General features: G+C 44.7%; 1 protein-coding gene across 1 annotated transcript; it reads left to right on the top strand.

Annotated features, from left to right (window-relative positions):
• Positions 1-68531: 68531 nt before the first annotated feature.
• FAM20C (FAM20C golgi associated secretory pathway kinase) lies at positions 68532-127089 on the top strand. The gene is made up of 10 exons (XM_084270973.1): positions 68532-69056; positions 70946-71118; positions 79932-80010; positions 113069-113161; positions 114949-115064; positions 123195-123375; positions 123987-124096; positions 124970-125051; positions 125143-125202; positions 125911-127089. The coding sequence occupies exons 1-10, from the start codon at positions 68539-68541 to the stop codon at positions 126161-126163; spliced, it is 1665 nt and encodes a 554-aa protein (XP_084127099.1). The 5' UTR covers positions 68532-68538; the 3' UTR covers positions 126164-127089.
• The last annotated feature ends 17090 nt before the right edge of the window (positions 127090-144179 follow it).

The following is a 144179-nucleotide window of genomic DNA, read 5'->3' as shown; positions in this document are numbered from 1 at the left end:
GACTTAAGCTTCAGCCCTCATCCTTCAATGCTCACAGACTCGGGTGTGCACCAGCAATTCCCTTTCAATTGAGCAAAGCTCAGCCAGACAGTTTGGGGTTTGGTGTGTGCAAAGCACATCCTGGCTCATTCTAGTGCAGGAGATGCCAGTGTCACAGCAGTCAGACCCAGAGCTTTTACAGTTGTTTTATTAACTATTTGGTTTAATTCTTTCCACTGCATTTGGGGAACAATGCTTTTTCTGCTAAGCATCCTGTTCCACCAGCTGCTTTGGTGCTGAGCCCATACCCCTGTCCCTCCCAGCCTGCCCTGCATGCAACTCCAGAACTCACTGTGGCTGCTGGGCAGTGAAACCCAAGTATTTGTGGTCTTCCTCTCTCCACCTACATGTCCTCTTTCCTACTGTAATGACACCACCATGCATCTAGACATGGGGAAAACCATTTGGAAAGCCGGAGCTCCAGGGGCTGTTCAGATGTTGCTCATTCCCTCTTTCACTTTTAAGTCAAGAGCTTGTGGGGCACTTGAAATCCAAATCCTGACTCATCCAAACCATAAGCCAGCCCCTGACACTGTTGGAGAGAACACACGCAATGTTACAGGGGCCCCAGAAGAGGCTGCAAGTGCGTAAGGGCACTTTGCATGGTCAGGCACACTCACTGACCTCACCTTCACAAAATGGGGTTCATACCTTCAAATGTTACCACACACTTCCATCACCCTAATCTGGATACAAGAGACATCTGGTCTGGAAGATGTAGAGCTGTCCAAATATCTTTGTCCTTACTCCCTATGGGGAATCTGTGGTGCCATGTGAAGAAGTTACACAAAAATGAGAGGCAGCACATAATTCCCAGAGAACACAACTGACATCTAATACAACTGCTGACACAAAACTGCTTCCTGGCCTTTGTAGGAATGCTCAGTGTCTGTTCAACCCACTGCATGATTCTTCCAGTCTCCTTAGCAGCACAGGCAGTACTGCTCAACACCAGGAAAAGCCCTCCTCTCCCTCACAAAACAAAAAACCCCAAAGCCCACAACAACCTCCCACCCCCCAAACAAACAAAAACACCCACCTAAAAAACACCAGGGAGACAGGGTCTCCCATAGGAACACAGGAGATAAGCTTCTAGTTACAGCCTGGCTTGGCAAAGAGAAATCACAGCTCTAGAGAAGCAGCGAAAAAGTGAACATGAGAGTTATTATCTCAACTACACAAGGTTATAAAAACCAACTAGCCTTTCCATTCCTTCAATAAATAACATCAACAAATATTTAGTCTTTTAAAAAAAAATTGCTTGGTGCCTAGCAGCAAAACAAAGAGCAGTATCATCCAGGTTAATGTAATGATTTAGAGCCGATACAGCCGCTCCGCTTCATTATCTGTTGCTTTCTAGTTCACACAAACTTCTCAGGCCACTTTGGTCATCATCACACATGGACAGGGTGGGGGGATAACTCCTTGCTCGCTTAGCTAATGTAGATTCCAAACACACAGGGCAGTGAAAGCATTTCTAAAGAGCAGCAAGACATCAGGTATTTGAACCGCAATGGTCTCGTATCACTGAGGGAGCTGGGTTTTTAAGCGATGAAACTATATGACAACACCACAGCCAACCTGAATCTTTGCATATATGTAAGTAGGTAGCTATAAATTGCAGTATATTCTGACATTCTTCAGCAAATAGAACATTAAGCTGACAAATTATACTAATACAGTATGATTTCAAGGTGTATCCACATTTGCAGCATGTGTAAATTTCTCAAATAGAATCCGATGTTTGCTAATATGGTACGATCTAAGTTAATAAGATCAAATTATGTCTGATCATACTACATTAGTAAATGTCACATCAAATTAGTCATTTTCAGAATTATAATGAAGCACAGAAAGCAACCAAAAATAACTTTTCCAACACAAGTAAGCAGTGCTGCAACTCAAAACTGAGCTAAATACCAAGACCCTAGAGAATGCTTTTTGAAATCAAGGTTAGCTGAATTTTTCTTCTGTCTTATTTCAGAGAGCTCTCACTCTATAAACCATGGTTTGAGTCACAGTAGAGACTTGTCCAAAGGTTGCTAATAGGGGCTGGAGATAAGGTCAAACACTAGAGATTGGCAAAATCTCTACCAAGATGCTGCTGGTTCAGAGGTAGTCATCCTTCTGCTTGGTCAGGCTACTGCAACAGCTCTGAGCAGGAAGATTTATGAAAACCCAGTGAACAGAATTTCTGAAAGAGAAAGCACTTTCTATATAAAGTCACTCAAACAGTTGCTAAACTTTCTCCCTTTCAAGTGTATTATCTGAGCTGTTATAATTAGGCCTCAGAAGATTTTATTTTTATGTTCTGTTACAGACACCAAGTACCCATCAGGTATATGCTTGGTGTCAACTCATTTATTTGCAAACACAGAGTTCAATTTCTTTGAACACAGTAGAAAAAAAACCCCAAGCAGGTACTTGTGTCAGAAAAACATGTGTCTGCCCTCAGCAAGCTCCTTCATCCCATGTCCCTGATTTCAGAGCCACATTCTTCCACCGACTTGGAAAGTTTTCTACAAATTTACTCCACATCCCTACATCTAAAAGTAAGGAGCATCTCTTGAAATGCCTGCATTAAAGCTGACCTGACAGGCAGCAGAGGCTACCCAAGTATGGTACCCACAAATTCAAAGCCTACCCTAAAAATAGAGGGCTCAAGTCAGTCCTGTCAAGCCTCAAGGATGTCTCACAACCATTCCCAGAACCTTTAACAAAGGGGAAAAAACCCAACAGAGATTCCTTCTGCAAGGCTGAGCACTATCTCCCTGGTGGGGAAGGAATTTTGCCCCTATGCCACCCAGCAGAACAGGCTGGACAAGGCTTTTGTCCCTTCTGATGAGCTAAGAGCCTCAACTATTTCTTCCCTCCCAACGTGTTCTCATGACTATCTTTACCAAGTTAAAACATACCCACGTAACTACAGCTATCTAAGTCTTCTGGATAAATCACCTCTATTCCCAGCTGAATAAATTAGTGCTGGCTGAAAGCACTGCACGCTCCAAGCAAGAAGCATTTTTCTGTGCAGTGTTTAGGAAAGCAAAGGCCAAAGTGGTGCTGAATACCTTCCCTAACACTTTAACTTTTTTTTTTGTTTAAACAGTAAGATTAAAGAACACACTAAACAAGAAGTCCACTGCTGAAAGGAGGATTTCGATCTACTTTCTCAGAAGGTGGAACATATGCTCGTTACTGTGACCTACACTGTTTAATATTAATTTTCTTGATTTAGTATACACTGGCATATGCTTCAAAGCCTATTTTTTCCCCACAATGGCTTCACCAGCCCCTGTTGCTCATGACTTTTGTTTATTTGCTTGATATTTGTTTCTTTTTAATCCAAGCTGTCTGCATGAATTTTAACTCAATTATGGGTGTTTATATAAGGCAGTCTGTTCAGGGACAAAGTTGTTGATCCCCAGAGAAAGCATTGTTCCTATCCTGTCTGTATTTCAGCAGATTAGGTTTAGACTAGACCTATCACCAAAAGACACTCACTAGCACACAGGCTCTACATGTGTTTTAGTTTGAATGGAGCTGTTATAATAGACCAGCCTTTTGTTATTAATAATTATGAATACTTCTGTTGGATTCTGCTACATCAGTGGACTAGGAACCCTTTCTTGTCTTTAAGCTAATGTCTACATTATTCTGCATTTTCTTTGTCTAATCCCTCCTCTATCCTGGAGGACTTTAGCAACATTTTATTGTCATTCTGTTATGAAACTTGTTTTCCCTTGAGCATGTGGCAATTTCATTAGGTACCTGAGGATCGTATAAAAATCAAATAACAACATAAGCTCAGCCAAAGGAGGGAAAAAAACCCAAACCACAAAACATTTCTACTTAGCTCGAGACAAAAATAAAAGGCACATGGGAGGAGGAGGGGAAAGAAAGAGAAAAATAAGGGAAGCATTATTTGCTGCATGCTTTTAACTCCTTGCTGGCTATGTTTTGTGGTGGATCCCAGATGGTGTCTGCAAAGTAGAAGCAGCCAAGCAGCTTGGTCTTGCAACAGTCTGCAGCTTGGGACAGGGCACTGAAGCCAGGAGCATCCTTGGCCCTGCATCTGGCAGCAGTAAGTAGAACACGAAGGGGAGGGGATGGTCACTCACTATTTTTGTGTGGGTGTCTTTACCTCTTTCACATGGAAACATAAAATATACAGTGATGGCTTTCCCCAACTGTGCTCTTGATCAAAATGAGGAAAAATTTAACACATCTTCCCTCTGTCCAGACACAGCTTGAAAGGAAAGCACTGGAGAAAATCCAGTGAAATTACACAGGCTTGGACCTGATGACATTTCTGATCTTGTGTCAGGGAAATCACCTCAGCTCATCACATATAAACATATTAGAATCACATAGCACAGACTGTCCTATAAACTCCTGCCTCTGACCAAATCAGACTGCCTGGGACAGCCTAGCCATTTGGATGGGACAGGAAGACTTTCCACCATTTTAACAGGACAAGAAACTATCCTTCTCATTATATCAAGTCAAGCAAAAGGTTCCTTCCCCTTGTGACATGTTCATTACACACCTGAGTGTTGTCTGAGATATTATTTGGCTAAAGATGGACATGACTGATGTGTGCTGTCCTACTGACCTCTGCTTATAGGACCCAAGAGCTACTCTTCCAGCCACCTCATTCACATTCACCTGAAGTAGTCATTCAGAAACTCAAAGGCTTGGGTGTGTTGTGTTTGCATTTACTGAATAAGTGATCTGAACCTAGCTAACAGCATCGGAAAAGGAGTATAAATCAGGAGTAAACCACTCCAGCCAGCTTTCTGTGCAACATCACTGTACAATCAAAAGTTTGAATATACGTACGAGTTCCAGCTAATTAAGCACAGTTCAGTGACACCAATACAGTAAGCAGCACAGCAAAGCTGGCAACAAAGAAAACTACTTGGCAGAGAAGGCAATGTGTGCTGCTAATGCTGTATGAATAGCATTTTAATCAAAGGCAGCTTTCCACAAGTCACAAGGCCCGATCTCTTGGTGTTGGCTTAAATCTCGGGTCATTTTTCTGTTACACCCAAGCCCATCTCTTTGGATATAACCCTGCTGTGATTTTACATACACACACCACCCCTGGAGAAAAGTAACATCATCAGTAAACAGCAACATCAATAAAACAAGCTTTTCATGCATTAATTTATGGCCACAATGCACGGACAGTACCACACGGGCTTTTGCCAGGCAGAGAAAGATGGAACATAAATTGGTCTTGGAGTGTGTCAGTACAGCAGCTGTGATAGATCATTTGTTCCAAAAAAGAGATTTTAAAGTTTAAAATGGCTTATATAAAATTGGCTTAAAATGAATTAGTGCCATATTAAGCTGAATGTTCTTTAATTTTTTTCTAAATAGGGTTAAAAGACAGCAGAAACAGTTTTTCCTTGTATTTAAGTAACTTAACTGGAATCTTCAAAGCCAAAGGGATTTTATCGGCCAATGTTCATTATCCCTGAGAGCTGGGCAAACCAATCCTCACATTAGCTTTGATAATTGCAATTGAAGATTTAAAAGTAGAAATAAGATTTCTCCTTTTGTTTCTAAAAGTGAATCACATCTCTGAGCAAGGAAATTGAAACAGGTCTTTGGTTATCACAGGAGAGTTAAGACACATTTGGAGACAGAAATATGCAAAGCTTTCGCTTTTAGTTCCTCCAGGTCACCCACCCTGAGTGCCTGCCCTGCCTGACCCGAGATGCAGGCTCCCCCCTAAAAATTGCTTGCACCCCTTGGACTTGAGAAGTGCCTGCATCGAGACAGGCATCCAAGAACAGATCAGCAGGACTTACTGAAGACAGGTTTCAGCAAGCCAAAGAGTTTTCTTCTCTGCAAGCACAGCTAAAGCTCTGCTCTGGTTGTGTCCTGGCTAGCCCAGGCAGGCACTACGAGATCTCAATTTTATTATCTTCAGCATTATTGAACAATCGATTCCAGTCTCATCTAGTGCCCTTGAATTAAGGGCTGTAACAGCATTTTCATCTTTGCTTCCTAATGAGCAGCCCTGAGTGACCTTCACAAGCTGAGGCGGGCTGAGCGCATCATTCTGTGCCTGAGCCCATCACAGAACCCAACAGGATGGAGACTCCACCACTCCACTTACACGAGCAGGATCCCCAAGCAGCACCCCACTGCTTATCCAACCATAAGCTCATTTTAAAACCCTTCAGCCACTGGAGTATCTTTCTGCTTTAGCATCAGATGAAATGCAGACCTGTGTTTAATGCAGAGGAAGGCAAGGGTGGTCTAGGATTTGTCAGGCCTAATTATTCTCTATTTCTGTGCCAGGACTAATCCACAGCTGGCCTGTGCCTACAGCACACCAGACAGACAGACACAACGCTCAGCCCATTCCCCGGGCATCCACCCCAGGGTGGGTTTTAAACAGACACACAGCATCTGTTTCCTTCTGTGGAGCTGTTCAGCACAGAGACAAAGAATGTCCCGGTTTCCCTCTTAAAGGTGTGCATCGATAATTAATGAGCCCTGTACAGTCATTGCTGCTTCCAAGAGACAAAAAAAAAAGCCATGGTTGTTCACTCTTCGTTTATATTGTGCAGAGTGTTTTCACAGCAGAGGCTGTGTCTGGCCAGAAGAGTTTAAATACAGCCTTTCTCCCAGCAATTCCGACCATTTATCTATCCCTTACAAAGCTCTGATACCAGAACACTTCTGGAAATCTGCTTTCTGCTTGCAGGAATGAGCAGCCAGGTGGACACCAGCCTCCATGCCCACAGGACACACAAACACACATGGGTCACGGTGAGGTCTCACTACCAGGACTGAGCCCTGCTCTGGGGAAATGACCTTTTTTTCTTGAAGACATCAACAGGGACCACATATTAAAAACCAGAAATCTGAGGGGCTTGAGGTGTTTTTGTATAAGGCTTTCTGTTAAGATACCTTAACACAGCTCAGATCTATCAGTAGTTCTTTCTTTTCCTCCCATCCCCTTCCCTGGTTTTATCTCCTAAGCCATCTTCTCCCCATTTAATTTTTGATTGTGTGGCAAAGGCACAGATGGAGGAAGCAAATAGAGCTCTGGAGAACCAGCATCCAAGTAGCCCCCCTTCAAAAAAGAGGCAACTAGGCTTAGGGCACTGCAGAAAAGGCAACTTCCAAAAAAAAGACTGCAACTTTACTTAACTGCAACCACCCCCATAAGGGGAAAAAAAGAAAGCAGGAGGGGGAAAAAAAACAAAGACCCAAACCAAAAAAGGTAGTTTTCTCCCTATCCCAAACCCTCACCAAGTCCAACCTCCACACACCCCAGGTTTGCCCAAGCAAGCTTGCTGGAGCAAACTCATTTTATGTGTAAGGGAATCCCTTATTCCTGACAGCTGCCCCTGCCCTGACACCCCACAGGCTTAGGGCATGCAGCTGCACCCCTGTTCTGCTCAAGAGCAGCACTTAACCCCTTCCCTGCCAACCCCCAGTGAGGGCTACAGGCACTGGAGCGGACAGAAAGCGAATGAGCCTGATGACTTCTTATGAAACTTTGTGCATATGACTGCTGTCAGCTGCAACCAACTGAACTTCCAAACAGAAACAACAGCCAGACTTGGCTTTTCCCCCACAGTGACCACACCTCACACCATTCTGCTTTCCCCTTTTAATTTCAAGTGTCATCTTCTATGGATTTCATCTCCTGGCAATGAAACGCTGTCTCCAGAGGTTCCTGTGTAATTACAGAAAAAGGATTCCATAAAAAAAATGATTCTTACAAAAACATGGGAGGAGCCTGAAGCTTCCTGTAGCCTGTGTGAATCGGGAGTAACTTGGTAAGATGGTAAACTTAAATGGACACAAGTCAGAGCAGAGAAGAAAGTCCCTTTAGCCTCAAAACCCAGCATGTGTATATGGATTTATGTAAAGGCATTAAGGAAGGGGTCTAGTCCCCCATCAGTGCCACCGCTTCACACAGTAGCAGTCATATGGCCTCAAGACACCTTCACTCTCCCATCAAGGCAGAGCTGCATCTGCCTTTAGCACCTTTCAGATCTGATTTTGGACTCTGGTTTGCCCTGCAAGCTCCTGCATGCCATTTGGCAAGCATCTACGTCATTGCACACAATTAATCAGTAACATTCACCCTTTGGGTTGGGAAGAACAAGCTACAGCTTTTATCCTACATCTGGGTCTGCTCACTAAGGAAATCAAGCACTTTAATATATATATTTTAAAAACACTTGGTTTGAAAACACTGAGACTTGTAAACATTGCAAGAGAGAATCACTGCCTCTAAGTGATCAAGAAGTATGTCCTTTCGTAAACATGAACCATCTGACCCCAGGAAAGAAAAAAAAAGAACAAACAAGGGCAAGAAACTGCTATCATATTTGGTTGGCTTAATCTGAACTGCACTATGCAGAGACTCAATGCCATTAGGATTACATCAAGTGTCACTGTGCACTGACCCCACTTATGGATGTAAGAGGTGGATGATCCCTTCATATTTTTCCATAGCTAGAACTTGCACGGTCTTAAATACTATAGTCAGGTGGGAGACAATACTAGAGGCTTCCAGGTACATGGTTACATGGGAATGATTAGTTTAATTAATTTCTGAGTCATTACAGGGATCAATTCTGGTGTTGTGGCCCATTAAGCTAGTTTGGTTTGTCCCAAAGTACCTGGTCATTATTAGCTTGGAGTCAATAAGCCACATCACACAACCATAATCAATAGATGAAAAAATTTTGAAGGAAAAGAAAGAAAAGGATGGATTTTGATCTCGCTTAGGTCAATAATTTCCCAGAAATTGGTGGAATTCCCTGATGTAAAATCAATGTGAGCAAGTTCAGAATTGAGCTGTTTTGCTTTGTCAAGAAGATAAAATGGAGAGCTTGGACCATGCCTTTAAAGAGAGACATTTATAGATTAAAACTTATTTGCAATATCTCACTCTCCAGAGATTTTCTCACTATTTATAACCTTGAAATACCTGTGTTTGGGGGAGGGGATAGAGGCATTTTGCACATCTGTCTGAAAGGAACCTTTGATACTACTTCAGATGAGCCATCGTTCACGTTAGTATTTACTCTGTCCTTTCCTAAGATGGAGTAACTGATGCTCCATTTAAAAACAGCATTTTCATTTAGGACACACCACTGGAGATGAGTGACATTTATTCCCTGTGGTTTCAGCATTAACCTAATGTGTAGCCTGGCTCAAATGTCACCCCCAGGGAGGTGAACATCTTCAAGCAAGCAGCCCCATTGCCCTCTGCATTTTGTGCAAGTCTCTAATTGCAGATGCGCTTTTGGGCGCTGTTATCATCAGCCGATCCCATCCAGGGCTGATAACACTCCTCAGGGATCAACTCCAGTGTGACAGAGCTGGTGGCATGATTTAGGGACCTCTTGTCCCCCTGTACTTGGCCCTGATGAAGCTGCACCTCAAGTGCTGTGTCCAGTTCTGGGCTCCTCACTGTAAGGAGGACATCCAGGTCCTGGAATGAGTCCAGAGAAGGGCAACCAGGCTGGGTAAGGGGCTGGAGGGAAAATCCTATGAGGAGAGGCTGAGGGAGTTGAGGCTGTTTAGCTTGGAGAAGAGGAGGCTGAGGGGAGAACTTACCACTACCTATAACTACCTGAGGGGAGGTTGCAGAGAGGTGGGCAATGGTCTCTTCAGCCAGGGGGCAGGAGATGGGAGAAGGGAAAATGGCATGAAGCTGTGCCAGGGTGGGGTCAGATTAGACATTAGGAAAAAAATTTTTACTGAAAGAATTGTCAGGGCCTGGAACAGGCTGCCCAGGGAGGGGGTTGAGTTACCTTCCCTGGATGTGTTTTAAAAAAGGGTAGATGAGGTACTTAGGGATATGGTTTAGCTTAGGATGGGAATGGTTGGGCTCGATGATCTTCAAAGGTCTTTTCCAACCTTGTGATTCTGTGATAAGCTGTTGAAGGATATATAGATGGACCAAGCCTAAATGATGGGTGTTCACAAACCATGGACTGAAATACGTGCAGAGGTAAAATGAGTTTTGTTGCTATTAATCCTTCAAAAAAAGTTCCAAGATGGTTTTAGATTACTAATTGGCAAATACTGAAGCACATTTTACTGAGGAAAAAGCACACGTGAATGCATGCTCTGCTGAGTTCAAATGTAATTGCTTTGCATGGCACCACTCAGTAAAGCAAACAGAAGGTCAGAAAGTCAGAGTTATGTGCATTATCTCTCAGGCTACGCACAAGCAAGAGAGGAACCCCTTCCGTGTGCAAGCTAAGGAGTTCCAGAAAGCTCTTCTTTCAAGTCCGAGCAGGACAGGGGATTAACGAAACTAGTTTTCACCTCCATCACTTGAACTTGTGTTTGACCACTCATCCAAGGAAGGTGTGAGTCATACAGTCTCACCCTTGGGAATGTAGTGAAACCTGTGATGGTTACAAACCGGTGAAACACCCCTCGGTGTAACGACCTGCCTCTGCTTAAAATTTCAAAAGGAGCTTTTGGTGAAAGAACACAGTGATGTGCTGACTACAGTCTCCAAGAGCTCTGGATACATATTTGAGTCCCTGGTTATCTGTGCAGCAAGTCAGAAGCTGACATCTTCAAAGGGTATGGGCAGGGGTTACTAGCGCATTACCCTCAGAGTGAACCTGTGGGTTATTCGTAGTAATTACCTTTCCCTAGCTGCTACAACATTGCCTGCATACAAGAAACTTCACTCCTTGGAGGAGGTTTCGCTCATTTATTGGGTAGCTGGTAAGGAGCAGCTCTTAGGGATAGTCAAAGAGCTGCAACTCCAATGCCTCATTTTCATGGCAGTAAGTTGTTCAGCTCCTTGTTCTAAGTTAAAGCTCCAACAGCAATCTGGAATTACCAATAACTAGTGATGTTGCTCCTCTGAAAATCCTAGACAAAGGAGATGACAGTTTTGGTTATCAGCTTCCCTATTCACTTACAATGCAAGCTCAGAAGATAGAAACACTAGGAAAAGTGACTCTAGGAGGGTTTTGTGATTTTTTTTTTCCTGTAAAATATTACATCTGTGCCTGCAGTAGTTCATTTTAGTGTCATGACATTTGGCCAACCCCGAGAAGCCCCAAGCGTCCACTAACAGCACAAACCAAACACTCAGCAAGGGGACTGACAGTGTGACCCTCTGAACCCACCTCTCCAGGCTAAATTTTCGCAGAGAAGGAAAACTGTGATAGCTTAGAAGAGGCACAGATAGAAACTTCACACTCGTTCTGCCCACCCAACCGAATATCTGCTCCTGTCTTTGTTTCAACTCTTCTCCAGTTACCAGTTCGTTTTTCATGAATGCTGACTGTTAGGATGGGAAGTGCCATCAGCATAGAGTAAAGGTCATAATTAAGAACACAGATTTGTTTTCAAATTATTTGTAAAAAAATACTGGAGCATCATTACAGACTTCCAGTAACTTCAGGCAACTCACTATCCAACCCCATCTATAGACAGTTTTCCTAAGACTACTAAAGGATGTTTGTGACAGCAAGATGCGATGACGGGTTTTGCTTTGTGGACACTTGTGGGGAAGATTCATTCCCTCTACCTTTCACCATCTATGGAACATGAAGTTTTCACTGCTGTGAATTTTATGCAGTTGAGAGTGACAACAGAGAGGTTGAGCTAATCCAGCTTTGAAGGTGGAGACAGAAGTTTCCAGGCCCGGGCACAGTAAGGACTTTTTATCAGACATTCCAGAGTGCCAATCACTGCATTAACCTGGACTCCACAAGGCAGAGCCACAGCTCTGTTGCCTTGCAGGTATCTGTATTACTGAAATAATGCTTATCTGTGCTCCCAAAAAGTCACATGAATTGGTATGGTGTACATCTTAATGCTTTGCTTGTTCTTCTTCCCTCTAAGAGAATAATTATGGTCTTACCTCCTCTCATTCATTAAGTCAACCCTTGTTCTCAGCACAATGACGAGTATTCCCCACTGGATACACGTGCTCTCGTGCTGAGACCTTGTCAGCTTAGTTTCAGCCTAAAGCAAAATTTCCTGGCTGGGTTCATAAGCTCTTCAGTATCAAGGGTTTATAATGGAATGGCAATTTTGCCTCAACTCCGAGATGTTGCCTGCCCTGCCACCAGACCTTCAGCACCTCACCAGCCTGGCCAGCATGCCCTGGGGCAGTGGGAAATGACCACTTTCCTGTGTGACAGCTAAACCTCATAGCTCAATAGAGCTGTGCAGCACATCGCTTCACCAAATCGCTTTTATAGGAGAATAATTAATTCCCAGTGACTGACATTGTTTTATTTCTACCCCATCGCTGACATCTCTTCAGAGTTACATCATACCCCACAAATTGTGTGCCTTTTTTTGGCTGCTCATGCTCTCTATTCCCTCTCCTTTAGTATGATACACATTACAATCTGCTCTCCTATACTAAGGCCAAGACTCCCGCTGTGTTTCCAGGTAATGTATTCTTTTTCCGAATGATTCATTGGGGAGGAGAGAGGAAAGAAAGAAGGAAAAGCCTTGATGGAAAAACGTCCAAGCCTCATGATTTCTGAGTCTCTGAAATAGTTCCAAAATTCCTTGGTGTTCTGGAGGTCTTTCCCTGCATGATGAAAGCACAGGGCTTTTGTATTGTTTGCTTTATTCTGTGATATTTTATGATTCTCATACATTCTGAGTTGTGTTGATTTGTGACTAGTTTTTCATCATCACCCCAGGAGGAATTTTCTCTGGAAACAGAGGAACGAAACAACGCCCTGAAGTGAGACACTGCAAATGAGCAACTGCCATCAGACGATGAATTCCATTATTTACCCAGCTCCTGCAGAATACTGCAGCATCTGATCACCTCCCAAAATGATAAAGTGAAAATAAGAGAACCTTTTTCCCCCCTCTCCCTCCCCTTCCCATCTACCCCCCGCATCAGCTCTGCAGGCTATTACACAGTGAGGAAGAGCCATGGTCTTCCCCAGCCGGGGAAGTAGGCTCTGTGATTAAAGAGGTAACCATGGATGCAAAACATGTCAGCTCAATTCCATCCTCCAACACATATTTTCCGGAGACAACTGCCTAGTACAGAGCATCTAAAGCCCCTTGATTTGTAGTGAAACCAATGCAAGTTATAGATTTAAATCTTGTTAGGAAACGAGGCTCCGCTCTGTGTCTCAGATGCAGTCTGTGACATGAGGACATTAGCATCTCCCAGCTCACAGGCAATAATTGATCCATGTAGATACAGAAAGCACTCCGATTCTGAGGCCATGGGAGCTGTTGAAATACCTAAGAATGATGATGACAGCTCCTTGCTTTGGGGTTATTCCTGATTTACAGAAATATAAGTGCGACCAATTTCTCACCATTCATATTTGAGAGCACCTCCACAAAAGCAGCAGTGCCTTCAACACGAGAATTCAGGGACCTAATTTCCCCTGGATTTGCATCTCTACACTAGGAGTCCCTCTGGATCCTCTAATAAGCACTGAATTCATGATACAGCCATTCTTTTAACTGGGCACTAATAGGGTTTCTCTTCTCTACCCCAGCCTCCTACACTCCTGAAGTGTGCTGAGCTTATTCTCCCTACCTGTCTGTAACAGGCCACCAAGGCTCATTTCCACTAAGAAATTGCCTTCACTAATTTAAAACATTCATATCCTCAGCTGCTGCAGCAGGAAGGGTATGGAGCCTAATACAATTAGTTTCAAGCCAGCTTTACCTCCATCAGAAAGAAAATTACACTTTGCTTTCACTTCTGATCTCCCAGGAGACTTCCATCATTTCAAATTCTGTTTGTATATCCCTGGAACATTCTGACATCACATCAGCACAAGTTCCAGGAGAATGGGTTAATGGGGATTCAATCTGTATCATTTAACTTTGTTTATCAAAATCTTGGCTTCACTATACAGGGTAAGGGGTAGATAAGGAGTAGTCTCACCACAGCTGGTAGAACTACTCCTGATGTACTAGTGTAACTAAAAGCAAAGCTGTAAGTACATCCATACCTAGGGAAAGGAGGTGAACTCCTGTTTTCGAGTTTCTAACCGAACATACAGGGCAATAAGTTCACCAGGAGTTTTCTCTGGAGCAGGAATGAATGATTCCACCAGCTTCAGGTTTTTCATGTCCCATAATGTTCCATAAAGGAAAATAAAAGCAGCAAAAGCTAATTTTCATTGGAATTGGCTTGACTAGCCTTATAAATAAAACACTCCAGCTTTGAAATGTGGATGTACAAACGCAGTTTTGAACAAGCAGCTACTGGTGCAGTGTGTTTTTTACCCATTCCTTCTCTTCAAAAGCAAATGGGTCTTTTTTGGAGTATATATAGAGCAATGGCTTTTGGACAGCTTTCATATTAGGTGTCATTTTATGAAGCTGAGTTCCTTATTCTTGGCTACTCACGCTAAAGCTGCAGCTCTTGTGAGCACATTTTAATGTATCAATTTATATTCAGAACAAAGAACCTAGGGTTATCCCATCACCAGAAATCCTTACCAGCTTGAATTCTTTTTTTATTGGTTTTATCATGTAGGATTATGGTTTCCATAGGAAAAATAAAACAAAATTTTCCTTCTCCCCCCCCCTTCTTTCTCCCACAGTTTTCTATTCCAAAAATAAATACTTGTGTGTTTGGGTGGGGGTGGGTTTTGGGGGATTTTTGGGGGTTTTTCCTTAAAGCTAACAAGCATTTGTTGTACATTATAAATTGGAACGGAATGTGCCTTTTCCTACCAGTGCATTAACCTGCTAGCCAGATGTGCAGCTTGGCACGCTGACTGAATGCTGGTTCTCTCAAAGACCCACAAGACAGTTTGGGTCCAATCTGTCTTACCTAGGAGGGAAAAATTCTTGCAGTATCAACCAGTACCAGATATGGGTTCTTTTCCTGCATGTATTTATTCAAAGCATTAAGAAAACCCTATAAATGATTTACATGAAAGTATCAAAGTGCTTATTAAAGATACTCAAGAAGGGAAATTTTCACTAGCATGAAGTAGCCAAAAAAGAATCATCTGGTTCTTCTCACTGATACTCAGAGATCTGTTGCTTATTCACAAGACAATGAGATGACATGTCATTATTGCACCGTTTGCCAGACCGTACGTGTGTGTTTATCAAGGCAGCACAAGTCTATAACTCACAAGGCAAATTTTTTTCCCCAATAAAAACTGCAAAAAGACATCAACTCCTCTGCCTTCAGAAGTTATATTTTGTTCTGAAAAAAGTATCTCTCTAGAAAATTCCTGCTCAGCTCGTTTGCATTAATTCTTATAGGAGCAGAAAGAGTGGTGGGAATTCTCTCCTGCTTCTTGGTGGGTGAGAGCATCCCTCAAGGTTAGAACCTCTTCGCAGCATTTCTTTTACACAGCTACACAGACCTCTGGTTCCAGACATCAGCAGAGCTCTGTGTCACAGCCCTTGCAGGGTCAGGGTCTCACCCAGTATTTTTGAGCTTTCATTTATATACACATCTGAGAAGGAACACGCTCCAAGTATTTTACTCCATTTCAGCCCATAACCTCAACAGAGGAGAGGGTAGCAGAGAGAGAGTTTACACCAAGATATAAAGGAGCAATGTTTTATATGCTTCCCTGTCCATCAGCTTAAGTTTGTTTGCCTTTTTGTTGCCTCCTTTACTACAAGTCCTCTGCACAGCAGACTGCTTAGGTGATGCGTTCAGATTTTAAACTATTTGGGTATAGTGAGCACTCTTCCTACAGGGTGCTCCACCTCTTCCCTGGAGCCTTGCCACAGCTTTGCAAGTCAAGAGACTTGGGAACCAATCCAGCTGTGTATTTTACAGCAGAATACTGGAAAGATTTAATCCTGAGACTACACTCCTCACTCACTGTACCCAGAAAAGAGAATATGTGCTGTATCTATGGGGAGAAAACACATTATACAGAGAGCTGGAGTCCAGAAACAGATTCCTAAACCCCACCCATAGCACATTTTAAGAGAAATAGCACTCCAGATCTTAAATATAAAATATTACTCAGAAGGTGCTAAAGATCTTCAGGTCCGTTTTCCAGACTTCAAATCCCAGGGCTTGCTTTCTTTGCCATGTCTCACTATTAACCCTTTAGTCACTTAAACTGAGATAGAGTTTGCAAGAAGCTTCTTGAATGATGCCACCCCAAAAAACCCACACGCTGTCTTGATGCAGTTCATTAGGAATTTATCCATCAGTGATAGCAGAAACAGACACTCAGCCCTCAATCCAAGCATGTGACACTGCAGGAGAGAGCAATGGATGTTGAGTATTTGCGAGGAAATGAAAATGGAGAAAAGCTGGGCTTTTGGCTTCTCTCCACTCCGTTCCTTCACTCTAAATGTTTGTCCAGGCTTCACTGTATCTCTGCATATTGTATCAGCCTGAGACTTACACATTTCTGTTTTCATTATTAACCTACAGAGGAATTGCTGGAAGGCGCCGGTGTGTTGTGCATCACAAACCCTCACAGGGCTGCTATGGCAATAGGCTGGACACCAGCATTCATTTCTTAATGCTCTAGGGAATGGACTGATACTTCAGAGAGGCTAAATAAGTAGTCCCAAACTAAGTTAATTACACTTTTCCCTGCAGAGGTTGTAACAAGAGAGTGAACTGTATTTGGGGATTCACATCCACTATTAAAAAAATAAAATCAGAACACACAACCACAGCCAAAACAATCTGAAAGTTGACTTCACTGTTTCTCCTCATTTAGGATTACAGGAAACATTCAGGATCCTCTGCAAGATGATGAATGTCTTCAGCTACCAGTGAGGCAAAAGGGAGTTGAAGGTGTTCAGGCTCAGTTAAATGGATTTCTGCCTGGACACATCACAGGGACAGGTATTGCCATCCAGCCAGGGTGCTGGGATTGCTTTTCAGTTAGGGAAAAGCTCCTGAAACCAGCCAGGCTGCACCAGACCCATAGATAAGCATTGTTGGGAACAGGTAGAAGATGCTCAGTAAAACTGGCTATGAATGAGGATCCATGCAGACCCAGGTACACCCCCCAGCTGTCCCCCAGAGCTTTATTTCTGCTCTACCAAGCTGATGCTATGCTCTCAAATTTCCAGCCTGTCCTGTATCCGTTGGACAATAGTGTCTCCCTGCAGACAAAGGACAACAATCCCCATTTGGATTTGTTCCTCTAACCTGCACTGCACATTTGGATCTTTGACCATGCACTCAAAAAATCCATCCCTAGGACCTGCAGTACAGATAAATATTTCCAGCCTTCCAAGAAGAGAAAGGGAAAGGACAAAAACGTCCCTTCATTTGTCTTTTGCATGCTGGGTTTTACTGCAGATTTATTAATGTCTGGACAAAATCATTAGCATTCTTTAAAAAGTCTAACTCTCCAGCCAAAACTAAAATTAATTTGATAGATTCTCCTTGACTCTCAGTTATTAGGTGAGTGCAGAAAGTGTTCATAAACACAAAGGACCTTGACACTGCAATCTGAAAAGCACCCTCATAATAAATTAAAGAGGGTTTTTTTTATAGAATATAATTTCTCATTGCACGTTTTGTCCTGCTCCTTCTTCCAAAGAAGGTTTTTGTATATATTTCAAGCTCCCTTGCTTTCTCACAGTTGCAAGAACTTTTATGTGACTGGGCTGTGTGCTTTGAAATACTATCTTCACCAAGTAGTTCCAACAGCAAAACATGAAATAGAAGTGTGAGCTGTACTGTTCGGCATCGCTTCAAGACTTCATAGTCTGCTACAGTTTGGTTCAGATGTTCACAAAGATATTCTAATTAAAAATCCCAGTGGACTTGCTTTCCAAGAAAACTATCATTTACATGATAATATTTTACATCTCCAAGAGAAGCTGCAAATAGGCACTGAAAAGAGAAAGGAAAATGCCTGTGTGGCAAGGACATTTATGTATGAAAGCTGGGTCAGAAATCACTTACAAATATTACAGCTATCAGAAGTACTGTGTTTTCAGCTGGAAAATTGGTTTTATCAAACTGCTTTTTAATTTTGAGGATCTGATTGGAAGTCTGACATTGTAACCTGTGTACAGCATCCTCCAGTCCTCCCATTTCCATGTAAATGAGAAGAGAATTTAGCCCCCTGAGCGTGATGGGAGTCTGCCTTGATAAGCAATGAAATTCTGGGTCCAATTCGAGATGGATCTATGGGGGGGAAAGCAGTAGCTGGCCATAGGCATGAGAAGTTGTCACTAATGTAATCTTGAGATGTGTTTTCCTGAATTCAAAACTGTGGAGCCAGATCACAGCGAGTAGCCACGTGTTTTATCAGATTATCCCAAAGTCCCTGTAAGTGGAACTTAATTATTATTTACTTTATATATTAGCCTTGGTGATCATTTCCATGTGCCTCAAATGCATGATGATTTTAGAGACTCTATTTTGCTTTTTTTATAGACAATTTACATTGTCTCCTAGTTCTTCCCCCCACCCATAAGTCACCCTGTGTCTCTCACTGCAGATCACACACACCCTTTGCCTGTAAAACTGCATTTTCACACAAAGGGTGAAGTGACAGAATTCTCCTTTTGCACACTGATTTAATTTACTTCAAACTGTTGCCAGATTTTAACAGTTAAATTGTATTTTTTTTAGGCCATCTAAACACTTGGCTTCACTCGGCTGCATCAGAGGCTCAGTGCCCCCTTTAACTACCACAAACCATCCGAGATCTATTGACTTAGGTGGAGCTACATCACTCACGAGCCAAGGACCTGGTCTCATGCACTGTGAATAATCAAGTTCTCCTGGAAAACACAGTACAATAAAACTTAGAAGCTAAATAGGGAAAATACAACCCTGTGCTGCCTTTTTTTACTCCACAGTCCATTCACAAAGCACCCAGAACTACAGCATCCCACCACATTTACATGGCTGAAGGAGACTCCCCAAAGTAAGAGGCTTAAACTTTCAATGAGTTTCTCTACACTTCCACTACCCCCTCCCTCCCCCCCCCCCCCCCCCCCCCCCCCCCCCAGTGAGGGCTCATACTGTAACACTTTTGTCTTGTAGGATTTTGGAATGACTCAAACAAAATTAAAAGTTTTATATAGACAGAAGCTCAAACTTTGTGTGTGTGTGTGTATATATATATATATATATATGTACAGAAAAGTTATTCTTTCTCCAGCCTCCAACGTGGCTGAACTGGCTTAGTTCAAGTTTCCAGAAAGAGCCTTTTCAAGCACACAGAGAGCTCATAAAATGGGAGGTGAAGTTTTGAGCACAGGCAGCAGGGGACTTAGAGTCTGTCAAGCTACCCCAGCTGTTTGCTTGCTTTCCCACTGCGATCAACTTGTTGGCAGTATGGAGCTGGGATCCCACCCCATCTCCTCTGCCCCAGTAGTTCTTTTACATCTGCAGAAGTTAAGAGACAAAATAGGAAAATGAGTCTGGTGACTGAAGGTAGGCGGATGATTAATTGTTCTGAGATTGCAGTCATGATTACAGAGCTTTCAGCTCTGGTGACGCTAGTTGGGTTTCTCATTCTTCTGTACACGTGTGACACCAGAGAACATTTACCACCACCGTACCAGGGAGGCCACACGCAAAGCCCTCTGTCACCACCAACCTGCCTCAGAAGCTTCTACAGTTAAGTTCAGGAGTATAATTTTACCAATAGCCACAGTAATGCTATGCCCATGTATGTCAGTCCACCCTGTGCCACCCCTCCAGCACAGAGCAGAAAGGAGGTATGCCTGCAGCCCAGATAGAGCAAACACAAACACCTTCCTCATCCACATCTGGGTAAAGTTCAGGCAAAGCCAGAAGCCATAGGAGATCTCTCCTCAATCACCAGATTGAGGAGAGGTAGGTTTGGGGTAGGTTTGTCAGAGGTACATGCCCACGATTAATGCCACCTAGACCAGGATCCACCAGTCTCAAGTGCCTGGCAAGAGGGTAGCATGCAGTCCTTGCTCCAGCTTGCAAGTTCAAGTACAGGTGGAGGAGCTGCAGAGGAGATCCCGGTCCTGATGGATGGGACGAGGCTGCTCTCTGCCTTCATGCCAGCAGTTTGGAGAGTGCGGGGAATCAAACCAGTCACGCCAGCCATGTGGAATCAGGCTGGAAAGGGAGGAGGGAGAAGCATGGGAAAGCACATGGGAGATTTGGGAGGGAGAAAAAAATGAAATAAAGTGGGCCATAACTGCTTAGTAAACATAATTTTTTCTCACCCTGGGAGAACCCTGTTTTTCTGAATGTATCCTACATCATAACAGCACATGGAACAAATTAACTTGCAGCCATGACCTACATTAGGATCAGAAAAGCCTATTCTAGCTAAAACAAAGTTGAGCTGATGTTGTCAAAATACCGAGCTGTTGTTTTCTCACAGCCTTTAGGATGATCCCCTGCAGCAAAAGGCTTCAATGTATTCAACAGCAGAGCATGTCTGCTAATAGCTTTCAAGCATTTAAACCCTCAAATCCCTGGGAAGTGTGGCTATCCCCCCAGTCATTACCCTCATTTGATCTAATGGGACAAGCACAAACAAGAGCAAAACAAGAAACTGCAGGAGTGGAAACAACATTTCCCAGAAACCCCCAGTAGGTATGAAATATCTGGAGTCCCCAGCATAACCACATCAAACCAGTGATAAATATATGTACTTGGCACATCCATACTAGTCTGGAAATTGCTTTAGCCATTCTGGATCCTATCCAAAGCAGGAAAAAGTCAGTGCAATCTCCTCTTCTGCAAAAGAGGCAAAGCAATATTTGCTTGTTCAAGCAGCCTGTGCACATACACAAGCAACGCAGACAAAACTTGCTGGCAAAGTCCACAAAACTTACAGAATCATAGACAGGATGGGTTGGAAAGGACCTCAAGGATCACAGAGTTCCAACCCCCCTGCCACAGGCAGAGCCACCAACCTCCAGGCCTGGATCTACACAAGGCTACCCAGGGTCCCATCCAACCTGGCCTTGAACACCTCCAGGGATGAGGCATCCACCCCCTCTCTGAGCAGCCTGTTCCAGCCCCTCACCACTCTCTCTGTAAAGAGCTTCCCCCTAATATCTCATCTAACCCTTCCTTCCTTTAGTTTTAATCCATTCCCCCTCGTCCTGCCATTGTCACCCTTTGAACAAGCTGATTCCCCTCCTGTTTCTCTGCTCCCTACAGGGACTGGAATGAGGTCCCCCCGCAGCCTTCTCTTCTCTAGGCTGAACAAGCCCAACTTGGTGGAACCTATTTATTCAATCTATATTTTTGGCAAACCTAAGGAAGCAGAGATGGGGCCCAACCAGGACACAGAGTTGCAAGTGCAGGGGCAAGTGCCAAATCTTCCTCTCCCATCTCTTTGCAGCCTTGGTATGTTTTCAGCAGTCTGCCTTGTGTGCTCACCTACATTCCCTGTGCCCCAAATTCAGCCTACACCCTGTACACTGAACTTAGCCTCTCATTATGGGATTTGCAACGTTCTCATCACAAAAAGCTCTGGTGCATCCTCCCTGTTGCTCCACTCTGAGCCCACTGAAGTGGATATACTAACCCATAAGCAAACAACCTTTGCCAACGAACTCAAATATCAAGTCACAATTAGGAGGCTGTGGTTGACAATGCATACACAGAGAATTATGACAAGACTGAAGGAGTGCCACAAAATGTCACCAGACATTATCAACTGCTGTTGGGCCTGGAGCCTTCCCAGGGAAGCCTGCCAAGGAGGCAAGAGAGTACAACGTCTGCGACTCGGTGGCAAGTAGCCTCAGACAGTGTAAGAGACCTGGGCTGTCATACAGAAATCCCTGAAGGGTGGTGAAAAACTGCTAGTGGAAGCGAGCAGAGCAGCAGGGAGGGAACTCTGGAGGCAAATCGTAGAGCATCACTGAACCATATGCAACCCTACAAAGATAATGGCCCTAAATTACCTCCCGCTTGCACTGGTTCATTAAGAATTTGATAGAGCTCTACTGGTGCCACTGGAAGCCTGTTCAGAGAGCTAAGGGGACTCTGGATCAGGCCCTAGGACTGGAAAATATATTAGGTCATAAAGTACACTATTACATATTTAATGAGGGAGCAGCTTTCAGCATCTGCTCCACCCAGAGAACTACAAAAAACAGCTGGAAATAAGAACAGCTGTGCATATCCCAGCCTCTGTTCATCTGCAGCTTCTTCCAACTACTCCTGAGCCTGCATTGGAAAGACATTTCTGTGGCTCCCTATCTGTAGGAGGAATCTTAACACACTGAGAAAACAATTATGTTCAGTGACATACGTGAGTAAAATAATTATAGCTTAAATAAGATATGCTCAACATTATTGTCAATTATTTGAGCTAACCTCTGGGTATGCAAATGTGGACGACAAGATGGGTTTGCAGGCACATTTAATAAGTGTTTCTTACATCACAACCTTCCAGCCAAGATCCTGAACTTTGCTAGCTTGATTTAAAACTAGCTATGAACACAGTGCAAAACAGAGCATCCACTGATTATACATATGATTCTCCTGTTAAGGTCTTCACAGAAGAATGGACAATAGGGATATGTAGCAGGAGGAAGGTTCTGGTGAGCGCTCTGCTTATTCCCAAGGCTGAGATTTGCAGACCTGTACCAAACCACCTACTTCTTGGGCAAAATTATTCACTTCCACTCCCAGAGCTGATTTTGATCACACATTCTGTGTGAGATCCATTTGCAAGTCTACCACAACATCAACTGCACTTCCAAGAGGGAAAGAGATCTATTAATCTGTAGATGGATGGGTCATTTGTGCAATCTGGACAATTCTGCATTTAATTTATTTTCTACCACGTCTGGGAGTTGGACACAAACTGTGTTCTTTCATCATGATTTTCCTTCTCCTTTAGTCATATAAACTAGAATATATGTTGCCTTGAACAGGCTGCTTGATCATCAGATCTAAATATCCAGCAACAATAAATAGTTTTATTCTTCTGGCATATAACCCTGCCCGCCCTAGGAATAACAGACAGATATTTAATTATCATAAGGACTTCTATTCATTTTCCTAAAGATAAATGATAAAAAAGGATATAGAATGCTGCACTTTGCAGACTGCCCTTGTAAAACATAATATATCTGAGTGGAACACATGTCCAGAGTTTTTCATAACACCATGTTAAATACAAGCTCTGTTTGGAAAAGACTTCGTGTGCCTAAGGGTGTTTTTAGTGCTGCTCACATGGAAACATCACACCATGCAAGTCTCCATTGTAACCCACACAAACCTGAGACTGATCCCTGGGAATAGAGTCTCCTTGCTCATGCTGGTGTAGCAATGGATATCAGTCTGCAGATATTGTTGGCAGATTCCTGGTGTTTTAGTTCTTTGGACTAATGGTGGCCTCAAGTTGCACATGGGACAAGTTATAGTACGTCACTGTCTCTCTGCCTAGGGCAGAACTACAGAAGTCTATCATAGAATCACAGAATAGTCTGGGGTGGAAGGGACTCCAAGGATCACAGAGTTCCAACCCCCCTGCCACAGGCAGGGACACCAACCTCCAGGCCTGGAGCTACACAAGGTTGCCCAGTGCTCATCCAACCTGGCCTTGAACACTCCCAGGGATGGGGCAATACATGGAAGAGATGACTTCTGGAGCTGCTGGTATCACACATACCTGTCCTGAAGTTTCAGGCAAAAGGCTTTTCCCATCTGATTTTTATCCACACAATAAGAATTAGAACTAAAACAGCAGCTCCATCATGACAGATAAACACAAAGGTGATAATATCTGCCAGTTTAACACAAAGTTGCCATGACATAGAAGAATTTGTGGATGACAGCACTGTGACAGCTGTTCCCCCTCCCAACACTTGATAGGAAACCTGTTGCCACTGCAGAAGGGCACAGAGAACACCAGTGACATTAAGTGTCTGGGCCAAAAAAGACTGAGCCTGTAGAAATAAGTTTTTTAATAAATGTGCCAACATAAACTCCTGAACACTGAAGGACAGCTAGTGTGGTGCCCATGGCCAAAAGTGGGGCTGAAGTGTCAGCCAGCTGGCCAGCAACAATGCTAGGCAACACAGTGGGAAGCTGATTAAAAACATCAATTAATACAGTTAATTAAAATAATAATTTATAGCAATATAATTAACCCAGTAATCATGGTTTTATGGAAGAGAGGCATCATAAATCTGATGTCATTCTTCGATGAGATTACAAGTCTGGTTGATAAAGATAACTGCATAGATGCAACAGTGTGGTGAGTCAGAACTCAGCAGAACACAACCCGCTGGCTGTAAAAACATGGTGAAACATCTGCAGAAGGAAGATGGATAGGAGCATGATACGGTTGTGGGCCAACCAGTCAGTGGTTGCAAAGCTTCAGCAATCTGCCATGCAGGAATCAGCAGCAGGAAAGAAGAGGTTAAACATGGAGAGCAGCGTGTGTTATTCAGCCATTTGGGGCACTTCAATGCATTTTAACCCAGACAAATGAAATGTTTCACATCCATGAGGAACACAGGCCTTCTTTGCAACAAGGGCCACTACATGGAAAGCAGCAGTTTGGGACAGAGTTAAGCAAATGAATATAAACCCTCATTCTAGGAAAAGAAAACAAAACACAACTAAGCAAACTTGACCTTTGGATACACTAGAAGAGAACTGGGAGGAAGGAGGGGTGGGTGGGACTTTTACCTCTGCAAGCAGCCCCAGCAAAGCTACCCTGGTTTAGCACTTGCATTTTAAGGCTGCTGAGAGGTGGAGTAAAGGAGTCTAAAATATTTTCGTAAAGTTTTTACATATTATTTATGGAATTCAATACCTCAATCAGTTTAATTAACCAGCAAGACAATGGAAATGACTTAATTGGAGAGTGTTTGTACATACACGAGAAGAAAACGCTGAGTGCCAGTGACCCTTTCATCTGAAGGAGCAAAGCACAAGCAGCAAAGTCTGAACTGTGAAGCCAATATAACTTTACATGAGCAATTAAGAACATATTTTAATAGGGAAAATTACATGTCACTTGTAGAAAATGCTAAAATAATGGTGGATTCTGCAGTTCTCAGCAAAAACATACCAAAACTAGATTCTAGTAGTGGCTTTTCAGGAAAAAAGATTAACCAAATCTAAGTTCTTAGGCTAAATATAGGAGTAACTGGCCTTTGTTAAACAAAATGTCAGAGTAAGTGATCTAATGGTCCTTTCCTTGGCCTTAAACCAAATGAATCCCTGAAGAAACACACTGCTTTTTCTTTAAGAGCAGCACATGACGACTTCTGGTTTTCAGCCAGTTGAAAACAAGCTTTAAATTTCTCAGAGTTTTGACTGGTGTTCCCATTCTGCCCTGAGTATTTCAAGCAGATCGGTATAAATATTGATAAAACATATTTTCCACCGAAAAGGAGATTGTTCAGTCAATAATTTCCATTGGCATACATATATTTTTATATGTTTATGACTGGCTTTACAAAGTAGTGGATTCCTCTCAGCATTTTCTGGTGGAAGCCAGAACACTTTGTCATTGAAACATCCATATGATTTTGTTTTGTAGTTTTTCCTTACCTGTATTTAATATTTTGTGAGTAATCAATGAAGGGAATGAACTTGATGTATGAAGTCGTTTGTTCCTACTTTTGCAGCCAGAAAGAAAGAGTTACAGTGGTGCCATCTGCTAAAGTTTTTCATTTCTGGAGCACATGATGGGATCGTATTAACATGGAGCAGTTCCTCACTGCAGCACCGTGCATGGTGTCACATTTTTTGTGTGCCTCCAGTGCTATATGATACATGAGCTCAGCAGGCAGCTATGGGGACTTGGGCAAATTTTGGATCTAAAGTGCATGAAAAAAATTGGAAGAGTTTACTTGACATGGGATGAGACCTCCAGGACCAGTTATTCCTCAGCTTTGCTTAGTCTTAGTCTTTCCCCCTGGTGTGTCTTAGTCTTTCCCATCGTGATGGGAAGGCACTGGGCTGCTGGACCACATGGCACAGATTCACGTGGTTTGAACCACCCCACAAAGTTCACACCCACATAGCACCTAAAGAAATCACTTCCTTTTGTCGGGTCAGCAAGGTCAGGGCTGGTTATTTTGAGCGATACGGCCCAATAGGACCTGGTTTATCTCACTGGGGAATTCCACTTTGGGAAAACAAAGGATGAAGAGGTAGTTCCTAATGAAAAGCATACACTCTGCTGCGACCTACAGGCCACAGACGGTATGCTTCTGCCAAGAAATGCCTTTTTTTGGGTAAGAGGTTTTAAACTCAGTTTTCCTCTGAGTACTCTACTGATTGTAATGGAGTTATTTGCAAATCGTTCAATATCCATGAGAGTAGGAAGTAGTGCATTCTGATTCCAAAACTTTCCTGACAAGTACAAACATGTTGTCCTCCATCCCTCTCCCACCCATGCTGGGCATTTAAAGCTAACTCTACCTTTCCAGCACTACAGTCACAAAGTAAAAATATGCCACTCCATACTTGTGCTTCAGGTGTATTCGAAACAAGTACACAGCAGAGTCACAGTCAGAGCACCACACTTTGTATCAACCTTCCTCCAAATGAAGGACTCAGGGCCAAGCTACATCCAAGGTGTCAGTTTGGAGTAACCTTGGGCATTATCTTCTCATAATTGGTAGATGGGGAAAATATAATCTGTCAAATAGCCAAGTCTCTGCTTCAACTCATTTAGTACACATGTGTGAAGTACTCTTGCAGACCTCACAGCCCCTTGGTTTTGCTGATGACAGTCACAACTCATTCTATGTTCCTGGTCATAGTATCAGCTGTAACTGAGCGGGAGGAGGGAATCAATCTGGGACTTCAAGGAGCAAACCATGGGCTTTGCCTGGCTGGTAGTGGTCTGACTCACCATCTGTTCTTCCTTTCGTATCACTTTCCTGTTGGGGGATGGTTCAAACCATCAAATTACTATGTAAAAAACAATGTGGCTGATTACACCATGCAAATAACTAACTAAATCATCTAGAAGATGGTAACACATGGGAGGTGGAAGCTGTGCTTTTCCGGTCTTTTGTTGCTCACATATCCTTTGTGCTTTCCAACATCTCCCTTTGTACACGAACACTTCACGTGCTGTCAATGATTTGCTTGAAACATACACATTTCCAAATAACTACATGGCCCAGCATCTAATGGTAAGCTCAGAAACCAGAAGCAGTTTGTAAATCATTCACAGGTCAACCACAGAACAGAGCCTGGGAAACTACTATTTGAGCAGCTATAATGCACTTAACAATATTGCAACAAAATGCTGATAGTTGGAAATCAATAGAGTCTGACAGACTAAGTATAACTCAGCAGTCACAAACATGAGTTTAACTAAGTTCAGAAATATTACCTAGGCTGGATGAAGATGAAAATTGGCTTTTTCCTTTATTGAGGGAAGAAAAACAACAATTTCCTGCACCACAGTCGTGTCGAGATTTCACCTCCCTGCTGACGCGCAGCTCTCCTGATAAGAAACTGTTTAATCTCCCTGACCCAGGCTGAGAACACTGATTCTGCTGATTCTCTGAAGGAAGCCAGGACATGCAACATGCCCTCATCTCAGACGTGTCCAGAGGCCTGAACGAAGCAGCACGACAGGACACGCACCAGAGCTGCAGCGAGGCGTGAGTCAGCCTCCTCTCAACCCTTTCTATTTATTCATCCTGATCCTCTCCCATGATTAATTCTTTGGTGGTGTAATTTTAAGAGTACAGTTATGCTCTCCAAAGGAGGTGCAGGATCTCTCAGGAAGACTTGGAACAGTGCTGCCAACTCACATGATTTTTATCTTGAATCTTAGGATTTCTGGGCGTTCTTCAGCTTTTGGCTGCCAGGAACATGCAGTGACATGAGAAACTCAGCTAGCTCCTCTCTTAATTTTTATTAATGGCAATTTTCTAGACTTTATGATCTTCCCCTAAAGACCCACTATTCAGAACAAGGGGCCAGTTTAGTCATTTTAAGTGTGATTTTTAATATTACACAGTAATACACAAAAACCTGACTCAAGATACTTTTCTATTGAAGCTGGCAGCACAGTTTGTTTTTCATCCACACTAAACCGCCCCTTAGTACTATTCTAATTTACCTGTCTAGGTTATTAAACAAACTGGGAATATGAACTCTCTGTATCTGGAGGCAGAATGGCAACTCAAGCCATTTTTTTCAGGTGCTTGCTCCATAACTGGGTGAGGAACAGGACAATCAGGATGGTGGGGAAGGGAAGGAGGTAGGTCCTAGCAAAGGAAAGAGCAGAGAAAAAGATGTTTGCCCTCTCTTAAGAAAATGCCCCTCCAAAGAACCTCCTGGAGGCTGGACAGCTTCTTTGGCTGTTTTCTCCAGGAGAAGATGAGGTGTGCTCGCAAGAAGCAGAAGCGCCTTGTGCAAAGCAGGTCCCTGAGGCTGCCTTTCCTCTGGTTTCTGCAGGACTGCAACTACAATCAGCTCAGTGTCAGGGAAATACCCTTCTTAGGGCGAAAAAAGGAGGAGTCTATATGTAACCAGCTTTGAACACAGAGCAGGAAGTTATGGATCATTTATGCAGTTTCCCCAGGCTCCAAGCTGGGTTTCTTCTTTGGCTTTCCAGGTGCCATGGGGCATGTGCACAGTGGATGCATCTACAGGACCCCTGCTCTTCAAAACATAGAGGTTTGGAAATGAATGAGTTACTTCTCAGGCATTCAAAAAGGGGGGTGCAGCCAGGCTTCCATAAAAAAAGAAGCTTTGTCAGGGGCGACCAGCTTTGGCCCTGAAGAGACAAGTGACAGAGCCACTGCATTTTTAGTGGTGGGCAGGAAGTGGTGCACATGTCAGGTTTTGCTCTGAGCTGCTTGGACACCAGTTAGATCACAGGACACCATTTTGAGCAACTTTGTCTAGTAGAGGGTGTTCCTTCCCATGGCAGGGGGTTAGGACAAGATGGTCTTTGAGGTCCTTTCCCACCCAAACCAGTGTGTGATACTATGACCCAGTTAGGCAATGGGGTCATTGCTCAAAAAGGAAGTGTCTCTCCCCAAAGACATCATGGCAGAACATTCTGCGGGTGAACATTCCCTTGCTGACCTGTACCACAACCACTGGTCAGTGGATACAACATGAGTCCTGCTATACTTGGCACCCTTCTGAAAGCATTACCTGCAGAGAGCATTTAGCTGACTGATAATTTTAACCTTCAGAACACACACAACTGATTAGCTCCAATGACTTTGGAGAAAACCACACAAACCCATAACTGGCACAAACCCTGTGGGTGCCAAAGGCAAGTGGAAAGGTTACCAGGCTTTGTATTTTCCTTTCAGATACTGTGATCTCAAAGCCATCCTTCTAGTTTTAGAAGACCTGATACATTTTTTGCATGGGAGGGGGCATCAACAGCTTATCTGGGTATTATCTTAGAGAAAAATCATTTGCTATCTCTGGATAGTAATGGGCCAGTGAAGAAAAATGTGTTTTGCTTAAGCGTTCATTACCACTGCAAGTTTCACTTGCTTTAAAACAACTTGCATATTAAGTAGCAATAATGTAAGCCTCATTAAGGGCTGCCCATATGTCTGGCAGTGAAAGGATACATAAGCTCTAGTTCTGTGGAAAAAAAAATAAAGACTTGCAATGGGAAGCTGTTCCCAACCTTCTCCACTGGCAACCTCAACCCTGCCAAGCTCCTCATCCAGGTGGAAGTTCCCACTTCTGCTACTGGGTTGACCCACAGTCATCCCTCTTCATTATAACTACTCACAAAACCTTCCATCTGTCAAGTGGTATATTGTTCTGCAAGTGCAAAATATATTACTGGTGTGTCCATTACTAGGTTGGACTATCAGCAAAATAAAGTGATATTCAAGTAAGATGAGTAAATGTATCAAAATGCAGCACTGTGGAAGCTTCCACCCCAGTATGAATGGAGAATTATGCTCTATGCTGAGCTTTGGCCCAAAGAGGAGGAAAGAAGCCCAGGGAGCTGAGCCTTATAGCTTGGGTAAATGTACACGTATATATAAATATTACTGGGAGAAGGATTTTGACATATTGAACATGTAAATATGCAAATTTGCAAATGTAAGTTTGCACACAAAGATGTAGACTTCTAAGTGAACTAAATATTCTGGGGGTGTGGAGATTTGGCTCTGAGTGAACTAAAAAAACCCCAGGATTTGGTATATTAATAGCCAGACCCAAACCAATAATGGAAGAGCTTCACCCAAAAACTGTAGGATGTGTTGCATTTTGCATTTTTCATGCATTTTTCATTCTCTAAGGAATGAATATTGGTATTTCCTGTAACCTATAGTAGAAAATAGGTTTAATCTCTCCCAAGCACGCATTTTTATGAACTTAGAGGAATAAAAATTCTGACCTTGAAACAGTCACACTAATAGCAATAAGCTACAAAAATATGTACAACCCAGTTTATCATTATGCCTCAGTTAGATGGGATTAGCTAATCATGCAGCTTATTTCCCTAACATCTATATGCTGTTATTGTTTGTTTGTAGTTCTGGCAGGCAAGCCTCAAAAGGATGAAAAACATGATTAAGGATTTATTTACATTTTCTTTAAATATCAGCAGCACTGCATTATGAACACCACTTTTAATCACCTACCCTTTCCTGTGTTTATCATGTTGCTCATAAATCCTGAGCACAATTATTTTTGACAAAGCATTGCTGGCTTTATATCCAAACCTACAGAGCCTGATGTAAGCCTCGTTAGAGACTAGAATCAATGGCTTTTATAGACAACTGGGCATTCAACCAGGTCCCTTTGGTACCCTCTGAATCACTAGCAATCGTAAGAGCAACAGAGAACTTGCAGCTTCACCTCAAAAACTGAAGTCACCTTAAATCCAACAGTTTTAAAGCCAGTCCTTGGAGAGGCAGAGGTGGATGCACTCATCTTTAAAGAGCACTGATTCCAAAATCCACATACAGAGGAATCACCTTAATCCTAAATTTCCAATAGGCAAACTAAGCATGATGTTACATGGCATACCCAAGCAGATCCATCAGCTGACCATTGCTAAATGTGGGAACACTGCTCCCTTTGCCACCACAGCTCCCGCCTCTTCCTTGCCCAGCCCATCTCTTGTGAGACATCCCACTGAGCCCATTCACCTGCCAATCCATTGGAAAGCAATCCACTCTCTACATTCAGTTAGCAAGTTCATGACACAGAGAGAGTGACAGAGCCCTGGGACAGGCTGCCCAGGGAGGTGGTGGAGTCTCCATCTCTGAAGATATTCAAGACCCATCTGGATGCCTATTTGTGCAATATGAGCTGGGGAGCTGCTTTGGCAGAGGGGTTGGACCCAATGATCTTTCAAGGTCCCTTCCAACCCCTGTGATTCTGTGATTTACCTTAATCCCACACTTTTGCAACTCCAAAGCTGATTTATTGCAGGAGTGCCATGATATCATCACAACATCATACACAGCTACCAGCATCAAACTCCTTAAGCCTGATTTGAACCCAGCTTGCACAAATCAAAAAATACCACAGTAACATGAGAGCCATAAGTGAGGGGAGACTCAAGGCTGCAAGATCCCTGGGTAACCCCAATTGCTCCTGCTTTGTGGGCTGCCCACTCAGCACCTTGGATGCTGCCTGGGAAGGTGTGTGTGAGGGGGTTGACAAAAAGGCTGAGAACAAAGGAGATCATTCAGCAGCCACTTCAATCCCATCTTTATGTTAACCATAGCCCTCAAGAACTGAGGGCTGGGAAGACTTATTAGGTCATCCTAGTCAACTGCCTGCCAAAGTAGGAATACTCTGTAGTGTTTTCCTGAGGGCTTCTAACCAGCTTATATTTAAATGATTCACTAGACTTTGCTGTTTGGAAAAAACACACTGTCAGCCAGCTTACATTTCCTTCTGCTCATTTTCATGCCATGGTTCCTCCTTCCACCAGCCAGCACAACTCTTCCTCTGCTTTTGGAGCAGCTTCCCTGTCCCTGCCATGCTGCACCCAGCACTGGGTAAGGGGCAAGGCTGACTCATGTAAAATGCAGCTTTAAGCACAAATTTCTCTCCAGGATCTTGGGAATTTTTGCTCCACAGCTACTGTCATAAAACACAGAACTCTTGGGAATATCCTGAGTGGGTTAAAGCACAAACTGGTGATCTTAAACTAGATACTCTGCCCTGCTCAGTGCCTCCAAGGTCACCGTTGACAGCTGAATTACACCCCTCCCTGGGGCTTTTAAGTCATTCAGGCTTCTTTTATGCATCCCTCCATTCCCCCCAGTGTGTCCAAGGAAGCCTTTGCTCCCCCCACCCCACTCCAGAAAAATGAGGCCCTTTGCAAATTGCAGACCATCCTTTCAATTATATTTCTATAGTAATGCTGGCACATTAGTTCCACTTATCCTTGGTTAATAGTTCAGCTTATATTCAAACAGCCATTAACATAAAATCAACACAGCAATTTTGTATGAATTCTCATATCATTAATCCATTTAAAGTGGATACACAGTTCACACTCCAAATTCACTTAATTATTGACTTAATAACATTTAAAGAGGCCATGGTCTTTGGCTCCATTGGAATGCAATCTTCCCCCTACACCCCCCCCCCCCCCCCTCCAAATACACACTTTTAGGGGTTTTCTGTAGAAGTTCATTTTGCAAGGTTGGGTAATGCTTGGAGGTGTGTCTCAGACACACCCCCCCCCCCAATTACAGATCCAGTCCCACAAGAAACAAGCTCACAGAGCCTCTGGGCTGGTTGTTTGGCCCAGCTGGGTGAAAGAGGGGAAATATCCATGATGGGCTCCATAAAATGGACCAAATTTGCCCAAATCTCTCTGCAGGAGGCAGCCCAAATCATCCCAGCAGCCTCCTTTCTCCACTCCATTGCAGTTGGCTGCAGGAAGCCCTCCTGTTGTCCTGCTGTGGTGGTGGCCACAAGCACTGCTAAGGAAGGGGAGGTAATTACATCTTCCTCTGTATCTGATGTAATTAGCTCTCTAGCTCTGGCAGGGACAGTGGATGTAGCATGATAATTTCTCAGCACTACACCCAATATTAATAGTTTCAAAATTGTCTATGGAGAAGCTTGTTTTCCTCTGCAGCTTGATTCAATACTTCTCACTTCTTTCCCCCTTCTCTCTTTATCATCCACAGCAAACGATGCTGTTTGTGCTTCAGCTGCTGTTACAGGGTAAGAGCAATCACCAATCAGCAGGTCTTGCATTTCACTTTGAAAAGTGTCAGGTTAGAACTTGTCTGGATCCTCACATAATTTGTTCCACCACTGGAGGCCTCTCCCCAAGACTCAGCTTCCTCTGCTGGGATTTGGAAGCATCAACTAAGATCTGAGGAGGGTCAGAAACACATCCCAGAGCTGCAGGGAAACTTGTGTGTGGTGACAGAGACCACTGTCCCTTCCAGCCTCCCTGGGGATCTTTGGTGACAGCAGAGGTGGCTGCCCCACACCATGCAGTGCCCTGGGCTGGGCTTCCCCTCACTGCATGCAAGGCAGGGCAATCAGAGTCAAGCAGTAGGTATGTCCATGCTGGACATGCTCTTCAACAAAAGCCCTTGGAAACTACTTAGAGCCATCCCTGTGATTACATTTCATTTCCTTAAAGCCACTTCTGCTTGCCTTGGCAAGCTGTGTCATGCAGTATGGACATATCCTAAACACCCTCTCTCCTCTCTGTCAGGGCAAGCCTGGCATCCCTGCTGCCCACAGCACATTCGCAGTGCTATATGGACAGGGAAGCATCACTGTAATAGGCACCAGTGGAGACTAGTTACATTAGGCTTGCTGCTAGGGAAGAGTCATTGGAGCCTATGAGGCCACCCTGCTTTTCCCTGCCTCTCAGAGAAGGAGGAAATGCTCAGAGGATCAACATCAATGGAGGGAAGACAAGTTCTATTAATGCCCTCTTGCCACAGACATCAGCAAAAGCAGAGTCAGAGGCACAGTGCTGCAGGTTACAAGCAAAGGGTTTGATTTGGATATTGCTGTAAAGAAAAGAGCAGAACGCCCCAGGACAGGTGATAATCATAGTGTGTGGGTTCTTCTCTATTAGCCCTTAGGGTACTTCCCACATCTTGACTGCACTTAAAGCTGTTCACTCTTAACCCAGGCACATGGGGATTCCCAGGTAGCATTTGCTTGGGACTGCCTTTAAAAGCATGGCTAGGTACTTGATACAACTGGGTGCAACCTTGCACCCATTTTATTGCTGGCTTGGTTATTGCTCCCAGAATAAATGTTGTCAGCTATTTGAGGTTGGAGACTTAACTGCACCAGTAAAAGCAGTCCTTTCTTGTTTAGTATCTACTGATACCTCTACTTAGTTAATAAGGTAACACTATAATCCCACTTTTACTATAACACACAATAAAAACATTGAAGGGAGTTGTAAAACTGCCCCAAAACTGTGACAGTTCACAAATCCTGGCAAACAGCTCCACAGTCTTCCTAAGTTTTTTACAGATTCACTAAGCATCATGTTGAGAAAACACAGTCCTCATGAAGAGTGGCTCTCTAAACAAGGTCCAGAGCATTGCACAGGTCAGTGCTATCCCTGCAGGCATTTACAGGTTCTGTAGGACCCCATGCCCTCTTGCAGTTGCGAGGGAGACAAATCAGTGGGCCACTTGCCTATCCCCTACCTGCACACACGGCTGCCATCGTGACTCTCAGCAATTTGAAGGGTATGACAGGACAGGAGAAAGTCACCAAAAAACAACCACAGGCAACTGCTGAGCATCAAGATTCACATCAGGACACTCACTGTACAGCCCAAATGTATGGTACTTGGCACATCATAATGGCAGCAAGGGCTGGACCTTACAATGGAGCTTACTGCCCATCAGCCCAGGCATCATTCAGGAGACTTCAGAGCCACAGCAGCTGTGCTTCTACCCAGCACTTTTAAGAGGGGAAAAAACAAACTGAAGCTCTTTGGGTGGAGTGTACCAGCAGGTCAGAGTGCACACCCACAGTCTGCCCAACAAATCTGCATCAGACAGTTCCCCTGTGCAGGGACTCAGGCAGCGTGTCCCCAGGCTGTGGCTCAGAGCTCGTGCTGCTGGCGTGGGCAGGCTTTTGGGCAGGCAGCCCTGCCAGCTCTAACACTCTCACCGCACGGCTGCTCATCCTCAAACACCCAACCTGGGACATGTCTGGACACACAGGGCTGCTGAGCTCTAACAGAGCCTGGAGGAGGAGTGGAAATAGAGATTCAGCAGCAGGAGTGGAAATACACCTCTTTCCCACACATATCCAATTCACTCCCACCGGCTGCTGCTCCTACCCCCCTCACTCCCCTCCACAGCATACGTGAGTTAATATAAACTAACTTGGAGGGCTGCCCTGCTCTGGAGAGTCACGTCATGCTTCCTGTTGGGCCTCTCGCCATCCTCATAAATATGTACGAACATTATGGTCGTTGTTCCCAGAATAGATCATGTCGTAATCAAATTGGAACAATGCAGTGAAGTATTTTCTCCAATATCTAGGTCCATCCATCTATTTGCTGGGGAGAAACACCATTGGAGGGAGCAATTCAAGGTTAAGAGATCACTTTTCATGAAGACACTTAAGGAAAGGAACAGAGTCACTGCTGGGGTCCTCTGGCAGCACTATGCAGCTAGAGGGGGTGACCCACAGGCACCCCAGCTGTAGCCAACTGCTGTATTCAGCTTCCAAGGTGCTGCCTGAGAGGAGCACTGAGATGCTCAGAAGGAAACTTCCAGCAAGCCAGTTGTCTAACATTCCCATCAACCTTGGTGGGATGAAAACTGGGCAGCTAGTTGTGGCCTGAAGACCACAAGAAGGTCCAGTGATTTACAGCTGTGAGACAAAACAAACACCAAGAATTGTCTTTGTCTCCGGGAGGAAGTAATGCAGACACTGTCACACACACACTGATGGTGTTTGCACACAGCAGTCAATACAAGAACACTACAGCACCATCTGCTTTACCCCTCTTACAGGAAGGGAACAAAGAACAGCAGGCTTTGTTATTAATTATTAATTTCCATGTTAGTATGAAAACCTGATTAATGTACATGCTCCTTGAAAGCTAGGACACATCTACATTTACTTTTAGTACAGATGAAAGATGAGGAAACATGTTCATACCAATCCAGATAGATTAGGATTTTATCCTGTGTATGTTTCAGATGCAAAACCCAAGACATTAAGGTCCCTCTCTCCACTTTTTGCACCAGTCAGCTACTGAGAGACTTTTTCCATCTCTGCTGAACCATGTCCACCCAACCCCCCACATCAGCCTTGCTTCCCAGGACTGACAATTCACCTTACTTGTTATAGAATTACATGTGTCTGGTAATTCAGCTCTACTTGAAATCTTTAGATCCCCTCATCTAGAGCTCTATGATCTACCCAGTCCTGATCATTTCCGCATAGATAAGTGAGGTGCAGAAAGACTGAAGTACTTGAATATAACATAAGTAAGTCTGTGTTAATGAAGGGACTTAAAACCATATCCACTAAGTCACAGATGTGCTCAAACCACTGGAATTTTATCTGGGTCACAACTGAGCATCTTATTTCATGGACAATATGTTCAGACACTTTCTTTTCCACATCAGGACAAGACACCAACATCTCAAAATCCCTCACACAGTAGAAGTTTGAGGAAGTGGTTGCTTTGAACATATCAAAACATTTGATTTCTGCATGAATTACTTATTTTTGACAGTTTCTATGACAGTAGGAAAGTATAATTTGAATTTCCCTTAAGGGGAATTGAAGTTTCTTGTTTTACTACTACAGACACGGACCATCCCAACGCTGCTGTAATTGTCTTGTCTCTTTTCCCTCTTCCTCCACAACAACAACAAAAAAATTTACTAAACATGATTACACAAAAAGTTTTGATTCTGGTGGAATTCAGTCCCCAGGAGGAACACACTCAGTGAGCATCCCCACATGCAACTGTCATCCTGTCAGAGGTACTGATCAGCTGAACATCTGCAGCTGAACGAGCAGACCTCCCTCGCCCTTTTTTTGCTCTGCACATACTGCCAACAACACAGGGGTGCTGCAGTCTCATCTCTGTATGCTTCTCCCTCCCATTTTCTTTATTCCTTCTTTCTTTGCTCCACCAACACAACTTTTCTGCAGAAGAGTGGGATCTGAGGCTTGAGTCAGTCAAGCTGCAGCTTGATCCTGTTCTCAGATTGTGAGCAAGGGTTTCAAACATGATGTATTTGCTGTAACATGAAGCAGATACAGTTTAAACTGACTTTTTTTCTGGAGATGAGCACAAGTCTCAGCTGCCCTTTAGGAAGAAAGGCCCATCTAAACAGTTACTTTGTTCTGCAGCAGGGTTTCACACCTTGGGGGGTTTGGGTGGATGTTTTACTGTGCATCAAGGATGCATTGCTGTCCACATGGGGTTTTGCTGTAGGCTGCCACATACTTCACTGCTGTCTCTTCCCCTCCTCAAAGACATTGAGAAATCCTCTCTCATGTTTTGTTTACAAGCTTTTGTGGGTTTTTTGTTTGTTTGTTTTATCAGTTTGGGTGGGTGGAAACTCAGTTTTATGGAAGTTTATTTTTAGAAAAGTAAAGAATATCTTCTCTACACACAGCTTGCAACTCATCAGGAACTACCCTGCTTTATGGAAGGTAGATTATACATCCCCTCCCCAGCTTTAGGTCATGAACTGAAAGGAAACTTTCCTCTGAGTAAGCTGCACTACCAAGTGCTCAAGCCTGAACCAGACAAAAAAAAGCCAGCATTGCAGTTCTGGTCACACAGTAATCTGTTGCTGACAGCTTGTTTTCCACAATGTTGTTGCTGTACTTTCTGGTGAGGGTAAAGCTCCTCCTGTGTTACTCAGAAGTTGGAAGCAGATTTCTACCCTCAGAGCATCAGGATCCAAGGAAACAGCAAAGGGATAGGTGGTCCTGGGTTAAAAGTTTAGAAAACATGGTGGTGGGTAGCACTATTTCCTTCTTGGGCAGAGAGTATGTGATCATTATCCCCTTTCCTGGTGCAGTCTGTTTTAGCAGGACCTTCCTCAGTGTGTGGCACAGCAGGGGCAGGTGGCACCAACCCACCTCTGAGGGATTCTTCCAGGATCCACCTATTCAACAGTACTCCCCAGCCAGCACCAGGACAGAGCTGCTTGAGCCCTCAGGGGCTGGGAACAGGCAGTGCTCAGGGCCAGGAAGATTCACTTCTTGGACCCAGCACGGGGCAGAGGTCTGCACGAGATGTTCTGTTTGTACAGGTGGAAGAGAGCCCTGCTCTGAGAACTCACACACTTTTCAGCTGCATTCAATATAATTTTATATCTGCATTTAAATCACCACCCTCAGAACAGGGTGGAGTCCAGGTCTGAAAGCCAAGAGTCATGTGAAAACATCTCAGCAAGCCAACCCTTCTTTATTTGATACAGCCAGAAAGATGGGAAATGCTTTAATGGGCCCTTAGAAGGATGAAGCATCCTTGGAGCCTGCGTTCACACAACAGCCACACACCACTCAACACCCACTGCCTGCTGTGGGGGCCCTTACACCAACATAAGAGTGCTTGTCCCAGGGTGGATTATTCCTCTCAGCCTAGGAATGCCTTTTATTAGGAAGGATGTGCTGGTACAGCTTGACCACACACACCCCTAAGGGAAATACAGCTCACACCCATAAAAATTCATTTGTCAGGAGAGCCTCAGTTGGCTCTCTGAGCAAACAAGCTATTACAGCAAAAGGAGGCAGTTGCTCTGTAAGTGTCTCCATTATGGCTTTTCTCCAAAATTCAAACAAAAAAGTGTAGAAAAATCATACTTCTGTGAAGTAGTAAAGTGAGGCTCAGCATTTAAGGAGAGATTTCTTTTGGAAGGGGAAAAATATATAATTCTGATCACTTTTCACTGAAAGATGTGGGTGGATACTGTTGTGAGACAGTTTTAAAGAGAGGTCACAAGGTGGTGGAAATTAGCTATTTAGAATTAGAGAAGAATTCTTGTTTAAGTACAGCACAATTTTACTCAGGCAACTAAGAAAGATGGGTGATAAATATTAAATAACTCATAATATTGTTTTATTATTTAGAGTGCTTACTACAAACATGAGACAGACTTGAAATAGTAAACTGAGCCAATTTTTTAATTACTCGTGATAAAATGCTTTAAACTCTGCATTAGCTGCAACCAGTACCGTGCCTTTGATTCCACTAATCGATCTTAATTGATTAAATGAATGCACTTAATCTTTAGATTTTTATTGCCAGCATATTCTGCCGCTTTCTAATAGAAAGTCCATTTTTGGAAGGTACCTGGTGATGATACCTGAATACCTTCCCATTTCATTTTCACTTTCATCCTCTGATTAATTACCTGGTTTCAGCAAGCCTGGAGCTCTCATGTCCCATTTCTCATGAAAGGATGGACCTCTGGCTGCCAGCCAGCTGCTGAGAGCCCAGATTCCTTGCAGTGAGGGACTCCAGCACACAGACACCTCTAAAACACAGCACATCCAACCTGACCATGAGCAAATACCTCTTGTACTTGAGTCTGCCTCAGTCAAGTGTTATACGACATAGAAGACCCCTTCAGTTCATGTATTCCTTTCCATTAAAGGATCTTTGGGTAATTTTTTTAACAAGGTCTCAACATCCAGCTGCTTAATAGAGAGTTTTTTCTGTTTAAGGTCTAGAGTTAAAGATGGTTTTGCTCTGAATTTTACTGTGGGTTTCAGGGTGCAATTCTTGCTCTCCAGAGAATGGAGAGAGTGCCTGTATGAAGGGGAAGGTGGTGGAGAAAACACCAAGGATTTGGATGACACGAAAATTGCAACTGCATATTCAATGCAAACAAAAGAATTTATTCACCTAAGAGGAAAACAGTCCCTGAGGTAGCAGGCAGTGGAATACCTAAATTATATCCTGCATAACATTAATCATGAAAGTATAGGTACCTAACCACTCATGTAACAAGCAGTGTATTACCACTGAGTTACTAGAGGAGTACAGGCCTGTATTTGGGTTATTTGTCCCTAGGGCCTTCAGTCAGAGCTCATCATGCAAGCTCCCAACACAATCTGACCCATATATGCTATTAGAGCATTACACATCACACTGATTGTACTGCTGAATGCAAGGGAAAATGCCTTCACACAACCCCTAAATCTATATTCATGAGAGCAGGCACAGCAGATAATACAGAGACCAGCAGTGCAGATAATTAAGAGGAAAAAGAAAATAAGTTCTGCAAGGGAGAAAAAAATGGACAATGTCTTTGCTCTGCCACTGCTTTGAAGGGGGAGTGTTCCAAGGAAAGAAAACCCTCCTGCTTGGTTTTGAGTTATCCTAATGACTGGGGATGCTGTCACTACAGCCATTAGGTTGTATCCAGAAGGATAAACCTGTGAAAAGTCTTTTTGTCCTCTGCACAAACAGAAACTCAAGAAATATTCATCCACATAAGAAAAGCCTGGCAGCCTGCTAAGGTCAGCGATTTCTGCAAGTGATTGCCATGCATGTTAACATGGCATGAAGGCTCTCTCAGAACAAGCAACATGAACTTCTCCAGCCTCTAAAACTCCGGAGGGGAGAATTACAACCTGGGGATGATGCCTTTGTTACAACCCAGTCTCCAACAGAAAATACATCTGGAGCCAACAACCGGGATTCGCTTTTACTACCAGAAACATAATTCCTCTATAACACAGTATAAATCAATGTCTATTTTCTTCCTCAAACTGATACCTGCTAAGGTTTGTCTCCCAGAAAATGGCTCTTCCAAGCTCCTGCTGTACTTCAGTTTTATCTCATGGCTAGATCTTTATCTTATCTACTGTGTGAGTCAAGTGGGGGAGGAGGCTTCCTTATCTTCCTTAGCTAACAGGGAAGAGCTTAATGAAAGAAATCCCATTGTTCTTCCCTAGCAAACTGCTTGCAGCTCCCAGCAAGGCTCTGACATCCGATGGAGATAAGCTGATACCCATCACCCTGCTACAAACATTTCCTTAGATCCAAATCACACATCTGTGTTACTCTACAAGAGCCTAGGCAGCATCTCACCACATTCCTGCCCCCCCTCCATCTTCTGGACTTGTGAGCATGAAGATATTACTATATTGCAAGCCTTAGCTGGGAAATTTCTTCATTAATATTAAAGATTAAGTGTGATAAAGTGATGGTGTCTACACATGAAAGGTAATTCAGACTAAGACAGCAGTCCTCATACTGTCACCGCTGTTCCCCAGTAACTCCTCCTGCAGACAGCTGTAATTGCACAGCATCCTCTCCAGAGCAGACCTTTATTTGGGGCATTTGTTGAATTCAGAAGTTAATCTCTGCTGCCACAGTGTCAGGAGAACTTGAAGACAATTTCATCTTTCCAAAGAAATGCGTTAATAAGTTTAACACCTAAAGAGCCACCGAAAGACTACTCCTGCTGAAGTGCTAGGAAGTGTTTTGACTTTGCTAATTTATTCCTGCAAGAGAAGGTAAGTGAGCTATCCCAGCATATTTTAGCTTTTATATTTTGAAAACTTCCACACAGGTATTTATGCAGATATAAGGTTTCTTATTCTTTCTGAATTAGGGACACCAGAGAATCAATTCACCAGGTGTACTGAGGGCTACAGCTCTGACTTTGTTTTCCTTTATCAAAGTGTAATTAAAATCCCAATTCCATTTTCTCCTCGCATCAAATTTGTGAAAAGGAGCCATTTTCTTGCAATAAAATCCTAAAGATTTCATGACATGAGCAGCAGAGCATAGTAGAAGTGCATAATAAATCAGTCCAAATTCTAGCTGTGTCTAAAGGGTTTATAAGAAAGCTCTCTATCCTTTTCACACTCCAAAATCTGAATTATAATTAATTTCAGGAATCAACCAACCTACCCTTACTTTAAAAATGTCAAGCTGAGAGTGCATTATGTGAGATTACAGTTACAATTAATCAGAAGTGCAGGCGTGCACACACACATCTTCCCACTTAAATTCTTTGGCCAAAAAATATTACAGCAGCCCTGACAGATACTAAATGATCTTTTCAAATAATACTCGCTGGTGATAAATGTTACAGTTTTGCAGCCTCGTGCTAATACAGAGCTTTTCAGCAGCAAACAGGCATCATTTGACAACTCCAGCGTTAACTCTAACGACAGGCTGATGGCTGTGACAGCTTGCTTTCTCTCATGCTCACCATCCCATCTGGGAAGAACTCCAGGGACTGGAGAGCCCAGCATGTTAAATTATATAAAAAGAATTATCAGCGTTCATGAAACGTTAAAGGAGACATTAAACATTACTCTTGCTTAAGGACAGCATTGTTATTTACTCATTTTCTTGCATGGATTAAATGAGTTATTGGTGACTGCTCATTTCTGGTCCCAGTGGTGCTTTCCAGCCTTATATTGCCCTGATGAAAGGCAATGGGATTTCTCTGCCTGCCTCTAACACAGGGGAAAAATGGTACTCCAAGCCAGGCTACCTAACCCCACCCCAAAAAACAGCCTGACCTCTAGAGCAGACCACAGATACGCTTGTACATACATGAAAGGAGGGAACACAAGGGACAGGCCTGTGTGGGCTCCCAGCAGGCATCACCCCTCTTTGGGCAAGGACCATCCCATGGCAATCTGCTCCCTGTCTTGCCCAGCAGACCCCATGTGCATGGATGGAGTGCCAAGAACCCCCACTCAGGGGAAAGCAAACCAAGAGGAGGTACAGCAAGCCTTCTTCCTCCCCTCCACAGCATTGCTTGATCTGCCTGTCCTCCTGCCCAGGCACCTCCCTACCAAGGAAAGGCAGCTCCTTTCCCTGCTGCATCACAAGGTGCTAATGAAAGGCAGGACATAGGCCATACAATAGCCCCAGAAATATCATTTTGCTTCACTGTCACCTGCGAGGGACAAGGAACAAAAATAACCACGCTCTCATTTAATTCAGACTTCAAATAAAAGCAGCTCCTCTTCCATTTATCTACCCACAGAGCTATTCTTGCCCAGTTTGCTGGGAAAATTGTTACATTCTGTTGGGCCTAAAATATTTTGCTGCTTTAATCACCACACGGGGCTCCTACCTGCAGTAAATGAACTGAGCCGACAAGAGAAATTTATTACAGCCACCAGCCAGAGATCAAATCCTTCTCTCATCAATTATTTGGGCCACTATCATTTCTAGCAGCTTCTCTCCTTAATAAAACTGATCACAGTTGAATGTTTGGCTGCATCTGTAGGAAATGCCAAGACTTGTTATTTCATTATACATGTATTCTCCTTACTTGTATATTCTCTGGAAGGGTTTTATGCGTAAGTGATGAGCTCTGTCTGGTTAACAAAGTATGACTAAAGTACAAGCCAAAGCTCTGGAAGATAAATTTGTCCTCAAACACTGCTGCTGATTTTCTATGCAGCAATTAATAGGAGGCACCTTTCTTTTGCCCCTCTACCAGAGGGACACCTGGCAATTCATGTGATTTTTGGGGGAGGACAGAGCGTAAAGGAAGAAAGGGACTGAGCAAAGCCCACCCCCTAGTCCAGCATTGGAAGGAGGAGGGCATGACATCTCTGCTACCCTCCAGGAAGGGCTGATGGGGACAAGACTGGCCTGGGCTCTAAGAAAGCTTTTCCCTATATTGGCAGCCACGGACTCAGCATCCGCATTAATTAGTTGGGATGCCCTCTTAAAATAACCCCCTTGTAATTCCTACACCACCTCTAGAGCATCTCCAAGGGCCTGCAACTGAGAAAGCTGAGTCAGCCATAGCAGAAGCAAGGAGCAAAGTGGGAGCAGAGCCCAGAGCAATACTTGTCTGGCAGGCAAGATGCAACAGGGCTAACTTGGAAAGAGCCAGAGAGGAAATGCAGGGAAGTTTCTCTCAGCTCAGGAGGGGCAGAAAACCACATCAGAGTCACAGCTCTGCAATGACACAACTGACTGAGCTGGGAAGTGGGAAGCAAATGCATCCCTGGCCCCTGCACAGGGTGCTCTCTCCTTAGGAGGACTTTGTCATCTCAAGGACCAGCCAACTTGTTTCCAGGAGTCATCCATTGCTGGAAAGTAAAGCTGCATCATGGGATTTATCACTGGAAACAGATAATTCCCTTGGAGGAGCCATCCTGACAGCACCATAGAAACAGGAGATCACAGCAGCACACAGGGAGATGAGCAAGGTCTCCCTGCCACAGTGAACTTGGCACCAGTGGAAAGGCAGCAGTGAGGAAGCTGCTGGGAACAGGCCTATTTCCATATGTTTCTTTTTAAGCATGGCATTGCCTCAGGAGGGATTAGTGCAAGAAGTCAGAGCCCTTCCCCAGGCTAACAGGAGCTCAGCACTTCATAAAAGAGATGCTGGCAGCTTTGGGGACCCTCAGCACACAGGTCCAAAGCAAAATGCCACAGGAAAGACACCAGCTTGTCCTTGACTAAGGGGCTTTAGCATATTGCACGCTGTGTACACAGCAGGATGCTCCTGTTGAAGGACTAAAGCCCGTGCTTTCACCTCCCCAGAACAAGAGGAACCAACAAGGCGGCACTGAGATCCCACACTGTGTTCTTAGGGTTTAAGCACCTTCACTTTGGCAAAGGCGCCGTAAGAAATCCTTGCCAAAGGATGGTCACAGGGCAAGCTAACACAGCACAGAAGTAGAGGCTTGGTTGTATATCAAGGACTTTCCTCATTCAGCCTAAAACCAGGTTTTACAGCTGTTTTCCTAATGGCATTAAGGCAAACATCACAGCTATGCTAGCTCAAACCTAGCTTTGTGTATTTACCCTGAGTCTAGTTCAGCAGCCTTAGCAAAGACCATTTCCCCAGCCTCTGTAAGAGCAAGTTTCCATAAGCCATAATAGTTTTCCAGCTCTTTCCACCATCTCTCACCTCCCAATTGCCTTTGAGTAAGTAACAGTCAAAAAAGCAGGTACTACAAAACTTCTGCCCTGCACCGGCAAGCCTTGTCACCCAAGCAGCCAGGAGAACAGAGTTCTGCTGCAAGAGCCAAAACAGAAAAGGTGCTAAGAACAGCTGTTCTAAATCCAGCAGAAGATTCAGATCCAAACCATCAGGGCATCTCAGTCCTCCACTGTTCTGCCAGGGCACATGAGCTCGAAGAAAAACAGGATTCAAAAGCTAGGAGATTTACATCTTTATCACTTACTGAAATTTTATTCCCACTGACAATTTTTTGGTTCCATTCATGTTTCTGAAGACACTTCCTGTCTGGAAGTGAAGCTCCCTTAATGGCAGTACAGATGCAACTACCTGTGGTATTAAATGCTGTGAAGCAACTCAAACTGTGAGGAAAATCATCCTAGCAGCATAGCAAAAGACATTCTAAATCCTGGTTGTATGGATTGTAGGGTTTCACATGAAGATGAAACCCCTTGTTTTAGACTACTTGTTTGCAGAACTGGATTTCACAGTTGCCCTGTGACATGAAGTGGAAGGAGACTTTAGTCATGTACATGTCCAATTCCTGACAAAGGCATTTTTATATCTATTTTTGGAAATACACCATTCTGTAGCCAAAAGTCTGATTTGAAGAAAGTTATTCATTTGATCACCTGAATTTTCCTCCCATATTTCTTAATCATAAAACTCATTCCCTCATTTTCACCTATGTTCATTTAATGTTTCAGAAATCAAAACCCAAACCACCTCAAAGCTTCAGATTTCTTTTCAATCTTTCTGTTTCTAACCAACCAGAAGAGTAAGAAAAAGCCAACACTCAGATCTCATTCACCTAGGAAACAGAAGGTGCCTCTCCCCTTCAAGCAAGCTCACCTTGCCTAGCTGAGCACCTGCATGCACATAAGCACTGTGAAGTGCAGTCAGGTTGATCTAGAGCAGGTTTGTCCACATCCTCCATCAGCTCTGATCCACTGAGTCTCATTTGCCCCAACTCAGGAAACAGCTCCACAACCACTGAAACAAATGAGGTCATGTCCATGATGATGACAACTTTTGGGTTACCTCTGTTAGTCTGCACAAGTCATGGCACCTTCCTTTCATGCACTTTATCTCTTTAGAAAGCAAGATTAGAAGCATCCCTCCACTTGACTGAATTACCTGAGTCCCACTTCACCTTGGAGGTCTCCCAGTGGAAGTCACCAGTTTGTGTTACTACAGCCAGACCAGTGTAAGACCAGCATTGGCAAAGCTCAGAGGACCTCAACCTTGGAGGTTTAATTAACTCCAGGTTCTAGTAGGAACAGAGTGCTTAATGCAGAATATGAAGAAATTCTCTTGAATCTACTATATAAATTGATTTAAGAGACAGATGAAAAATTAAATGGTATAATTACAAAGGTTAACAAACTCAAGGGAGTCATTACACAAACTGTGAAGAGATTATCCGTTTTTAAAAAAGAGCAGAATCAAAGATAATGGAACTCAAGCATTTTGACTCAGTTTTCCTCATTTGCCTCAGTTGAAAAAACATTGTAAGCCCATGTCAAACAAAAACGTTAAATGGTAATTCCTACAACATTTACCTTGGAGTATTAGGTTTAAATGAGGCTTTATAAGGTAAAGGCTGGTGACTATTTAACCTGCTGTAGTAGAAAAGTATTTAAGATATTAAATATGATCTAAAAATTGCTATAACCCATCATTCCATAATCCCTTAACTCTTAGGGAGGATTTAAAGTAAATTGCATGAGCTTCAGTAAACAAATAAACATCCCATATAGGAGACAGAGCAAACCCAGACTACCTGAGAAGGAAACATATATTGTAAGTGAGGTTTAAGGGATACTTTGCCAAGGTACCTCAGTGAATTAAGCACCTAATTCTCATTTGTGGCAACACTTAGGAGCTGTGATAAAAATTTCTCCTGGAGAAAATATTTCCATTAACTAAAGTTACACGACAGAAGTACTTATTTTATGATTTTTATGACAACAAAAATACACAGTGCAAAAAGGCTCCTGGAGCTCCTGATTGCTTTCATTTCATTTCTTACCACAAAAGTGAAAGAAGAGAATGAAGGGAAGATTATATTGCCAGGTTTCTCATTATTAATGGCAAAGGAAATCGTTGCCTTAATGCATTTGATTACATCTTAATAATCACAGTCCCCCAAGTTCCTTTTTAAACATGCCAAATTCTGTAACAGAAAGAGTATCTTTACACCAACCACGAACTGTTCGGTCCTGACCACTGACAAGTTGTGACAACTGCACTGAGCCTTCTGGGAGAGTGTAAATATAACCGGCTTTGCACCCACGTGAGTATCATCTGTCAACATGGGAGTGTTATCAAAGCTGCAAGGAAGGCAGGGCCAGGCAGTGCAGGAGTTTCCTCAGATGCTTCAGGAATAATAAAGAGAGCAGTGTGAGTAAGAGAGGGTTGCTCAGTAAAAGTGTGCAATGCCAGAGCTGCCTGCTCAGTTCCTGGTCTTCTCAGGCTGTCCTCAGAGATATTGCTGGAAAAAAGCTCTTGCTAATACTGGTAGAGACAGCTGAGGGAAACTGCACACACCTAATGTGTTCCCAAATGCAGGGACAGGGCTAGCACAGAATCACAGGGGTTGGAAAGGACCTCGAGAGACCATTGGGTCCAACCCCTCTGCCAAAGCAGCTCCCCAGCTCATATTGCACAGATAGGCATCCAGATGGGTCTTGAATCTCTCCAGAGAAGGAGACTCCACCACCTCCCTGGGCAGCCTGTCCCAGGGCTCTGTCACCCTCACTGCGAAAAAGTTCTTCCATATGTTGGTGTGGAACTTCCGATGTTCCAACTTGCAGCCATTGCCCCTTGTCCTGTCTCCACACACCACTGAAAAAGGGCTGCCCATTTCCTCCTGCATCCCCTATTTAAGATATTTAATCACCAAGTAACTGAGACATCCCAAGCCTGAAATGGGCTTTCCTGATTTGAGCTAAAGCAGTGCAGAGGGCTTCAGGAGCGGTTCCCTTTCCTTCATCATCTTTTTTACACACATGCTGAGCCTCCAGGTCTCTCCTGAAGGGCTGACCAGCCAAGGCTTGCAAAACCAGCAACAAGTCTGAGCCAGTCTCACCTTTTGTCTGCCACCCAACAGAATCAGAATTCTGCATCAGAACTGAGCACCCTTTGCAAAGAACATGGTGGCAGTCACAAGGAAGGAACATAATGCAAACCTACCACTGGCCTTCCTAGGGAAAACCCAGTCTAGAGGTGGGCCAGGCAGGGTCAGGCTGTGGTTGGACTCAGTGATCTTAAAGGTCTCTTCCAACCTAAGTGATTTTGTACATGGGGACCCAACACACCAACACCCTCTGACAACACACAGCAAGGTAGATACACAGAATTTCTTGATTACCAGACTTTTCTCTTGCTTAAAGCCCTAAGAGCAGAGTCTCACCTCCCTGTGTAGTCAGTCCCCCACACGAGGTTACCCAGAGCAAGATCCTGGAGGGACAGAAGTGAGGGAAGTGGAAAAATCTGCAAAAAACTCCATACAGTAGGGGAGACTCACATGGAGGAAGAATAGCTCAGCCCTGTCCTAAGCCTGCTCTGAAAGGATGCTGCAGATGGGAAGGGAATAATCTCTTCATGTGCCTGGTAGGTTAGACAAGAAATAATGAGATAAAATTACAGCCAGGGAAATTCAATTCGGACATCAGGAAATACTTTCTAATGGTAAAGACTGTTATGTCCTGGAACAGATAGCTTAGGGAGACTGGGGAATATATGGTGCAGGTGGCTTAAAGAGACAGATGAACTAAGTGACCTCCTGAGGTCCTTTCCAAGCTCATTTTTTTTAATTTAGGGTAAATATTTTCAGGTTTCTTCAGACTCCTGCACCTGTATGACCTCTAACTTTCCAGACTCAGTGGATGTGCTTACTTCTGAATTAACAATGCCTCTGGCTTTTTTTTTAAGAACAGTATATAAACCAAGTAATAATAATTATAGTATTTTATGATATAGTTTTACCACAATTATACACAGACTACAGCTCTATTTAATCCAAGAACATCATTAGGCATCTGGCTACACAGCCTTCCTTCAATCAAGAACATCAGCCACTTCCAATAATATTCTTCAGCTGCTCCCAAACAACATGCACAGGTTACAAGGCATCAGCCTCTGTTTAAGTGCCTCAGACACTTTAGCACCGTTAACTGAAACAGCTCAGTTCAGCATTACTCTGGGCAAACAGTTTCTGATACCATGCATTGTGAAAATCACACAAGGAAGACTTCTTAGGGGCAATTAATGCAGCCACTTGTTTTTAATCAAAATCAAAACATTAAGAGCAGGCCTAAGGAGGCAATAAACAAAACCATGCAGACCTCCTGCATGTAAACACCAAAGCAAGACTCCAGTGATCACTACAAATCCGATCTTGCCACCCATTGCACACACTGGCATCAACCCAACAAAGCACTTAAGCACATGCTTAATTTTAAGCATACAGGTAGTGCCATTTAAGCTAATGGAATCACTTAAGTGCTTTGCTGGATCAGGGCCAGTCTCCTCAGCATCTTGCAGTGTCAAGTACGCAGAGGCAAGGGCTTTATCTAATTGCATCAGACTTTAATTGACAAAAATCAAAGTAATGCAGCAATCGGACTGAACCCATCTCTCCAAGGCAGCTATTATAATCCCAGTGAGCAGGACAGGGTTTGTTTGTGCTGTCCCAGTGCCTCAAGTGTCCTGTTGGATTTGATCCACCATGTCTCATCTCTGGTATAAGCTTTCCCAGCAGCTCTCCCCTCAGTTTTCCATCCATCATGCTCTCATGGAAACAATCGATTTGTTCACCTGCCCCAGATGATCACACTAGCCTCTCACATAATTATGCTGTCTTTCATACCAAGTATGTTCTACCAGTTACTGTTATCTCTTCTTGATGTACACTTAGGCTATGGACTCTTATAGAAAGTATTTTCATTTTGAAAATCTTCATGCATCTGTGTAGCTGCAAAAAAAATCAGGAGACACACCACTGATACTGCAGCAACTGAAAAGAGCAGATCATGTAAACAGAGCAGCTTAACATCTCCAAAACCTGAAGAATAGTGCTAACTTACTCAGCTTCCAAGCAGAGGAATAGCATGTAGTAGCCTCACCTCCTTCTATGCTCCCAACACAGCAATGCTGCAGTTCTGACAGTCCATTTCAGCCCAAAAAAACCCCCATGACACCTAATTCAGCATGGCTGGAGAATTAACTTGTGACCACAGCATACTCCTATAAACACAGTTACGAAAGGGAAAGAAATGATACTTCTAGGAACATGCCAGACAGTTTAGTTAATGCAGTTACTGAAGAAGGATGGTTGAGAGCTTTGCTAGTCCTGCGGGTTGACCACAGTGATGGTGACATGTGGGTGCTCCTGCTTCTGTGCAACCCCAAGCAAGCCCTCACATGAGCAAGCCCTCCCCTTTAATTGCCATTATCCAAGCATGAAACAAGCTCAGATGTAACTGTCAGCACACATCCCAAACAAATCCCTCTTTCCACATACCAAGGGCTGAGCCACACACCAGAACTGAGATGTGGCAACTAAACCAGTAACTGAGAAAGAGAAGTTTTCAGAAACACAAGGGGAGTTTGTGACCTCCTCTGTCACTGTATTTTTCCATGGTCACAGTTTGAAAATAACCAAAGCTGCTGAATAGACCTTTGCCTAAAAAAGACACATTTCCCTGTCAAATAGGGAAATATTAAGAATGAGGTGGGGAGGGTCACGAGGTTGGACCTTACAACTGCAGTATTTCTGCAGCAGCTGCCTGAAACGTAGCTATGCCTTCAGAAATGCAACCACATTTTCCTGTGCCTTCTGCAGGAAGCAAGCTTCTGCAGTTAAGAGCTCAGGAAACAAGTTTTTCACAACACCTAGAAACAGTACACCACTGAGAACTGACCATCCTGGGAACAGCTGAAGGAAGCAAAATCCCTCAGACCTGTTGTAGCTCAACATCAGTGCTGCCGCTGTCCCCCAGCACAGGGATAATTGAAATATCTATTTAACATCAACATAGTTGTGTTAGCATATTTGTAAAGAGGATTCATCACCTTGCACAGCCTGGAGACACCCGAGTCCCCCCTGCATTGCAGAACTTGTACTGAAGTTCTTATCTTCCCCAGATGCCTGTTTAAAGTCATATGCAGAAACTTGGAAGACATGAAGTTTCAAAACCAGCTCGAAGCAGCTATTTCTGAAGAAAGGCTTCACTTGTTTGTGACTTTGTAAAGAATTTTGTCTCTCATGATGGACTTTTAAAATATGAGCCCTTGCAACAGGTAAAACAATTAGTGAACCTTAATGAAAGAGCTTAAACACACATGAATTTGGATACAGTAGTTAGTTTGAAACTCCTGATCGCAGGCACACCTTCAGCTCACTGATAGCACACACAAAGTCATTGGGACCCTCCTGTGATTGAGTTCATCATGGGGGTGGGACCCCAAATGAATGCATAGGCTTTCCAGCTGCCCTTGGCAAATCCCTCAAGCATAAAGATCACTTGCTAACACACATGGGCAAGGCAGATATGAAAACATAAAAATCAGTTCAAGGAAAAAATAGTTTTAAGATGTCAACAGGACTCATTCACAGCATTTAGAGTTGGAGTTTTAGGGGTTGGATGGGACCTCCAGAGATCCAGCCCAAGCCCCCACCAAAGCAGGTTCCCTAGGACACAGCAATTCCTATAACACTAAAGTGGTTCTCTCTACCACACTGTTTTCACTAGAAGTCACATTCTAGCTGAAAATCCAAACCCTTTTTCCCCCCCTCTTTTGTACCCATCCCACAGAAAAGGACTTCAATTATTAACTCAAAATTTAGCTTTTAATTGTATCTGCTCAGAACAGGGTGGAAGCTGTGATGCAATGCACAGCTTTCCTGCAAAGCATATGGTATTTGAAAAGCAAGTAGAAAGGGGGATAAAAAACGACAGACAGGAAAAGGTTCAGACTTCTGTAGCATGGGTTTTGCACTGTGTGGTAATTATACTGAAGAATTCATGACTCACTTTGGTGCACTACTGTGCACTGCTAAATTAAAGTTTGGCAAGAACACCAGACAAACGATGAAAGATATAATATTGGTTTCTCCAGCACAACTCATCACTAGAGTCTCATGGCCTTTCAAAGGGTTTTTTTTAGCACTTTAAAAAAACCCAACTTTTTTTCCTTAAACAGGAGCAGCATATTGAATCAAAAATGTGCTGCATGGAAATTGGCAGAAATAGGTAAAAATCCTCTTTTAAAAAGTCAACCTTTTAGGTAACATGGTGAACCATTCTCTAAAACTTACTGCAGAGCCTACACAGAGTATCTTACAAGGAGACTTATATTTAAAACAGTTGTATATTAAAGCATGCGATGTGGAGATGAAGGTCTTCAACTATATAACATTCATAAAGGGAGAAAATGTTTTCTTTACACCAGCTTACAAATGGGTATTGTCAAAGTGATTTACATAAAGGCTCCCCAGTCATTTGACAGCTGCAATGAGGCCAAGCACACTGGAAGATGTACACACTGGGACAGCACTTAAATTAACTCTTACAGACAAATCCTTTTCTCACAAGGATTGCAGTCAGTCTGGAGTTATGCAGCATGTTGGAATTAATCCAGTTTTGCCAGATGCAGCCAATCTTCCATGTAATGCTGAACTAGTTATTCTGATTTGTAATGAGAAAGAAGCAGTACCAGTCATAAGAAAGAGGCACCAGCATTAAAAAAACCCATTTGCTGTATGACCCAGAATTAACTTCTCAGTTTTCCCCGACATAAACCAAACAAATACCCAGTTCTCTGGTAAGGCAGGCACAGGAACTAACTTCTACTAGGTATTTGCACATCTTTTTACAGAAGTTATCATAACTTGCAAGCAGTCATAAATATTTTCACAGCCAATAGCAGTCAGGAGGTTTGAGGACAGGGAGGATGCTTAAGATGTTAGCAGATATCCCATCCATGAAACTGGTCATTAACTTCAAACCCTTAGAAACTGTGGAGGTGATTTAATGTTAAAGTCTCTATATGCTAAACAACAACTGCTCTGGATATCATGTACTTTGTTTAAAGGCAAGCATAGAGATTGCAAACAGTTATCTTTAACTCTTTTCAGCATATAGTACATCTGTTGTGTTTCTGATTTCCATTAAAAAAATCAGCCCTTTACTGATCTGGCTGTCATCCAGAGTTCTACAGGAAACACATGGACTGAGCACAGAATAATGCTGGTTTATGCAAGGGGTGCATGTATTGCATTTATCTGCCACAATAATTAGAAACGCAGTTAAAAATGCTGGGGGGGCTTTGAAGAAACAGACCCTCATACTTATCTTCTCATTTCCTCAAAGTCCCTGGGCTTAAATACATTAAGAACAAGGCAGTGAAGCCTCTCTTTATGCTTTCATGCTGCTGAGACACACAACCCCATTGACTTTGCCTGCTAGAGAAGGGGACCCCGCAGCTGGCTCCAAAATGGACAGAGATCAGGGTGTACCAGATACCTTGAACACAGCTTTAAAGAGCACACATCAAGAAAAGCCTCCAACAATAATGAGCTACCGAAATATCTGCCAACATGGCCCTCAGCCAGCAAGTCAAGCAAATTAAAAGCTGCAGTCACTTCTCTGACAACTCTCCAGCAGAACTTCTCCCGAGTCTTGCTTCCCTGGTGAAAAACAGAAGATGATCAGCATGCACCAGAGGTCAACAGGATCGGACCATCCAAGATCAGGAAATTAAAACACTGAGAGCACCAGAGGACCTTGCTAGTAGACTTTTATGAGCTCACTCCAAAGCCCACTGAAGTCAACCAGGCTCTTCCCCTCCACTGGTTTCAGGTGACATTGTGGCTCCTCACAAGGCTCCAGTGCCACCCTCAGTGCCAATTCCAACACAGCCCCCTGAGGAGGGAGAAGCTTCTAAGCAGGTACTGAATTTAGCACACCTCAACACTTACTGAAACTTTGAGCTGAGTGGAGAAGCTATGAAGATGTTTGCTTGAATTTGAAAGTGAATTCCAAGGTCAGTGTCTTGGCAACGTTTCAGCACTCATTTTCCATGCCTGCACATGCAGAGACCTCTTTCTAACTGGGACCCTTACAAAGTCAGCAGGCCTAAACCACTAACAGCCAGATGTTCAGAAAAAGGTGAAATCCAAATTGTGTATTTGATTTCTGACACTGTTACATAACCTGTCCAGGGGAAGACAGCCCGATACCCTGCGGCTTATGCAACCGACCCAGATGGAGCTTTGCTCACAAGGCAATTCCTGTTATTATTAGCAAAGGCACATCTGGCTGGCCAGGCCATCCCAGCCACAGCCAGCCCCAGGCACGTGTAAGGTCCCAACACACTGCAATTAGGGAACAGTCCTCAATGGGGTGAGCTACAAGGCTCACCTCCCTTCCCCAGCAGGCCACCATGTAGAGATGCCACTGGGATCGCTCACCCCAAGCACTCGCCACATCGCCCAGCAGATGAAAAGTTACACTTGTTTCCAATGTGCACAATATTAGATTCCCCCCCTTTTAGGACAATGTGATCTTCTCTCACTACAATTTATTCCCCTGGCCTTTATATGCCAGATGCATACGGTACTAATTTCACACCCATTTTCAGATGATGCAATGAAATTAAATGACATGGCCACAGTCACACAGGGATGGCAGCATTAATGCAGACTTTGGGAGGAGCTCCTTGGGGGTTTTTTTTTCTTGCTCTCAGGATGGGTGTACCCTTTCTTTCATATTGTGTTACCACTTTATAGTGGTCAAACTTGCCAGACTGACAATACGATCTTATGTTACAAAATCTACAGTTCAATTTAACTTTAGCATCCTTCAGAGGTTAAGCTTCCATGGGAAATTATTGTTGGAGAAATATGGCTCACATATGTTTGTGCCAGAAAGCTGTTTCTGCTGCTTTTCTTCACAACTGTGATTCCAGCATTTAAATATTTTTTTTTCTTTTTTGAATCATGACTCAGAAAGACCAAATAAAGGTTCAGCTTGGGTTTCAAGAATGCAAATGTGCATATTCAGCACCCAGGGCAAAATTTCTCACTCCTGGTGTTAGCCTGCCCAAGTCAAAAGCACAGTATTTCTGAAGGAGCCACGGCCTGCCCTTTGAACGCTGGGGTCTGCAGAGCAAAGAAAAGGTGAAAATCATTTTCCACAGACCTTTCTATTAAAAGACTTCAGAAGTGATTGCCACTGCCACGCATCTCACCTCTCTAAGCCTCAGTCCTTTTTTCTCTCCTTCTCTGTTGTTTGTTTCTCAGCCCCTCTGGCTGTCAGGTGCCAGTAAATGAAGAACTAAATTACTTGAGATGGCACTTACTGTGGGGTACAAACAGGAGCACATTTGCAGTCTTCACCCATTTCTTGCTGCCACTGCAATGAAGGAGCAGATGAAAGAGTGGTGCTGCACAGGAACACAGCCTCTATAAATTTAATGGTGGAAAACAGGCTACTGGGGCATACAAACTGCCAACATTTCCCCCCAGGGTGAGGGTACTGGTATTTCATTGCCTTCCAGCATCCTTATGTCTCCTCAACTGTTTCACAGCAATGCTGATGTCTCACCTCTGAGACTAAGCTGAAGTGCCAGACCAAGTGTGGCAGGGGAGGTTCAGATGGTTTCTCCTAAGCCCTTTACATGGAAAGCAGGTTGGGTCTGGCTGGACCCTCGAGATCCATTGGCCATTTCCCTCCCATTTTGCCACAGGTTTATAACACAAAAACAGGTGGAAAATAGAGTGATTAAGCTTGGACTTTTGTGCTGCCTCTGTAATGGGTTCACCCTGGAGCGTGCTTGGACATCTGTTACAGACCATACAGCCACAGTGAGCCTCATCCCTTACCCCAGTGCGGCTGTCACCGTGCCCTGAGCATCAGTGCAGGGGGAGCACGTTGGGAGCAGCTGCACAGAAGGACCTTTTGGCCCCAATTCATACATTGATCTCCACATCAAGTTTTCTAGTAACAGCTACATGCCAGGAGGCTGGGAAGTAGCATCCTCCTTAGCACTTAAAGTATCCCTATGGACTCAATCGGCCTGTGGCACCTCATGTGTTCTGCACCTCTCCAGAGGTGGCAGATGGAAGAAGTCACACATGGACAGCTCCCTGGGGAAAGCAGCCTCCACCCCATCCTCACACAGCTTTCACCCAGCTGTGACACACACCCCAAGACCAACGCAAACTCCAGCACAAACTAGTGCTCTGCCCTGTGTCCCCTGCAGCCCCCCTGCCAGTGATACAAAGCAAAGCATCCAAGCAGTTCCTGGCTACCCAGAGTGCTATTTCTACATTATCCCTAGAGACTAGAGGTAGAAGGCACAGCCCTAATTATTATTAGAACAAACCTATAGTTACCTTCTCCAGGTTAAGGAATAATAAAATAAATGAAAAAATAATAGAAAGTATAAAGCAAGCATTCATATTGGACTGTGAGCACCTATGCAAATGATAATCAAAGCTGCATCTCATTCTTTGTAATTCCCTTGTTTTATTTCTTCATGTCCTTCATTTTCAGTCCTTCTGTATAGGACATTTTGTTCTTTTGCTTCATAATTTTGTTCTTTAACTTATTTTGTCCCTATTTCCTTTTGTTCTTCCTTTGATGTTTATCCTTTTAATGTTTCTTTCCTAAAGCTTTTTTTTTTTTAAACCCCACCAGTTTCAATGTGCTGGCTTTGAAGCATTTTTTTTTTTATTTTCTACTACTTTGCTTCTCATGCAATTTTTCTTGCTGGCTTATTTATCTGTGGCACAGAAGCAATCAGATATCAGGAACCTTAATGCATGGCTCCACATCTCAACTAAATACAAATATTAAGTTTAATTTTCACTTTATTACTCCTAGAACTTGACTTCCCTTCCTCATTTCCATTTGAGGACTGAAATTCTAAAGTGGATTTTATGGATAACAAGCTAAGATCTTTGCGGCCTTAAATTATATGAAGGTCTCAAATAATTTGAATATGGGCCTTGCAGAACTTAGTCCAGCAAAGAGCTGACCATTAGTGAGCTGAACAGGACCTCTACTTACACTGGTGTTATACACAGGGTCTCCACCATAAGCTGAGCAGAACCTCTACTCCCAGAGACAACATGATGCGCAAGGGCTTTACCAGCCTTTCAATTCAGTCTGTTCAGCCTTGAATTTCAAACTGCCAAGCTGAAGATCCAATCAGATCTTCTATTAGCTTCAGGAAGCAACTGAGAACCACAGCCAGGTTTTGCTGCCACCTCAAGCTGAGGGGAACTGACCCAGCTGCAACAGCCTCTTCCCTACCACATCAAGGCAAGGAGCTCCAGGAGCATGGTAGTAATCTCAAGCTTTAGCACTTTCAGGATTTTCTGGCTACATCGGTGCTGAAAGTAGTAACACCTATGCAGAATGCAGAGAAATCCAGTCCCTGTGCCCTGACTAGCCTGTCAGAAGGGCACACCTGTATTTGAAGGCAGCCAGAAAGATGGAGATGCAGGTCTTCACACTGCAAACTGAGAGCCTAGCAGAGCTTTGCAGCCACTGTTACTACAACCCCCCTGTACTCTTGAAACTATTAGCTCCAGTAGAAACAGCAGATGTGCCACGCAAAGGAGGATTCATGTAAATATGAGTCACCATATCAGTGTTTATATGCAGTCACGTCCAAGGGGTCCCAGCTGAGCTCTGGGCCACACTAGCCCTGCTCTAGCTGGCTTTACTTCCATTTCTGAAATATTTTACACAACAGCTACTGCACTGGCTTGTACCTATTCTGCATGTTTTGCTATGAGAAAGGACAGAAATCAGAGCAGACAGCCATGTATAGGACGCTAATCTAAAAGCTAATAGGAAAAGCTTTGCAGGGAGAGAATTCAATTCCCTTTATAACAAGAAAATGGTCATTTCTCAGTGACACCCAGAACGGTCAATGCTTGGTTCCTGCAGGCTCAGCTCTATATACAAAGGTCGTGATATTTTGTCAGCAAAGAAAACAAAGGTGCTGAGATGGGCTAGTCAATAATTGACTGAGCCTTGTTACTCCCAGCAATCCCTATCTTGTCACCATGTCCCTGTCTCAAAGTTTCAGTTAAAGCCAATGAATCACTTCACTGAAAGAGACTTCTTACCTTGAAGAAAGAATCACCATCATTGACAACAACAACAAAGCCTTCCTATCTGGTTTTGTCAAAGGTCACTCAGCAGTTAGGTCCATTTACACTGTGACTTCTATCAGTTATGAAGAACACAGAACAAAGCACACGCTAATATTCACTCCTTTGGTTGCAGAAATTTCCATGGAAACCTTTTTTTTCCCCCTTTTTAAGTTCCCTCAGCCTTCAAAGAAGCAGGGAAAGGAAAAAGCCTGCACTTGAAACCACTTTCACTCTGCATGTCTGACATTCACACTCGCAGCCCACCGGAGAGTTGGAACCTTGACACATCTCTTGGCAACTGCCCAAAGTTTTTATCTTCCAGCAGAGAAGGGAAGTGAGCAACTGCTTTCACCACTGGATTAGGGGCACGGTGCTTATGCATTATCCCCATCCTCCTCCTAACCTGTATCCCACCCGAGGACACCGCGCTCTCGCTGTAGGCGCTGTACAAACACAGAATAAAGGATAGGCCCTGTCTCAGAGCATTCCCCCTCTGAGGAGACAGAGCAGATAAATCAAGTCTTATTACTCCAACCCATATATGGAAGTCTGTGTTGGTCTCTCTCAACTAAAGCACAACCCCAGAGGCAATTAGGTCTGACTTACAAGGGAGTCTATGGCAATTATGCTTCCAGCTCAGGCACCTAAGCTGTCTCAAGTGTTTGAACCCATCCCTTGTAGAAGCCCAAGACCTGACAAGAAATTAAAGAGCCAGAAAACAAGCCTGCCCCCAGCACCCTGACACACTCCCATACTCATACATCATCCCTTGTAAGAGCACAGCTGCTTTACCATGAGGACCACACACACCCTCCTACCTTACAGCAAATGCAAAATAACTGCATTTAATGACTACAGTTTACTATTGCCACATATCAATAGAACAGCCCAAGAAAGTGAGACACTGAAAAAAAGGGCAAATTCAGGCTCAAGAGTGGAAGTTACTGGCAACAAAACAGTTCCAGGAAACCCCATCCAGCAGATGGGAAGCAATGGAGGGAGAACACCACCACAGACCCTCACCACCAACCGTGGCAAGTCAACAGCAGACTCCTCTCCACTGAGGGGAAAGGCCAAACAAGCCTTGTCCCCACCTGAACTCAGGCTACAATGGTTTAGTTCAGGTGTCAAAAGTGTGTAATAGGAGGGGAGCAGAAGTGGGATCAGAGCTGCTGCCCTGGCAGGGTTAGAGCAGCACCAGGATGCCCCAACAGCATCAGGCATAGAGAGGTCCAAACCACAGGGCAAGCTGCAATTCATTAGACAGGAATCCCATGGCAAGTTAATAAATTAAAAGTTACATGTTGTTTAGGGACTCAGAACACAGAGGATACATTTAAATTTTATAAAATGATGCTTTTGCTATGACCTACTGAGCAACAATACATGAGGTGGGAAAGAAGAAGGGCTGCTGGAAACTGAAGACCCTTTGGAAGCACTTGCCTTTACATGCCTCTCTCTAAGCCTGCAGAGAGATTATGGCAAGGCTTCATTAGACAACAAAAATATTGTTGGCTGTTGGAAAAAGAAGGATGTTTAAGTGACAACTATTGCCCAGGAATCCTCCATGGCCAGAGCTTTCACTGTCTGTAATACCAAGTCACAAGCAGCAGATCTGTGATTGTGTCAGAAGAGTGTTCAGGAAAAACTGCTTAAGGACAGGATGAAAGAAAAACATGGGACAGAAGAAAAGAAGGGACTGGGAATAAAAGTGCAAGGAAGCTCTCACAAGCCCCCCTCTCATTAAAGAAACTAACTCTGCTTTGCACTTCCAGTCACATCACACTGTCCTTACGTGCATAAGGACACTAATACATGTAATGAGTTGTGACTCAAGGACTCACCTGAAGCCCCATGTTCCAAGCCTTATACAGAATTTGCTTAAGAGCTCAAGTTTGTTGTGGGGTTTAAGTTAGAAGTCTGAGTTATTTGTCAGAAGTGATACCTAGAATACCATCATTGTGCCTCTCCTGTCATGTCTTTTATTAATAGAACTCAAAATGCTCTGGGGCATCCTTCCTATTGGGTGAGGGAACACAACTGAAACAACTTTCCAGCATCACAAAGCCAGGGAGCATCCAAGCTGGGCAGAGTCCTGGTGTCTCCAGGGTACAAAATAATTTGCAGCCTGTTCAGTTACACCACCTAGTTGTAAGACTCTCCCAGGAGGGGTTTTTATTAGTATTTTAATTTCTATTTCAGGCTGTGGCATGCTTAAACCATCACTGTGGTTTGCTCTTACTTCCTCAGGTTTTTATTTTTAAATTATCTGATTGAAAATTTAGCCAGCCAAGAAGGGAGTAAAAAAAAGCTCAAGTTAAGAAGTCAAAACATCCACACAAGTCAAAATTAGGCAACAACAAAATAGAATTCCCAGAAGAGTCCCTCCAGTGTACAATTAAACCTGTTCCTGTGTGCATGCATTCACGTCTCCATGTGCACTCAGACAGGTCTGTGTGTGGCTCTGCACACTGCAGCATGCAGAAGCTCCCTGTGTGTATGTGTAACTATCTTGTTTCAGCATCAGGACACATTTTCTCTGGGCATAAATCAACATAGCTTCATCGATTTCAATGAACCTGCAACACGATTTTAGGTGTAATTTAGCAAGCCATGTTTTATGCACTTTAAAAAGATTCATGCACTATTACCTGAACTCAGAAAGTCCACAAGGAATACAGGTTATTTGATCACAGTGCTTTTTAAAGGAATCAGTTATTACAGGCAGATGAAGTTAGGATAACTCAAGCAGCGAGTGCTTTTGTCATGCACACCAAGATAATTTGTTTTGACTTAGTTTAAATAATCATTTTCAGCTAAGAATACAACCTCCTAACAGCTAATTCTCTTCATGACATCCCACCGCTGGAGAAGGTAGTTTCTCAGCCCCTCTGTAACGTAGCTGCATGCAAGATTGCTACCTCACTTGAATGACTAGAGCAAATGCAGCCCCACCACAGGCCAATCACATCACTCCAGCAACAACAATAACTGGGTCTGTTCTTGCACTGCCAGGCAGCTCTTTGTTCCAGCCAGTGGAAGAATTAAGCATTGTAGACCTCAGCTGATAAAATTAGATGGCATTTCATTGAAACCACAGCCAGCTGATACCAGCTGAGGAGCTAACCCTTGATCTACGGCAGCAACAGCTGAGGAGTAACAAACAGGCAGGAAAAAGCCTTCTGTTGCTCTGCCTTAATGTAATAATGACTTCTTCTCTTTCAACAGGTTTATCAAGCAATCCCCGGGGTTTTTTGAGTCATCCAGAGTGTTGTATCTCAAATTAAAAAATGGGTACACCCAAAACACAAGGCTGGAGCCAGGAGCTTTGGCTCTGAGATCAGTTGAAGCTGGTAATGCCTCTCTGGGGCACACAACCTTTTGCCCAGCACTGATTTAACAGTACCAGCCAGGTCTGCTGGTGATGGAGGAAGCCAAGGACACATAATTCCTTTCATCACTGTTTAGCTCAAGCTTGCAGGTCAATGCCCCTCCAGTCAACCTCAGCAAAGCCATTACAGGAAGGAATGTCTGGTCACACTGCCTGTTTGATTTGGGGGGAGAGGAGGGAGGGTAGGAGGGGGAGAGGAGATTGGGGCAGGTTTCGTTAAAAAAAGTATCACACAGCCAACAAAACCCTGTGCTGGAAGGCAACCATGTCAACTTTGGCTTGGTTTATTATTTAAGATATATTAAAACACTGTTTCAAACAGATAATGCTGATCTTTCATACATCAACAAGAAGTTTGCCACAAAGCCAAGCTTATGGAATTGTCTTCTGTTCAGCACCAAGCATGTTCCTTAGCAATAAAGGTGATTTTCACAGTGTGGGAGGTTAATATGCAGTACCCATTAGATTGTTGGTGCTTTGCCTTATAAACTCAGATCACGCTGGCAAACTGGGTCAGCACATGAATCTTCAGAGGGAGGAAAGAGAGGGAGAGCAGGAGGAGCACCCCAGGCAGCAACACCACAGGGGCCAGGCAAGGCATGCAATGCCCTCAGGACTCTCAGCATCGCAGACAGAACTTTTCAGAAAGGAAAACTCATTTTTCCATTAGAAGTAACAATAAAAATCCTACACTGATTGAAAGCATGCAATCAGGCCTGACTTACAGTTTTGCCCTGCTGCATTCAGGCTTTACATCAGAAAGCCATAAACCGTTATACCAGAAAATAATAGCTGGGTATGTTTACTCACCCAAAACCATGCTTCATTTATTTACCTGAATACATTATCACATACACTGACCATTGTTGCTGCTCAGCAAGGCAGGCAGAGAAAAATGGGTAAAATAAACATCTACACAGATTTTGCCAGCAGATAAGCTATTAATTCATGCACAAAACAATGAAGAAATGCCAGGATCTACGACAATAACCACTCCTGAATTCTCAATTGTTATTAAAGAGAAGGTAGAACATGCAAGAAAATGTGCTTAGAGCTAATTTGTAATACCAAATTAAAAAGCCTGTTGGATCCAAAGCAATCTTGGCTTGTGATTGTAGTCATTCAACATGACATTTCCAACAGCATTCAAATACTTCAAAGAAAACCAAGGAAAGATTTTAATTCAATGGACAAAAAAGAAAAATAAAGACTTGATGTAAGGGTCTTGATTTCACTGAAATTACTGGAGTGAGATGTATGCAATAACTTATTAATGTCATAATATTCCATTGTGAACTTGTTTACATAATGCCAGCAATTACAGGGGTAACGCTGGTCCAACGCACAGCACAGCAGAAGCAAAACGCTGTTGGCCACGTGCTGGAATTCCATATGAAGACAGTTCAGATAAAGAGAAATATTTACATTCTTACTGAGCCCAAGACCTTGGCAATTAAAAGAGTAAACAGCTAACTTCTGAAACTACCCAAATTGGGCATTATTACAAAGAGCCCACGGCTCTACCCACACCAGGTCTGGGGTTCAAAGCCTGTGTGAAGGAAGAGATGACCAACAGTCAGCACTCACCAAAATTTGTTTTCCTCCCATCAACTCCAAGACTGAAACACAAGTGCTTGAAACCAGGGAAAGGCAACTTGCCTTCAAATGCTGTGCTTGCACAGAAAGCAAAGGGGCCAAGACATATAGGTGAAGAGACAAAGAGGTACAGCTGAAATCCAGCTGGTTGGACATAAACATCCATTTCTTCCCTTGCAGCAGGAAATGGAAAACATGCCTTATTGGGGGTGGGTGACACACATCCCAAATTCCAGTATAAGCACAAGCAATCTCTCCATCTAGCTCACACTTGCCCAGAGTCAGCAGTAAGGTCATCCTGGGAAGCTGCACCAGCCTTAGTAGCCCTTAAATCCAGTCCCTGAGCTTGCCTGTCCTGCCTGCCCCTTATCTTGTACCTGCCACCCAATTTCCAGGCTATCCTGACCTGCAGCCCAGCTCCTGACTTACCTCACTGGCTTCATACATCTACAATCTGTGGCCTCCTGACCACAGGCCATCTCAGCCCTCCCAACCCAGCAGATATTCAGGTTTCCATCCCCGTCCAGGCCCAAATATCAGGCTCCCCAACAGCCCCACAGGACCACCATCAGGAATGCAAACATGAGATTGGGAACAGAGGGAAATTGACAAACAGATGATTGGAGAGGCAGGAGGAGCTCCTTCACTCACACCCAAGCTGCACTGGCTCCAAAACAAGATCAGGGTTGTACTCTTGCACCTACTCACGGGATTGAGCAATGGGAAAAGCAAGGAGGCCAGTATCCTCCTTGCACTGAGATGTGCTAGAGATGTTGTTCACACAGGAGAGAGAAAGCTGGACTTGTCTTGGTTTCATTCCCTTGCTTCACCAACCAGCATAACTCACAGGCACAGAGGGGCTGTAACATACTACTGATGCTGATTATTGTCTCCAGGATGGAGGAAGAAAGGCTCAGGAGAAAGAATTACACATTGCTCCTTAGTCCAAAGCACTGCCCCAAGCTTGCTCACTGCTAGTGTTTGCCAACCAGCCAGTGCATCCTATTTCACAGATGATCATATCAACAGGTAAAGGTGTTTGAAGACACAGAAGATCAGAAACAAAGAATTATCATGTTGTTTTCCTTTAAAGCTTGCTTTATTGCCCTGAATGAGAAGGCAAAAGAAAAATATAGTTCAGGTAACAGTATCTACTCATCCCTGCTGGAAAAGGCCAAAGCCTGAAAGATATCAGGCAATTTAAGGAAAAACATACCTGCAGACTGTCAGCAGAAAGAGAGAACCTCACACTGAAGGCAGCTCAAGTTCACCAGTTTGTAAGACATTTCCTAAAACTTTGAGAAGCCTGGAACCAGCAGAGCCAAGAGACCTCCTCCCATCCATGGGAGTATGACACCAGCCCAGCCAACCTACAAGAGATACAAGGCAGGGTCACAGCAGGAGCTGCCCTCCTTTGCTGCTCACAGCTGGGTTACAAGCACTCGTTATCCCAAATCATTAGGGAACGAGGAACACCTGAGAACAGGGTATCAAAACCCCCATGGTTTGGGTTTTTTTCCTTTTAAATCAGGCTTGCAGGTGTTACTGCTTATTTAGCACACAGGGATGAGGTGTCCCTTGCCCCCATGGGCACCTCAAAGCAGCGAGCTGCAGGCCCACAGAGCCCTGACGCCATTGCAAATCATCACAGGAGGTTCCCCAGCTGGTGACACTGTTTCAACATCTTGATTTTGCTAGCCTGTGGGTGCTACTCACACTATAGGAAAGGTCCCCTAAGCATTAAGTATAGCCTTTCACAAATGAGACTCAGTTCTTCTGAATCGCACAAGAAAGAAGGGAGGTGAGGGAAGAAACACAGAGCTTTAGCAGAGCTCTCCTTTAATAACATCTCTAGGGGACTTTGGTCCCACCAAAACTCATCCACAAAGGTCAATTACAAATAGGGTACATCCCCCTCCCCCCCCCCATTTTCAGGTAAACCCCAAACATTTGAAGTGCCCAAAGAACAAAAAGCTCACACAAGGGAGTCAGGGAGATCCAGTCCATAGGCAGACACAATTTAGATGAAGCCACACTAAATCAGACAGCCAACACACACCAAAGACAGGTGCAAAAAAATCAGTTATTTCTTCACAATACTGATATTTCACCTTTTGGAAAGCACATAATTAGCTACTTTGAATTGCTTGTATTTCAAAGCTAATCTCAGCTTTACTACATAACTCTGGCATGTGGAGTTCAGACACGTATGACACAAAGCTGTTACTGCAAAGTAATACGCATGTTCAGCTTCAACAACAAGTTAAAAAACACATCTAATTCTCAGCTTCCTCTTCACCATACCTGTCAAGGCTCACCCAGCCTTCAGCTTTAGGAGGTCATACACTAAGAAAAATGTCACTGCAGCCACAGCCTGTAACCTACAAACCCCACAGCATCACATTAAAACATAACACATCTTTGCATCTACCCTTAAATGAAGGGCCACGCACAGCTCACCCAGAACCCTTAAAAAAAACAACCACACCAAAAGGAACACAAGCAATACTTGGGGAACTGTGCACACTGTACTCACCTCTCCTGGAGCACTAGCTCTGGCTGCTCTCTTCCATCACCCCACGCTCTAGAAGAAGAGCTGCAGCTTCCACCTGCCTCCTTTTGTCTCCTTGGGCTTGATTGATAATCCAGCCCAGCTGAGTTCTGTATGGACAGCACCGGGAGCTCAGCAGGAGAAAGGCTGCAGCCACAGACAGCAAAAACCCCTCAACAAGCTAACGAGATAGTCTTCTACATTCACACTGCACCCCCACCATGTATCATGCCCCCTTCCAGCAGTGGTGGGCTCCCCAGTGCAACCCCAACTGCCTGATGGATCTAAAATGCCAACTTGCTAAATTAGGTTGAAAATAAGATGAACTTTATCTCACTGCATTGAGAGGTAGTTAGCTCATGAGCCAAGCTCCATTCCCCAAGCAGACCCAACCATACCTGCTATTGAGCAGCGGTGGGACGCAGCAGCACATGAGGAACTCCTGCTACTGTCCTCATGGCCAACTGATTAGCTGTCCTTGGTGAAAAGGTGGAGAAAGACAGGAAGCCTTATTCCTGGGTCCACAGCAGAATACTGTGCTATGATTTAGTATACTTGTACGTGAAAGCAGCAGGGTGACATAATGGCTTCCACAGGAATGAAAGCGCTGCATCTACAGGGAGCTGTATGTCTGAACCCTGGCACCAAGAGATCCCCCTGACAGCAAGTCTTGTTCATTGGCAAGGTAAGAGTAGTCAAAGGGATCGTGGCCCTGGCAGTTCTTTTTTTTCCCTTCAGTCTTTTTTTTCCTCATTGGAGAAGCAGTGGTTTTCCTTGTGCAAAACATGGCTATGCTGTAACAGCACATGGATGTGCTTTAGCAGAGTAAAAGGGTCTGCAGAAGCTCCCAGTGGGGGAGGATCCCAGTTTTGGATGGATCCCGAGGGGGGGGGGAACCCTTTATTTGGGAAAACAATACTTTAATATTGCTTAATTCAGAGAAAAACGGGCCAGCACGATCAGCATTTAGGTGATTCTGTGGAAAGGTGGTGGTGGGCAGGTAAGCATGTTACTCCCCTCATTCCTGCTGCAGTCCCACCTGATGAGCCCCGCTAAGGACCAGAAAATACTGGGGAACCACCCTCCCAAACACAAAATCCACAGCCCTGAGCATTCTTCTGGACCATCCTCCACTTCAGACTACCATCAGCAGCACTCTCTGGGCTCCGGGGGCTGCCTTGGCCCTGGGACCACCGGTTCCAGTAGCCATGAAGCCACCCAGCCGCCGTGCTGCCTGCGCAGCGAGCAGCAGCAGCAGGGAGGGCAGATTACCCCGCAGCACGCTCACGGATTATCACAGCCCGCGGGATCTGGGATTAAAAAATAAAGCCTGTTCCTCGGGAGGGAGCAGAACACGCGGCTTTCCGTGTTGACCTTGCCCCGTAGAGGGTCTGGGTGCGAGGGGGAAGCAGCCAGCCGGCCGCCCTCCCCTGCCCAGACAATGACAGAGCAGAATCGCTGCTCCCAGCCCGGGCACAAAGACCGCGCTCAGGCTTTGCGACACGATTAGTGCAGATTCCCCTCTTCCACTACCACTCTTATTATTTTTTTTTTTCTCTTTAATTTTGCAAACCTTTGTGGAACAGACGCCCTCTCCTTGCCCCAGTTGGAGCTGCAGTAGAATGAAAAGGGGGGTGGGAAAGAGGGAGGAGAGGAGGGGGTGGGGGGGGGAATAAAAAACCCAACCCACACCGCTTTTGGTTGAGGTTTTCCTGTTACTATCACTGTAGCGTTTATTTAGCCAATCTCCTAACTATGACGTGAGGAAGGCAGGAATCATGGCTCGCTCATAATATTTAACACACCCACTGAAAGCTGGAGCTGCAGAGCTACTAGTCCAACCAGTCTCCAGAATTCAGTGTAGCTGAAAGAGGTTTTCACTCTGCACCTGCCAAAGATCTCTCTCTCCCCTCCTTCCCTTCTCTCCCCCCGTTTCTCTCTTCCTTTCTGTCTCTCTCTAAAAGGCAGAGCTGTAAGACCCAGCAGAGATCAAAGACGGGACCTGTTTGCTAAAAAGAACCTCTACTGATTTATATTAGTTTCTTTCCTCTAATCCTCCCTCCTCTCCCCCCCTTCCTCTCTTTTTTTCCCTGTGCCATATTTAACCTTTATGTTGCAGTTGTGCCATCAGACAGTTTTGCAGCCAAAAAAAACCAACCTAAGCCAAAGCAAAAGCCCAGCTCGGATACAGCAGCCACCCAGACTTGATCTCAGTTGAACGTATTAATCTCTCCCAAGCACTGGACGCGATGGATGAAGAAACTGGAACCGCTCTAAGAAAATGATTTTCCAGCCAATGTTCTTAAACAGTCTGAGAGAAGAGAGGGAGCGAGAGAGCGAGCGGGAGAGCGCTTCTGCTGCATCACTGGTCACATTCAAAGGAAGGGAGTCAGCGTTTCCAGCACAGCCAAATATTATGGATGATTTTTTTTCTTCTGTCGCCTTTCCGTACAGGTTTTCTTAATATTATTCTTCCTTCCCCTCCTCCCTGTTTGTTTTGGGGGGTTGTTTTGGTTTTTGTTTTTTTTTAATCTTTATTTAATCACAGCTAGTGTCAGATGCCGGTTTCTCTTCCCGAACCAGCTTTCCCTATTTGTTGTGATCCCTGTAATAAAGAGAGAAATCGTGAGCAGACGGCTTTCTATATTGCAATGCCGCTAGCATTGTTTTCCTATTGATCTTAAAGGCTCGGTCCGGTGCTCCTTTTTAATTTTAAATTTTTCTCGCCCCTTTATTTTACATATATATTTTTTTTGATCCTTCCCCTCCTCCAACCAAGTTCTTGATGATACTGAGAAATGAGGACCTATTGTTTGTAGCCTGTTTATTTCTCGGCGCCTATGGAGGTAACTTTATTGACTTGATCGCTCGCTTCCCGACCCGAGAGGAGAAAGCCAAAGCCCCGGCGGGGGGCTGGAAGACCCACGCCCGCCCGGGCTTTTTTCCACGAAAGCGTTCCCGACCGACCCCGCCGCCTCCCCTCCCGCCCCCTGCCCCGGTAATTTATTAGCCGCCCCGGCCATGAAAATGCTCCTGGTCCGCAAGTTCCGGGTGCTGATCCTCATGGTGTTCCTCGTCGCCTGCACCATGCACATCATGATCGACCTGCTGCCGCGGCTGGAGCGGCGGGGGACCGAGGGCCGCCCCGGCTGCTCCTGCCCGCCGCCCGCCGCCGCGCCGCCCCGCGCCGCGCCGCGCTGGCCCAGCAAGCACACGCTGCGGATCCTGCAGGACTTCAGCGCCGAGCCGGGCTCCAACCTCTCCTCGCAGTCGCGGGAAGCGGCCGAGCGAGCGGCGGGCGGCGGCGGCGGTGGCGGCGGCGGTGCGGAAGGCGGGGGGGCGGCGGCGGCGAGAACGCGGCGGCTGATCGCCCCCGGGGCTCCGCGCCCGCCGCCCCCCGCCGCCGCCGCCCCGCTGGCCGCCCTCTTCGAGCACCCGCTCTACCGCGCCGCCCTGCCCCCGCTTGCCGACGGCGACCTCCTCTTCAATGTCAACAGCGACATCAGGTTCAACCCGCGGGCGGCCGAGCAGACCGAGTGGTGAGTACCGGGACGGGGTGAGGGGGGGGGCGCGGGGACCCGGCACGGTTTGGCGACGGGGCTGGGTACGGGCGCGGTTCGCCCCGGGCTGAGGGTAGGGGGGGGAAGGGGGAGGCCCGGCGGGGTGCAGGGAGGGCGGTGTGGAAACGTGGCACGGCGCTTCCCCGGGTCGCTGCCTTCCGCTGGCTATAACGCGGGTTTTACCGGGGCTGGTTTGGGGTAGGGCAGAGGCTTAAACAGGGCGATTCGGTGTCACCGGGAGGAAGGGGAATCGGATGCACGTTTAACCGGTTGTGTGCCCTCAGAACCCCCCCTCCCTCCTCCCCGCCCCAAACAACTGAAAAAGCTGTGAAATACAGAATAAACGGGGAAGCACGGGAAGGCAGGAGCAGCGCGGAGCCATGGGGGTCCTGGTGCCCCATGTCCCATCTCTGGCTGGAGCCAGAGGCAGATGCTGCCAGCAAAACAGCGCAGGGAAGAAGGGCGAGTACCCAGGGAGGCTGCTTCTCCAGCACCCCCCTACCTCCCGCTCCGGGGTGTCGGGGCTCAGCAGTGGGGCCAGGCAAAAATGCATTAACTTTTCTCAGAGGCAAGGCCTGGCATCCCAAAGGCATTCCATCCTAGCAGGTATTCCTGCCTTTAGGACCTGACCTCTGCTCCGTTTCTCATCCTCAGTTAATTCCCAGTGTCCTAGCACCTCTGCTGCTCTCTCCAGCCCTCAAAGCAGTGAGTTGCCTCAGTGAGTCGAGTGTCCTGTCGGCTTCTAAGAAGCGCTGAGAAATTTCAATGACTGAAAAATCAAAAGCCTTGTCTAATACAACAGCACCCTCTTCCAAACACGCTGACATTGTCATGTTTAAACAGCTGCACTGTACTGTGCAAAAGCTCTGTCAAGCTGCGGAGCGGCCAGCGTGATCTAAACCTTTGGAAAAAGAGGATAAATATTCCTGATTTCCGCCCCATGCGCATGTGAATTGGCCAGGCCCCTTCCATCTAGTAATCAAAACTGACCATGAGGTGAAATATCCTGTAAAAGTTCCAGAAAAAACCCCGAAACAAAAAGGATACACTAATGTGTGAACATCTGGAGATGACCGACAGCACAGAGGGCTTCTGGATGGAACACACGTGATAGTGTACCCCCCACATGAAGAGTGAAATGATCATTGATACCCACAATGCAGCTGCCTGTTGTACATATTTTCCTTAGTGGCTGCAGCCAAAGTTCACAGAAATAAGATGAAGTTTAAGAGTTTAAAGTCATTTTAGCAGTTCTTTTCTGTGGAAGTATCCTACTGCTGGGGAAAGGGCAAAACCATCCAGAGTTACTCTTTAGTGACCTGTTCAGAGCCATCCAGCCTCTGCTTATCCTCTGTATTTTAAAAAGACGAGAGAAGGGGGGAGAATTTGCTAATGACAGGGCAAGTAACTGCTGCAGTCCCCGTTTCCAGTCCCAGCTCCCCATTGAATAAAAGTTCAGGGCAGTGCTGTGGTTTGGGTCAAACTTGTAAAAGTTTTGAGCAACATCATACAACATAAATTCCATATAGAAGTTGCAGCTCTGTGTTTCTGCTGCATAAGGACCTCTGCTAATGCTCAGTGATGTCACTCCCGAGTTTTGCTCCTGGTTTCCATGGGCTTTGAATCAGGTGTGGAGCGTAGGGGTGGAAATCCCTCTCCCCTTGGCCCCAGGTAGAAGCAGGGTCCTAGCATCCAGCCAGCGTGAGAACAGATCAGGGGCTTCTCCCACCTCTGCAGTGCTTTGCCTTTCCCAGCTATCACATTTTGAAGCCCTGTACCTCGCTGCCTGTTACAAACTGTAACATTTATTTCTTTTTCCTCATGTTTTTTGTTGTATTGTTCTTTTTTGTTGTTGTTTTTGGTGGTAGGCAAAACGAAGAAAATGAAGAATTTTTGCCAACTGGAGAAACCTCCATAGACTCCTACCCAAACTGGTTAAAATTCCACATTGGCATTAATCGGTACGAGTTATATTCCCGACATAACCCTGCAATTGAGGCTTTACTACAAGACCTGGTCTCCCAAAAGATAACCAGTGTTGGTACGTTCTGATATGTCTCCTTTTTTTTTATATGATTATTTACTTATTGTTCAGGATCTCATTGCTGATTGAATATTAATGAGTATTTTGCACAGCTTCTCCCTGGCATGCCCACAACATCGCTTCCCGACTCCCGCGCTCGTTTTCCCTCCCTGTTAAACATGAGGAGATGCTGCCAGCTCTGTATTACCTGAATAATTGAATAGTCCACCAGCAAGGCAAACCCCATTCATTTCAGAGATCTCTGAGTCATTGTCAGGCTGGAAGTGACCTGGTCAGTCCTTAAAAATAAAGGTGATAAGGGAAAAAAAAAAGGATGGCAAAAGCAGATAGCATCTTGCACGAGCTAGGTTTGTGTTATTAGCTGATTATGATTTAAAAGGCTGTGTCTGGCAGCGTTCATATTGCTGAGGAAGGAGAGAGGCGGCTGACCTGCAGCCCTGCAGCAATGGCTGCGGGAGCATCCGGCGCTCCGGGGCTCTGCGGAGCTGCAGCTTCCCCGGGTGTCATGCAGGGAGCTCCAGGCAAGCCGGCCTCTTGCTGAACAGAGTTCAGCTCTGTTTATTCTGCTTGTAAATCCACAACGGGGATGTGGCCGTGTCAACCTTTGGCTCTGGTTAAACAAGGTGACACAGTTTGGGGCTTTTCTCTGGAGCTGTTTAATGACAACGTGTGTCTCCTTGAATGTAGCTGCATAGAGGAAAAAAACCCAAACCTCAGCCCCAAATGAAAGCTCCAGGATGCTAAACAAATGCACAGCCCATGGTTTCCAGAGGTGGCAAGCTCCAGCACAGCCCGTGGTTTCTGTGGGCCGCATGGAAAATGAAGTTACTTGCGCTGACCACAAAGTTGCTAAGTCCATTTCTGAGGGATGAAATAGCTCTCTAGAAGTGCTGATGGTGTGTTGGCACCATGGGATGAGGTCAGCAGGTCTTTAACCCTGCACGGCAAAAATTCCCCTGGCTTCAGCAGGAAATGGCCTGTGCAAGAATAGCACGAGCAGCCCTATGGTTTGCATTTTCCATCTCATGAATCACGGCGGCTGCTGAGCAGGAATAAGGGAGATCCTGGGTCATCAGGAGTGGGCTGATTTAGCTGGTCCGGATGGAGTAGGTGTAAAATGCAGGATGCTGCTGGAGAGCTGCCTCGTGGCTGTACTTGACCCTGGGCTCTGCCCTGAGCTCTGCTGGGGCAGGATTTGGGATAAAGTATTTTGTGGTACCCAGATGCTGTGACATGTGTTGGATTCAAGGGTCTGGCATACACCAAGCTCATGAAACGGGACAAACACAGACTTGTTATTGATCTGTGAGGGGGTTACTGTCCCCAAAACTCTGCTTTAAGGAGATCAGCTGCACTTGAACTCTATATGTGGTCCCTTCTCCAGCTCAGATGTGACCTCTCAAGTAGCAGCGGGCTCTGCCTGTGCTGGAGGGTGATGGGGATGCGGTACCAAAATGGCCTGGGTGACTGTGACGTAGTCCTTACCTTCCCTGACTTCTCCCCTCCCTGCCAAACAATTTCTGGAATATTAGTGGTATGTGTGAACAGGGATTGAGCCAGCACCTCATAGCACATGTATTAACATCACTCTTTGAGAGCATCCATCCAGGAGAAGATGGAGGCTGTGCCCTTCCCTGACCCCCCACAGAGAGCAACATTGCTCCAAGCAGTGACCAGGCTGTCCCCAGGTCTCTGCAGAGGTGATGCTCAACCAAGTCACCTCCTGGCTTATCTGTTGAGGTTTACACAAAGCGCATCGGCTGTAGCGGTGTTCTGTACCGCATGGCTGCTGAGTGTATCGATCCCTATTTCCCTCTCCATCACCGGAGAGTTCAGCGGGGCTGTCTGGAGGAGATCAGTGTTCGCTGCAAACTCGGCAGCAGTCAAGCCATCAAGTCTGTCACTTCTGCAGGGCGGTGTGGTGGGTAAGGTTGATGTAGGGTCATAGAAGCTGGTGGTGGGAGAAAAAAGGAGGTAAGAATGAGAAATACTAGTTCAGTACTTGCTCTTGGTCTTCTGGGCTTGAGCTTCACTTGTGCTTCTGGGCATGTTGCTTACTCTCTCTGTGCCTCGGGTAACCTAGCAGCAAAACGGGTATCGTAAAAATTAGGAGTGCAATGCTGACCCTGGTGATGTAAGTGGAAGCAGTGCTGTTCCCTTCCCTGGGGCCATGATTTCACCTAATGTGTCATAGAGATGTGTTGTGAGGTTTCCATTAATTATGATCTTGATAGAGCTTTCGGATCAGTGGGGAGGGGGAAGGGCCACAGGCCCACAGAGGAAGATTTATGAGTGTTATTAGCAAATTCCTGTGGAATTGTCTCTCTGTTAGTGTTTGGACAAGGCTTTTTGGAGCGCAGTAGGACCTCTTAGGCTCCTCACAAACAGAGCACTGTGGTTGCTGTCAACGGGTTGGTGTCATTTCCATACACTAAAACGTGAGGTCCGGTTGGTCTTGGTTTGGGTCGCTGTGGGAGCTGACAGGGAACGATTCTGACATGGAAATGCCAGTCTCAAATGAAGCATTTGGAAACGGAAGGGCCATGTAGAGATGCCAGGATCTGAATTTTGCTGGTGGCATCCGCTGTCTGCCTCTGTGGGACTTCAGGAGCTTTCCTCCTCGAGTTGCAAAGCAGAGAAGAGCATATCATTAGTATACCTTCTTTTCTTTTTATTGCACAGTGCAGAATCTCTAATTTTATGTGGCAGGTTCTATGGCTGTTTAAAAATATATGTTTTAAAATAACACCTGCCAGTTTTCAGCTTTACTGCAGAGCAGCAGGAGAGATTCAAAAGCATGTAAGCTGATTAATAACGAGTAATGTATTTGACCGAAGGACATTTAAAGGGCTGTTAGTTCTTTTGCATATTCCTGAAGATCCTCTAATTTGTCTGGGCTTTTTTCCTTCATGTTCAATTTCTGTTGTTTTGCTTTTTGATTTCTTTTTTTAAGGCAGCTTGCAAAGATGACAGATTAGAAGTGTAAAATAAATGGAAATCTTCATAATGCCCAATCTTCAGGCTTCTTTTTGCAAGCAGGGCAATTAAATGTACAGGCTTACATGCATTAGATGAAATGGGATATTGCTTTATCCAGTTTCTTCCTACTGTTCAGGTTTGCCTTGGCTCTAATAGAATTAGGTGATTTGCTGTGCAGGTTCTTGATACCTACAGTAATTAGATCCAAACTGCAGCTAAACAGCTTTCTTAGCCACATTGTGGTTTCTCTGCTCAGCCTGCATTATTTATGGAGGAGACTGGTGACCAAATTGATCCCCTGCCATCTATCAGAACTGCTCACACGACTCTGTAACGTGCGGTGTTATTTTAAAATGAAAACGGTGACAGAAGCAATTCCCAAGAGCAGGGAGCACCAAGGTGACATTTTCTTGATGTTAAAGTTTAAATGGAACAAATCCATGGATGGGAGAGAGCATCACATTCAGCTCCCACAGTGACACCTAGAGCTGGTCCTGGAAAGGACAGGGTTACCAGAGCTTTCCAGCTGAGGAAAATATTCTGTGCCCTGCATCAATGTATGTATTTCCTATTCATTTTGTTCAGCATAAAGGGACAGCTCTTAATTTGATTTAATTCACTGAAAATCTCCTCCTGCCATAAATAGGAGCCCAGAGAGAATTGTTTTTCCGCTGAGCGCTGAAACCCAGTTTTCGGAAGAGGCAGGCACACAGGCAGTCGTGCCTTTCCCTTGCCTTTCATAACTGTTTATCACACACATAAATAACCATCGTTAGCTGTTTTCTTTCATATTTACAAGACGTCTGTGCATAATTGTGGCAGCACTGTCAGCAGTTTAACAACCAATATGGCCCGTAGTACGGTCCTGATCTTGCTTGCCTTGCTGTCCAGAGGAACTTGTGCTGTGCTGAGCGGAATAGGATTTTCTAATTCCTGTCTTTAGTTGGGTTTTATTTATTAGGGTTCTTTAGATTCTTTGGTGGGAAAGGTTTGGAAACATTACCTGAGTTAATTTCTGAACCTGCGATGCCTTTAGTTTGTACAGGCAGTAATTAGGAAGCATGCATGCAAGATTACCCACGCAGAGAATAAATGCTGCAGTTAGCGAAGGTGGACTCTGCTCAAGCCAGGGGTGGGAGCTGGAACCGGGGAAAAGACAAGATGCTAAATAGTGAACTTAAATTCTGGTGCTAAAGGAAATGATAAAAATCTCACCCAAAGGAAGGGGAAGAGTGCTGGTGAGAACATGCAGAACCCATTGAGATGTAGCACCATTGATTGACTGTGTGAGGAAGCCACGAATCCTCCTTGAGTTGACAGATTGATCTAACGTACGATTCCGGATGAAAGGAGGGGACCTGAAAACGTACAACAAAGCCTCCAAATGATTTCACAGATCTCTTCCCCTCCAGAAGTCTTTCAGGCTCTTGAGTAAACCAAGAAAGGTCTTTAAAAGCGAGTTAGCAGAATTGGCTGAACAAGAACAAATTAAAGAGATGATGAGGGCTTGAATTTGTTTTGAAATATGTTCTTTACAGCTCATCCGGGGCCACTTTTCCAGCCTAGGGCAGCGTATTACTTGTTAAAGCCAATCAATGTGTTTTTGTTAGATTTAAACTTGATCTATAAATAGGAATCCAAAATGGATCTGCACGTCCTCTGTTTCAGACGTGAGCTGTGTCCCAGGCTGTGACTGGATCGCCCTGCTCAGTGCTCACCTTGCACAACTGCACACGTGTTTTAATGTTTGCTGGAGTCTGACCCTAAAGCCCAGCCCAGAGGTCCTGTTGGGACTCTTGCTTTCCATCAGAGGACTGCACAGTCTAGACAAACCAGTAGGATGAAGGCTACCCTGCAGCCAAACAGGAGCTGGAAAGCCAAATCAGTTCAAATTCCAAATCTTCTTGGATTAAATCCCTTTGGGCAATGGTGGGTCTCTACAAGGGGTTAGGACCAGGTGCTTTGGAAGAGATTCAGAAACCCTGTAGTTATAAAAAGGTAATTGAGAGATGATGGGTAGTGCATCCTTTATGGTGTCTGTGGATCTGGAGGGGAATTCAGGTCCTGTGTTGGTGAGGGGGGAAGTAGCAGCCATGGCATATGGCTATGACAGCAGGCTCGTACACATAAATGGAGCAGGGGGCTTTGGAGGCTTGGTCCAAACTCTGTCAGAGGAAACAGAAGGAATCCCACCAGTTTCACTGGCCTTTGGACAAATCTCTAATCCCACAGACACTCAAGCAAAAAGATAAGTCAGGGAATTTTTTGTGAAGCCTCCTAAAATCAGGAAGGTTTTTTCTTGCACCCAAAAGCAAAGCCTTGAGCTGGGTTAACGGTGAGGTGAACACTACTTTCCATTTCCTTCTGCTTTGAGGGGAAAAGAGAGACTTCGAGTTGCCTGAAGATAAAAAGTCATGATTGTATTGGGATTTGTTTTTAACACTGTGCCAGTATGTCCAGGAGCTGTATGAGACTTGATTTGAGGTACCTGCTGGGAACTAGCAGGTATATAAAGTCTTTTACAGAGCTGTTCTTGGCCTGTGATGTTACAGTATATTCAGAAACCTTAAAAAAGGTGATTTCAGAGTGTGACTAGAGCTTCCCTTGGAGTCAGTACAGCCTTATGCTGCAAGGGCTGTTTAAAAATACCTAAGCCAGCTGATCACTGATGTGACAGACTGCAGTGCTGGAGCATCCTCCAGTTTCTTGGAATAATGTATATGCTGCTTCTGGGTATTATCAGTTCTGAAATGTTGCTGTGGGCAGTAGGTGAAGGGACAAGGGCATCTCTGAGTAAGCAAACAATGTTTGTTCCGGATACACTCCTGGGAGATGACAGGGCTCCTGCTGTTTGACTCTGATGGCCAGAAGGATGTGTTTACCTGAGGTCTGAGCAGGAAAGGGAGCTTCCCAAGGGAACACAGCTCAGAAAATGGGAAGGAAGCCAGTGCACAAATGTCACACTGACTTTGGGTAGGGGACGTAATCTGACCTAGAGGTTGAGTGAACCTTTTCCAATGGGATCTGCTCCTTTCTGGCAGTGTCACCCCCAAGATTTGGGTACCCTGGACTGCTCCCAAGTCTGCCTAGTTTAGAGATGCATGAAGGGTCTTCTTGAATTCAGAGGAACAGTGTGAGCTTAGATGCTTCCCTCTCTGCAGGGGTTCCAATGTTAGACTCTCACTGGTCTGGACAAGTCACCTCCAGCCTGACCAGCACTGGATGAGCAGCCAAAGGGTGAACATCTGCACACAAGTTCGGATGATGTGGAAGGAAGCCAACATGGAGCTCTACATGGGTTGTTGTCCACAACACCTACGGCTTCCAGTGCTCTGCTGTTAGGGCACCATGTCCACCAATGTCACCCTCTGGTTTTGGGAAGTCCAAAGTTTACTCCTAGCTGCAGTGGAGGGACAACATGCCAGCAAAACTTGTGTTCAGTTGAGACTACTATTGCAGCCAATTAAGGCAACACAATAAGATGGATCTAAAAAGACCAGGGAGATGTTTTTGTCTTAACTTAAGCTCAATTCCTTCTGTCAGGAAACCAGGCCTTTGTGTCTCGTGGAAGAATTACTCTGAATTGTTAATGTTCTTCATGCATTTCCCTGCTTGGTGATGACACACTCATTGTTGAGTTCGGCTGCTAACAAAATCATTATCTGTCAAGTGGCTTCAATTTGCTGAGAAACCAGTCCTCTCAGTGTATCTGAAACTTTATGCTTAGAAAAATAGCATGCTGGAGCATCCTTTTTTCTTCTTTGCATTGCTGTGATTTCCCAAATGCTCAGTGTCCTCGCTGCACCTCAAAATAGGTTCTACCCTTCCCTTTTCTCTGATAGATTTACCAAATCTTTGCTATTTTGTGTCTGATGGGGGAGATCGAGCCAACTTCCAAGTCCTGAGCTCCTCAGAATTGAATGAAAAAGCATAAAATACATCGATTTTAGAAAAAAAAAGCATTAGTTCTGTAGTTGGTATGAGCAGGCTGCAGGCAGCTGTGATGAGGTCAGTGGAGGTGGGCAGAATTGTATCTGAGAGAAAGGAGGCTGGTGTTACTGATGTAAATGGAGACAGAACATGTGAGCAGGGGTGAAAATGCTGGGCAAACCCCATGCCTTCGGCAGAAGGTGGTGGTGGGTGGCCCTTGGCATGGCCATTGGTGGTCCTAGGGTGTCTCATGCAGAATTTTGGCTGAAGGATTGCTGCTTTTCATCACCCTTAGGCTTGGGCTGGGAATGCAAATGCTTACTGGTCCTTCTTCCCTCAGGGGTGGCTCAACTGGCCTGATCTCTGCAAGAGAGGGAGTTCAGTATGGGAAAAACACATGCTTCTGCTTTACCTGTTCACTGCAAGTTACTTAATGCCCCTTAATTTCTAATTATTTATTTTTTCCTTTGGGATAAACTGGAAATGCAGGAGAAGGCTGGGGTCAGCAAAACAGCGAGGCAGGAGGGATTTTATTCTAGGAGAAGTATAATTACACTGACCAGATTTGCATAGCATTTTGTTGCAAAAATATAGATTACAAGTGCCGAAAGAGAGCTGATGACCTATCAGTAACAAGGCACAGAGATGAGTAATTAAAAGGATGTGCAGCTAATGGCATTGGTTAGAGGGAAGAAAGAAAGTACAAGCTCTATAGGTGGAAAAAGGGCAACTCTAAGCCCAAATTTACAGAGCAAGGTAACTTGACATTTATGTAGTTCTCCAGTTGACATGGGTTTTGTCAGAGGGGTAAAGAAAGGGATTGATTATCTGATCATTTGTAGGAAGCACTTTTAAAGGACTGACTCATCCACACAGACACGACTGCCGTGGCCTGCCTCTCTGAGTGCAGAAGTGAATTAGGGAGTCAGGGTACAGGTCACTTCACTTATTCAGAGCAGTTTTGATTGAGAAGGTAAAAAAACCGGTGGTTTGCCAAAGTATGTATTTATTGGGTTTAAGTAGCCTTATCATCAAGCAAAGTGCATTTTCATGAATTCTTATATTAAAAAAAAAAATCCGGTCTGACTTGAGGAACACTAAAATCTGCCCATTAACATGTTATTGTCCAAATTGTTTAGACTGGTATGAAGACACGTCAGTCTTAAACGCCCATTAGCTCTGTCTGGCAAGTGAGCACGCTTTCTGTTTGAGCCCAGATGGCCCTTGGTGTGTAGAGGAGACTGTGGCCCTTGCCACCTCCACGTGCCACCTCCTACCCGCCCAGCAGAGCCGGCCACCCGCCCTGCACAGCTCCGCTCTCGCCTACGAGCCACCTCAGGGCCCCTTGAAGTTCATGGATGGGCTCAGATACATACCCATTGTGCACAGAGGAGATGCATTTACATGTCTCTGCTGCTCAGCCACAATTATTAACATCGCAGCAGAGATCAGAGGTTGCTGTAGTATCTGCTCATGCTTTTAATTAAGGAGGTGTCTGCTGCATGTTGGATTGTATGCCCCAGCTGCGCTTGCCTTCAGAAGTACCCCATCTTCTTTCCCAATATGGGTTTTCCTGTTAAAAGGAAATCCAAAAGCCGTGGAAGCTGGAGAAAACAAGACTCCAGTGGTCTGTACGGTCAGGGTGCTCAGGGAGCCCATAGTGGTCAACTGAAGAAGACAAAGACACGTTGGGGAGTGCAATCCATTTTTAGTCCCAGTTGGCAGCTCAGGGTCCTCCCCTGTACTTCCACCTGCTGGATAACCTGTTGGCCTGTTGAAATGGCCATGCTGGGTGCTGAAGCTAATACAGAGCAAACGAAAGATGATTTCATTTAGTGGAAACTGAGTGTAAGTACGTCCCCATGTCACATTTTAAAGCCATTTTTGTTTTTTTCCCCCAGCAATGAAATCAGGAGGCACCCAGCTGAAGCTGATCATGACGTTCCAGAATTACGGACAAGCGCTGTTCAAGCCGATGAAGTAAGTAAAGAAAGAAAAGTCTGTGGTGTGGAGTGAAATTGTGGTCAGGTCACCTGTTGCTGCTTTCTAAGCAGTTGAAAGTTCGCTGTGGGACCTCTCAAGGTTGCCATGTCTGTTTCCTGGGCTTGCTGCTGAATGGAGAGCTTCAGGGGCTGTTGAAACCTTGCTCTGTTGGGCTGGTCTTTGGAGAGATACTGAGGAGGCTTCAGATGCAGTACAGTCTTCTCAGGGATGTTGTTCAGTCAGGTCTCTGTGAAATCTCCCTTCAGAAATACAGGATATTTTCAGCGTTTCTTATGTCAACATACTGTGCAGGTCTGAGTTTTATCAGTGTTCCTCTGGAGTATGACCAGAGATGGTTCAGCACAACAGCTTTGGGAAGAGCTAAACGCTATTTGTCTCTTAAATTATAATTTAATCCGTTGATTTATTGTTGTTTGTATTAAGGGGTTGTACTAGTCGTTTGGCTGTGGCTGTGCTGACTCTGTGAAAAGCAGTTTGTCTGAGCGTGGCGTTGCAAGGTAATGAATCTAGAGAGGAAGGGAAGGAGTGGGCTGCTCAGCCGTGCTTTGCGCCTGCCCAGATCCCACTGAGAGGAGGGAAGTTATTCAGATACAAAGCAGATGTAAATGAGTTCTGAATCCTGACCTGTATGTTTGTGTTGTAATAAGGAAAATGACTCCGTGGTTATTGTAGAGGGTTTAGCAAAGACACTCGGGGCTGCAAAATGTTTAATGAAGCTACTCAGTATCTGTGTCAAGGGTACCACTGGAATAATAAATTCATTTCCTTCTTTTGTTCCCACTGTAGGGAATTTGAGTTAATTTCCTCTAAGATGGTCCATAAAAGACTAAAGTAACCGAGAGCGAGTGGTTTGGAGTATGTGCTGGCGTAGTGTTAGAGCTCTAGCAGCGAGCACAGCTCAGGGGTAAGATGCTGGCTGGAGACTGGGAAATTCCCTGTTTGGCTGTAGATGTTGCTATAGTCTGACCTCAGGCAAATACAGACTCAATTTGATTTTATGTGGCTGCCAGAATAATGGCTGTCAAATAATGGGTCCCACTTTCCTCCGATCCAAGTGTGAGCGATAACCCTCCTTAGGTGCCTTTGCACCAGGAATCAGAAGGAAATCCCGTGAACTTCCAGGGAGCATGAGGCATGTGTGTGAAGGCCTCAGGCCTCAGTGTTGTTCCACCAAATCGCATGCATTTTTCTCCAGATTTCTGGTGGACCACGGATTGCCTGGGGGAGGACAGAGGAAGCAGAGGTAGTACTGACCAGCCAGAGGGGAGGTGGTGTGAGGAAGCATCTACAACATCTTCCCTTCCTCTCTCTGCTCTCTTCCCCAACACTCAGATCATCTCATCACCAACGTGTGGGTCTGGCCCCTGTATCTGCGAGTTGGATGCATGTAGGCACGATTCTTAATTGTGGCTTGTCCCACGTGTGAAGCCAAGAACAGCCTTTGAGCATTTGGCAGAATCATGGTTGCACTGTTGGCTTTTAATGTAGTGTGTGATTTGTTTCTTCTCCATTTGCTGAGATGCAGATAATCTCAATCTTTATCATTGGTATGACATTGTAATTCTGGGAATGCTAATGAGGTCAAATCAAGAGTGTACCTTCTCTACTGTACTATATACTGCCCTAGCAAGATGATGGATGACAATAGACATGTAGCCACGTTCCTGTGTAGAAGCAATTACTACCATCCACTAGGACAATAACAGAAAATGATGATGTCTTAATCATTCCCTTTGCTTGATTTGAAGGGCAGAAACACCCCGTTTTCCCATTGCTCTTTGCATTACAGACACTGCTGGAAGGAGCAGCATTAGAGCATTTGGCAGCTGTGTTTCTGGACACCACACCTTACCTTAGCAATGCTGCTGCGTTTGGGCTGAGCATCACCATCAGTGATGATGGCAAACATTTGTCTTCATTCTGATAACAGGGAGCAGGAAACCAGATGCTCAGCTAGTGTAAATCTTCCTTTAGCCTCTGGTCCCTCTTTCTCCAGCTTAGGGACTGTTGTTGAAGTTCTTGGAGAGGTTTGCACCATCATTTCTTTATACAGGAATAAGCAGTCTAGAATTAAAAAAAAAGAAACCCCAAAAACCCACCCAAACCAGGCTTCAAAGCTATGAGGCTTCTTGCAGCACTTTCTTCAGACCCTAGACACCTTCTCGGACTGTTTCTGATGCTCCTTCTTTGCTGGTCCAAGCTCCACAAAGCTGGGTGTGCCTTCCCAGGATGGGAGATTATAGAGAGCTCTTAGATCAGGGCCAGACGTCTCTGGCCATCAGGACTATGGGTGTAGAGAGCATTTTTTTCTAAATTGCTTAATCTGAGGACCACAAAATACCATCCTGGTAGCTACTTCTGAGATCAGCTCACTGAAGGAAGCCCTTGGAGGATAGTCAGGACATCTCCATTCTCTGCAACCTAAGTGTTCTGGTTGTTACCATGTCATTAGCTGCATGGCTTTTCAAAACAGCAGAAATTACTCTGTTCTCTCTTCTGAGCTGATAAGCCTCTTTGCACAGGCAACCCTCTTCATGAACCCCAGGTAAAACAGTCACTAAATAGCACTGAGTGCCCAGCTGCAAATGACTTTGGTTCACTCAGTCAGTACTTGGCAGGGGGTAGGATTTCAGGCCTGATCCCAAGGAAAATTGATAATCCAGAATTTCCCACCCTGCCAGGGATCTGACATACTGAAAGCTGAAAGACATGAGGTACTTGGGGGGTAAGGTGTTGACATGAGGCCAGTCTCGCCCAGGATTTGATTGATCTGAACTACCTGAGAAGCTGCTTTTGCAATACACAGCAGCACTGGGCATCTTCCCAGCTGACTTAACACCTGTTTGAGCAGGACTGTGGCAGACAGGAGACCATGCGAGTCCTTCCCTGACTTATCCAGGCATCTGTCAGTGGAAGGGGACCAGATCTTGGGCAGTGACTTCTGCAGGAGAGACACAGCAAAGGGTCCTTGAAACCCTGCAGAGCTCATCTGACTCCCACTGCCCTTTCCCAGCCTCCCCATCCACGCTGCATTGATCCAGGGAGCACAGGGCCTGGGCAGGATTTGGAAATGGGGAAACCAGAACCTGACATTGGTACCTTTTGTGCTCAGTGTTTGGCATCAATTGACAACTCTTCATCTGGTCATTAATTCAGGCTAGTGGAGCAAATGGGATACCTAACAGTCAGGGAAATGTGATAGCGGTAAATAAAGCCTGATCATCTGCAATTATTTTATTTATTTGTGGCTCTGCATCTTCATTTCTGAAATAATTGCCCATAAAGTATTGTGGAGGAAGCCAAATCTATTTATAAATCCTATGGCCCAGTGTAGATTCCTTTGCTAATTCCAAATGCATCATAGAAAAAGCGAGTATTTGCTGAAACTCCAGGGAAGATTTAATGTATTTGCAATGTATCTCACAGCTAATGTGTGGTTTTATTTAGCTCATAACAGTTCAATCACACAAAATTATTACCATATGGGACAGGAAAAAAATAGCAACCTCCCCTTCTCCTGTGATTAGTGTGTCTAACTGTACTAGTATTGTACTGCATAATAAAATTTATTTACGTGATTGCTGATATCTGCAGCCATAGCTTTCTGTACGACTTATCAGGTAGGGATGGTGTAGAGCCATAAATTTCGAGGGGGTTTTGGCTTCTTTGTCCAAAAGGAACATGCACTTTCTAGCTTTATTTGGTTTCCCTTTGTTTCTGCTCGCTGGTGGAGTTAAACAGCTGGCTCAGCAACAAAACCAACACGCTGGTTTTGTCCTCCCAAGGCTTTATTCTTCAAGGGGGAGATGCTGCTCCAGCGGAGTCAGTGTTAGGATCCCTGCTGCATACACTGGTGCCAGGAGCCTGGGAGAGTTTTCTACAGTTCCTAAGGAAAAGGCAAATAGGATCGAATCGAAAATGGCACCTTGTTGCTGGAGGTGTGAGAGAAGTGCCCTGTGGTGTATGTTTAAGAATGACATCCTTCATTCCCATTTCTATAGGCTGCTTTGTGGAAGTGTGTAGAAAGGGTATTCATTATGAAATCTCTGAGGTTTATTTGTTCCATTTGAGGAAATACTATGGTATCTAGTGAACTCGCCTTGGACTGAAAGGGAGATAACAGACAGTTCTGGTCCAACTTTAGATTTTGCCAGATATTTTTAACATCTCATTTCTTCTGGTTTTTATAAGTCACAGTGCAGGATTGGTAAGAGTTTCAGTAGCTGAAGTTCACAGTTAAAGTCTTTAATAAAGTAGAACCAATTAGCATCAAGGCAATAACAGGCCAGAAGAGACTACTGGGGCCGTGAAATCCAGGCTCCTTGAATCACAGGCAATTGTCTCGTGAAATAGCTCACCAAACACTCCTCACCATTTTTTTTTTTTTTGGTCCTTTTTTGCCCTGCTATCCCTCTCAAAGCTCACTGCCCTAGAAATCTTGCTACCTACTGGGAGCATCTGCTGGTTCCTATAGCCCTTGGAGACACAACCCACCCCATTGCCAGCCACAAAATGAACGGGGCAGCCACAGTCTAGTGCAAAGTCCTCTACAGAAGTAAAACCAACGCTCTCACCTTTCAGCTTCTCTTAACCTTTCTATAGCATGTCTTTTGGCTCAAAAGGTCTTTGGGCACTTGAAATCCAGCAGTCAAGGTCATGGGGAAGATAATATTCTGTTCTGTTTGGCAAAGCACAGCTTTTTGCTGGCTTTTAAATGTCATAGCGATGAAGGATTAGAAATGTTCTTTGAGTTTCCCTTTGGTTTCCTTTTAGGATTTCTCCATAAATAATGCACCTTTTGATGGGGCTATTAAATAGGCCAAACAATCACGGTAATACAAACAACCGTTAATCGCTTTAATTTCCTACAGTTGTATTCCCTTTCCGAAGCTGCAGTGTGACTGTTGTACCTGCAAAATGCAGCCTCCAGGCCCGATTATCATATCAATTAGGCTGGTGTAATCCTTCTGAACTGGTAGCACTGCATCCAAGTCAGAGGAGTTGAAATGAACTGCAGGATCGGGGTGGCTAAGAGATTGCTTTCCTTATTACATCCCATATCATGCTGTTTGGAGGAAATACGTTTTGCAAACCTGTTGCATTTCAGCTGGCAGGCATCCAGTATAAACATACTGTTATAAGTCAACATAGCAATTAAATCAAATTGCAATGTTTTCTCTGAGCAGCTAGAGAAGTGAGATATGCATACAGTAGCTGCTATGCTAGAAGCCTTCCAGGATTAACACTTGAGCGCGATGGAATGTGTGATGCGAAGCCCAGCTGAACAGTCACAGGCCAAAGTACAGCGACAGAGTGTTTGGTCCCTCTGCCTAAGCTGTGCTGCGGCACCAGTCACCAGAGAATGCTGGCTCTGTGCAAGGGGTGTTGCTGGTTGGGGAGGCTGAAGCTGGTGATCCTTTATTTAGTTTACACAGGTGTATTTTAAAATTGTGAGGGGTGGTGTTTCGTTACGTGGTGTAGAAGAACCGCTTGCTTTGCTGGTGGACGTAGCTATCAGTAGTCAGATCATCTGTGGGCCTCATCCATGAGATGCTGGACTTTTTAAGGGCATTTACATTCTTACCTAACAAATCCCTGCCGAAATGTTTACCTGACGGGCAGATTTGATTGTACTCACTTCAGAAATAAATCTGAATTAAATTGGATGAATTCTATCACTTGGCATTTATAGTACATGGGATCTGAATGTTGTCCTAAATAAGGACAGCAGAGGATGCTGTGTATTATTTTGGTTCTTTAACTTTTTGAACATCACACACAAATTGTTTTTTTTATCTTTTATAACTAATCCTGTTCATCAGATCAGACTTCTTCAGTATTTCAATATGAACCGTGGTTTAGGATTCAGCAGTGCCTTCAGTCCAAATCTCATCTATGCAAATTGGAAAATTCTGTGGTGACTTCAAGGGGCCTTGGGTCAGGATTGAACCTGACTGATGGTCCTGAACAGCAGCAAAAACCGGTCTTCTGCCTCTCACTGTGCCCTGCATTTCCCCTTGCCACAGTTCAGCAAGTGCTGGCTGAAATACTGATCAATCCCACCCAGCCCAGGAGAAATTTGTTCTCAAATTCTGCAAGCATGTTTATTAAATGACCCCAGAGTCAAAGTCTGCAAAGTCCAGGTAGCTCAAAGGTTGTCCGTTCAGATCAGGATCTGCAGGGGTCTGTGACAGCAGCATTTCACCATGCTGGCAGCCAGGAAAGGGAAAACAAACCTCTTTCCCTCTCTTTGGGCACGAGCTCTGTTGTGCTGTGCCAATCCAAGCTGCCCTGGGTTATCCCTCCTGGAGCTGGGCAGGAGCTGCTCAGAGCCAGGCTGGGACAACATGTTTTGCTGGATATCACCTTGTCTGTGGAATTCAGCCCCATCTTGCTTCCCAGCATGGGGAATTCTCCCCAACACCCCTCTAACCCAACTTCCCCTAGACACCTCCAGCTCCGCTGCTCACAGAACAGCAGCCCCACTGTCTCTGTGACTGAGTATTTCTGCACAAACACTTCAAGCCTTGCATTTTTCTTCAGCTCATGTGTTGGGGTTTCTCCAGCAGATGATGACACGACACTCAATATCTATTTTTGTTCTCAACACGGACACAAATGGCCACAGGTACTGACTGTACCTGCCCTTTGCCGCCTTTTTAAGGAGAGCTGAGTGGGCAGTCATATGTTGCAGCAGTGAAATGTCTCGGCTTGATTAGCCACCTTCTATCTAAGTACTTAGAAAATCTTGCTAATTAGTCTTCAGGAACAAAGACATGCTGGTGTTTATTTTTTCTTTAAAAGCCAGTTACTGCCAGTTACTTTTTTTTTCCCTCCGTGTTATTGTAGTGTATTAGGTAGGACACATCTTCAGTGTCTGATTTTAATCAAGCCACTTCTTCTAATTTTCTACCTACTAAGAAATGCAATCCTGTGGCTTTCTCTTTTAGTCAGAGACCCACTTTGGGTTCCTCAGTTTCTTATTTCTTTACCTATATCGGCAGAAAAGCAGCAAACGTGATCGAGGGAAGAGCTGGCATGAAATGCATAACCTGTAATTTACTGCTAAGTAACAGGGCTTGGCACACTGGGGACTCGTTGGTGTAGCAGTGAGGTAAGACATCCTTAGTAAATCTCAGGAAAAAAATGTGCCCAAAATGTTTTCAGTGGGATATGCAGATACTGCTACCCTGAAATATTTCAAGGGAATTTGTCTCAGTTTTCTCTACAATTTATAGTCCTTAAACTAGGCTCAAGAGACTGAAATTCAGGGAGGGGAAATGATTTGAGCAAGAGTTGTGGCGTAAACCAGAGGCTGAAGCCGTTTTCTCTCTGGAGCAGCGTGCTCAGCTTTATCCTGGAGATGAGTTGCACCATGCTTGTATTCCCCCTTGGGAAGAGTTATTTTTGGATGTTTTATGGAGCTAAATTGCTCCCTTTGTGCCCCTGGCCCTTATCTCACGGAGGGATAGCTCCAGGCATCCCCATCACTTTGGAGGATGTGGATGGAAATATGTTTGAATTTTTTTTGCTCTTTTAACATCCAGCTCCTTCAAGCCCTCAACATTTCTACAGGTTTCTTGAGTTGGGGCTGCTGGCTGTCCCTGAGGGGCTGGAGATAAGCAGCAGTGAAATGGCTCTGACAGATCAGCACATTTATTGGCCCTGGACCCACATCCAGAGGTCACCGGTTCAGTCAACGCCAAGTCCCATGGTCAGCAAGGATGTGAAAGCTGGGTGGCATTCAGGAGGGACTTGGGCCGAAGTAACAGTGTCTCACAGGTCGAGACAGGAGGATTTTGGCAAAGCTGAGAGACTCAGGACGAAGCACACATCGCACGTCCAAATTACGCCCTTGGCATGGTACTATTGGTGACTCACTGCTGTAAACAAACAAAAAAAAGTCTGTTTAAAATAGCCATAATAGCTGTTAATAACACAGCTTTAGGGCACGCTGGACATTTCTGATTTTTTATTTTTTCCCCAGTCTCTGGTTCTATAGTATTAGTACTTTTCTTGTTAACGTACTGTTTTCCATCCTGCTGTGATGTTCTGCATGTGGGTAAATAAAAGTGAGAAAGCCTGAAAGACTCATTTGCATGTGAAGAAGTAGCAGAAACCCAGAGTAAATAGCATCGGCAAAATGTGTGGGAGCTGGAGAGTAGGGGGGGACAGCAAAACTGTTGTAAATAGAAGCAATTTAAAGTGATGGATTATGCGCTACGGATAATAAAATACCCCAAGCCAGCACATAAGCCAGATACTGTTCTCAGCAGCAGCATCCAACTGATCCTGTTAGCGCTTCAAGCCTCTTTTGTAAACCTTGCTAATCGGTGGTCCAAATTCTTCATGCAGGGGTGGTCACCCAGCCAGAGGACAAATAACTCCATGGCCATGCATGGCTCTGTCAGAGCAGAAATATAGCACACAGACCACAGATGCACATGGTCTGTACAGGGATTTGACCAGTTTTGATAAGCTGGCATGAAGCAGCAAAAGAAACAAAGGTGTTAAATTAATCTGTTGATATATGGGGAAACCGAGTGATGATTGTTATGGTTTTCTTTAGTTTTCAGTATGACTGACTTGTATTTCATTTGATTCTCCCTCATGATACACAAGAAGAGAATTTCGACCCATCGTATCTGTGTTTCCCCGTATTTTGTGCCTGTTCGAATCTCTGTGATACGATAATCCAACCAAAATTTTCAGACAAACCTCTTTTGCATTCAATTCTTTAGGGGTTTATTAAGGAGAAAATACAGTTCCCAGAGCCTAAAACCCAGAGGTTTTCCAGCCTTTCATGTTGCAAGCCCAGGTTTTGTGTCAGGGCCTTGAGTGAGCCTCAGCCAGGAGGAGGGGAGAGCGATGCTGTGGTTTGAACGCCAGCTCTGCCTCCCGGGGCTGATGATGGCAGAGACAGCTTAAAGCAAAATCCTCTTTTTCTCTGCAGGGCTGAGAAGGATGGGGTGCAATGCGGAGGGCTCGTGCCAGCCCCAGGCAAGGCAGGGGGCAGCAGCTGTCCCCTTTGGCATGGACCCAGTGCCACCAAAAGCCTTCATGTCCCACTCAGTCCACAGCAGCTGCCAGCCTGACATCTCGGGGCTCTGACACCATCAAATCAGAGTGTCCAAGCAGGGCAGAACCTGCTTTCCCAATTGCCTGCCTAATATTCCCAGAGTGACCTTTGAGTTGAAACCCATCTTTTCCTGCAGCCTCCTGATCCCAGGTACCAGAGCTGAGTAGCTGGGAATTTAGCCTAAAACATGCCCTTTTTTGCTCTGCCTGACCTACTTGGCGCTGACGTGGGGAGCCGGGAGCATTCCTCCTCCTCCCATGCCTTTGCTCCAGAGAGTCAGACATTTGTGCTGCTGATTGTATCATAGTACCTTGAAGTTGTCTTGGTGTGCAGTGGGTATTTTGGTACAGAAGCTGCTTTTTATGTCCTTCTGTAGCACTCGGGGCACCGATGCTTCACCTGGAGCTGCAGTGAAGCGTCCGCTCTCTGCCGTGGGGCAGTGCCAGTCCACAGCTTGGGGCAGCGTGAGCAGGCGGCGAGGCCATGCAGGAGAGACAGGTTTTGCAACATATCCAGGCCACCCATTCAAATCCAGGCTCTTTTGGCACCCGTGAAATTGTCTGACAACTTGTGAGCAGGCACGGTGCCATGCAAGCAGATGGGCATGAATGTCCCGGCAGCCAAGAGCCTGGGACGTTCATCTGGCAGAGGGGAGTGAGAGCAGAGCTCCTCGCTGCTCGTGTCCAAATGCCCATCCCTCCTGACATTGTGATGGTAAGAGCAGGCATGGCAGTGGGGTGTCAGGTGCATGCATGGGATGTTTTACGGCAGAGATGGTACCCCCACAGCCTCCCCCTCGTTCCTGCTCCTCCATCCCTGAGGACAACCTGGTTTCTGAGATGCTTTCAGGCAGAGTTCCCTGTTTTGTTGGGGACGGCCAGTACCCGTTACTATGCTGTATCCTCCAGAGACCTTCAAGGCACCAGCACAGCAATTTATTGTTTTGAACTCCCCCTGCTAGGTGGTTTCCTCTGAGAGGCCGGCTCCTGCCAGGAGTGAATCCTGAGATAAAAGGATTAAAGCCTCATCTTCCAGGCTTCACAGAAATTGTCACAAGGGCTTTCTTCAAAACAGAGCTCCAGGGAGGGCCTTAATGCTCATCAGCCGGAGGGGCAGTTTGTTTCACACAGGCATGCACTTCATAATGATTGACACATCATTAATTAACTGTTATTAATTAACCCCCTAATCTGAAGGGACAAGGGGGAGGAATTCCTTGCAGGCCTGGAGCCTGTCGTTTCTTTGAACACGCGAGTCCCCTGCTCGGCCGCACTCTCAAACCCATCTGTCTTTGGGACTGGAGAAGCTCATAAAGAAAGCAGGACTAATGAACAATCCTTTATAGAACACCCCCCCCACCAGCCTTCAGCCACCTTCATTTCCTGACAGCCACGGTTCAAACAGATGATCTGCAGGAGCGAGACTGTTTGTGTCTATTACTCCAAGTTTAGAGGAAGAGAAACATGAAAAAAGCAAAATAAAACCTGTTGCGGCATTGCAGCCCTTGTGTTCCCTGCTGAGCAGGATGTGGTTCTGAGAAGGGTACGGGGTCTGTCTGTAAGGTAATGCTGGCTCGGTGTGTGGAGGTCACAGACCTCCTTTTAGCCTGGCCGTGCTACGAAAGGTTTCAGCCCAAATTTAGGACAGAAAAGCGTTCTTGCTGCTTTGGCCTAGTTCCAGCGTGCTGACGCTCTGCACTCCATGGCCTAAGCTGTGCTATAGTGACAAGCAGCACCCAGAAAAGCATCAGAAGGGACAAATTCTTCCTGTCCTGACTTGAGGTGGGCTGCGCTAGTGTCCTTGAAGACTCTAATCATTTTGAGGTGGCCTGTATGTTCCAGCACTTCGGCGTGGTGGCCTCCCAGCAATCTCATATGTCAAGACAGCAGCATGATTATAGTTTTCTTTAACTTTGTCTACATTTTGCCTTTCAAGGAGCAACAATGCACCAATTCTGTAGACTAAATGTGGCCTAAGAAAAGAAATTGCCCTGTTTATCCGCAAACAGCAGATTCTTGGGGTGATGCCAATCTCGATGAGACATCAGTGATGCTGATAAGCCAATAGTCATAATCACTGATCAGTGTTTTGCTGATGTTTTGGCAAGGTTTTGTGTCCAATATTGTTGACCCTACGCTTTTGCTATTACACGCTGCATCCTTTGGCAGGAGAAAAACCTCTGGGATCGGAGTGGTACCTCCATTGCAGGAGATGCCCAAAGCCCATTACATTTGGCATGGCTCATTCCTTTTATTCGGTGTCCTGTATCAGGATTCATCTCTTCCCTGCAATTTTGGGCACAGCAGTGTTAATCCTGCAGCTTTGCTTCTTTGCAGTTGGGAACGGCTTCACGTTGCTGACATCTGAATTACATTTTTAACAACAATTTCCTTTGTTATATAAAACGAAGCCAAAACAAACAGTGGTACTGGAGGCTCACTTTCTGGTTTAAATAACTCAGACATTTAAATGGATGAGGGGATGATTTTTGTGTTGTTTACTTGCTTGTTTGTGAAGGATTTTGTTCTTTTTTTTTTTTTTTTTCCCTCTATGGCAATGCAAGTCTCACTTTTGGTGCACTAGGACACTGAAAACACTCCCTGGTCCCTCTCATCTAACAGGACTGTTATTAGATTATTGGATTCTCTCTTCTCTCCCTTCCCCTAAAAATTCCCTCACTAAAAGGGTGAAATTGCAGTGTATTGAATTGCTTGATATTGCACCAATTCTTTATTGCAATATCTTCTAGATTTTAATAGCTATAGGCCCTGAAACTAATTTGTTGTTACCAAAGATATTTAATATCTGTGAATTTAGGGAAGGTATTTTCTGGCACTCAGCAGTGACTCCAAAGCCCCAAAGAATTGCACTCAACAGCCTTGAATTTCAAAGCCTGACATCACTGCAAGCAAGGAATACAAATCCATCAACAGGAGCAGGATTTTAATTGCTTTTGAATGATTCTATAGAAATCTAAAATTACTTTGTGGGATGAAAAAAAAAATCCCCACTTTTATCTGTGAAGAGGTTTTAATTCTGGAGAATAAAATAAGTGGCTGCTGTAATAATACAAGATTTTTCCCCTCTGACTGTGTAGCTGGTCCTTCAGTCCCTGCCTGCTGGGATTTTATCCTTGAGCAGTGAGACATAGGAGTTCATCAGATATTATACGTGGCAATTGCCAAACCAGGAGAGCCTCTTTGGTGGCTGAAAGATTTGTGCTTCTATTACGTTAACTGTTAAAAAATGAGACCACCTGCATTCTTTTGCAATGTGACCTTCTCTAGCTGGTCATATGCTGTGTTTTCTCTGTGATCTGATCTGATTTTAAGGGTAATCAAAAGGCCAGCGGTGCTTTAAAACCCAGTAACACCTTGACTCTTGCTTTTTGGGGTTTTTTTTCTCTTTTTTTACTTTTTTTTTATGAAAGGAACAAAAACCTCTGCAGACGTTTCTACATCTGGCTTAGCTTCTGGTTAAATGCATCCTCACGGAGTGCTGGAAAATATTACTTCTCCTGTTTAGAAGAGAAGTAAATGAGTCATATTTTCCAAAATAGTTTTCAAGGAAAGGAATATCAGATGCTGTTTGTGTTTTCCTGTTTAATAGATCTGGTGAATACTTGAAAATGGTCTGCATCGCAAGAGGAACACCTCCAGAGTGTGAATATTTCCTTTGCCTTGGCAAAGGGACATGCCTTTGCAGCTGGCAGGTGTCGAGGAGCACGTGTTGCTGCACAAAGGACAGTGTGGGTCACGATGGTCCCTTCCCTGTCTCACTCCTCTGTCCTGTGTGGGGTGAAATTCTGTGGCTGTCCCTGGGACTGGTGCAGGGATGGAGCCAGGCATCCTCCTGCGTGAAGGGAGGAGGGGAGCAGGATGTCCCCTGCCCTGGGCAGGTTTGCAGGCAGGGTACGAGGCTTTTTTCCTCTCCTTTACTCCCTGCGTGGACTGTAAGAGAGGGGCTTGGGGCTGCTGGGCATCTGCGGGCGCAGTGGTCGGGCTGTCCTGGGTTTCACAGGGGATCAGGGCTGACCTCCCTTCTTATCTTAGCATTTCTGTGAATCAGCTGGAGGAATCCCCAAAAATATTCAGGATGCCTGAGGGAGGGACCACAGAAGAGGAGAGATTTAGGCCCCCCAACCTGGAGACTGCAGAGGTGGCGGGTGCCTGTCCCATCTCCTGCCTCTCCACTGGCTCCTCATCAGAGAAACCCATTCCGAAACCCTGAGTGAGTCTCACCCCAGGCCAGGGCTGTGTGTCCCTCGTGTTGCCTCGTGTCCCCCTTCTCCACCCAAACCAATCTCACTGATGTAGCCAAATTTTTCCAAAGGCTCTCAAGCCCCTCTTGAGTGGAGCCTTAATAGCATCCAGCAACAATGTTTCCTTAGCTGGATTTTTAAATTATTGTCTAGCCTGTTTCAGGATGGAAATAAAAGACAATTGAGTATTTGATAATTGAGTTAGCATTAAACTTAGACAAAGGTGATTGGTGGCACTGGCTGAAACTCTGAGCTGATCTTTTTGTGGTGGTTGAAGCATTTTGGTGCTAACTTGTATTACAGTACAGAAACCCTTCCATGTAGGGGCTTTAAAATATTATTAATTATTTTCAGAACTAAACATAGCCATTGTATTTTTGAAGGACAATTATTTTCTCTTTTCTTGCATAGCCACACATTTGAAACTACATTTTCAAATAATTATTTTTAAATTGTTTTCCTTCAAATTGACCATAACAAACCAGACAAATCTCTTCAGGATTAATTTTCCACCTAGCTGAAGAAATTAGCTATTGCTTTCTCCCTCCCACCTCGAAGCCGTTCTAGAATGGTTACCTGGATACCCTGCCTGTAAAGGATGTATGTGCTGAGGCAATTTAAATAGCCTGATTTGTCATCTAACTGCAGACATCATTAGCAAAGCATTATTTGGCTGGAACATTGTAGGCTGAGCACGGGTAACTCCTTGGTGTAGAGGAGAGATTTAATTTAACCACCTTGTGACCAAATGTTGCCTGACTTTCGAGTGTGGAAGCTGCATCTGGGTGGGAAATTATTTTGCCATAGTGTATAGCTGTTGGAAATGTATTCTGCATCAGCATGAAAACAGGCTTGTTCCAACGTGCTGTTTCAGAATCCAGGGATTTGATTATTTTGGGGCAAGGAGACCAGTTTTGTGTGATGGGGGAGAGGGAAGGAAATTCAAGCCCACTGTAACTCTTGTCCTTATTACAGCCCCTCTTTCAATTTATTCCTCTGGTTGTACCCTTATTTTTAGGATGGCAATTCCATCTGGATGGAAGGACCCTCATGAGCAGGTTTTTAAAAGAAAGCTGGTGAAATTAAGTGTGATGACTTGAGACTAGTTTTGCCACATATGGTAGTGTGTCAGGCAGAGAACGGTGGCTGCCTCTGATAAATCCTGTGTGTCAGAAGGCAGAAAGTCATTTCCCTGGAATCTCTTGAGCATGGTCAGGGAGGTAGCCTGTGACTAACAATAAGGAATGGGTAAAACCAAGCCTGGAGCTTGGTTTTTGTAGTCCTCAGATCACTTTTTTGGTTCTGGACTGGACCTAACATACCAGTTTAAGGCTTTATCCGAAATCAGGTTGTTTATTATTGATCCCAGCGTGATTTGGGAAACTCAGCTAGAGCCTGGAGATGTGTCAGGCAAGTTCAATAGACCCGCATCTCCCCACCTAAGCTAATTCTGCTGCTCCAGCTGAATTGCAGGAGCACCAAAGTTGCATAGCTGCCAATTGCATATTCTTCAGCATCCTTCTTGGCAAATCAACTCCCAAATCATGTTCAGGAATCGTAGCCTTAAACGAAGCACGGTTGCAAAATACCCTGCTGATCTCTGGTGCAAGTCCTTTTCCTTTAGTCCTAATTGATGTTACAAAATATTTTATGGCTTCTGTCATTAGTATTCCCAGTTGGCTCGCTCTACAATTTATTTCATGCTGTAAAAATGCTAGGAATTTTCTACTGATTAGCAGCAACAGTAGGGCATGTTTCTAGATTTATCAGCGCAGGTTATTTTGGGTGGGTGAGGAGTCTTTTGCCTTTGAATCAAAATGTGTCTCGACGCTCTTTTTTGTTACAAACCTAGCAAAATGAAGATACTTTTGAGGTAGTAATTAAATTCTTTCAGTGACATAGTCTATTATGCACGAGGCTTCTGTATAATGAATGTATTTATTTCCAGGAAATCTACAGTGTTTTCCTTGCCATTTGTAGGACTCAGCATATAAATAATGCAGACCATGCTGTGCTGCTTTTCGGTTCATCCCAGGAAATTATGCCATTAAAAATGCCACGGTTCTTTCAGGCACACACAAACACAGCAGGTAAAGAGAATATTCATGTGATGAACAGTGACAGAAGCAGCATCAGCTAATACATATCCCTCCATAGCACACCTCAGAAGATGAAATTGTTTGCAGTAATTATAGCGTGGAATGAGACTGTTGTTTAACTTAGCATCAAGGCAGTCAAACTATGATCCAGCGAAGTGGGCTCTGAATTTGTAACCCAGGGCTAGGAGGTGCAAAACAAAGTGAACTGAGGAGCTCTGGAGCCTCCCTTGCTGCTCCAAATACACACAGCCAGTAAGCGTAATGAAAAATGAAACTTTAGGCACCTTGGAAAATAAAAGGTCCCCATAAATTCCTCACACACTCATTTATCAATTGCTAATTGAAATCTGCAAGTTAGATGTTAAGGTATCTCCTGTGCAAAACCAGCAGGCACTCTTTGAGTGTCCAGACAGCAAAGATCAGCTGGTGTGTAAAAGCACAGTCGTGTCCTTTTGCTCAGTAAGGTAGGGGTGTTTCATATGGTTAAGATGGAAAATTTACCATCTACCATTCGTAGGCATTACTTATGCACAAGCACAGCTTTAGTACGTGTTGCAAATGGCAATCGAGTACGTGATGTGCCTGGAAGGAGCTGAACTAACTATTTATGGGCTGATCGCATTTTGAGCTAGAACTGACTTGGTTATTTTTAGATAAATAACGTTGCAGTAGTAGTTGCATTTATAAAGAAGCAAGAAAATTCTCCTGCAGACCTTCCTGGCTGGGTTTCATTTCAAACCTTGATGTCCTCATGCTCGATGTCCTGGAGGAGAAGCTGAACCCCTAATGCCACAGGGCTGCCCGTCTAATTGCAGAACAATGAGTTGCAGCTCAGAGATGGACTCTAGATTCCCACAAAGCAGTTTTGTGTGTCTCTGTGACTTTCCCTCTTCTCTTCTGGGTGTGTGTGCAGAGCACGCAAATGGGTTTGGCCAAGTTGGAGCCACCAGTTCTGGTTTGGAAACGGACCATGTCTTCTCTCTGGCGACCCAATTTAGGTTTTCACATCCCTCAGAGGTGGTACCCATGTGAAGTGTGTGTGTGTGTTTGTGTGGTGGTGTTAGAACAGTTTAGTTTTCAGAGTTGGAGTTGGGTATAACTGGTACAAAGGGACTTTGTGCAGGAGTGAAGTCAGCTGAGCATGAGGCTCGTGTGGGAAAAGTTTCTGATGGATCTCTGAGAATAGGTCAAAAAGTCAAAAAACCTCACTTTTTAAAAAAGAAATCTTCAATCTGCTTTTCCTTCTTTATTTTCATGATAAAACCCAACAAATCCAGGCATTTTCTCTTTGATATGCCTTTGGAAAGAAATTCCAGTAACTTTAGAGATGCAGATGTAAAACACAGCTACAGCACATCATTAGCATGAGTGACTACTCCTTCTTTCTAATAACAAAGGAATGGAAAATCATTATAAAACTCATGAAATAATAAGGCAGAAGCACATAATTGAATATGGTCATCTGTTTGGAAATGCACATTGTGCATAAATAATCAGACGTATCAGCAGGGAATCCACAGCCATCTAACAAGTAAGTTGTTTTGCAATTGCCATCTGACCTGCAGATAAGTGGAAACAATGTCTTCATTAAACTTACAAAACTGAACATTAATCATTAGCAAAACCAGCACTGTGAGATGAAGGGAAGTCTTGCTATGTCCCCAGGAGCTGTGTGCATGTACTTAATGGCAGGATTTAACTATTAAGGTCATATCAAAAATAGATCTGCTGCTTGGCCACAGCACTAACTAGCCTACTGCAAAGGCAGGCGTATTTAGGATGTAGTTTAAAGACTTATTGTATGTTGGGGGAGGAAAAGGTGCATCTGGAAATAAGTCCTAGAAGCCTTGACTTCATGGGCAATAAAGAGTGGGGATGAACATTGTACTGAATGCATTTTCTTAGAGACAGACTTGCTCCATCACTCCCCCATCCCTTCCAGCAGGCTATGAAGCGACCTGAGCTAGGGCAGATCTTTTGGAAAGTGTGTTTTCCAGCCCTGCCTGAGTCTGCTTTAGTCTGGTCTAGTCTGGACAGGTTTCTCTAGTGCCTTCTGATTGCACTGAGCCTAATATCTGCCAGCTATGGTTTGTTGTCTTTTCTTATCCTCTCCTTGGAGTGTAAAAAATTAAGACCAATTGAGCATTTAATTTTTATAGGACTAAATGGAAGGGGTTTGGTTTTCCATTTTCAATGTTTGCACTGCTCTGTCCTCTGCTCCCTGTTAACAGCGTTGGACCAGAGCTGAGCGGTGGGAGCAGGAGGTGGTGATGCCCCAAGATTCCCAGGGCAGCCCATCTTCTGCTCTTCAACATTATGCAGGTGAAATCCCCAATTTAAATAATGTGATTGATATGATGGTATGGCACCAGTGTACACGATGCTGGAAATCAGAGGGTGAAACTACAGATGCAACTAAAAAGATCTATATATGCACAGAAAAATGGAATGGCAAACTTAATCCTGCTTTGCACCTTCAGGTCATTTTGCAGCAATGAACCCACTTTATTTTGTTTCCTCTGGTTTCCCCTTCTGTTTGAACCAATAAGCCGATTCAGTCAGAGTGTAGTCTGACTGCCTGTAAATAATCCTGTAATACTTCCTTGACATTCATCTTGCTGTTGAGCATTTCTGTCAATACAATCATTGCCTGAGAGCTGCGTGGAGAACGGTGCCCAGGAAAAAAAAAACCCAACCAACAACCAACCCCCAGGTTTCATTCTTACCAATATTTGTGATAAAATGAAGATCTTCACTCAATTTTATTGGAATTTACTCAGGCATTTGGTAATAGCAGCCTGCTGGAGATTGCTAAGGAGGGTACAAAAGGGATCTGGAGTAAAACATAAGAAGGTGGCTTGTGTATTCTTTTTCATCCAAGATCTTGGTCCTGAAAGTGTCAGGCACACAGTGTGCTCTGGGCAGAGTTGATATTCCAATATTAATTTAAGACCCTTCACCGCCTACTCTTGCTTAATCCTGCAATATCTGCCTTGATATCAGCAAGAGCTGTGAAAGATGGACATTTGTAAACTAAACACTAAACGAAGAGGTAATGTCTTCTGTCCCCCACATCCAGGCCTGGACAAGAACAGGTTTTTGCTGTCATGAACAGTTCATTTAGTTACTCACTTTAATTTGCATCTGCTCCACTGAAGTCAAGGGGAGGGTTTTCCTGTGAGTTTGCTGGCCTTTAAATTTGACTGTGGGCAGGTAGGTCCCAGTTTATGAACTGGCTCTGTCCTTGTTGATCCAGTTCACCTTGAACTCAATGGGAGACCTTTCACCGAGTAGAAGGAAAGTTGGAATAAACCCAGAGAAAACCAGTAAGTGCTGAAGGATGAAGTTCAAATATGAAATGGCACGATGACCTTGCTCTGCCGTATACTTATCCTCACAGTTCGTACTCAAAGGTAGGAAAAGTGAAATACAAGCATCCTTGGCCTTAGGAAAAACACGGTCTTTTCTTTGAAACCAGACTCCCAGAGAACTCACATGGGGCTATGCACACACACATCTATCGCACTCCACAGCAGATAAGCTTCATATTTTGGAGACGTTTAGAGGCAGTTAAAAATTCAAGGAGAAGTAGCCAGCCGTGCAGTCAGGGAAAAGCAGCTGCATGTCATAAATCAGCTCCACAAAAAAAAATTTGGCAAGAGTGTCATTTCACTAAAGGTTTTACTGCACGTCCTTTGCATCCTTTTCCTCCCTTCTCTTGTCCTTACTCTTGTCTTTTTCTTGGGCTGTTTTTTTCTAAGCTCTGATTTTATTATCAACCTTCACATACTTTATTACTGTAATCTCCCCTTATCTTACCGAGCAACCTCAGCATGGGCAGGCTTTGAAGTTTAAATTAGCAGAAACTAATTTCTGAGTCCTGTGAAGGGGAACACAGGTGGTTCACGTGGAAAAGCGTTCCCCTGTCTGTGCCTCTGAGCGCACATATACCCTTTCCCTTCACGCCAGGTTTGAGTGGATGCGTTTTTGCGATCCACCAAGCATGACTATTGCTCTGTACCTGGAGCATGGGAGTTCACCAAAAGCATTGCACATCGGGAGATAGTTGTATACAACAGCAATTGCCCTGAGCAGCCAAGGCAGCAAGAGGCTTCTTACCCTCGTTGTGCCACGCAGCAGTTTCCCTAGCACCCCTCTGCTCCATATTCTTCCATAAAGTATATTTTTCAGAGAATTCTATTGGTCTTTTTTTACTTCAGAAGCACCAGTTAGCCCAGTACTGAGCCCTTTCAAAATCCCACACCTACTGTCCTTTTCAGTAACGCTCCTTAAAACCCTCACCACCATGTTTTATTCCTAAAATGCCATGTCTACCACTAGGATTAAGGGTGGAGGGGGATAATGCACTGTGGAGAGCACGGACCGTGCTTGTGGCCCTCAGCAGCAGGGCTTGTGTAGAGGCTGGGAGGTTAAAATCCTTATTCTCAGAGGAGATGCAGAAGAGGGAAGAGATGCTAATACGGCTTGATTTTCCTCTGGAAGTTACACACTGACTCCCCGTGGGCTGCAGAGCATTAACCCACCCTTTATCCAGATGGTTGCGAGCTAAAAGGACCCTGATGTGTAATTTCCAATGTAATTTGTGACTCATGTGATGCCCTTAACACAAAGCCTGGATTAGCAGTGGGGGTTTCCAGCCTGGAAGAAGAAAAGTTCAGAGTGAAATTCAAGGTTTTTTCATAAACCTTGTTTTGTAAAGCAGCACAATTAATCTGTGAAATGGCTACAAAAAAGAGCTCCTACCCCAGTATAATGCAATAAATTAATAGTATATGCAATGAATGAACAGCCAAAGTTGAGAAAGATGCAGTTAATTCACATTAACCTTGGGAGTGAAAACTTTGGGTTAATACTAAGATGGTCCCTGTATTTTTCTTAGTGAAAAGCTTGGTCATCCTCTGAGGCTGAGAACTGCTGTACTGGAGAAGTTTAGGAGCGCCCTGGAGTATTTGTACTTGTAAATCACCTTGGCAGCTGCTGGTCAGAAAGAAACCTCTTGAGAAATGCTTGGAATGGCAAAGCAGTGATGTCAGTATGTTCCCTAGCATGTAAGGCATTGCAGGTGGGAGTAACCCAGGTGGGACATGTGTCTGTCAAGGAAAATCTGCCTCAGCTATCAATGTTGATCAGCCACTGGGTTTTGGGATCGGGATAGGGCCGGTGGCGGTGCACACCCAGGCAATGGCAAGCAGCAAAGTGCTGGATCCCACATTTCAGGAAAATTTTGGTTGGGAAAAAAATCGCATTACAAAATGGAAGTTTACCCATGAACTGCAGAACCAGCTTAGGGCAAAGAATAAGTCAGGCAGGAGGTCATGTTTGCTGACAGGAGGAGTGGCAATCAGACAGGACTAAAAATAAGATAAATTAAAAAAGAGAGAGGTTTAGTACTTTGCTTTATTAGAGCAATGAAATACCACACCATATCAAAGCAATTCCCATTTCTTTTGTAACCGCAAAGTAGACTGAAACAGGCAATTACATCTCCTTTCCCGCTCAGGGAGGCACATCACCCTTTGCCACACATTAAAGGATGTTAACAGCAGCAGCAGGGCGAGTTCAGGGGTGTGTGTGCTTTACTGGGGAATCACACCTCCAAGGAATTAGCAACACTCAGCCCTGGGGAGCGATTGTCTCCCAATAACCACATGCCTGCTGTCCTCAGTGGCATCATTATGGAAGATGCTCAGGATTTGGTATTGAAACAAGCTTGAAAAGCAAAACTTGATGTTGTCCTGGGGAATATTGCCCTCTGACCAGGATGAAGATTGGGCACCAGCACAAGAACTGGGAGCCAGCACAAGAAATGGGTGTCAGCACATCCTCAGTACCCCTTGGTGGGGCACTCCAGGGAGGGGCGGGTGTGTAGTGGCTTGAGCTGAGCCATTTGCCAGCACCCAGAAGATCCAGGGTTCACAGGAGGGAATTGCACAAGGTGCTTCACTGTCCGGAGCTCATTTTGTACTGGATGTGAGAACAGTATCCAGACATTGATATCCATAGCTGGCCAAAGCAGATCGCTGTACAAATGAGGATTTTTTATGTGTTGGTCTCTTTTTGTATGTCTTAGTCTACACATAAACACTGCATAGTTTCTGTCCTATTAATGATTTTGATGGCAATTATTTATCTGCAAAATCTTGGGCACTTAACTCAGTGTAATTCAGTATCCAGTAGCTCTTGAATGGTGAACAGTGAATAAAAAGCCAAAAGTGTTTGACTTCTGCATGAGTAGGGGGAAGGGAAGAAGAAGCATGCCATAAGCTATGTGGCACTTGGGAAAGTGGAGCACCCCTATACAAATTCAAATATATAGGTCACCCACGGCACAAACCAGTGACATTCCAAGGAAATTTTCACTTTCATGGCTGGAGCCTGAACATCCTTTTATTTATTCTTCCAAGCCATGATAAAAGACAGCCTCCTTGTATGGCTAATAGACAGGTGTGATTGTATAGCCTTTACCCCTATTATATGATCTTAAGAACTGCAACCATTTCATTTGTGGGAGAAAGAGGGAGAGAGGAGAAATTCAAACCCTCACGTACAAACTGAGAGAGGGAGCCCATACTAAGTGGGCTGAATACAGAGTGCAACCACTGCCATGCTTCTAGTTGTGTCATTGTTCAGTCCAAACAACTTCTTCCACTTGGGCTGCAGAGGAGAATGTTGGGTCTGTATTGCTCATGCCTACTGCCTGTGGCCCTTCACATGTTTCTCACATACCTGGCACGGCTCAAATGGCATTTCTGGGAGACGAGAGCTCATGAGGTTGCCTGAGCTTTACTAGATCCAATTGTATTTCCCTGTGTGGTGCAGGAGACAGGATGCAAGCCAGGAATCGAGCTTTATTTCTGCTTAGTCTGGCAATACAAGTAAGAAAAGTAATTATTTATTTATTTGCTTGTTTAGAGGAGTTGCAGTGCTTTGTGTGGTGCAGTTGTTTGGGTAGAAGGAATCTTGAGGGCACCTAGGACACCAGCAGACCTTAGTGTCAACCTGAGCGGTGACATCTGGGCTCTACCAAAGCCCATGGCCAAACTACTTCATACTTTTGGCAGAACAATACTTTTTTTTTTTCCCCAAAGTAGTTGTTGTTGTGGGTGGAAGAAGAAGAAGAAGCAAAAACAACTGTGAGTCTGGAAGCGGATGGGGTGAGTGGCCAGATCTGCTGCGGGGATCTGGTGCTTATCACTGGCTTGTTCTTGCAAAGTGCTGAGCACAAAAGAGCTCCAAGGAAGTATTAAGTCTATGCTTGACTGTCAAGGACACACATAGTTCACTGGCTATATGTGTGCCCAAAGTTAAGCATGTGCTTAATGAGGCTAGAGTGCTTTGCTTAGGGCAGTGCTGAATCCTTAATAGCTCCATGTTTTGCAGCTTTTGCTGAAAAACAGGGCTAATATTTCCCTGCTTCCTGGGAGATTTTGAGGACAGGCTTACTAGCATTCCTGGGTCTCGTAATGATGGCAAGGGAACTCATGAATAAAAAGGAAGAAGTTGTGTATCAATATATCAGATTCACAGTAATTACTTTTTCCCAACCTATTTTGAACTGGAACCTATTGTGATCCCCAGTCTGTGCCCAGTGGCACATACATCACGTACAGCGAAACGAAAAAACCCAACAAGCTGAAAGAAATTGGAGCTCTGCTATGCTTCTAATATGTTTAATGTTATTGTTCCATTAAATCCCTACCCTTAATGACCCCAGACATATTAAATAACATTCTCGGGGCTGAAGAAATGCTTCAGACTTCTAATTTTACACATATTTTTCCTCTCCTGTGCTCTCAGGGCTACAAATATTATGTACTGAGAAACCTCTGTCGAAAATACTCCACAGTCTTTTTCCCAGAGAAAGGCTGAGGGTACCTGGCTCACACTGAGCTCTGTTTGCACTGCCTGTTTTTCAAAAATAGTTTTTGCAGCTGTATCATTTTTCATGTTTGCAATTTATGGCTAGCAGACAACGTACAACAGAGCCTCGAAGGGATAAATCAAGGGGAAAGATGACAAATATCATGGGCTTGGCATGGCAAAAATGCTCACGCCGCTTAAGAGCACAAAGGAATCCAAACCATAGAGGGGCAGGAAATACTGATAGTAATATAGTGATGCAGTTCCTTAATGAAGATACCTTAAAGAAAGGTACAAATTATCATGAATGGACCTCATTTAATGACATCTCCTGCTTATTTAATTGCTATGAGGCTTTTTTCTCCCTGCTGTGGCAACAGCATTGACCATGTTAACGCCGGCACTGGGAACTCTTGTTATGATGTCAAGTACTTCTTAATCTTTCGACTCCTGTATGTCAAGTCAGGTTTCTGTCTCAAAAGATGGACCAAGCCTTATTTCTGGGTTAAGAAATCTTCTTTATCTGCAAAGTGAATTAGTGACAGGAGCTTCCAAGAGCTTGCCTTTCTCTTTTTACCGTGACTCATTTGTTTTTCTCTACAAGCCCTGCTTTTTCTGGATGATAGAAAAACATTTCTAGCCAACAGGCGCTGCCACTTAGCCACCACGGCATCAGTGTTCATCTGTTCTCCGTCCCACATTCCCCCTTCCCACCAGCGTTCCAAAGGAGGGGGACCAGGATGAATTCACAGCAAGACCCACAACCCTCACCTTTGCACACCTGTGATCTCTGCACGCCTGTGCCACCTCTTGCACGGTCAGCGTATCGGTATGGGCTATTTACCTCCCTGCTGAGCAACCTGTGCAGAGGGTAGGCTGCTCTAAATCAAGGTGTGAAGACCTTGAAGAGCTTTTAATTGTGGAAACACTCACTTCAATCCCCTCTTCTGGCCAAAAAGCAGCCGTGTGTGTCGGTACTTACAACAGAAGCAGCCCTGTGCAAAAGCAGCCCTGAAAACCATCTTTATTTCTCCTACCGCAGCACTCAGTGGTGCTTTCTGGAAAGAAACAAGATCACACTTCATCCCATAATGCTGGCAAAACTCATCTCACCTCAGGGGCTTTGAACTTGCCTGCCTTCTCACACTGTGCCTGCCTCTGAATTTGGAGTTTTTTGGGGAGGGGAGGCAGGCAGGGGAAACATGGGCAAATGCAATAGAGAATGATCCTACTTGTGTGAGCACATCATGCCCAGTACCGCAGCGGGCCGTACTGGATATCAGTGTCTGTGCTGGGTTATGCTCAAAGTGCCCCTGCACGAAACCACCTCAAGTCTGGTAGCACTGGAGTCGGTCTCTGTGGTGCTGCATGGCTCATCTGTTTTGTAACAGCATTGCCTTTTCCCTCCTTTTCAGCCATCTTCCAAATCACAGCCACAACAGCAATACCAATTACTAACCCCCAACACAAGCAACCGGTGAATAATCTGAGATCTGACCAGGCTGAGAGTGCTGCCCCCCCCAGCATTAGACTCCGCCCCTCTTTAACCACGTACCCTGGGAGCAGGAAGGGGACCGCGGGCTGTCGCGCTGAAAAGCACGGGTGGGGAAGACATCCTGACAAATGTGCTTACGCTAATATTTTCATTCCCTTTGCTTTTCCCGTGGTGACAGGCAGCTACTTACTAGGCAGAGCTGGGAGTAATATTCTGAATTGCTGAAGGAAATTTTTCCCCAGTTGATCAAACTCTTATGTGTTTTTTGTGCTGATCAAAGATTCTCGTCGTGTCTCCTGTATCTGAAAGTGAAAAGGAATGAATGGGGGGAAGAAAAAGTTATTCTTCTGTGCTGGTAGACAATGAAATGATGATTGGTGAGATTATGCCTTGACTTGACTGTCAGCACAATGTCAGTGAAGGCAATGGTATAGAGAGGGTACATTTTGGGTTATTAATACCCAATCCAGATCACTGGAAGGAACAGAAAAGCCGCAAAGAGCAGGAAAACATCTGGTTCTATTATTATTTTTATATTTTAGTGGAGAATAAAATTAATCTTGCATATTCGTGGATCACGTTAGTTACCCCAATTATTCATCCCTTCATGTCTGCTTGAGGTAACTCATGTTTTGCTCAGGTGAAAAGCTACTTGCTTTTAGGTATGTATCTACAGTAATCCATATTTACACCTCAAGTCTGGGACAGCGGGAACCTTTCCCTGGTGCTGGTCCCAGCCAGGGACTGGTTTTGCACAACCTTTTCCCAAAGACTCGGATCTACATAGAGAAATCAGAGGTGGCTTCACTGTCTTGTAGAAACAGTGATGATTTTTGGGGGGAAGCCTAAAGTAGGCCTTCAAGGCTTTGGGTTGCTTGGGTTTTTAATGAATTAAAAATTAATGAGTTGTGCTTAGTAAAGAAGGGGCCCGTGAGCTGAGGCATCTGCAGTCTGAAGGCAGCAAGGCTTGATTCCCAGGTCTTGGCTTGGGGATGTGCTTTTCACAGGCAAGTGTCCCTTCCTCAGAAAGGTGCTTGGGTCAAACGCAGCAAGCCTTGCTGTGATGGCTTTGCCTTGACCATGGAGAGAGGAGGAAAAGCGAGGCTGGAAATTAGCAGAAGAATAAGGCCAGGACATCGGGACAAGGAGGAGAGGGCTGTAGCCGTGGGATTGCAAAAGGACGTTTTGAAGACCACGTTATAGTGACGTCTGTCAAGAATGGTTTAGGTCTAACTGATCTTGCCCTGGGGCCAGGGGATGGGTTAGGTGACCTCCTGAGCCTTTTTTTCTTTGACTCTGCAACTGGAAATGGGAAAAAAACCCCACCTTAATATACTGTTTCCCTGAGGATTTTCTCTCCCTCTTCCCCCACACTACTCTCCTGTGCCAGGTAACAAGATATTTATACATACAAATGCTCTTTCGGAGGCTTATTGTCATTCTCTGCATAAGAAGTTTATGATTTATATTAAGCTAACTGGTCCTTGAGCATGTGCTGTTGTCAAGCTCTCTTCGTCTGCTCAGGAGAAAAGCACTCCAGGGCTGGCATGCAATAGCATGATCTTGGTATTTATCCTTTTGGCGCTTTGCTAATTATTCCTATTGCTATCACATCCCTGTGCGAATTTCTGTCTTTCTGCCACAGTAAATATTCTCTCCTTCTTTCTAGCTGCAGAACTGCTAGTTAAATGGGAGAAGCCTGAATATCCTGCAGAGACCCATGTTGTCATTTGGACGCTAGCGATGAAATGGGCCAAACATCCTTTCTGAACCATTTAAATTGCGTGTCTTTGCACTCCTGGGTTGGCCGCTCATTTTCTGGACCATATTCTGCTCTTGTAAACAGCTCGTATCATTCCTGGGAGTGCTCTTTACAGCAGAATGCTTTGATAAAGCCAATGCCATCAGCTGCCAAGACTCCATAAGGAGTCAGAAATAGGCACCAGATATCTTTGCTACTGTAGATGTAGCTGCTATCATTTATCTTCCTAAGGACTGACTAAGCCACTAAAATGTATTATAAAACTAGGTGGCATTTTTTTCCACCTGTTCTAACTGGTGCCAAACTCATAGAAAACCCTCCTGGATGATCCGACTCTGCATGCAAAATCTAAGTACCCTCCTAAGGGCTGCAGCTGCCTCAGAGACATCGGGTTTTTTTCCACAGGCTGCCTCCTTCACTTAGAATAATAAGCTTTAGATTATCTCAGGGCACTCTAGATCCCACTGCTGCACAATCCAATTTGACATAAGGGTTGCGGGTGGGGGAGGGAAGAAAATCTTGCAAGCAAACACCGGACGTTCAGTCTGAGTTTTCCACTAGTACAAAGAAGTTCATAGGCGAGGGCTGGGAGTGGATTTCATGCCTGGAAGAAATGCTGTCAGGACTAGATGGAGCATCGGGGCTTCGGTCGCTTGCTGGAGCAAGGGGCTGCCTACAAAGCCCCACTGAGGTGGAAGTCCCCAAGTCCCTCCCAGTCTGCAGCAGCAGACTGGTGGCTGGCAGCCTTTCAGTCTTGTATTAACTGTATTTTATCATTTAGATAACACTGTATATTAACTGTTGAGCCCGCAAGTTGGCTCCAGGACATGTATTTAAACACTTTAAGTACTCCATGGGAAGAGAGGAAAGCTGCTTTCTAGAGGAGGATAGCATCCTGTAGCTGTGGGTTGGCCCAGATAATCTCCAGTTACCTGTTCTGATAGCCAATTACAGTAGCAGTGTCCACGACAATGTAATTACGATGCCTCACTGACCTGTTAGGGTCTCTTCATGTTTGCTGCTGCTGTGTTTCCCTGGCCAGAGAGGTGCAGAGTCTCAGTCTGCAAAAATGGTCTAACACAAGCAAACCCCCTCCCTGCTGTGGTAGTGCTCATTGTTGTGATCCATAACCATCCCTAATCCCTGTGGTTGATTATGTATCAGAACAGGAGTGCAACCTATTTAGCAGGAGCTGTTTCCAAATCAGCAGCACATCCTTTCATTAGTTCAGTACACAGGCTCAACACAAAGGGTGTCTCTGAAATGTCTTCGGACTGCGGCGTAGGAGGGCAGCACGTGTCTGTCGGGATAGGGCTTGACTCTGGTTGGGGTGTTTGCCCTGTTTTCTAGCTTTCTGACTGCTGTACAGATAATCGAGGCAGGATTCTTTTGAGTAATGCACGGCCCTGGTGGGTATTAAACCTGGTAGTTTGGGCAGGAGTAAGTGAGTGTTCCTGGAAACTAAGGCTGGATTTCCGTGTTAAAGATTTCGGCTCTCAGCCGGGTTAAAACCACGACAGTCTATAATGGTGTTTTCTGGAATGCCAGAGTCTGCAGAGCCTGCAGTTTCACTCTGGTGATGAGGTTCATGAATGGCAGGAGAAAAACCCCAAGAAATTGTTAGTGCTGGGTTTTAGGGATTAAGTAATTGGCCAAAAAATGCTTATAGAAACATTTAAGAAAAGCTCGAAGCTTTACAGTTATTTCTGCGTGCAAATCGCCATGTTAGATTATCAAATACTACTGAGCAGGTCCCAACCATAGCTGGAGTGGAGCTGACTCACCAGGTTTATTCATGACTGTTCACTTGTCAGAGTAGCTTTATCCCTTCTATTTGGAAGGATGACTTGCTTTTCTACCCACAAGATCAGTTCGCAGTTGCATCTCATCTTGTGTCAACGCAAACGTGTCCCCGTCCTGTTTAAAACCATTCTTTGCTTCCTGTGTTTCCTCAGAGTTCTGCCATGATGGGGACATTTTCATGGGCTCTGGTTTCCCCTTAGTTCTTATTTCTCCTCCACTTTGTTACCATGCTGACTTGTCTTTTCCTCGTGCTGTAATTGGTCTGGTGCCACTGTGTAATTTTTAACTGTGCGCAGCATCAACAGACCTCCATCTGTCTCTCCTCCAGAGCTTCCCAGCCTGCCGTTAGGAATATCTGCCAAATTCTTCTCCAAAGAGAGGATCACCAGATTCCAACTGTTTGCAAAATAAGACCTGCTGCCAGAAATCCTGTCCCACCGTCTGCAACCTGTGCAGACCCTGTCCCCTGCACGCTCTGAGGTGTCACGGCTGACACTCAGGAGCCCTGACCATTGCTCCAATTTACTGCCCCTCAGAAGCATGCCCTTCTGCGGAGGGTCCCACTGACTGGTGTGTTCGCTCAAATATCTCATTATGTGTGTCACTTCATTAGAAAATAACCTTCAGTAGCCATCAGGGAATAGAACAAACATGACTTGAGGGTTTGGGGGGGGTTCCCCCTTAAAATGCACTTCTGATTTAGAACATGCTGTGGGATGGATCGGTTCCTGTGCTGTTTTATAAGATACTTCACTTCGAAGGGATGCAGAGTGCCCCTTTCCCAGAGACTGAGGACCAGTTAACACTGTCTAAAGCCAGAATCACTGATAGGACTTGCTGACTGTACGCCCGTGTTGCCGAGAGCGGAGTTTGGTCTTCCACATCTCTATGCACATACATCAGCATAGATCATTAGAAGAATTAGTACCAAACCAGGCAATGCATCGATTAGATTGTGCATACTAAAAACCAGCAAGTTTTCTAATGTGGATAAAATAAGATTATGTATAAATGCATTTGATAAAGTAAAAAATACAGATTACGGTGTAGGTGCCCTTTTAACACCGCTAAAGCCATTCTCATAACAGTCCATTGACTCCATTGATTCAAAGCCATTTGAGGGTCATGCAGCTCTTTAAGTTCAGTTCTGTACCTCAGGCTATGATCATCCCACGTGCTGGCATTTGCCGGTGGTACAGCAGCTTACTGCAGCTGAGAATTTACCAATGGATCTCTTGAGGTGCTGCTGCAGACATCAGATTATCAATAAATTCATGTTTGAATAAAACTCTTACCAGCTGCAGTCAGATCCAAGGGAGAAGGTTCCAGTTCTCTCTGTGGGATGCTGGAATAAGTCAGCAGAAAGGATCTTTGAAGGTTATTTCAGGAGAGAGCTTTGCATTGGATCTGCTCATCAAAGGTCTGCAGAACTTTGCAAAGGAACGTAAGGCATGTAAAGCAGATTGAGGATTTGATAAATACTCCTCTCAGTCAACATTCAGAATAACCCAATATTTCCAAGAGACAGGAAAGCAGGAGCTGTAACTGTTTGACATGGGCACGGACCATGGGGAGTCTGGCTGGAGGGTGTTTTTCTGCAGGGGGAAGCACTTGAAACACCAAAGAAACCCGTGAGATTGTTTCGTGATGCATAGTCAGGTTTAAAAAAATAGCAATATTTCAGTTGTCTATATTCTGCTGTGGATTTGGTGTCAATTTTGGAAGGTTTTAGGACAACCAAGTTCATGTTTTTCTAGGAGGGTGCGCTACCACTTAATAATACATTATGACAGGAGAGAAATACGTACAAACAAGCCTATGCCTGCAGGACATCTATACATACTCCCAAATGAATAATATCCCCAGCCATTGCCAGGGGTGGCAGGGAGCAAATAGAAAAGTGAAATTAGAGAGACCGGATGATCCCGGCGGTGATGTACTGACTGCCCGGCGTGTCAAGGAGGCAGCGGAAAGGAGCTGGGCTGGGGCTATAGTTGTGCTCACAAGATTGAGATCTAGCCCTTATTTAAGTCTATTTTTCTGGAGCAAGATTTTCTTGTAAAGGAACAGCCGTGATTTGTTTCAAGTCTTTGGGAGATAAAAAGCAGATGGCATTGATTAGTTAATTAGTAATATTTTCTGCAACTTATCAGCTGTGCTGATAACGCGTAAAGTTTGTAAAAGGCTGGGATGAATCTTTCTGTCTTTGATTTCTTGAAGAAATGGAGTATTTCAGAATCTGGAGGGGAGGGAAAGTTCTATACAAATGTGTCATTTTCTGCCCAACAGAATTATGTTAATCTTTTCCTTTGGATTTATATTCAGAGCTCATTTCTTCATTTTTGAGGGGACTATGTGCAACGAGGTTGCAGCTCTCCTAGGTCTTGTCTTGTGTGACATGCCATAGGTCTCTGGCTCTCCTCTTTGCAGGTGTGCTCCTTCTCCGTTTGCCTTTACTGTGGAGCCAAAGCAAAACATGGGGGGTTTTATGCCTGGTTCACTTTTAGCTTGTTTCCTTGTGAACCCCTGGTAGCCACAGCAGCACCCTAGCTGGACTTCTGCTAAGCATTGGCCACCCCCGTGATCACTGCTGTGACAGTGGTCAGTGTTGTTTTAACCAGAGCATCACTGGAGGGTTGAACCCTCCCACCTTGAGGTATACTCAGCAGATATCTCCATGTTGTCTCTGATGGCAATTGTTCATTATTTAGGGTGAAATAGATATTAATATAAAGAGTGTCTGAGAACCAATATCAGCCTTTCAAACCCTGCTGGTTGTACAGCAAAAGTCTCCTTCAGACAGCCAAAAAACATGAGACTTATCTCCAGCAGTGTGGATAGAGGAGGGCTGGCGGATAGATACCAGTCCCAGTAGTCATGGTTGTGGGTGGACACAGCTTCAGGTTCCCAACAAACCCCATAATTAAGGACTTACTGCAAAATCTCGGGGAGTTTGATCTCTGCACCAGCACCACCCCAAAGCCTTTCATGTGGCAAGGTCCCAGTGCAGAAGCTGCATTTTAATTGCCAGTGTGTAGCACGGGTGATGCAGGAGCTGTCAGCTGGCCACCTGTGACAGCGGGGAAAGAGAAAGGAGCTTTGTTTTCCTCTTCTGGGGAGCTGTCCTCCCTTGCAGATGCTCTGCAGAACAGCTTTGCAGTGCTAACCTCCCATTTAAAACTTAAAAATAAGGCATGAGGCAGGTTGAGGTGGGCCCAGACTTAGTACTGGTCAACTGCCTCGGTTGCCATCAGGACTGGAAGTTGGCCTGAAGCGCAGCAGAGATTTGCTCCTATGTTACACAGAGCTTTCTGTTTTCCGCCGAGTTCGGTGTCGAAGCTTCAGCCTTTCCATTTCCATCAGAATGACATTTCTTATTGGTTCTTAAACTGAAGAAACAACAAATTCTGCATCCTCTCTGGAGCACGGTCTTGTTAATGTTCTTTGAAACATGACATGTGTCGTGGCCGTCAAACTGCAATGATCCCGTTTCTTCTGAAAGAAGAAAAACATGTCACTTCTGGCTCTAAGGAACACAAAGGGAGAGCTGAGGTTTAGGTAGGAGCTGTGCTGCTGCCAGAGATGAAAGAAAAATGTTATTACTTTTGGAAATTTCATAATTACAGTTAATGATAATTTAATGAAATGACATTGTCTTCACCGCTATCGCTAATGAAATGTTTGAGAGTGATAAAACAGATCCTGTTAAATAGAGCGCGAGTCTTGAGCGGAATAGCTTTGTGACAGAACAGCTTTTTTGGTGGATGAGAAACTTCACATGAGCCAGCAGTGTGCTCTTGCAGCTTGGAAGGCCAATGGTGTCCTGGGCCCCATCAGAAGAGGGCTGGCCAGCAGGGACAGAGAAGTGATTGTCCCTCTCTACTCTGCCCTCATGAGGCCCCATCTGGAGTACTGCGTCCAGATCTCGGGCCCGCAATACAAGGAAGATGTGGGACTGTTGGAGAGGGTTCAGAGGAGCCATGAAGATGATTAGAGGGCTGGAGCAGCTCCCCTACGAAGAGAGGCTGAGGGAGCTGGGCTTGTTCAGACTAGAGAAGAGAAGGCTGCGGGGGGACCTCATTGCAGCCTTCCAGTCCCTGAAGGGAGCAGAGAAACAGGAGGGGAATCAACTTTTTAAAAGGGTAGACACTGGCGGGACAAGGGGGAACGGATTAAAACTAAAGGAAGGAAGGTTTAGATTAGATATTAGGGGGAAGTTTTTTACAGAGAGAGTGGTGAGGGGCTGGAACGGGCTGCCCAGAGAGGTGGTGGATGCCCCATCCCTGGGGGTGTTCAAGGCCAGGTTGGATGGGGCCCTAGGCAACCTTGTGTAGCTCCAGGCGTGGAGGGTGGCAGGGTGTTTGGAGCTCTGTGATCCTTGGGGTCCCTCCCAACCCAGACCAATCTATGCTTCTATGCTTCTATGACAGCAGCCTGCGTGCACGAGTCTCCAATTCCTATTTTTTTTTGTTACAATGGTTTAAAAAAGAAGACAAAATGAAGGCTACATGGCAAATAACACACACATGAAGTATTTAAAGGCCTTCCATTAAGCAAACAATGCCGAACTCCCGAATAACGTGCTGATGACTGAGTACTGCTCTCTAGAAATGCTAACCCTTCATTAAAACCCTTTCCTTGTTTTCCTTTGCAGACAGACCAGGGAACAAGAAACCCCGCCTGACTTTTTTTATTTCTCAGACTATGAAAGGCATAATGCAGAAATAGCAGCGTTTCATTTGGACAGGCAAGTAAAAAGGATTTGCATTAAAAGGGAAGAGGAAATATTGTGATAAGTTTCTGCACTTGGCCAGCCCTGGAACTGAATGACTTTTAAAAAAGGGGGAGATGGAACAAAGGTGGGGAAATGCCATGAATAGATGAAATGGCAGATGATGAAAAGGTAGATTAATAATTTGGAAAAGTGACTTGCTCTGGGAATGAGAAACCTGGCAGTAGGTAATTCTCAAAAAGAAAGAGAAATGATATTAAAGAGAAGCTGGGAAATGAATTTCCCCTGTGATCTCTAGGTGGGTATGGAGAGGACCCATCTCCCAGGCACTCTGTCACAGAAGTATGGAGGGGGTCTGGCTCACCCCAATTAGCTCCAAGGCATGCAAATCCAAGAGGGACATGGGGAATGGTGTGAGCGTGCCTGGGAGAATAACTGAGATGGGGAGAGAGTTCTGGTTCCACAGCAGAAAGCTGGGGCCGTCCCTTACAAGGAGCATATTTAGGCCATAATTTAGTGGGAGCTGGGGACATTGGTGGTTATCCCACAGTCCTGTTAGCTGGAAACAACCCCCCAGGCAGAGCTACTGAAGGGTGTGATGGTACCCCAAGACTGGGAAAGGGCTGCAGCCCTCAGCCTGCCCAGATCAGGAGTGAGAATTAATAATTAGTGATGAATTATTAACAGAATGGCTAGAAAACATCGCATTTCACAGGCTGAGTGAGAGCTGAAGCATCTTTCAGACCTGAAGCACCAAGAAAAATCCTTTAAAAAGCTTGAAGCTTTGGGGCCACAAATTTTTTGGAGTGCCTGTACTATTGCTGCCTTCTGGGTTGATGGTTAGGGTAAGGGAACCTGTCAGAGGGCGTCACAAGGTAGATGTGCCATTAAGAGCCATCCTGGTCAGATCCTTCAAGGATCTTCTATGTTTTACCTTTGTTGACCTTGGTGGTGATCCCTTCTGCTTCATATTTCATATTGCCATTTTAAGCAGATGGTACCTTAGGAAAAAAACCCTTAATGGAGTTCCTGTGGGGAGGTTTGTTAAATATCCACACACTAAGCAGAAAAAGTAGTTGCTACCCAACATAGAAAACCTTCTCAGCAGACAGTGGACATAAAAATCCCACCTATGGGGAGACTTTGTATGGGGACATCGCTGTCTTGCTGCATCTAATAGCAGTGCTTCGTGGGGAGTTTTTAATGATCTACTAAGGCAGGGAAGTTTGGGGCAGAGAAAGGTTCTTCAATCCAGCCTTTGCCTGTGGGGAAATTTTTAGTCTCAGGGAGATTGTTTAGCTTGGTATAAGGGTATTAAACCAGAGAAGAGCAGAAGCAAATAAATCAAACAAATGCTAAGGCTGTCAGGAGAAAAAGTTCCTCTTAGATGGTGTTTATGGGAGAAAGAGGCTGAAATCCCATTCCTCAAGTCACTTAAAAACTTGGTGAGCAAAGTGCATGTTATACCAATCCTGAGGTAGCACAGTCATTTAAAAATAAGTTTCTACAGTCTCTTATTTCTGGATTGTTATGTATCTTCACTTTTTCCATGGAACAATGTGTCCCCATACTCTTCTGTATTTTGCATCTGCTCCATACTGTGCAGGCAAATCGGAGCTGATGATATTCAGGACATATTTTGTAATGTATTATACAAAGGATTATCCAGTTTAAAATTGATGGGGTTTTTTCACTCCTTGAAGACCACAGATAAATTTGCCTTCAGAGCGTAATGAACCTTCCTAAAACCTGTCACTATCATTACATTTTAATCCTTTCCATAAACTGTCTTTCTCTTCCAGGATCCTGGATTTTCGTCGCGTGCCACCAGTTGCAGGCAGACTGGTTAACATGACGAGGGAAATACGAGATGTTACTCGTGACAAGAAGCTCTGGAGAACGTTTTTCATCTCACCAGGTAGTCTTGCAAATAACACCGTATTCTTTCTATCCTGCTGAACATCTACTTAAGGGAACGATATGTAGATTGCTTAATTGCTCAGCTATTTCTAATAGAACTGTCTTCTAGACCTTTGAATAAAAATAAATGTGGAGACATAGCCTACAAAGAAGACTTTATTGTTTTGAATTGAGTGCCTTTTCCCCTTGACAAATTACCCGCAGAGACAGGCTTTTATATTCACAAAAGCAGTGTGTTCAACAAATGGTTTATGTAGAACAGTTTCTGAAGCAGCGTCTTCTGTTGCTCTCAGTTTACCCAAAATGTTATTACTTAGCCCATTAGTTATTTAGACTATTTTTTTCCCTACCTCAATGTGATCCATCACTTCTGTTGGTCAGGAGCATGTATTTCGCAGTTTTGAGTGGAGGACCAAAAGCTCATTTTCTCAGAGTCACGGGCTTCAGGTTTTATTACAACAGGAGTTTGGAAGAAATTCAAGGAAATAGATGTGTAGTGTATCATGCTTCCAGCTCAAACTCTTCACTGGGTAGAAGCCAGAGTAGAAGTGACCCAGATTGTTCCTGGTTCTCACCTTGGCTTTGAGGGCTGACCCCAGGAACTGATACCACTATTTATTACTCTACACTCTGTCACAACATCTGGTGGCTCCAGAGAGGGATGGAGCTCCACAGGGTGGGAATTTTGCAAACATGGGGGAAAACTCTGCCCCTGCTTACCAGAATATGCAACTGCAATAGATAAAGATAGGAAAGGGAGGTAAAGTGGTACCATCTCTGTGCACATCTGGGATGCTGAGGTGGAGAAATAAAAGACTCAGAGTAAAGGCATGAAAACACATGCTGAAAAATGTTCTTAGAGAAGGAATAGATCGGGAAACATTCAATCCCAAGCATGTAGCTGTGTTCCAGTGAGCATAACTCCTGTTATTTCAGCTGTGCCCAAACATGCTTTGCTGAACTCGGGCTGTGACTTGTGTAACAGGCAATCTGGAGCAGAAATCTCCGGAGATCTCTCCCTTGCTCTGTGTGTGAATGGCCAGAAGCTGTTTATCCCAGATCCCTAAAGTCAAGATCCAAAGACTTAATTACAGCTTCTCCCAATGTAACTGTAATTCGTTGCTGTTAGCTAGAAATCAGAGCCCTGTCACCGTAGAGCTTTCTCTCTTACAGTGTTTATCACACTTGTGCGATCACCAATAAAGTCATTATTGTGGCTGTTATTTTTAACTTCATATTTATGTTCAGCTCTGCAGGACACAGCTGAGCAGACAATTATTTATTCCAGTAACTCTGCTTGTAAAAATGCATTACATAATTACTAGAGGTTCCATCCTAACCCTGTGTTCCAAGCACTCCAGTTCTACATGTACAGTTGTGGTGACAGTGGTGACAGCGCGTGGTGACAGTACATGGTGACAGTGTTCACCAAGCAGAGATGTTTCCATGTGCTCCAGCCAGGCTTTTGTGCCTCTGTTTCTTCGCTTGCTTTTTCTGCAGGCAAACAATCACATGTGAAAGATGGCAAAGCCATTTTGTGACTGTTTGTGTGCACAAGGTACTTGGGCTCATTTGAAATATAAGCCATTATACTCCCATTTTTAGCGGGTAAGACGGATTAGTAGGTTTGCTTGCTTTTCAGTCTTCCTAGGTTATATATCAAGGCTTAGGGGTGAACTTGAGTGATTCCTGAGAATTACAAAACTGCACTCAAGTACTGAGCAGCTTACAGCAGCCAGAGCATGGCAATGCAGAGTTAAGGCTGCCGCTTCGGATGAAGATCTTTATCGTGTCATTATGAAATTCCAGTCATCCAAGGGATGATCCAAGCATAATCCTTTATTCAAATTTATTTAGAGGCCTCAGATAAATTCAATTAAAATATTTGATTAACTTATGAATCAGGCTTTTCTGGAGAATGAAATGCTTAAGCAATTAATTTTTCTTTCAATTTTACATTTCCTAAATCAATATACTTTGCTTAAATCATGTTGGTTACTTGTCAGAGTTCTTCCCTACAAGTCCCCAGTTTAATTAGTCAGATTCTCATTAACATAGGCCCAACCTCCATCTTGTATTTTGCGCTGCCCTTAGAAGGCGGGCATTAATTAATGCTTAATGATAAAGTAATAAGGGTTCTAAATTAAGCATTTAGAAACAAATTCACAAGCCTTGCAGTCAGCTCAAGCAACAGATTGGGTTGTGGAAAGGTTAAAAGAAAAGGGTGCAGGGATGAGCCCTGGGGAGGGGAGGATGGACAAGGAGCAGGCAGCCTGGGGAAGACAGGATGAGGTTGATAGATGAGGGACACCAAAGTCTGCTGGTTTGGAAGGAATGCTGGTTACAAAGCTGAGAGATTGAGGCATAGCATCCAGGTACTCATAAAAACCAGGCTGTGCACCCACATTAAGCTGTCAAGGCCCCTCTGGGATTCTTGCTCAGGTGATGGTGTCTCTACATCCTGATCCCCAGCAGTGCTCAATGACAATTAACAGTCCTAGGGACACAATGGAAATATACCCCTCTCCATGCACCCCTATACATCTCTTAAAATTAAACGAGTACTAAATGTAATTGATTTTATAGAAAGCTCTTCCCCTGGGGCTGGGAGACCACTCTTTGCAGTGGAAACCCACAGAGGGCAAATACTGATGCTCATCAATACCCTATGTTACTCCTTGGACCAGTGAGGGGGTGTATTGGAAGAAACCTCACTGTATTTCCATACCTGGGCCATCTCACGTGTCTCATCAGGGCTGGGAAGGTGCAGGCAGTTGTGGCTTCAGAGCACGCTGCAGAGCAGTGTCTCTTCTTCATTGGGAATGGAAATGGCTGTGAGCAGACAGGTCGGTCTGTGCATTAGGCTGCGTTCAGAGAGAAAGCAGATTGCAGAAAAGTGCACTTCCAGGCAGTTTGGGCTAAACACGAGAAATGGAATTAGGTCAGTAATTATTTAAATTAATTTTACATCCTTTGCAGTAGGGCAGACTGCGGTAGCCCTGTTACTCTTACAAATGAATGGTAATTTGCTAGGAAAAAAGAGACATATTAATGATGTCAGCCTTCGTTTTGGAAGTAATTGAGGCAGCAGCTTAAAGAAATCAATGTTACACAGCTAGTAAGCACTATGTTTTTGTTCATATTAACCAATTCCAAGGGATTATGGATTTATTTTTTTCTCCCTCTCAGCAAACAATAGCAATTCTGAATTAGCTATTATTTTGAGCAGGTAAAAGAAAGATCTGTTCATGCATGGCTTTAGTAAATATTCAGGATTCTTTCCAGTACTCCAGTTGCACAGGCTTCCTAAATGTCCTGTTATTAACCATCATGCAGATCTCAAGAAAAGAATTGCTCTGCCAAGCAATTTGCTTTAAGGTATCTCCACACTTGTTCCTTTTCTTCCTGAGTAGAATTATTGTTCAGCTATCAGGATGGAGCACAGGAAATGTGCAGATGAGTACACAGACACTCTGGTTCTTAATTGTTGTAATTAGTTGGAGTTTCGATCACCAGACCATGATTTTTGCATGGATTTCATTACAAATCGTATCCATTCATCCTCAGATAATGAAAACCCGACACTGGCAACATCACTTGGGATTCTCTTCCCTCTCTAGCGCGCTGGGGAAACAATTCTGGGTTTTAATGAAGAAGGAGTTTCAATGTTTCAGATTCACAGCATTGGAACATCTCAGCATGTATCAGCACATCCCTCCCTTTCTGGTTTACCAGCTCTGCTGCAGCCTCCGTTTCTTCCCACTCCACAGGAGCACGAATTCCTGCCGGTCGCTTCTTTTGCCGGCGTGCTTAGGGGTGGGGGTCTGTGCAGAAACCCTTGCATCGTATGAGAAAGGAACATACAGGCTGATAAATTTTAATTGGAGAAGGACCACACTCCAATTAGGCCTCATCTCCCCTTTCCCTTTGATTTTTGCCTTTGAAAAGCCAAACGCTGCTCGTAGTGTGAGATTGCCGGCAAATCACCGGGCTCACATCTTGAGCTGGAAATTCACCCTCAGCCTGCTGTGCAGAATGTGGGTCACCTACTTAGGTTTCAGAGAGGCTTGCTACAGCACCTTGAAGTCTTAAATGAGAACTGTGTTTTTCTATATTTGGTACCTCTTTTTTTCCTTTTTCCCTACATTTTTAAGAAATGTTAAAAATCAGTGTTTCCCCAGGTAGTGCAGGCTGCTTCATCTGCAGATAACAAGGGTAGACATAGCAGGTTTTCTATTCTGTATCAAGCAGGGCAGTTAATTTCTTTAATAGTAAATTGAGATACAGCATCTTTTCGCCTCCACCACCCTCAGAAATCACACAGGAGATGTGGACCTAAGTACCTTAGCCCACAGGGAGAATAACAACCAGCAGAAAAAGCTCTGCCATGGAAGGTAGCTTCTCACCAAGAAACACACTCGTGGTTTTACCACAAATCTGCTGTCTTAATGACAGGATGCATCCTACCATCCTACCGTCTCTCAGAGGACTGGACTCTAGTTGCAGGTGATGCGGGGCCTGGAACAGGCTGCCCAGGGAGGTGGTTGAGTCACCAACCCTAGGTGTGTTTGAAAAAAAAGGGTAGAGGAGGTACTCAGGGATATGGTTTAGCGTAGGATAGGAACATTTGGACTTGATGATCTCAAAGGTCTTTTCCAAACTTGTGATTCTGTGGGGCTCTGTGGGAAAATCAATAGCCAGAGGAGCCCAGCAAGAATGGGGATGGGCAACCTGGCATGGGGCAGGCAGCACACGTGTGTCATTCTGTGGCACCGAGTGCCATCGCTGCCATAGCCCTGGAGCTCTCCTCAAGATTTATCTGGATACGAATGTGTGATTACTGTCAAATGATTAGTCCCACTTGCTTTCGTTGACAATACAGACCAGGGTTTCATTGTTCCCAAAGTTAAATTCAGAAGCAAACTATTAAACACAGTATTTATCTTCCCACTGTGCAAAATGCCGTGTTTAATAGAATTCCTCTCCTGAAAGGTCAGATTTACATAGTGAGCAGCAGAGGCTGTGATAGCATGGGAGAGGCATTGCCAGGTCTCTTGCTCTTTACAAAACAGTTACAGTGGCAGATAACCGAGCATCAGTTTCCCGCTGCCAGGTGGAAGTCAGGTCATAGAAACCCTGGAAGATAAGTTGTCTCAGGCGATCAAGATAAATCTGCCTCAGTTCCCTCCCTCCCCAGATGAGCAGGTGATGCTGACACAGCTGAACCGAAGCACAAGCCCCAGTGCAGGTTCAGATTGCTGGAAACATAAACCCATGCCGCAGTCCTGGGGAGAGCCTTGCCTTCCCAGACACCAGGGAAGTAAGGGATAGCTTCACATCTCCTAACTCTTCTGTGCTAGCCTGCAGCAAACAGCATCTGTACGTGATTTCTTGTAAATCATCCCTCCTGGCAGCCTGGAACCCCTTGAAATACTTCTTCTGCAACGATTTTTTGGTAAGGGTATAAATCACAGATGTTCTTACCCAGTTTTTATTGGTGGAGAGTATTCCCAACCTTCCTCACGGCCCAGTATGGCCCTTCTGTTTGCAGACTGTCTGCAGCTGGCATCGCAGCCCACAGGTGCTTGGACAACTTTTCACTTGCCTGCTTCACAGGGAAGCATGAAGCCCTCCTGGTTTTGCCAGGATGATCAAAGGCGAAGTTGAGGCACCTGTGTTTGAGCTGCAGAAGCTCTGCCACGTCCACGCTGCGACAGTGTTTTTGAAAAGAAAACTCGTGAGAGGTTGTAGAATGCAGGGCAGCACGCCCTGGACTTGTCTTAGGTTACTTTGGTCTAGATGTTGACTTTACATTTGGTTTTAGTCCAAGGAAATGAGTGAATCTGAAGGAGAGCCACCGAGATGGTCCTGGAGCTGGTGTGTCTGATGTTCAACAAGAAGCTGAGCATTTCAGATTTGTTTAACCTGGACAAGAGAAGGCAACACTGATCTGACTCTGATGTTAGTTCTGGCCTGAAGATGTAGCTTGGACAAGAGGCCTCTGGAGTCCCTTCCAACCCAGTTTCCCTAACTCTTGATTTTTTTTTTTTACCATACAATTGTAAAAATGGTTTCAGAACTTCACTCTCAGAAATGTGAGAAGGAAAAATGAGTGTGGGAGGGGTCTGTTTAGAAGTTAATACATGTATCATGTGATGAGCAGCACACGGTCAATAGGAAACAGCCAAGTCGAGTGGCTTATCGGTCAAGGACGGGGTCACTTCTTAGCTCATGGGACATCTCAAACCACATTTTCTTTTAAGTAAAATGCTGAGGGACTGAGTGTGCCATATATGTAAGAAAAAGCTTTGACGATAATTTTTAAGAAAGGACATTTTGCACTTTAAATGACAAAATTAAAAGTATAGACAGGCTGAGTGCTCCGCTCCTTCTGTAATTTCTGTTCTTCATTTTCTCTTCCCTGCAGTTCTTTCCTTTCAGTAATTGTCAGCCAGGGTTTTGACCAGAGGGTAAATAGTTCTGGACTGAGTCAGGATGTATTTAACTGGTATGAGCCAACCCTGTGAATGTAAATGAATGTTTGGGTTGGAGTTGTCCCTGAGCATAGAGAGATGGGTGGCTCTTGTGAGTCAGTCACAACGGAGGGTATTTAAAAGGGCTGTGTCCAGAGTAAAGTAATCACAGCCTAATGGACAAATATAATGGCCATCAGTAGAGGCTTGGAAATGAAGAGCTGAGACAAACTGTCAAGTAGTAACACAGCAGCCCTTTAGTCCAATTAGGTGATGTAATTCCAAGGTTAGCAGTTGGTCTCAGATAATAGAGTTAATTAATACAATGAAAAAAACCACAAGACCTTATTTCTCTTCCACATTCTCCTTTTCCTTGCCCAGTTGCAGCTCCTTGCCCTGTTGCCTCCTGTTAGTTATCTCCATATTGCTGCTTGTCCTCTTGACTTACTGTCTCCCTTGCACTGCCCACTGGCAGTGTAGGTTGTGTCTGGCCTGGGAGGCCGTCACAGTGATGTGCAGGGCAGCGCGCTGCAGGGCATCACTGCGATGCAAAGCCACCAGCTTACCTCTCTGAGCTGCACAGTCTTCTGTGGCAGGCAGAAAATCACCTCCCCTTGATTCTCCAGCCCTTCCTACCGCGTCTGTGCTGAGCCTGCCCAAAGGGAGAGTAGCTCAGAAGCAATATTTGAATTTAGAGGCCTTGTGGGGAGCTGGGAAGCAGCGTGACTTCTCCGCTTCGTGCATTACCATAAGGAAAGGGCACAGTCTTCCTCTAATGATATTTTATGTGCATAAAGCAATGTCAAAAGAGTTGTAGCACGGCAACTAGAAGAACAGAGCATTGTGCTGCTGTTCTTGTTCATAGTCCAACGCTGGTGGGGTTTGGGCATGAGCTGTTCTCTCCCACCTCCAGTTAATTCTCGTGGGAAGGGGGTTCTTGTAAAGGGGTGGGTGTTTCTGTTGGTACAGAAATACATGTTGGCAGCTCTGGGGAGGTTTTAAGGTAACACTTGCTCCAAAACCTGCTGCAGGTAATTTTTTTGTGTGGTTGTTGGAATAATGTGATATGTGGAAGAAGGAATTTGTGTTTGGGGTGTGTGCTGACAGAGCTACATCTGTGCTATTTCCCCCTTCCAAACACACCCCCACACGAGTCTTCACAGTAAACAATCCTCCTTGGTGAAGCTGCCAGTTCCTCTCATACCAGCAACTAAATGAATGAAATGTTGTTGTCTGTTCCTAAAGAAACCAGCCAAGATTTCAAAAGGTGACTTAATTTTGGGCACGTGCCACTTGTTCAGCTGTGGGATTTGAGGTTCCAGCCTGGGGTAACAAATATATCCCAAAGGTTGTATCAGTCTGGGAAAATGAGAAGGGAAAGGATTTAAAAAAAAAACCCAATCCAAACAACCCACGTTGGATTTTTTGAATATAAATAGACTGGAAACAGCCACAGAGAGCTCAGCACAGGGCATGATCCCAGACACTGAGCTGGATGTCTTTCTAGTGGTTTTGGTGGAAGAAAACTATATGTGGTAACGGAGTTTTGGGGCTGAGATTTCTTTCTGCTCATACACACATCACTGCCTTTATGAATTCCCAAACACTGATTTAAGGGTAGGTTTTAAAACTCTTTTTTTTTGTTTATTTGCCAGCCAACAACATCTGCTTCTACGGGGAATGTTCCTACTACTGCTCAACAGAGCACGCCCTGTGTGGAAAACCAGATCAGATTGAGGGGTCTCTGGCTGCTTTCCTACCCGATCTGTCTTTAGCTAAAAGGAAAACCTGGAGAAACCCTTGGAGACGTTCCTACCACAAGCGCAAGAAAGCAGAGTAAGTAGTGGTGAGCGAAGGATTCTCCAGCTGCAAAGGGCAGTAGATGAAGCAGTGCCACAGAGACGGCCCTTCCCTTATCTAAAGTGCTGAGGCTTAGGAGAGCATCTGCATTTCCTCAATGGGTTGGCTTCTGGGAAGGGACAGAGTACTTAACTCTTTCAAGGAGCTACAGCTTCCAAGTCCTGAACCTGGAAGGACCTTCCATGGCATAATTCCCACATAGCACAGGTACCTCCAGTGGTTTGGGTGGGATGCAGCGGGGACCTGTCTCAAGAAGGGGAAAAAGATTCCCTGCTACCAGCAGCGCTGCACAAGCCTGAGATGTTTTCATCCTATGCCTGATGGTGCAGCTGGTCTCCTCAATCTTGAAGCTATTAGCCAGATAGTTTTCAATCTTGTGGTTTTCTTCCTTTTTCATCAGTCACAATCTTTTGTGGTTGCCTGCATTACTGGGAGCAGCCTGAAGGATTTGCTGCCTCTACCTGACCCTGCCCTCAATCAAACATGATAGAACCAAATCTTTGCAAAATAATTTCTTTTTCTTTTTTTGCAATACTCAGTAAGCTTTGTGTGTCACATAAAATATCAAAATATTGTGTTTTTTCCAGATGGGAAGTTGATCCAGATTATTGTGAAGAGGTTAAACAAACACCCCCGTACGACAGTGGGACCAGAATTCTGGATATAATGGATATGACAGTTTTTGATTTCCTAATGGGTATGTTTCATCTCTTTCAAAATTAAATGCAACATTTAATTAGAATAAGAACCATTTCTTTCTACACCGCTCTGCACAGCTCAGCAGTTTGCTAAAGCTTGGTTGAAGCTGCATTTACTGTGTGTGCTGTTCGAGATGATTATGAGAAAATGCAGATTTACATGGTTATGTATTCCCATCAGTGCAGATTAAAGGAATAAAGATGTTCAGAAATGCAGAGTGATGATGAATACAGGTCAGGCAAGTCTCCTTCACGACAGTGAAGGACTTCACAGTTTGCTTTAGTGAATGCTTTGCCATTGTAGTATGGCTCCTGTGTGCAGGGACTGTTCATTCTTGGCACATTGTTTTCAGCCCATCAGGGAGGTAAAACAAAGAGGTGGTGTGTTGTCAGAAAGGCAGCTGTGCTTTGTATCAGGAAGTTTTGTTTTCTTCTGTTTATATAACCTGATTGGTATAAAATGGTTATTAACAAGCAGGTAATAGTGACCTACTCTAAGTCTCCTCAGTGATTAATACTGAGACAGTTTTATATGAAGCCTGTTCTGCTGCAGCTAATACACCTGTAAGGTGCCAACATACAGGCTTGATCCTCGGCCACATGCCAGCGTGGACAGCTCTGGCACTGCCGCTGCTGAGATTTCTGCATTAGGCTGCAGCAGCAGAGGCCAAGTCACAGCTCAGAAGCCATATGTGGCATCTAAAAGTGGCTCAAGACCCCTGCCATGAAGACAAAATTCATAGCTTGGCACCAGTACTCTGCACGTTGACCTTAAAAAGCAGATCATGCATCTCCCTGCCGTTCAATGGTCCCACTGTAGTAGCATCCTGAGCCATATGGTACATGAGGTCTTTTTTCTCTTTATTCTGTAGGTAACATGGATCGACATCACTATGAAACCTTTGAGAAGTTTGGAAATGAAACATTTATTATCCACTTAGATAATGGAAGAGGGTAAATACCTTTAATAATCTTTCTGGGGGAAAGAAAAGTAAAAAAGTGAGTCTTTAAAACAGCTTTGTTATGTCCTTGCTGTTATCCCTAGGTTTGGAAAATATTCCCATGATGAACTTTCCATATTGGTGCCTTTAAACCAGTGCTGCAGGTATGTTTCATCTTTGGAGTAATTTCCCATCTTGCACAGTAGTTTCCATTCATCAGACCGAAATGTTGGTGTGAATCTTTTATGGCATGCCATGGAGAGACAGAGATGTTATGATCCTGCCCAGGGAGCCTGTTGTGAGAGAGGCTTTATAAAGACAAAATACACACTCCACAGAAGTCAAGTGGCAAAATTGCCGTCAGCTCATTCAGGTCCTTCACAGCAGCCTTCCACAGTGCCCAGGGCCAGGATTTTCAGATGGGAGAGGCAATATTTAGAGTCTCAGCTCTGCAGGACTAAGACACAGGGTGAGCCCAGTGTCTGCGCAGGCTCTGGGCATGGCTGCAGGGTGAGCTGGCACCCGCAACCCAGATCGATGCTGTGGGCATCGTGCATGTCACTGCCAAGATGCACAGGACCCCACGAGCACTGTGCCAGGTCCAGTAGGTACCTTATCCAGGCAGGGACTGTGAAAGCTGTGCACACTTGGGCATGGAGCTGTGCTCCAAACCTTCTGCACCCTAAGGGCTCCCAAAGATCACCGCTGCTCATTAGGACTGTGACAGTGCCTGCTTCTCATCACTTCAGGCCACATAATAAGGTTCTCACACCATTATTGCCATGCCAACTATGAGCCTTCTACCCCTGGCAAGATCAATAGTGATGAAAATACTGATGTTTCTTTATTTTTTTTTCTCCTTTTCCTCTCAGAATAAGGAAGTCTACCTATCTGCGATTACAGTTGTTAGCCAAGGAGGAATACAAACTCAGCCTCTTGATGAAGGAATCTTTACTAAAGGATAAAATAGCTCCCATTCTCTACCAACCTCACTTGGAGGCGATGGACAGGCGGCTGCGGATCGTCCTCAAGGCTGTTAGTGACTGTATAGAAAAGGATGGTTATGACAATGTGGTTGAAAATGACTTTAACACTGATGTTAACACTGTTACGACCGAGAGGTAGTGAAATCGCAAGACTACGTTCCTACCAGCCAAGTAAAGAAGATTCAAAGAGGAGAAAGAAAAGAAAACAAACAAACAAACAAAAAGTCTTGCAAAAGACTGTGTATGCCACTTTGTGAATTCAGTGAATTCAGAACTGAGATACAATTGTTCCCAAAGTAGGTAAAGCGTAGACTCTGCAAAGGAATAGCTCATTAAGAAAAAAAAAATGTCTAACGTGATGCTTTTCATTAGTTCCTAAAGAGAGATTATGAACAGATTCAGAAAATACTCAGATCATTGACAGACAAAAGTCTGATAGCAAAACACCTCCTGACCTTTTTGTATAGAAAGGAGGCCTTTACTTAATATTTTGTATTTATATATGGTATATCTATAAAACCCTGGACCTACCTACCAAATTTAACTAAGAGGGACGGCATAGTTTTGTGACTCACACTTTATTTGTGGTGACAGTCCACTTAGTAATTTGTGTTAACCCTTTAAGTGCTCTAATCCACTGTATCTTATTTAAATTGAATGCTTCCCCCCCACCCTCGCCCAGCTACTCAGCATTTAAAGGGTTAAGGCATTATGAAGTTTTAAAGGCAAAAAAAATTAATAATTATAATAATAATAATAATAAATACAGTGGTTACCAGAAGGGAATTTCACTAATTGTGCATTGACAGGAATACTTGAATGTTGGTTTTACAAAGTGATGTAAAATGACAAGTTGTACTATTTGTCCATAAGGAGGTGGCAGCTCTTATCTTTCTAGACTATCATAGCTGAGCTGCTGCTTTTCAACTTTGCTTTTGATAGTTTTGTGTAAATATATACATATATGGGTAAAAAGCTGCTGTCAGCAGCTCTAGGCTTACTTTTGCAGCATTTTTGTGGAATTGTTTGCAACGTGGTAAAAGTGCAATAAAGATATGGCAAAAACGTGTAGCCCTTGGGTCTAAAAGGATTCGTTTTTCACTGGAAATCTTACTTGGAGCAGAGATGTGCACAGCAGACAGGTATTCCAGAAGGAATTGTTTAAATCACCGTCCCATTTTGCAGCACCAGCAAACTGAGCTGAGTAAGGAATTGGTGATTAATATACGTTACAGCTCTGGTAAGGACCGTGGTGTTGAAAAGGGCTAATCTTCCATTGGTTTTCCTGTCATTTCAGCATCCCTTCCTCCTGCAATTATAGCTGCAGTAACAAGCTCTAGAGCAACACCTCTAACAGATTATGGCTTGCCAGGCTGCCCAGAGGATTTAGATACATCAGTGCTGCTGACTTGGGTAGCAAAAGCCCTTGTACAACCCAGAACGTAGCCTAAATTATCTAGAAATATGGTATTCTTAACCACATAGTTTTGAATCATGTTCAGCTGAATCCATGTAATACAGGCGGGGACTTTTCAGCCCAAAAGCAAGCTATAAATTGAACGAGTGGCTGTATTTGATGGCGTGGTAAAGAAGGAATCCCTCGTCGCTCTTTTAGGTGAGGAGAGAATTTATTATGACAATATTCATCACAACTGTAATTCAAAGCTGTCATTTGTTTCATGTTATGTCTTTCTTCTCAGGGATTTATAAACACAGACTTCCAAAGCTTGCAGCCAGATCAACTAGAATGTAGGCATTTCAGCATGTTACAATTATGTAAGAGAGAAAGAGCTGATACGTAGTCTCATTCCCTTTTTAGGTTGATATATTATCCCAAAAATAAACCCCCAAACCACCTTTTATTGTTTTACTGCCCATTTCAAATTCCCGTGACTCTCAGGTATGTGACATACAAAGGCAGCATCTCAGATTATGCAACATTCCACGAATTTGGCAGATTTCTGTGTTAACCCATGGCTTTTTCCCAGTTTCCAAGACCCACTTGCAGTAGCAGGGGGGGTTCTCTGTAACAGTGTTTGCACCGCACCTCCCTCTCCCCATTAACCAAAAAAAAAAAGAACCCCAAGGCACAGGACTGTAGAAAGATGAAATGGATGCTGTTATCCCTCCTTTATCCTCAGTGCCTGGCTGTGGTTTTCCCGCAGGTGCAGCTTTTTGTCAGTGTGGGATCATGCCAGGACAGCAGGCAGGGGCTATAAAATCACCTAGCTGGGACAGCCCTACTTTCTGCTCCTGGGCCAGGTCGGCCAGGGGCTCTGTTGGTCTGGTTTTCCTGCAGAAAGCAGCGCTTGGCAGCCTCTCGGCTCAGAGAGGAGCAGATGCAGCCAAGGTCTTTGTTGGTTAGAAGCTGGATTGTAGGTCAGGAGCTCCTGGCAGGGTGGCTCAAGCTGAAGGTCTCTGTAGAAAGTGCCTGGTGTTGTTGGGGATATAAACTTCTGTAAGCAGAGTTAATAGCGTTTCTATAGAGCAATTAACTAAAGGGAACTCATCCTTGCCAGATGGTAAAAGCTCTGTAGGATTTCCAGTTTCTTTCCCTGCCTGAACTTTGATGCTTCCCCTTGCCAACTCCGTGCTAGGGCTTTCTAGACATGTTTCCAGCCCTAAACTAGACATGCAGAAGAGCTAAAGGGAAGGCTTTTCTTTGGCATGAGACATTCAGGCCCCTTGGAAGAAGGGAGCTGGGAGAAGTTTTGCCTTTGCCCCCCGGTGAGACAATGGGGTGAATTAACCTGAGCAGGGGCAAGGCTAAATACGCTGTGGGCATGAATGGCATGAGCTGGATTCAGGCCTCTGTGTGGCTGGGGGAGCTGAGGACACGGCCCTAATCTGGAGGATATTGCAAGTGGAAGGGATGATTAATTAAAAAGGCTGTGGAGGTGCTTCTTGGTATCTACCAGGATGCTCTGGTATGTTTGCATTTGTGCTGCCGGGTAGCTGGAGCTTTGACTCACATTAATTTTCTAGGTATTTGGGAAGGGAAAAGATTTTTTACCTTGTTCCACTGTTTCTTTTCCACATGGGAAAAGGTGAGTGGGCATGACAGACTGGGAACTGGAGCTGGCGAGCGAACTTGTGGCTGTGGCTTCCAGCTCTTGGGGCTGACACAGCCTTGAGAATAGCTCTGTACAGCCAGGGAGGGGTAAACCGCTGCTTTTGGGGTGTGTCTGTGTTGGCCCAAGACAGAGCTAGCAGCTGTCCTGAATTTCCTCTGAAACCCTCGTGGGGTTTTGAGAGCCTTTAGGGAAAGGATGTTGCTCTCCTGGGGCATCCTTCTACATGCAGTGAGAGCTTTCCGAGCTGTCTCGGTGGTGGGTACAATTTGAAGGTGTCTTTGTCCAGCTCCAACTCGTTCTTGGGGGTGTTGTAGGGTGGACAGGGTGGGTTTGGCGTGCAGAGGTTGTGTGCTTCAGCATGCACGTGTGACAGCAGATTACCGTGGTGCGAGACGATGGCTCTGAAAGGGCTGTCATTGTGCATCAGGTCAGTAATCCATGAACTAAGGAGGATTAGCATGATGCAGTGTAACATCTCTTTAGGAGTCCTACATATCTACCAGACAAAAAGATTCACTTTTAAGAAGATAAATAAATGTCAGAATCCCATTGGTTTGTCTCCAGATCTCAAGAGCGAGTGTGTAGCACCAGCACCCAGACAGTAACGTACCAAGAGACCTGCAGCATGTTCGCCACAGCAAATACAATAAACCACAGATAAAAATAGGTAATACCCTTCTAAAAGCACCTAATTGCAACTGTATTGGACAGCCTCAAATAGCTTGCTGTATTCAGAGTAATACAGATGAGAGCCTTGTAGTTCTGTTCCTCAAGCACCAAAGGAAATTCACACAAATTAAAGGATAAAAGCTCTCATTGTTTGAATTAGGTATCTCTGTTATGGTCAGCAGTTCCGGGCAGAGCCCACGATGTCTGCTTAGGCTGCCAGCCTGAAGGAGGTTGCAATGTAAGCAATGGTAAGAGGCATTGTGTAGGAGGAGAGAACCTGGGATTTCAGCCTGGTTGTTGCCTTCGGGTGCTGAACTGAAAATGAACTTGTCTTATGTGGGTGTTACAAGTGAGGAGTGTCCAAACAATATTCAGGTTTCTGCTACTGGGTCTGTACGTGGTACCTATAGGTCTGAGGGGGACATCCTGCTCTCTTCTGTCACAGCAACAGCATCATCCCCTTAATACATCCAGATTCCACCTGGAGTGTCCCTGCATCACTGCTTTTGTGGCCCCAGCCTAAGAGTGCAGAGTTTCCAGCTGGAGCTGGGCCTGTAATAGAGCCTTGATAATTTGCATCCTGGTGGAGTAAACTTTGCTCTGGTGCTGAATGTATGACTGCAAAATTAATTTTCCAGAAATTATTCCAGATATCGGTTGTTTCTACAGACTTTGTTGCTGGAGGTTGTTTACTAAAATATTTAGGGCTCAATATGGAAAGGAAGACTCTTTATAAACTGCAAATTGGGAGGTTGAGAGAAATGTTGAGTTGCCTGGGACAAGTTTTCACATGGAATATCAAGTTATTGCTAGTTAGAAGCTGCTGGATTTTTTGAGAATATTTTTTTATGCTAAAAATGATTCATAGGTAGCCTCCAGCCATAACTCAGCCTGTGACCAGATCAAACTGAATTATTTGCCTGCTTCTACATTTGCATCAGCAAAGTACCAATCCAATGCTTTTGGGGGCTGTCTAGAAAAAAATTAAAAGCAATTCAATTCTGTGGGTCAAGAGACCTGAGAACTGAGGTCAGACCAGCTCTGGTCGAGGGTGGAAATGAAGCATAAGCAAAAAGGTGGATATTGATTCAGCAGTACTAGCATCGCTTCCTCTGATGCAAGGTCAGAGCAAAAGTTTTAATGTAGGTATTGTCTTCATGAGCTGTTGGAATTCATGCTGTCTTGCTGCTCCTTCTATTAAAAACTTTCCAAGGTTTTCCAGCTATATGACTTTGAGATGGTTAACACGAAGTAGTAGGGGACTTTGAGCAGAATGGGGAGAAATGCCTTTATTTGTACCCAACCCACTTTACGAAGTGCTGGGATCAGCTCCTCTCACTCAAGTGACCTTCACAAGCAATCAGCTCCATCCCCTGACAGAAGTAGCATGTGTTATGCCTTCAGTGTTGCTCAGATACAGGCCCAAGCCCAGCAGCTTGCAGATGGAATTGGCAGCTTGAGCTAAAGCAGAGTATCTCCAAATTGGAGGTGTCAGATCAGAGCACTCGCCCCTTCTATGAACGTGGGAATCTGGGTCATGTTGTGCCTTGGCTGCAGTAATGAATGATATTAGGATCCCCACGTAAAGCCCTCTGCTGTTTCTTCCAGAAAAATGCTCACTGATTGATAGACATATGTACAAAACCACCACCTACATGCTTTAGTTGACCCTGACATACCTTCAGAATACATCCCAGGGTGACTTCAGATCGCTCCCACCCCAAGCCCAGGCAATTTAAAATCTCACCCCTCCAACTGCTGGTGCTGTGCTGACACCAGACACGTGTCACTGTGTGTCACTCCAGGGGTGGATGCTGGAGTCTGCTGAAATGGAGGAATCTCTGTACATCCACATTGCTCTCTGGAGCACTCGGATGCCTGCAGAAGGTGCCATAAATCAAGCGAGGCCTACGATCTGCGTGCGTCTTCTGAATCCTTCTGTATAGCTAAATGACAAATGAAAGTTAAAGCTGTCAGCAAAATGTAAGCAATGCAGCTGAGGAAGCCCAACCTGGGGGGGGGGGGGAACAAACCCAAAATGACAAAGGCAAATTGATGGTTGAATCCTTTCTTGCAGACACTGGTACGCAAGGCAGGAGCAGCACTTGCTGCTCTGATCTCAGGCCGAGCTTTGGAAGCAGAGGACAAATCCTCTTCTGATTTGTAAACTAAGCAAATCAGGCTATCCAAAATTGCAAGCGGCTTTCCTTCTAGCATATCCTCCTTAGTCCTTCACCATTACAGTGTGTGCAACCTCTTAGAATGCCACCAGGAATCCTTGCCACAGGCAGCACTTTATAAATAGTGACTATAAAAGGCTTTTCTGGTTAGTCCATTGAGTGAAGTTCCCATTGTTTTCCAGACCAAATCAGAACCCTTCCTGCTGATTTTTTAAGCAACTCCTTCCTAATCAGGGAAGCACAGGAGAGTTCTAGACAAGTTAGGCCCGTTATCTTCTTTCACTGCCCCATTTACAGATGATTAGTCTCTCTTTCTCATGGCTTTCTTAGCTATAGGCTTAAATAATTTTTTATTATTGTTTATCTTTTCTCTGTATTTCTAGCTGTCTGCTTCACTGATCTGCACTTGATTTCCATTTTAGTGGATGCTTTTTTACTCTAATAAGCTCCAAAATTATTTACAAATTGAGGCATCTGTAGCCAAATCTTTGTATTGTAATTGGAGCTTCATTTAAATGCTGGCAGTGTCCTTCAGACTTGACTGTTTCCAGGTTCCTTATACTGGTCATACCTACAGAGCCCTCACTTTGTGACACATCTAAGTAGACTTTTACAGGTGCCTGTGTGATAATTCAGTTGCTCTACCACTAAAGAGCTCAGAGGGGGTGGTTCTGCCATGGTAGCTGCTATGCCATTGTCCCATTGTTGGCCACCTATGAAGTAAAAAAAAACAGCTACAAATTCAGCTGTCTGAGCCCCTGATTCCTGGCTGTCCTGCAGGCTCCTAACAGCTGTTAAGAGCAGGATAAGCAAGAGGAGCGTCTTGGCTATCTTCAGGCTTGATGCAAGGATTGGAAGGAAGATCTCTCCCAAGAAGCCAAGATAAGGTTAGAAAACCTGTCATGACTCACATCTGAATGACAAGTCCAGTGGAAAAATAGGCTTTGTAGCATTCAGGATGTGCAGTTCCCATAGCGGATTTTTTTCCCCAGAGCTGCTTGCCTTAGCTTCTGAGAAACTCCCTGGAAAGAAGAATGTTAAAAATTAAAAGACCTTTACGGTTGTCCCATTGCTTCTTTTGACCTGGTCACAGAATACGTGGTTCTTGGTTAAAGAGTAACCCCTCAGCTATTTACATGGGACTCAGTTTTGCAATAGGTGAAAATAAATGTTTCCTGCCGAGAAGGGACGCTGAGGAATCAGAAGAAAATATTATGGACTATACAGTCCTGTGTAGTCTGCAAAGAGATTACCAACCAGCTGGGAGACTGCTGTGTATGTATGAAAGCATCTCATATCCTCACTCTTATTACAGCGTCCAACCTCGAGCCTGTCACACTCGATTAGCACTTTAACAGGTTCAGACATTCATGTCCCAGGTCTCCACTCTCTGCACCCCAGACTGGGTGATTCAGACAATGAGTGCTGGCGACCCACAGGCATGTTGCCTGTCTAACAGCATCCCACAGCAGCCTGAGCGCCCATTTCACACACATTCCCCTGCATGGCTAGAAATTATGGTGAACTGACTGGTCAGGCATCCCTTCAGCAGGGTGAAAAGCTTCTTGCTTATTGATCAGACTTCCAACCTCTTGGTGGAGATTCATCTAAGCCAGGACAACACAGAGTTTTGGGTTATCTGTGCTATTTGGTCATCTGAGGCCTATCATTCACTTTTCAGCCTTAAATAGCAAGAACAGCTGCCTCTCACTCTGACAAAGGCCACAGACATTGTTCAGATTAAGTCAGAACTCAACTTTAAAAAGTTATATAAAACAGGGAAAGTTGTTTAAGTGGGTCTGCTGTTTGAATAGAGCAAAGGCATTAAAGGGTCAGCGATGTACCGAGGTCAGTTTGAAAGAGCAGCTCCTTCTTCCAAAGCTTTTGTGCTGCATTGGCACAGTCTGCACACCCTGTTCCCCTATTACCAGGCACAAGTGGGTGTCTTGCTTGTGCTGCAAATTAAGTTGTTAAGAGGGTACAACAATCACCCTGGTTACGAATCACATCTGCTTACGAACATCACTTGAAGGAAAAATATCAGCCATACCAATATATTAGCACGTGGGGAGTTTGGTGGTACCAGACACCTCAAAACCTATGAGCTGGGGACATTTTACCTGGAGAAGTGGCCTCACCACAGCGTTCAGAGGTGTTGTGGCACCCTGTGAGGTTGTGGAAGACTGTGGAAGTGGTCACTTAGACCCAATTGTAGCCATGCCGCAGGAGTAACCCTGTAGGTGCTCTCCTGATGGCTTTCCAGCATCTGAATTACTTTGGGAAAGGAAGTATTTTTAGAACTATCCTCTGAGTCATTGAAGGGGGAAATAAAAGCTCATGATTTGGTTCACTCAAGCAAGAAAAGTTGCTTTCCTTTCAGGGAAGGATCATGTCAGAGTTCCAGATCCTTGAGTGGAGGCTGATGTGCACTGCCCACGTTTATCACTGCTGCTTTGGACTTTGTGCAGTATATGAAACCATGATGTGGCAAACTGTGTTTGGAAGTACTGCTAGCAGCCCATTGTCTTCCTACAGTGTGGATCTGGGGCAGCCTGGATAATCCCCTTCCCCTGCATCTCTTGAGGCAACTGTCCAAACGCATTTTTATCCCCTCTCTCTTTCAGGGAGTGTGCTATGGGGAACTACATTTTCTTCTCTCTCTGCAACATGCTCTAATTTATAGGATGAGATTTGTGATAATTGAGTTCAGAGCTGAATGCTGAGCCTTCTCCATATCCCCTGGGGTTTTCCTGGGAACAAGATGGATTGCCCAGTATGCCTCAGGCAAAAAATAATGAATGAATAAATAAATACATGAATAACAGCATGCCTCATTTTGCCTATCGCTTAGAGAGAGGGGAAGCTAATTCTTTAAGTATCAGGAATGTGCTCATTATGTACAAATGGCAGAGCAGATGCACATATTCATAATAAGTATATTAAAAATCTCATTTTAGCTTCTAGAGGACAAGTGCAAGTGCAAAATTGGGTGCAATTATATTTATCTTCCCACCTATGGCGTGCTCTCACTTGAATATGTATTTGTTTGAGCTGGATGCATCTAGAAGCATGAAGTTTCCTGTGATTGAAAAAGCAAATTATGATGACTACAAGCTTCATATCAGAGGCTGGATCCAAGGTCCCCTGAAGTCACTAAAAAGCCTCTTGTTGCCTTCCTCTTGCTTTGCACTCAGACAAGGGCTGGGCTGCTGCACAGCCCCTGCTAAGCGTGTGTTGATAGCAAGACAAAGGATCAGAGGACGCAATACAAGCGGGGCTGTTCATCCTAACTATCATTTAATCACACAAAGATGATGAACTGATAATTAGATGTCCTTGCACGGAGCTAGAGCCCTGGGTAGGGTCCCTTTCACACACAGAAATAAATCAGATAAATAGGCTGCTGTAGGCAAAGACATTAATCTTTGACATGGACATGAACAATAGTGGAAATCAGTGCTGTTCATGAGGCCACGGGTCTGTGCCTGGCTGTGGGAACGTGCTTGGTGCTTGTGAATGGAAGAAACTGCTCATTCCTACCCTGCAAGTAGCAGTACAGCCTGCTCAAGTTCTACATGTCCAGCTCTCTGTGACAGTGAAAACCTGACTGGGTCTATGGCAACTGTTTACATGGAGAATTCATAAGCTTTCACTTCAGCAACAGATAAAAAAGAGAGGAAGATAGGAGGCTATACACAAACAAGGTCAGAGATGTTGGAAAAAGACCTGGAGAACGGTCCCACCCAGGCAAGGGAAAGGCACAAGGTCTTCCAATGGAAATTCAGCAGCAGGAGCATACTAACATACATTCAAAATTATATTTAATTAACAGTAAAATTGGGATTTGTGTTCTCCTGAAATCCCAATCCCTGCACCTGCTGGGAAAGTAGGAAAAGTAAACAAGGGGGTTATGAAAAATCATGCTCCAAGGACCAAACGTCAAATGGACAGCAAGGCAAGGAGGCTTTCTGTCACTGGGGGGAAAATAACAATAAGAAAATGCTGAAAATGCCCATGAACACAGTTTTTTTTTCCTGAAAAGCAGCCTCACAACATTTTAAGCAAAGCTGTTATTTCCCTGTTCTTGCCTATCTGTACCCAGCCTGCTCAGCAGAGGGGCTGGAGCAGAGACATTGCAACCACTGCCAGAATATCCAGGCGCTTCCCAGCACTGCCCTGCCTGACTCACCTCCCTCACGAATGGTTTTACCCTGCCAATGCATCCTGCACGTAGCAGAGTAAGCTTTTTGTCTGGGGATTTGTTCCCCCGCCCCCCCTTTTAACTGATCCCATTACTCTGATCCCACTGGAATAGGCAAAGCCTGAGAGGTTGTGCTTCCACCTCAGGATCAAAGCAGCAAGCAGCAGGGCTGCTTCCCACAGCCCCTTTCTGCTGCGGGAGCATGGTCTGTAACCTCGGAGAAAGCTCCATCTCCTGCAGAGATCAGCCCTTCTCTTCCAGACAAATACTTTGCCAGAGCAAGGGAGCCATTGCCTGCCTATTCCAGGGTGCTATGTAATCCCTATCAGCTGAGAATCTGCTTTCCAAGCTTTGGTGAGCCGGGATTAGTTGCAAACACTTTGGCACTGCAGGTTCCCACTTGGCTCCATTTTTTCAGTCCCATTTTACGTGTAACCTGAAGCCAGCACTTTTTCCATATTCCTTTTGCAGTACCAACAATAATTCTCCTACTTTCTTCCTCTCTTTCTCAAGAAACAAGTTAATAATCACTACATTTGCAGTTCCATTGTCCCTAAAATAAGTGCAACTCTATAATTGGGGAAGAGGGGATGTCTTTAATTTTATGTCAAGTGCAGAGTTAAAAGATAAGAGCAGACAAAGCAACATTCAGCATTGTGAGTGGTGCAAAATTCAGCATCCATGTCTCATTTAATTTCTGAAATGAGCGTTGAAACCAGGGTGATGGATACCAATGAGACACCAGAGCAAGAATGTTAAGTTAATTATATGAAGAGAAGAATCTCTGTTAAATTATTCTAGGGTTATCATAAATATATCCAGAAATAACATAAGACAATATTAGTTGCAATCATTAGCAGAGCAACCTACCCGGATTAGGAAGGGAAAAAATAATGCTGTGCTTCTAGGGCTATTTTTATTTCTGTAAGGAAGACTCTTGCAAGTGTTTTTATCCTCTCCAACGTACAAGAGGAAAGGTTGTCTGCTTTCCAAGACTTAATGAGCAGCACACTTCTGAATGCTGCTATGGACGTGGAGGCAGTTTAATGACTATGGTGCCAGTGGCAAGTCGCCATTGTCCAAACTGAAAGAAAATATGGCTTAAATAACAGAAAATCTCACAACTGTGACTGTGGAACACAAAAGCTGAGTCCTGTCAGAGGATTACAAGGCTGAACAGCACCTTCAAGGTATCAACTGGGTCTAGTTCTGCCCCATTTGTCTAACCATTTGGGTCAAGCCCTGTGTACAGTTCCTGTTGGGTCTGCTGGGCCAGGTCCCCGTCTCTCTTGGTTTGCACAGTGTCATAAAAACAGATGGGATTTTTTGGAAGGGAGAGGTCACAGTGGCAGACATCTGGAACAGACTGCTGTCCTCTGTGAAGGGAGAAAGGAGAAGAGGGGAGTGCAGCTGAAAGCAGTTCTCTAAAGGAAAGTGAAAGAAGATATATTTATTTCTTGCTATCTATTCCCAGTTCCCTTACTCAGATGGAAACAAAGGCAACAACACACATGGAGCGTGACATTTAGCTGAACAAAAAGCAAGACGAACCAAGCTGCTAATAATACCTCCTATATGAAGACAAAAGACATATTCCAAAATAACTATTGTACATCTATCCATAATTAGGACAGGATATTGCCGGAGAGGAACACGAAGGTAAGAAGACAAAGACAGGGAGAGAGGATTTTTTTATAGCTGTATTTTTTTTAAGGAAAGATCATTAAATTTGCCACCAGAAATATGCTGAAAAAGACAAGCTTGTGGGCAGAAGCACCACAGAATGAGGAAGAAATGCCACAGGAAGGAAGAAGAGTAATTCTAGGAGTAAACAGCTACTTTTAGAAAATACCATCTGTCCTGAATACAAGTTTTCTGTATATTGTGACTCAAAAGGCTTTTTCCACTGAATCCCCAGCTCTGGCTGTGTTAAAAGTTGAAAAACTCAACCTGATTCAGATAAGGTCCCACTCCACAATTCATGTGTACCTTCATCTGGAGCCAAAAGTTACTGTTTGGAGAACCTCCGGTTCCAGAATTCACCTTGATTCCTCCTGCTATCTCATGATGTCACTGAATTTATTTTATTTTTGGCCTCGATTTGTCCATCTGTGGAAATTCACAGGACCTGTCTGCCTTGGAAAGTGTGTGGGTTAATCTCTTCTCACTCGCTAATGCACATGGAAGATACGCACGTAAACACCAGGAGTCATCCACGCAGTAGATGCTAAAAATTTGACGTTGCCTAAAAAAACCAGTTGGCAAGACATGGACAACAGGCATAGAGAGGGTCAACTCTGTCTTTTGCATGGCAAGGAGCCTGGAATGTCTCAAACACACAGAGAAATTAAGTATTTTAGGTAATGGAAGGAAAATGACATTAATAAGCTGCTTTGTGAGCCATTTATACTCAATCTTCTAATTAGCCACCAACATGGAGGTGGGAAGAGGTCTTCTGAAATTTGCTGTTCTCCATCAAAGATTACTTTCTTCAAGGCCTTCTGTGATATCAGTAGGAAATCAGAAAATGAGAGGGAAAACAATTAATAGATATAGACATCAATCAGGCCAGAAAACAGGCCATGTGGATTTGATCCTTTGAGGGTATGAAGCAGGCTTTCATCACTGGGTCCTGGGCAACTCCCAAAGGATGAAGAGCTGGGCAGTGCAGGGGAAAAAAAAGAAGCCAGATCCAGATGAGGATTACAGAGGAACAAGCTTAGGCAGAGGCTGTCCCCTAATGGCTTTGTTTGGGAGAGAGGGTTTTCTCCTTACTTTTTCCCCAGAAAGACTTCCCTTTGGGTAATAAAAATTTGGCGGGACCAAAACCAAGCAGGAACACCCCACAAAGAGTGTTGTCTCAGGTCCAACCAGCGATGGTTCCCTGCCCCCTTCCACATGAACACCAGGAATTGTCACTGTCCCATCCACTTTTGTACGAAGGAGCCCAAACTGCTCATGCCTCTCTTTATCCACCTGAACCAGCCACAAAGAGGAAGGATGAGAGTGCTGAAGAGGGTTATGTAAAATTAAAAGTGTCTTGTGGTTGATCTTGAGTTAGTGCAGTTTTTAACAGCACCCTTTGTATGTGAGCACCATGGGGGTAAAAGGCATCCTTTGCGGGAAAATTAAAGTGAAGCTGAAAATGCTGATTTTGGCTAGAAAATAAAGCAGCAGGTGCTCATTCACCATGCTCAGGGTAGCAGTGACCTTGTCTGAAGATTGCTGAGTATGGTGTCGTATGTCTGGGACACGGGGCTTGACTGATTCCTCTTACTCTGGTTTCACTGTGCTGCCACTCCAGGGCTTTCCATAAATTTTCTCTCCAATTCATCCAGCCATACATGAGATTACATTTTTTTTCCTTCATTTCTCTATCTAGTCTCAGCTAGTCCTTGTCTGGAGCTCCAATATGGAGCAGCACTGTCACACAGAAGTGGCTCCCAACCTCCAAGGAGATTGCTGGCACAAAATGCCCTCTTCCTTACGTTGAAGTGCTGGATGTTGCAACACAATCTTCCATTAAGCAAACAAGTGGATCATGCTGAGTTTTCTGACACCAGCTGGAAACACTCTTTATATGGGTGGTGCTATGGTGAGCTGGTGGCCATTGATTTGGACAACCAAAGTCACACGTCTGTGGAAATTCTCCCATCACTTCCTATCAGCCACCCAACTCTTACCTCTTCCTGCAGAACTGGAATCCGAACACACAGCACCCACACCCTTTATTATTGGATAAACACTGCTTATCCGCTCCTCCCATCCCCTGCACAGCAGAAGGGGAAAACCACAACCTGCCACAACCTGCTCCCTAACACCAGCATGCAGAACAAATTATGTATTCCAGCATGGGCAGGAAGAGGGAGGGAAACTTCAGGGAGCCAGGCTGCTCTCAATTAGCAGTTATCTCCAGCAGCTTGTCTGATTAATGGCTGCACCTCACACTGTGTCTATATAATAGGTGCGGGGAAATGGCTTTAAAGTGCTTTGCTCCCAATTACGGTGGAGGCTGGAGTGGTGGGCACTTCTTGTTAGAGTAAACATCTTCCCTGTCCTCCTCCCAGCCCAGATCTATGTTCATGCCAATACTGGGACTGGGCAAGCAGACCATGTATATGGTGCCAACAGGAGCCTGAGCACGATGGACTCAAGTACAGTTTGCTGCTGTCAGCACAGAGCATCCTCAATTCAGAGGACCTCCTGCCCTGCACTAGAGCCCTTCTGCCTTCATGGCTCAGAGTCCATTTTTTTTCTGAGCTGATCCTCAAGGTGCAGCAGCACCCATCTGTCATGCCAGTAGCACTTACAACATCGCACGTCAGCCCCAGCTTGTGCCTGCACTGCAGTCCTGCTCTCTATTCTGCTGCAGACAGTGACTTCAGACAAATCAATCTAGTGCATCTTCACAAGAGAGCTTAATCAAGTATGCCCATACTCGTGTCTTGGGGCAGCTTAGCTGCAGTGTGAACAGCTATATTGCACCACTGGGCCTGAACTGCTGTGACTCGATGTCTGCCCCAGCGTCTCAAGGGCTTGCTCGCTCAGCTCCCAGCCTTCAGTGACCTGAGACGTGCTATAAATCTTCCCCAGTGAGTTATAGCAAACCCTTCTCTCTGCTTCCAAGGGCATGCACTTAAGGATCATTTAAAACTTGGACAACTTCAGCCTGCATCTTTGCTCCATGGGAGGAAAGCAAACAGCACAAGGAAATCTCTCTTAGCCTGCAGGAACCAGGAAGCCCAGACTGAGCACATCACCAAAGTCCAGCCAAGCCAGACCTTGTAGGAATGGGCATGAGGCAGGGATTTGGAGTCACCTTTTTGTTTGGTCTTCTGGGAAAATTGTCTTCTACTCAGTGGACAATTTACTCCATGCCAAGTCTAGTTTAGCATCTGAGGAGCTCTCCCTCCTACCTATCAACAGGTCTTGGGGGTTGGTCTAGGTATTAGGACACTCGGGTGCCACTTTCAGGCCAGACAGGTCTGTTAGTCTGGTTTCAGCAATGTTTGGCTCTGGCACATCAGGGAGAGAGGAGAATGACATCATCTACGCCAAGCAGCTCCTTTGCTTCAGGCATAAGGACACAGGTAAGGCTAGTAAAGACCAGCCAAGAATTTGAGATCTTTTCAGAAAGTCACCCTACCAGCATCAAACCCCTGGCTGTACTATCAACAGGAGCAATAACACTTCCCAATCACAGCTCAATTACATGAAAATTACAATCAATTCAGGGCTATCTAGGTGACCCTATTCTAAACCTTGCTTCCTTCTCCTCCTTTTCTGTAAGTTCACTTAATAGCACATTCACTGCAAAGTAAAGAAAGGTTTTAAAGTACATTTACCTTGTAAAAATATCAAATCTTCTTTAGAAATGAGCACTGGTTAATTATGAATGAAGGCATGCAGTGCTGAAAGTCCCTGCTTATACATTTTTAAATGTAGCCTTTCACTTCTGATAATACTTCTAAAAACCCACTGGACTGGAGCTTACAGTCTATTGCAGAAACCAGCCACATTCTTTTGCCACCACATTCCCTGATCTGAAGAAGTCCCAGCTGGTCCAGTCATGCTGTCTCCCTTGCAGCCTGGAGAAGAGGCCAGAAGGTCTGAGCAAAGGTCACTTCAAAGGGCAGGAGAGGAAGAATTCACTGTAAATAGCAATTATACACCGAGAAGGGAATGTAAAGACTAAAAAGTATTTTTAAAAAACCCAGACAAACTCCTACAGATGAATTTCCAGCACCAGAGCTCTTATTTTGATGCTTTGCTGGGCAGGCTGGTTGCTGGTGTGGACGTGCCCAACCCCACTAAGGGACATTCACAGGCAAACGGTTTGTCCAGCTCCCCAGACCTGGGCATAGACTCAGGTTTGACATCTCCATCCTCAGCAGTGGCACGTTGACCTGCCAGGTGTTGGAGGGGACATGTTTACCTTTCAGGACACAATGAATTGCTTAAACCCTGGGGAAGGAGCCTTTTGGTGCGGCTGTGCCAACACAGCTGTGTTGTACCCAGATGGCAGCTGGGTCAGAGCTGGTTCTGGATGTCCTCAAATACAGGTGCTGAATGTCCTTTAAAACATCTCAAGGCTTGCCTTTGCAAACACCAGCACTGCTTCCTTTTGCAGAGTGAGAGACCTACCAACCCTGAGATAAGCAGCAACTAAATTCAAGTTATGTGAACAAAAGGGGGAAAAGAAAATCCCCAGCTTATCCTGTCCTCTCTCACATTGTCTCCATCAATCTTTCTTCAGAGGCAGTTTTCATTTCTTCAGAGTTAAAGGCCAGGAGGGGACCTTAGACCTGGTCTAAGCCTGATGTCAGCATTGCACCGGGTATTCTTGTGCTGAGCCCAGGAGTTGTCCAAACAAAGCAACTAGCTGAAGGGCAGCTACGGTTGATCTGAAGCCATGAGGAAACGGAAAAGCAACCTGCTTCCCATGGCAGCATCTTCTCCAGGAGCCTCCATTTAACATGGGTGCCTTTGCTCCAGTCTGAACATGTCATATTTTTTTGCTCTGTCTTTTTTCACCATGTTACATACAAACTGCAGTCACAAACCCTTGCAACCCTCCCTTCAGCTAAGCTCCTTCGATTCAGCAGTACCAGTCTCTCCTGAGCTCCCATCAGCGCTTCCAAACCCTTCACAGTCCCATCACTGGCATCACAGGTGCTTGAGCAGAAGCAAAACAACCAGTTCCTATCTACCTACTCTCCAGTCCTGCAATCAGACCACATCTGGGCAGTTACTAACTTTGTACACGTAGGCCTTACCTAGAAAATCTGGTTTCTATTTCTTTAAGCAGTAAATATAGTCCCATCCACACATTTTGTCTTCATAGGATTCATTTCCACCTCTCAGATCACAAGAGGTCCCACCAGTGGGAATGGCTGGCCCCACTCAAGTCCTGACATAGCAGTAGCATCCTTCCAGTCCTGGACTTTACCAAGCTCAAGCTGCCCAAAAATTGAATTCTCATGGGCCAGAGATTTCCTTGGCTGGTTCTTCTGGGATGGTTAATGGCGAGAATAATTAAGCTTGATTTTCTCACTAGCAGATGATGCTCAACATTTTCCCAGCTGAATGGACCAGGAGCTACCAGCCAAGCTCCTGTAAGAAAAGAGCTGCTTTCCAAATAGAGTGGGTATCTATTGGATACCCCTCCCTTTCTCATGGCTGTGTCAGATTCAGTATCTCCACCTAATATTAGGCTTATGATGTTGCTAGGATATGTTTTTGCTTCAAAACAAATACCCTTTTTTATTTTCCTTAACTCTTCCTGCTCTGTTTCATGTCTTCCCCTCACATTAATTTTCTGGACCAAGTGATCTCCAGCCCATGTCAGCTGCTGCGCATTGTACCTACACTCTTTCCCATCTGGTGTAGGTGGCTTTTTTCCCCCACTCTTGCTGGTGCATTTATTTCATTAGTGAAATGAAAATAGGCTTTCACCTCAAATTTCTCTCCTCTGTCTCATGTGGACTTCCTGTACTTTAAGAATTGGCATGGGTTTATTCCCATTTTCTTCTCCCCCTTCCTCCCCCCGTCAGTTCACAGAATCACAAGGTTGGAAAAGACTCAATCCCCTCCCTGAGCAGCATGTTCCAGGCCCTGACAATTCTTCACTGTAAGAGCTTTTCCTCACATCTGATCTGCCCTGCCTTGGTGCAGCTTGAGGCCATTTCCCCTCCTCCTATCTCCTGTCCCCTGGCTGAAGAGACCATCACCCACCTCTCTGCACCCTCCTGTCAGGTCAGTGTAGGTGGTGACAAGGTGTCCCCTCAGCCTCCTCTTCTCCAGGCTGAACACCCCCAGCTCCCTCAGCCGCTCCTCATAGGATTTGCCCTCCAGCCCCTTCCCCAGCCTGGTTGCCCTTCTCTGGACACGCTCCAGGACCTCAACGTCCTTCTTATGGTGAAGAGCCCAGAACTGGACACAGCACTCGAGGCCTCACCAGTGCCCAGTACAGGGGTACAATCACCTCCCAGACCTACTGGCCACACTGTTTCAGATACAAGCCAGGATGCT

The sequence above is a fragment of the Gallinula chloropus genome, assembly GCF_964237585.1.
Source record: "Gallinula chloropus genome assembly, chromosome: 15".
Classification (NCBI taxonomy): Eukaryota; Metazoa; Chordata; class Aves; order Gruiformes; family Rallidae; genus Gallinula; species Gallinula chloropus.
Note: the sequence above shows the minus strand (reverse complement) of the source record. Positions and strands in the feature narration are given on the sequence as shown.

Excerpts from the sequence above, each read along its gene's own strand:
- FAM20C (XM_084270973.1), top strand. The coding sequence starts at position 68,539 with ATGAAAATGCTCCTGGTCCGCAAGTTCCGGGTGCTGATCCTCATGGTG. Across the intron at positions 115,065-123,194 it reads AACGTTTTTCATCTCACCAG|CCAACAACATCTGCTTCTAC; the intron begins GTAGTCTTGCAA and ends TTTATTTGCCAG. Across the intron at positions 124,097-124,969 it reads AGTTTTTGATTTCCTAATGG|GTAACATGGATCGACATCAC; the intron begins GTATGTTTCATC and ends TTTATTCTGTAG.